Source organism: Lampetra fluviatilis, chromosome 65, assembly GCF_964198595.1.
Source record: "Lampetra fluviatilis chromosome 65, kcLamFluv1.1, whole genome shotgun sequence".
NCBI classification, from domain to species: Eukaryota; Metazoa; Chordata; class Hyperoartia; order Petromyzontiformes; family Petromyzontidae; genus Lampetra; species Lampetra fluviatilis.
Window position 1 is genome coordinate 3,329,840 of NC_136339.1, and position 122,500 is coordinate 3,452,339.

Consider the following 122,500-nt stretch of genomic DNA (forward strand, 5'->3'; position numbering starts at 1 on the left):
ACCCGGCCGCACCAGGGTCGCAAACGGCTACCCGTACCCGGCCGGGTAGGGTACGGGTATCGGGTACCCGGTTGCGACCTCTGATGGCCGGCACCACGCCCGGCCGCCTTTGTCTCCCTGGCGGCGATGTTTACTACACGCCGCGCCGGGGTGAAACTCATTTGAGGCCGAGTCGACTTAGGGAGAGGCCCAGAACCGATTCTGATGATTGGAGAGGAGCGTAGCGCTGACCACAGAGTCTCACAAAGACACCCACACACACACACAGAAGTAACAATGCCACATTGCCGGCAACAACATCATCAACATGATTATCAACACTATGAGACATCTCCTTTACCAGTGGCAAAATATAGTAGTAGGTTTTTACCCTTTAAACTGGTACAAAACTGACACCTTTATACAAGGCATCATGTTTGCAATAACCACAACACAAGCAGTCAAAATGCAAACAAAAATAAACAACTCTGATAATGATAATGATATGCACTGTCCTTGAAGTTGATTGGTCCACACCCGAGACAGCTTTCCTTAGAGCCTAGTCTCCATTGGTGTTGGACCAGATGACGCCAAAAGGCGCACAACTCAAAGACAGCGCACTATCAGAGTATTGAGAGCTCGAGGTTAAGCATTTACACTATGAGACATCTCCTTTACCAGTGGCAAAATATATACTCTGATAGTGCGCTGTCTTTGAGTTGTGCGCCTTTTGGCGTCATCTGGTCCAACACCAATGGAGACTAGGCTCTAAGAAAAGCTGTCTCGGGTGTGGACCAATCAACTTCAAGGACAGTGCATATCATTATCATTATCATCAGAGTTGTTTATTTTTGTTTGCATTTTGACTGCTTGTGTTGTGGTTATTGCAAACATGATGCCTTGTATAAAGGTGTCAGTTTTGTACCAGTTGAAAGGGTAAAAACCTATTACTATGATTATCAACAATTATGTTGCACGCGTGTTGAGCTTCTTTCTCTCCGTACGTAGCCAACCGTACTAATCGGAGGAGCGGTGGGCGGGGGAGAGAACAGCAAACTAAACACAACAAAAATCAGCGTCAAAGAAATGAGTTCGTCAAATCTCGACGACGATTTCAAAGTTCGGAGCTCCCTGTGGCTTAATAACATCGGGAGGGAAGAGAGCGTTCCAGACGGCCGCAGGAGCCGCGTCTGAAAGTGCCGCCCGACGAGGCGGCGGTGACCACCACCACCACCTCCACCACCTCCACCACCACTACCACAACCAGATCCACCATCACCACATCCACCACCATAACCACACCAACCACCACCACCTCCACCGCCTCCACCACCACCACCTCCACCACCTCCACCACCATCACCGCCACCTCCACCACCACTACCACCTCCACCACCACCACCTCCACCACCACCTCCACCACCGCCACCTCCACCACCACTACCACCTCCACCACAACCCACCACCTCCACCACCGCCACCTCCACCGCCACCTCCACCTCCACCACCTTCACCACCACCACCACCACCACCACCTCCACCACCACCTCCACCACCACCTCCACCACCACTGCCACCACCACCACCACCTCCACCTCGCCACGAGATAATTGACGTGCGGTGCTTGTGGGACTGTGATTCAGCATGAGTGACGGCAAGCGGGCGGGGCGGGGGGTGCAAATGCAGGTCACACACCCCCGTAACGCCACGCTATGGATCATCGGCAAGCCGATTAAAAGCAGCATTCCTTCCCCCCACCCCTCCCCCCCAACTATTATTCTTATTAGTAGGATCATTAATCTAATAATATGGATAATTCGCACGAATTGGGAATCATTATTTTTCGTGATCCTTTGTGTTTGTTTTACCGTGCAAGCCGCCGCCGCGCTTTTGAAAATTTGAAACTGGCCCAGGGATGGAGCGTGCGGGGATGTTGAACTTCTATACACTATACACTACTATAAACTATACACTACACCATACACTACACGATACACTACAATACACTAGTGCTGTACTAGTATACTACGAACCCACGACCTCCTGTACACCAGGCGAGGTAGTCAACATCTCCGAGCCACCGCCACCACCGCCCCCCACCACCACCACCACCACCACTTCCCCCACCACCGCCCCCACCACCACCACCCCCACCACCGCCACCACCACCACCGCCACCACCACCGCCGCCACCACCACCTCCCCCCACCACCACCGCCCCCACCACCACCGCCCCCACCACCACCGCCCCCCACCACCGCCACCCCCACCACCGCCACCACCACCACCGCCACCACCACCACCACCACCTCCCCCACCACCACCGCCCCCACCACCACCGCCCCCACCACCACCACCACCACCACCGCCACCACCACCCCCACCCCCATCACCACCACCCCCACCACCACCACCACCACCACCGCCCCCACCACCACCACCGCCACCACCGCCCCCACCACCACCACCGCCACCACCGCCACCAACCGCCCCCGCCACCTGCCACCACCACCACCCCCACCACCACCACCCACCACCACCGCCACCACCCCCACCCCCACCACCACCACCACCCCCACCACCACCACCCGCCTCACCTTGATGGTGTACAGGGTGTAGGGGTGCGAACCGGTGCCCCGGTGCTCCCGCGCCGTCAGCGTGCCCACGATGCGCAGGTTCTGGATCGTCTCCAGCGCTTCGGGCGGCGAGGGCGGCAGGTTCCCCGTCGTCGTCGGCAGGTGCGGGACTTCGCAAGGCGCCGCCGGTACAGCGCCACCACCACCACCACCGCCACCACCGCCACCACCGCCACCACCCGCCACCACCACCGCCACCGCCGCCACCACCACCGCCGCCCGCAGCAGCGTTCAGGGCCGTGGGCGACGCCGGCGAGAGACGGGCGACGGTTGGCAGGGGCTCAACCGCCGACGGAGCCGGAGCCGGCCCGGCACCGTGGGGTCTGTCGTCCGGGGCCGCGCCGTCGTCCGGCGAGACCGGCGGACTCCGAGCCTTGGGGAGCGGCGGCCGCGGCGGCCGCGCCGGTCGCTGCGGCGGCGGCGGCGGTCCGTCCGAAAATCCCAAATCGCTCCAACTCCGGCTCTTCCACCGCACGAAGTGGAAGATGTTCGAGGTCTCTTTGTGAGCGCCAAACGACGACGACGCCGAAGCCGCCGCCGACGACGCCGAAGCCGCCGCCGCCGGTGCAGAAGAAGAAGAAGAGGCGGCGGAGGACGCCGACTGATCGGGGCACGAAGCGCCAAACTTCTTGGCGGTGAGCGGGCTGAGCCTGGCACGGAAGAAGCCGTGTCCGCCGCCCACGCACCGCGCCGGGCTCTCCGGAGACGCCGGGCCGACGACGGCGACGACGTCGCTCCTCCCGTCCGCGCCGCCGAAAATCAGCGGGCGGCCGTGCGGCCGCGTGGCAACGCCGGAGCGGCAGCGGCCGGGGCCCACGGGCCGGCCGGGGATTCTCGCGGCGAATCGGCGGCGGCGGTCGGTCGGGGGCGACGGTCGGTCGGCGGCGACTGGAGCCGGCGAGTCGGGAGGACGCCGGAACGCCGATTCCGGGGCGGCTGGGTGCGCCGGGCTGCCGCCCACAGGCAGCTGCCGCTGGGAATCCGCTGTTTTGTCGCCGGGAAAAGGGGTACGGAGACTATTCTTGGTTGTTTGTTTGTTTGTTTTTTTTTAGAGTTTTTACGCCGGGAAAATAGGGGTCCGGTAGATGTAGACGCTCAAGCCGAGCGGGTAATGGTACTTTGATAGCTGCGTTGTGCGACGTTTCGCGAGTAATTACAACCAGCATCATCACTACACTATACACACTGTACACTACACTATACACTACACTATACACTAGTGCTGTGGTTTTTTACCCTTCTATCTGGCAACAAAACTGACACTTTTTTTACAAGGAGTCATGTTTGCATAGACCACAATACCTGCAGTTATAATGCAAACAAAAAAATATAACTTTCATAATGTATGCACTGTCCTTGAAGTTGATTGGTCCACACCCGAGACAGCTTTCCTTAGAGCCGAGTCTCACATGGTGTTGGACCAGATGACGCCAAAAGGCGCACAACTCAAAGACAACGCACCATCAGAGTATGAGAGCTCGGGGTAATGCATTTACACCATTGGAACCTCATTTGCCAGTAAAAAATATGATAATAGTTTTTTTAACCCTTTTATCTGGCAACAAAACTGACACTTTTTTTTTTTACAAGGAGTCATGTTTGCATTGACCACAATACCTGCAGTCGTAATGCAAACAAAAAACACAACTCTGATCATGTATGCACTGTCCTTGAAGTTGATTGGTCCACACCCGAGACAGCTTTCCTTAGAGCCTAGTCTCACATGGTGTTGGACCAGATGACGCCAAGAGGCGTCCAACACCATGTGAGACTAGGCTCTAAGAAAAGCTGTCTCGGGTGTGGACCAATCAACCAAAGAGTTCAGCTTAGTTTATCACCAAAACACAAAAACACATTCCTGCGGAGGGAGCTGGTAGGAACGTTGGGTTGCTCGGTCAATGGCCTGCAGGGTCAACGGAGGCGTGGTGTATTCCGCAAATATGGCCGACTGTGAGGGCGGGCACAAGCCGGCGTGAGTAGGTGAAACGTTGAGTTTTATAAGGGCACCACGGGGTGACCAGCCCCTCCCCACCCAGCCCCACCATCCCCTCCCCACCCAGCCCCTCCCCACCCAGCCCCATCCCTCCCACCCTCTACCCAGCCCCACCCTCCCCACCCAGCCCCTCCCCCACCCCCCCAGCCCCACCCTCCCACACAGCCCCTCCCCACCCTGCCCACCCAGCCCCATCCCCACCCTCCCCTCCCCACCCAGCCCCTCCCCACCCAGCCCCTCCCCTCCCACCCCCCACCCAGCCCCCACCCAGCCCCTCCCCCACCCCCCCCCCAGCCCCTCCCCCCAAACCCCTCCCCCACCCCCCCAGCGCCTCCCCCCTTACCTGGTGACTCCTCGTCGCTTCCCAGAGAGAAGAATTCGGCCTCCTCCGCTTCGTCCAATCCGCTTGCAGCGCTGGCGGGGGGGGATGTGACGCGGGCAAAGGTAAAGGTGCCGCTCCCCTCCCCACCACACAGTGTAGCCTGCGCAGGCTGTTGGGGCAAGTGCTGCCGTGGCAGAATTATTTAAAATTTTAAATTGTGATTATTTTCACTGCTATGAATTTCCATGTGATGATGATGATGATGATCCCACTTTTGCCGGGCTGTCATTTGTGGGAGCAGGTCGCTTCTGCAAAAATAATTTTAATATCTCAGCTGGGCTTTACCTGGTATACCAGGCGAGGTAGTCAACATCTCCTAGCCACCGTGATGATGATGATGATGAGAGAGACACGCAAACTCCAAATATACAGCAGCAGGCGTCGTCAGGGTCGGGATCGAATCGAACCCACGACCTCCTGTATACCAGGCGAGGTAGTTAACATCTCCTAGCCACCGTGATGATGATGATGATGAGAGAGACACGCAAACTCCAAATATACAGCAACAGGCATCGTCAGGGTCGGGATCGAACCCACAACCTCCTGTACACCAGGCGAGGTAGTCAACATCTCATAGCCACCGTGATGATGATGATAATGAGAGAAAAAGACACGCAAACTCCAAATATACAGCAGCAGGCGTCATCAGGGTCGGGATCGAACCCACGACCTCCTGCACACCAAGCGAGGTAGTCAACATCTCCGAGCCACCGGGGGCGATGACCCAGGGCCCCCTACTGGACATCATCGGTTGCCCCCCCCCCCCTTTCCACGCATCTCCGATCAGCGCGATCAACGTACGTGCAGACGTACAATACGAAAAGAGCTTCATAGCTCATCGGATTGCCGAACCTGCAGCGCCGCGCAGGGTCGACCGCCTCTTCCACCATCTGCTCCGTCGCCTGCACCTCCAGCGACGCCGCCGCCGCCGCCACCTCTCGCCGTCCACCCGGCGGGGTCAACGCCGAGGGGGTCAACGCCGAGGGGGTCAACGCCGAGGGGGTCAACGCCGAGGGGGTCAACGCCGGCCCTCCGGCTTCACGGCCGCCCGGCGACTCGCCGATGGTCATCTCGCACGGCACCGACCGCGAGCGGCTCAGCGGAAGTTTCTCCGCCTGCAGCTGCTGCTGCTGCTGCTGCAGCTGCTGCTGCTGCTGCTGCAGCTGCTGCTGCTGCTGAGTGGTGGAAGCCACCGGGTCAAACGTTGCCGCCGTTGCCGCCGTTGCCGCCGTTGCCACCGCCGCGTCGTCACGCTCCCGGCTACGGCGCGGCGCCGATGCCGATGCCGGTGCCCCTCCCGGCGGAGGATCGGTGAGCTCCGGGACGCCGGTGGTAGTGGTGGTGGCGGCGGCGTCGCTTTCGTCCGTCACGATGACGCTGATGGAGGAGCGACGGGAGGCGTGGTGGCCGTGGTGGTGGTGCTGGTGGTCGTGGTGGTCGGCGGTGTTGGCGGGGGGCTCCCGGTGACCTCCGTCGGGGGTCACCGGCGGCGACGGGGGTCCGGCCGGTGCCGTGTCCGGGGCGGGGTGATGCATCAACATGACGATCATCTGGTTGATCCAGTCCGGGTCGGACATCCTGCGAACGTATGGCGGTCATTTTCAAGATACGAGAATATCTAGGATTCATCTTCTTGGTTCTTTCGGTCACGTAGAAGACAGACCTGGTCTTCACCTGAGGACGGCTGCTTGCGTTGTGGCCGAAACTTCGTGAGAATTATTTTATTATGTTTTATTTTTATTATTTTATTATTTCCCTTCTATGTGACTTTACCGAAATAACCAAGAAGATGAACCCCTGCAGTCACGAAAGAAGCTTTAAATCGAAATTTTATTGTTTTATTTTTATTATTTTAATATTTTTATTATTTTATTACTTTTTATTTTTATTATTTTATTATGTTTTATTTTTATTATTTTATTATTTCCCTTCTACGTGACTTTACCGAAAAAACCAAGAAGATGAATCCCTGCAGTCACGAAAGAAGCTTTAAATCGAAATTTTATGTTTTACCTACATGGTGACTTTACGGAAAAAACCTACGAATATTTGACTTTTCACTCACACAGAGAGAAAAACACGCGAACCCCAAACCGCACAACGACGGACATCGGTCAGGACCGGGACGAAAAAACCTGGCGACGCGGACGGGCACGGCAGCTGCCCCCCTTCCCGTTGTTGTTATTGGCGCTGCACCTGTTGAGGGTGGGCAGCAGGACATTGCAGGTGATGAGTTCGCGGACAATGGCGCGTCCGGAGCGAGTGGACAGCGTCGGCGGGGGCACGAGCGTGGAGAGGAGAAGCTCCACCATCGCGCGCGTGTAGTTCGCCTGCAGCAGACGGCTCTGCAAGTGGCGGCAAAGCGACGACAAACAACGAGGATGAGATAGTTGACGATTACGATATACTATGCACTGCACTATACACTACACTATACACTGCACTATACACTACACTATAGACTAGACTATACACTAGACTATACACTACACTACAGAGGTGTGGACTAGAGTCATGTGACTTGGACTCGAGTCAGACTCGAGTCATGAATTTGATGACTTGCGACTCGACTTGGACTTGCATAACAATGACTTTGTCCCACCTCTGCTACACTATAGACTACACTATACACTACACTATACACTACACTATACACTACACTATACACTACACTATACACTAGACTATACACTACACTATACACTGCTCTACGATACACTATACACTACACTATACACTACTATACACTACACTATACACTACTCTACACTACACTATATACTACACTATACACTACTCTACACTACACTATATACTACACTATATACTAAACTAAACAATATAAATACAATACACTATACTATACACTACTATATACAACAATACTAGACACTATACTATACACACCACACACACTCCACCACACACTCCACCACTCACTCCACCACACACTCCACCACACACGCTCCACCGTCACATCCCACGACGCCCCACCGGCACCTGTGCGGCGGTGTGCAGGGGCTGGTTCTCGGCGTAGGCCTCGGCGATGCGCGACATGGGCTGCTCGCAGCCCGAGTCCTGGGCTCCGGCGGGGCGCGCGGGTTCCCGTGTGCCTGTGACAGGTGGTGCCGGTGGTGCCGGTGGTGGTGGCGGTGGTGGTGGTGGTGGTGCTGGTGCCGGTGGTGGTGGCGCTGAGGAGGCTCAATCGCGCCAAACGGAATGTCTCCAGGTGCGAGCTGGCAAGGCGCAGCACCTGCCGGGCCAACTCCACCCCATCCACCGCTTCCACCCTCCTCCTGTCAAGGTGGTGGGGGGGGGTGGGGGGGGGGGTGGTGGGGGGGGGGGGGAGGGGGTGGGGGAGGGGGTGGTGGGGGGGGAGGGGTGGTGGGGAGGGGTGGTGGGGAGGGGTGGTGGGGGGGGGAGGGTGGTGGTGGGTGGGAAGGTGGGAGGTGGTGGGGGGGGAGGGGTGGTGGGGGGAGGGGGGTAGTGGTGTGGGAGGAGGGTGGTGGGAGGTGGTGGGGGGAGGAGTGGGGTGAGGGGGGGGAGGTGGGTGGGGGGGGGAGGTGGGTGGTGGGGGGGGGAGGGGGTGGTGGTGGGGGGGGAGGGGTGGTGGGGGGGGGGGAGGGGGTGGTGGGGGGGGAGGGGTGGTGGGGGGGGGAGGGGTGGTGGGGGAGGTGGGGGTGGTGGGGGGGGGGAGGGTGTGGTGGTGGGGGGGGTGGTGGGGGGGGGGAGGGGGTGGTGGGGGGGAGCATTAGTGACTCTCCGCCAATAATAGAGATGTTAACTACCTCGTTTGGCATGCAGGAGGTCGTTGGGTTCGATCCCGACCCTGACGCCTGCTGCTGTATATTTGGAGTTTGCGTGTCTCTCTCGTCATCATCATCACGGTGGCTAGGAAATGTTAACTACCTCGCCTGGTGTGCAGGAGCTCGTGGGTTGCCTGATTCTGGCCGGCCGCTGAAGATTGAGACCGGTTCCAAAGTATCAAATTTGGTCTGGAGAGCCAACCGGCTCACGGACCAGAGATGGATGTTCATAGTCTCTCATTGCAAGAGCGACGGACGGAAGATTTGTTTTAGACCAGGGGTGGTGAACCTTTTATCTGCCAAGGGCCATTTGGATATCTGTAACATCATTCGCGGGCCGTAAAAAATTATCAACTTCAAAATTAGCCCGTTGTTATATTTGGTCAAACATTTCATTAACTCAACTCTAATGTGATGATGGCTGGAACTGCTTCTCTTTTGCGAGGCGTGTGATTGATGTTAGCTGCTGGTGTTGATGATGTTGCTACTCGCAACTGCTTTTCCCAGGTTTGCTCCTAGAATTTGAACGTTCTTGCTGCGTGTGTTTTCTTGATGTGGATTTCACACCTGATGATGATTGCTTGTGTTGCAATCGAAACGTCGTGAGAATTTTATTGTTTTGTATTTTCATCATTTTATTATTTCCCTTCTACGTGACTTTACCGAAAGAACCAAGAAGCATTTCAGCTAAAAAAAAATTCTTGCTGTGGATTTCACACCTGATGATGATTGTTTGTGTTGCAATCGAAACGTCGTGATTTCTTTCATTTAATATTTTTGCTACCTACATGACTTCACCAAAAGAACCAAATAGTATGGCTCCCTTCAGTCATGAAAACTTCAATTCTAGTCCGAAAGTTGTCTTTGAGGCAGCCCTGTTCTTCACCTGAGGACAGGCTGCTTGCGTTGTGTCCGAAACGTCGTGAGAATTTTATTATGTTTTATTTTAATATTTTATTATTTCCCTTCTACGTGACTTACTGTTTTTCATTGTTCCCAGTGAGCTCTTTTTCCAGAGATGGCTTTGCCCATCACAAATGATGGCTCGCACGAAGTGGGCTCATCATCATCATCACGTGGAGATTCATCGCAGCCGAATGCTCTAAAACGCGTGATTCTAAAATGTGGGGGAGAAAAACCGGGGGACCCAGAAAAAAAAAAGTCCACGCGACCACGGCGAGAGAGAGGGGAGGGAGACGCGCAAACTCCAAATACACAGCAGCAGGCGTCAGCGTCGGGATAGAACCCACAAGCTCATGTGTACCCGGCGAGGTAGTCAACATCTCCTAGCCACCGTGATGATGATGAGAGAGAGACACGCAAACTCCAAATACACAGCAGCAGGCGTCAGGGTCGGGATAGAACCCACAAGCTCATGTGTACCCGGCGAGGTAGTCAACATCTCCTAGCCACCGTGATGATGATGAGAGAGAGACACGCAAACTCCAAATACACAGCAGCAGGCGTCAGGGTCGGGATCGAACCCACGACCTCCTGGATACCAGGCGAGGTAGCTAACATCTCCTAGCCACCGTGATGATGATGATGAGAGAGACACGCAAACTCCAAATATATATCAGCAGGCGTCAGGGTCGGGATCGAACCCACGACCTCCTGGATACCAGGCGAGGTAGCTAACATCTCCTAGCCACCGTGATGATGATGATGAGAGAGACACGCAAACTCCAAATATATATCAGCAGGCGTCAGGGTCGGGATCGAACCCACGACCTCCTGGATACCAGGCGAGGTAGTTAACATCTCCTAGCCACCACGGCTGCCCTAACACATAAGCGGGTGTGCTTTGCAAAGTGAAAGTTGGGTCAGTAATTCACTTGAGCCTCTTACACCTGAACCAAATGACCTAATTTATGGACTTAGCCACCGATTTGGGAGAGGCGCGTGGGTTTGGGGTCACAGCGAGTACGCGGTGTGGGGAAGCAATGGTACGGTGCAGAATCACCAACACCACCACCGCCACCATCAACATCATGACTTTGATCCGAATTCTCACACCAACAAAAGCCCACCCACCCCTCTCTATGAAGCCCTTAACTCAGCCATTCACTCAGCCACCCACTCAGCCACTCAGCCACCCACTCAGCCACCCACCCACCCACTCAGCCACCCACCCACCAACTCAGCCACCCACCCACTCAGCCACCCACCCACCCACTCAGCCACCCACCCACCCACCCACTCAGCCATCCACCCACCCACCCACTCACCCACCCACCCACTCACTCACTCACCCACCCACCCACTCACCCACCCACCCACTCACTCACCCACCCACCCACTCACCAACCCACCCACCCACCCACCCACCCACTCACTCACCCACTCACTCACCCACTCACCCACTCACCCACCCACTCACCCACTCACCCACCCACCCACCCACTCACTCACTCACCCACCCACCCATTCACCCACCCACCCATTCACCCACCCCACCCACTCACCCACCCACCCACCCACCCACCCACCCACTCACCCACCCACCCACCCACCCACCCACTCACCCACCCACTCACTCACCCACTCACCCACCCACGGCGCATGAGGTGGGGTGGAGTGGGGTGGCCGGCACCCACGCACCGGGTACTCAATTGAGGCCTAGGCGACCTCATCAACGTTTTGTTGTTACCAGGTAAGTCCCTGCTGAGCTCTATATGCACACGGAAGCTCTTTTTTCGGAAGCAACCTGGCCAATCAGAAAAGAGGACACGGAGAAAAACTCCACGCGACCACGGGGAGAACACGCAAACCTCCAAATATACAGCAGCAGGCGTCAGGGTCAGGATGGAACCCACGACCTCCCGCATACCAAGCGACGTGGTTAACATCTCCTAGCCACCGTGATGATGATGATGAGAGAGACACGCAAACTCCGAATATACAGCAGCAGCCATCAGGGTCGGGATCAAACCCACGTCCTCCTGTATACCAGGCGACGTGGTTAACATCTCATAGCCACCATGATGATGACGATGAGAGAGAGAGAGAGACGCAAACTCCAAATATACAGCAGCTGGCGTCAGGGTCGAAATGGAACCCACGACCTCCTGTGCACCAGGCGAGGTAGTCAACATCTCCTAGCCACCGTGTTGATGATGATGAGAGAGAGACACACAAACCTCCAAATACACAGCAGCAGGCGTAGTCAGGGTCGGGATCGAACCCACGACCTCCAGCGCACCAGGCGAGGTAGCCAACATCTCCACGTCAACCGTGGCGCCCTGGGGAGACGTACGTACGAACGCACCGCACCGCACGGCCGCCACTCACCTGAACTCGTCGGCCATCTGCAGCATGGCGCTGCGCACGAGCTGCGGGAACTCCTCGTCGGGGCTGACGCGGCGGTACCACGCCAGGATGAAGTCGCGCACGATCTTGTCGACGGTGCCCTCCATCTCCCTGCGGAGGTCCTCCTCCTCCTCCCCCTCCTCCCTCTCCTCCCACACCTCCCACTCCACGGAGTCGTCCGAGTCGTCCGAGTCGGGGTCGTCGTCGTCGGCGTCCGCGTCGTCGTCGGCGAAGACGCGGAGGGAGAAGAGGTGGGAGGAGGAGGTGGAGGAGGTGGTGGAGGTGGTGGTGGAGGTGCGGGAGGTCGCCCCTGGCAAGGTGCGGCAGCGGCGCGGGGGAGCGGGTCGCGAGCGGGAGCCGGCGGTGGGCAGCGTCTGCGAGCTTCCTCTTATGACACCACCGCCGCCACCACCAACACCACCACCACCACCACCACCGCCACCACCACCACCACCACCACCACCGCCACCACCACCGCCACCACCACGATCGCGGACAGCAACTCCACCATCACGTACACTACCACCTCCACCTCCTCCTCCTCCACCATCACAAACACCACCACCTCCACCACCGCCACCCGCCACCGCCACCACCGCCTCCACCGCCACCACGGACAGCAACTCCACCATCACGGACACCACCTCCTCTGCCACCACCTCCATCACGGACACTACCACCACCACCTCCTCCTCCACCTCCACCATCATAACCACCGCCACCTCCACCACCACCACCGCCCACCACCACGATCGCGGACAGCAACTCCACCATCACGGACACCACCTCCTCTGCCACCACCTCCACCTCCTCCTCTTCCACCATCACAACCACCGCCACCTCCACCTTGAGCAGATCCTCCATCACCTCCGTTCCAAGTGGCTTCAGCAACACCTCCCAGGCGTCGTCTCAAAATGCCGCCACCACGGACACCACCTCCACCTCCCCCTCCTCCATCGTGAACGGCTCCTCCATCTCTGCACGGAGGGGGTCCTCCTCCATCCGCAGGCCTCACGGCGACTCCGCCCCGCGCACCTCCGTCAGCAGCGGGCCCCGCGACCCGCGTCCAACCTCCCACTCCGTCGTCGTCATCGTCATCATCTCCCGCATCGAGTCCAACAACGGCACCATCATCACCACCGCTCCCTTCGCGGACAAACTCCCGGCCGTGACCTCCGCAAAAGCCACCGGTTCCATCGTGACCTCCTCCTCCTCCACCTCCTCCTCCACCTCCTCCTCCTCCACCTCCTCCTCCTCCTCCACCTCCACCTCCTCCTCTGTCGTTTCCACCACCGGCCCCCGCGCAGGACCCACCGTGGCCCACGGCCTTCGAGTCGCACCGACGGCCTCCTCCCGTCGCCCGGACGGCCCCCTGCCCGGGCCGCTGGCGGTCTCCCGGGCCGAACAGGAGCTCCTGGAGCCAGGCGAGGTAGGCCGGAGACGCGGGCCGGGTCGGCCTGCGCCGCTGCCGCGGCAGCGAGGGCACGGCGGGCGGCGCCGGCGCCGGCGTGGCCGCGACAGCCGGCGTGGCCGAGAGGCGGGACGCGGCCCAGCGTCCGAGTGCGAACGCCGTGCCGAGGGCGGGCGGCACCCACCAGGCGCTGAGCGCGCAGTAGCACGGCGCCAGCAGCAGCAGCAGCAGGAGGAGGAGCAGCAGCGGCGGAGGCCGATGATGATGATGATGATGATGTTGTTGTTGGTGATGTTGGTGATGTTGTTGTTGTTGTTGTCGGGTAAGCGCCGGAACCGGCGGGGGACGCTGCGGCCTGCTGCTGCGGTCGTCGGCGGGATGCATCGCTGGCGCCGCCGCCTCCGCCTCCTCCTCCTGCGCGTCACTACGCATCCCTCATGGCGGGTCGGCGAGTCTGCGAGCGATTCGATGAGTGGGGAGCCGTGTCGCAGCGTTGAGGGTCAATGCGTGTGGCAGAGGTCGCAAACGGGTTTTGATTCCTTACCTGTACCCGTACCCGGCCGCACCAGGGTCGCAAACGGGTACCCGTACGTGACTTTACCGAAAGAACCAAGAATATGAATCCCTGCAGTCACGAAAGCTTTAAATCAAAATGTAAACAATCTTTTTCATATGTTTCGGCTTGGGTCTAATTGTCCACGCTCAACTGACGTTGGCTGTAAATCACCACGGCCCCCTTACATTATGGCGAGCTTTGCGGTCACTTCTTGGAGTTCTGCCATTACTCGTACGGTACATTTCACTAAAGCGCGTTTAAAAAAAAGTTATTTTAAATATTACTCATTTCAGACGCGACCTGGTCTATCACAAATGACAGCAGCGCACTCGAAGTAGTGGATTATCATCATCATCGTCGTCGTGTGCGAATTTCCAGCAGCAGCCGAATACTCTAAAACGCGTGACGTTGATTATAAATGTGGAGGGGGAAAAACCGGAGGGCACGTGACCACGGGGAGAGAGACACGCAAACTCAGAATATACAGCAGCAGGCGTCAGGGTCGGGATCAAACCCACGACCTCCTGCATACCAGGCGAGGTAGTTAACATCTCCCAGCCACCGTGATGATGATGATGATGAGATAGAGACACGCAAACTCCAAATATGCAGAGGGCGTGTCTCTCTCTCTTATCATCATCACGGTGGCTAGGAGATGTTAACTACCTCGCCTGGTATGCAGGAGGTCGTGGGTTTGATCCCGACTCTGACGATGCCTGCTGCTGTATATTTGGAGTTTGCGTGTCTCTCTCTCTCATTATCATCATCATCATCATCACGGTGGCTAGGAGATGTTCACTACATCACCTGGTATACAGGAGGTCGTGGGTTTGATCCCGACCCTGATGCCTGCTGCTGTATATTTGGAGTTTGTGTGTCTCTCTCTCTCATTATCATCATCACGGTGGCTAGGAGATGTTAACTACCTCGCCTGGCATATAGGAGGTTATGGGGTCGATCCCAACCCTGATGCCTGCTGCATATTTGGAGTTTGCAGTGTCTCTCTCTATCTCTCTTACCATCATCATCACGGTGGCTAGGAAATGTTCACTACCTCGCCCGGTATACAGGAGGTCGTGGGTTCAATCCCGACCCTGACGATGCCTGCTGCTGTATATTTGGAGTTTGCGTGTCTCTCTCTCTCTCACCCCGTGGTCGCGTTGATTTTTCTCCGGTTTTCCCCTCCACATTTAGACTTAGCATCATGCGTTTGGAGTAATTGGCCGCTATGAATGTCCACGTGATGATGATGATAATGACGAGCCAACTTCGTTGAGCGATAATTCGTGATAGCCATGTCGTTTCTGAAAAGGGGCTATTTGGCTCTGTGAGCATTAACAAGAAACAATAAAACGTAGTTTAGTTTTCAGTTTAAATGGCGGAGGCGGGTTAATGACACATTCATATTTACGGGATCTAACCCAAAAAAAAACCTTTCTGATGGAGTAACAGCATCAGTGGCTTCAACATATCTGCAGCAGTAGTAGTAGTAGCAACAGTACATACAGAAACTGCATCAGCAGGTATAATACTGGTTGGAACCTCCTGGTTACACCAGCCCACAGGGGATTATTGTGTCCGTCGTGTAGGGAGGGGTGGGGCTGGGTGGAGAGGGGAGGGTGGGGAGTTGCTGGGTGGAGCGGAGGGGAGGGTGGGGAGGGGCTGGGTGGGGAGGGTGGGGAGAGGCTAGGTGGGGAGGGGAGGGTGGGGAGGGGCTAGGTGTAGAGGGTGGGGAGGGGCTGGGTGGGGAGGGTGGGGCTGGGTGGGGAGGGAGGGGCTGGGTGGGTTGGGAGGGTGGGGCTGGGTGGGGGGTGGGAGGGGTGGGGCTGGGTGGGGAGGGTGGGGCTGGGTGGGGAAGGTGTGGAGGGGCTGGGTGGGGAGGGTGGGGCTGGGTGGGGGGTGGGAGGGGTGGGGCTGGGTGGGGAGGGGCTGGTCACCCCGTGGTGCCCTTATAAAACTCAACGTTTCACCTACTCACGCCGGCTTGTGCCCGCCCTCACAGTCGGGCATATTTGCGGAATACACCACGCCGCCGTTGACCCTGCAGGCCATTGACCGAGCAACCCAACGTTCCTACCAGCTCCCTCCGCAGGAAAATGTGTTATATTCAGTGCCGAATTATCCTAACAGCAAAAGTAGCTACATATGCTACGGGTCCCACACTTTCAAGGGCCCAGCACTAAATGCTTTCAAGCTATCAATTCCAGTTTAGTGATTCTGCACTTGCTCTATTACTATAGTACTATACCGCCTTTCAACTTTTATGAACGACCTGGTGTTTTAAGTTCAGCAATTTGTCGTATTATCCGTCTGTATAGCAAAATGCAAAAAGACAATTACTTTACTATGCAAGTAAAAAAAATTGTGTTTTCACATTTACGGTTTTATTTTAGTTAGGGCCCCCTTTATAACATTTGTGCAACAGGTCCCGCGCTTGCTTCATCCGGCACTGATTATATTAGTGCTTTGATACTGGCAAAAGAGTTCCCATGTTGTAGGTATGACATACAATACTGTATGTTATTCACAGCATCAGCAGCAGATGAACGGCATCAGTTGGGAAAAAAAGCAGCAGTAACAGCATCAGCAAGAGTTACACACGTTACATTCACAGCAGCAGTAGTAGCAGCAGTAACAGCATCAGCAGTAGTAGCAGCAGTAAAAGCAGCATCAGCAAGAGTAACACACGTTACATTCACAGCAGTAGTAGCAGCAGTAACAGCATCAGCAGCAGTAACAGCAGCAGTAGCAGCAGTAACAGCATCAGCAGTAGAAGCAGCAGTAGCAGCATCAGCAGTAGGACTGGCGTTACATTCACAGCAGTAGTAGCAGCAGCAACATCATCATCAGCAGCAGTAACAGCATCATCAGTATGAATAAAGTTACATTACAGCAGCAGTAGCAGCAGTAACATCAACAGCAGTAGGAATGACGTTACATTCACAGCAGCAGCAGCAGTATCAGCTGTAGCAGCAGTATCAGCAATAGCAGCAGTAACAGCATCAGCAAGAGTAACACACATTACATTGACAGCAGTAGCAGCAGTAACATCATCAGCAGTAGTAGCAGCGGTAACAGCATCAGCAGTAGGAATGATGTTACATTCACAGCAGCAGTAGCAGTAACAGCAGCAGTAGGGATGATGTTACATTCACAGCAGCAGTAGCAGTAACAGCAGCAGTAGGAATGATGTTACATTCACAGCAGCAGTAGCAGTAACAGCAGCAGTAGGTGCATCACAGCTGCAGCAGCAGCAGTAACACTACCTCTATAGCTCTACAGTAGCAGCAGTAACACTACCTCTATAGCTACACAGCAGTAGTAGCAGCAGTAACACTACCTCTATAGCTACACAGCTGTAGCAGCAGCAGTAACACTACCTCTATAGCTACACAGCTGTAGCAGCAGCAGTAACACTACCTCTATAGCTCTACAGCAGTAGCAGCAGCAGTAACACTACCTCTATAGCTCTACAGCAGTAGCAGCAGCAGTAACACTACCTCTATAGCTCCACAGCTGTAGCAGCAGCAGTAACACTACCTCTATAGCTCTACAGCAGTAGCAGCAGCAGTAACACTACCTCTATAGCTCCACAGCTGTAGCAGCAGCAGTAACACTACCTCTATAGCTCTACAGCTGTAGCAGCAGCAGTAACACTACCTCTATAGCTCTACAGCTGTAGCAGCAGCAGTAACACTACCTCTATAGCTACACAGCAGTAGCAGCAGCAGTAACACTACCTCTATAGCTACACAGCAGTAGCAGCAGCAGTAACACTACCTCTATAGCTCTACAGCTGTAGCAGCAGCAGTAACACTACCTCTATAGCTCTACAGCTGTAGCAGCAGCAGTAACACTACCTCTATAGCTCCACAGCAGTTGCAGCAGCAGTAACACTACCTCTATAGCTCTACAGCAGTAGCAGCAGCAGTAACACTACCTCTATAGCTCCACAGCTGTAGCAGGAGGTGCAGCAGTAGTAGCAGCAGCAGCAGTAACACTACCTCTATAGCTACACAGCTGTAGCAGCAGCAGTAACACTACCTCTATAGCTCTACAGCAGTAGCAGCAGCAGTAACACTACCTCTATAGCTACACAGCTGTAGCAGCAGCAGTAACACTACCTCTATAGCTACACAGCTGTAGCAGCAGCAGTAACACTACCTCTATAGCTACACAGCTGTAGCAGCAGCAGTAACACTACCTCTATAGCTCTACAGCAGTAGCAGCAGCAGTAACACTACCTCTATAGCTCTACAGCTGTAGCAGCAGCAGTAACACTACCTCTATAGCTCTACAGCTGTAGCAGCAGCAGTAACACTACCTCTATAGCTCTACAGCAGTAGCAGCAGCAGTAACACTACCTCTATAGCTACACAGCAGTAGCAGCAGCAGTAACACTACCTCTATAGCTCCACAGCAGTAGCAGCAGCAGTAACATTACCTCTATAGCTACACAGCTGTAGCAGCAGCAGTAACACTACCTATATAGCTCTACAGCAGTAGCAGTAACACTACCTCTATAGCTCCACAGCAGCAGCAGCAGTAACACTACCTCTATAGCTCTGCAGCTGTAGCAGCAGCAGTAACACTACCTCTATAGCTCCACAGCTGCAGCAGCAGCAGTAACACTACCTCTATAGCTCCACAGCTGTAGCAGCAGCAGTAACACTACCTCTATAGCTCTACAGCTGTAGCAGCAGCAGTAACACTACCTCTATAGCTCCACAGCTGTAGCAGCAGTAGTAACACTACCTCTATAGCTACACAGCAGTAGCAGCAGCAGTAACACTACCTCTATAGCTCTACAGCTGTAGCAGCAGCAGTAACACTACCTCTATAGCTACACAGCAGTAGCAGCAGCAGTAACACTACCTCTATAGCTACACAGCTGTAGCAGCAGCAGTAACACTACCTCTATAGCTCTACAGCAGTAGTAGCAGCAGTAACACTACCTCTATAGCTACACAGCTGTAGCAGCAGCAGTAACACTACCTCTATAGCTCTACAGCAGTAGTAGCAGCAGTAACACTACCTCTATAGCTCTACAGCAGTAGCAGCAGCAGTAACACTACCTCTATAGCTACACAGCTGTAGCAGCAGCAGTAACACTACCTCTATAGCTCTACAGCAGTAGTAGCAGCAGTAACACTACCTCTATAGCTCTACAGCTGTAGCAGCAGCAGTAACACTACCTCTATAGCTACACAGCTGTAGCAGCAACAGTAACACTACCTCTATAGCTCTACAGTAGCAGCAGCAGTAACACTACCTCTATAGCTCTACAGCTGTAGCAGCAGCAGTAACACTACCTCTATAGCTCTACAGCTGTAGCAGCAGCAGTAACACTACCTCTATAGCTACACAGCAGTAGCAGCAGCAGTAACACTACCTCTATAGCTACACAGCTGTAGCAGCAACAGTAACACTACCTCTATAGCTCTACAGTAGCAGCAGCAGTAACACTACCTCTATAGCTCTACAGCAGTAGCAGCAGCAGTAACACTACCTCTATAGCTACACAGCTGTAGCAGCAGCAGTAACACTACCTCTATAGCTACACAGCAGCAGTAGCAGTAACACTACCTCTATAGCTCCACAGCAGTAGCAGCAGCAGTAACACTACCTCTATAGCTCTACAGCTGTAGCAGCAGCAGTAACACTACCTCTATAGCTCTACAGCTGTAGCAGCAGCAGTAACACTACCTCTATAGCTACACAGCTGTAGCAGCAGCAGTAACACTACCTCTATAGCTACACAGCTGTAGCAGCAGCAGTAACACTACCTCTATAGCTCTACAGTAGCAGTAGCAGCAGCAGTAACACTACCTCTATAGCTCCACAGCTGTAGCAGTAGGTGCAGCAGTAGTAGCAGCAGCAGCAGTAACACTACCTCTATAGCTCCACATTTGTAGCAGTAGGTGCAGCAGTAGTAGCAGCAGCAGCAGTAACACTACCCAGAGCTCCACAGCTGTAGCAGTAGGTGCAGAAGTAGTAGCAGCAGCAGCAGTAGCAATACCTCTATAGCTCCACAACTGTAGCAGTAGGTGCAGCAGTAGTAGCAGCAGCAGCAGTAACACTACCTCTATAGCTCCACAGCTGTAGCAGTAGGTGCAGCAGTAGTAGCAGCAGCAGCAGTAGCAATACCTCTATAGCTCCACAGCTGTAGCAGTAGGTGCAGCAGTAGTAGCAGCAGCAGCAGTAACAATACCTCTATAGCTCCACAGCTGTAGCAGTAGGTGCAGCAGTAGTAGCAGCAGCAGCAGTAACAATACCTCTATAGCTCCACAGCTGTAGCAGTAGGTGCAGCAGTAGTAGCAGCAGCAGCGGTAACAATACCTCTATAGCTCCACAGCTGTAGCAGGAGGTGCAGCAGTAGTAGCAGCAGCAGCAGTAGCAATACCTCTATAGCTCCACAGCTGTAGCAGGAGGTGCAGCAGTAGTAGCAGCAGCAGCAGTAACACTACCTCTATAGCTCCACAGCTGTAGCAGTAGGTGCAGCAGTAGTAGCAGCAGCAGTAGCAATACCTCTATAGCTCCACAGCTGTAGCAGTAGGTGCAGAAGTAGTAGCAGCAGCAGCAGTAACACTACCTCTATAGCTCCACAGCTGTAGCAGGAGGTGCAGCAGTAGTAGCAGCAGCAGCAGTAGCAATACCTCTATAGCTCCACAGCTGTAGCAGGAGGTGCAGCAGTAGTAGCAGCAGCAGCAGTAGCAATACCTCTATAGCTCCACAGCTGTAGCAGGAGGTGCAGCAGTAGTAGCAGCAGTAGCAGGGGTTGAGGCTGGTCCCGTAGCGAGCGAGTGAGCGATGCCGAGGGTGGTGGTGGTGGAGAGACCTAAAGATTTTGAATCCACCCGCGGCCATCTTGGTAAGGGGGTCGCTGTGCAGATGACGTCACCCGCAGTGGTCAACGGCTTGGCGAGGCACCCCCCCCGCCCCCTCCCCCCTGACCCCTCGTGCCCCGCCCACCTCACGAGAGCCCCTTAGTAAGATGGCCGCGCGGTGGCGTTGATCGAGTCGGGGCTGACGTCAGAGCGGGCCGGCGGTCACGCGGGAAGGAATCGCTGAGGTGTGGAATCGAATTCACGGAGTGACGATTCGGGAATCGGATTCGTTATTTATTTATTGTGAAATCCGATAATCTAAAAAGCTCTTTATTACAAGTTCCCAGTCAGGAGGCATGGGGGTCAGAAAGTTATAAAATAAAAAAACGCAATAAAAAGACATGATGGTGATTTAAAGGATAGGAAAGGTAAGCAATTAACTTTTAACAAAAAATATATAAATAATACTAAACTATGTTCTTTTTTTGTAAATCTTACCAAATAAGGCCCCACTGAGCTATTAGGTTTTTTTTATGAAGAAGCAACCTGGCAATCACAACATATAGCTCAGCAAAGTGGCTTAGTATGTTGGTTCATCATCATCAGAGTGACTTAACATGGCGGTTTATCACCATCAGAGTGACTTAACATGGCGGTTCATCATCATCAGAGTGACATAACATGGCGGTTTATCATCATCAGCGAGACTTAACATGGCGGTTAATCATCATCAGAGTGACTTAACATGGCGGTTTATCACCATCAGAGTGACTTAACATGGCGGTTTATCATCATCAGAGTGACTTAACATGGCGGTTAATAATCATCAGAGTGACTTAACATGGCGGTTTATCACCATCAGAGTGACTTAACATGGCGGTTTATCATCATCAGAGTGACTTAACATGGCGGTTTATCATCACAGCCTGATAAGCTCCCCCCCCTCTCCACCTCCCTTCAACTTGCTTATAAGGGATTACATCTTGAATCATTGCTTCACTTGATGCAGCTAATTCGGCTGTGACGGTCCCACCTGATGATGGAGACTTGTGTTGCCTCCGAAACGTCGTGAATTTTATTTTGTTTTGTTTTATTTTACTTTCATTAATTTTAATGTTTTTACCTACGTGACTTTACCGAAAAAAAAAAAAAAATCTGAGAATATGAATCATCAGAGTGACTTAACATGGCGGTTTATCATCATCAGAGTGACATAACATGGCGGTTTATCATCATCAGAGAGACTTAACATGGCGGTTTATCATCATCAGAGTGACTTAACATGGCGGTTTATCACCATTAGAGTGACTTAACATGGCGGTTTATCATCATCAGAGATACTTAACATGGCGGTTTATCATCATCAGAGTGACTTAACATGGCGGTTTATCACCATCAGAGTGACTTAACATGGCGGTTTATCATCATCAGAGATACTTAACATGGCGGTTTATCATCATCAGAGTGACTTAACATGGCGGTTTATCACCATCAGAGTGACTTAACATGGCGGTTTATCATCATCAGAGTGACTTAACATGGCGGTGTATCACCATTAGAGTGACTTAACATGGCGGTTTATCATCATCAGAGAGACTTAACATGGCGGTTTATCATCATCAGAGTGACTTAACATGACGGTTTATCATCATCAGAGTGACTTAACATGGCGGTTTATCATCATCAGAGTGACTTAACATGGCGGTTTATCATCATCAGAGTGACTTAACATGGCGGTTTATCACCATCAGAGAGACTTAACATGGCGGGTTATCACCATCAGAGTGACTTAACATGGCGGTTTATCACCGTCAGAGTGACTTAACATGGCGGTTTATCATCATCAGAGAGACTTAACATGGCGGGTTATCACCATCAGAGTGACTTAACATGGCGGTTTATCACCGTCAGAGTGACTTAACATGGCGGTTTATCATCATCAGAGAGACTTAACATGGCGGTTTATTACCATCAAAGAGACTTAACATGGCGGTTTATCATCATCAGAGTGACTTAACATGGCGGTTTATCACCATCAGAGTGACTTAACATGGCGGTTTATCACCATCAGAGTGACTTAACATGGCGGTTTATCATCATCAGAGTGACTTAACATGGCGGTTTATCACCATCAGAGAGACTTAACATGGCGGTTTATCATCATCAGAGAGACTTAACATGGCGGTTTATCATCATCAGAGAGACTTAACATGGCGGTTTATCACCGTCAGAGTGACTTAACATGGCGGTTTATCATCATCAGAGAGACTTAACATGGCGGTTTATCACCATCAGAGAGACTTAACATGGCGGTTTATCATCATCAGAGTGACTTAACATGGCGGTTTATCAACACTTATGAGCCCGTCTTGATACCGGTAACACATTCCTGCGGAGGGAGCTGGTAGGAACGTTGGGTTGCTCGGTCAATGGCCTGCAGGGTCAACGGCGGCGTGGTGTATTCCGCAAATATGCCCGACTGTGAGGGCGGGCACAAGCCGACGTGAGTAGGTGAAACGTTGAGTTTTATAAGGGCACCACGGGGTGACCAGCCCCTCCCCACCCAGCCCCACTCCTCCCACTCCCCACCCAGCCCCACCCTCCCCACCCTCCCCACCCAGTCCCACCCCCCACCCAGCCCCACCAAGCCCCTCCCCACCCAGCCCCTCCCCACCCAGCCCCACCCACCCTCCCCACCCAGCCCCTCCCCACCCTCCCCACCCACCCTCCCCACCCAGCCCCACCCACCCTCCCCACCCAGCCCCTACCCACCCTCCCCACCCAGCCGCTCCCCACCCAGCCCCACCCCTCCCATTTTTGGATGCATGACGGACGGACGGACACAATAATCCCCTGTGGGCTGGTGTAACCAGGAGGTTCCTACCGGTGAAAAGGTGTCCCTACGCATTGCACAAGTAGTACTAATCCCATATCTGCATTTCCAATAAATATGCTAAATTCCTCTTGATATGCAAATTCTGTTGTCAAGGCGCCCTTCCCCCCTCCACCCCAGCTTAAATAGTCGCTCCAAGCCTGGTGGTGTTTCATTCAGACGCTGTCTTCTCGACAGACCTGTTCTTCACCTGAAGACGGCTGCTTGCGTTGTGGCCGAAACGTCGTGAGAATTATTTTATTATGTTTTATTTTTATTATTTTATAATTATTTCCATTCTACGTGACTTTACCGAAAAAAACAAGAAGAGGCGTCCCATGATAAACTCTATTTCGCCAGAGGGCGCCCTTGGACAAGGATTTCAAGAGGCCCTGAACCCGCAGGGCTCGAAATCTACACGAATCCCTTTAATCCGAATCCAATTCACCTCCCATTGTTGGAACGACACGATTCTGTTGAGCCAATCCCATCATACATAAACACACTTATTGTGGGTGTTGTTGTTGTTGTTGTCGTACGTATGATGTTTCTGTTTCGCGTCATCGTTTTAAGATGTTCTCTGTTTCATGTTTTTTTTTATTCGTCGCGGTTGCACCCGACTCAAAAGCCGCATAACTCACAGTGTCATCTCCATAGATATAAAAGACAAAGTTGTGATTATGTGTGTCTGTCCAAAATGTTTAGCGTACTTCCCGACATGCAACAAACTGGTAATTTGCCATGCGGGTACTTTCCAGATTGTACACCATGCACAAATTATAAAAAATACACTTTTCTTTTTGGGGGGGAGCTCAATAATGCATTTATTTTTTGCACGGCAAGTGAGCTGTGACGTCACATCTGTCACGTGACCCGCGCACGTGGAAGCGTAACGCATTGTAGTGTAGTGGGTGGCGCTATGCTGCGCTACGAACCCAGCGACCCGAGTTCAAGTTCATGTATTAGGTGTAGCCCTGTGAGCCATTCGGCTCTTGAATCGGGTGCAACCGCAACAAACAAAAAACAAAAACCTGAACAAAAAAACATCTTAAAATGAATATGTGACTGAGTGCAAACAGAAAATCCAAGAAAAGACAGCAAAATATTGCATAAAAAACCACCGTTACACACCAACGCTGTGTGCAAAAATCCCAGTGGGATGCAAGTCAAACAACAACAACAACAACCACAAGACAACTTAGATTAATAGACCCATAGACTACTCATAGAGACCCATAGACTACTCATAGAGACCCATAGACTACTCACGCAGAGACCCATAGAACACTCAAAGACAGCAAAATATTGCAGAAAAAACACCATTACACACCAACGCTGTGTGCAAACATCCCAGTGGGATGCAAGTCAAACAACAACAACAACAACCACAAGACAACTTAGATTAAGGCCATCAGTGTAACTCTGTACTACAACAACACAAACATGGCCAAACCAATACACTTTTCGAAAATCACCAAAATAAAGCCATGAAAGTCAAACAACAACAACAACAACAACCACAAGACAACTTAGATTAAGGCCATCAGTCCAACTCTGTACTACAACAACACAAACATGGCTAAACCAATACACTTTTCGAAATCACCAAAATAAAGCCATGAAAGCAATGAAAAAGCAATGAAAAGCAATGAAAGCAATGAGTTCGATTCCCGCTCACGGCCACCACCGGTGACGATTATTTGAACCGGTCCTGGGCCTCCCCTAGGTCTGCTCGGCCTCAAACGAGTAACTGGTGTGGTGTGTGAACATCGCCACTGGGGAGACAAAGGCGGCCGGGTGTGGTTAATCCAAGTCCAGGGCGAAGCTGGGTTATAAAGCTAGTACCTACTAAATGAAACCACGACTGCTGGAGCATTTTTTACTTTACATTTGGGGCCGTCCATAAATGACGTCACGCACCTGGGGGGGAAGGGGGTGGGGTCAGACATTTGTGACGATGTTTGACGAGGGGGGGAGGGGCTTTGAGACGTCACATCAAAATGCTGCAACTTTAAATAAATATAGACAACGCGTTCTCTACTTAATTCAATGGACTTTTTCATAAATGTTTTCTCTTGCAACATCAGAGTGCAGCGCCACATTAAACACGCACTACAATGACAATAGTTTAAAGCGATTTGAAGCATGTTTTATATTTTTTTTTGGGGGGGGCAGAGCTTTGTGACGTCATATTTGAGGGGGGGGGGGGTCTGACTTTTTGTGACGCCGTGCGACGAGTGTGTGGGAGGGTGGGGGGAGGGTCAAAAATCGTCCAAAATCGCGTGACGTCATTTATGGACGGCCCCTTTGAGCATCAGCAGGTCTGCTGCTGCTGCTGCTTCGTGTACTGGATGCGGCTTAGAGGCGGGCATTTCGAGAACCATCGTGAAAGATCAAACCCCTGGAGGACCTTCTACGTTGGCTCTTTCGCAGAAACGTGTGCGTCTTGTGAGTTCTTGCGAACTCCATTCATCTCTCTACAAACTTCATTGGGGGGGGGGGTGGGGGTGGGGGGGTGAGGGGCGAAACTCCCATCGTGAGTCAAAGAGGCCTTGGCGTAACTTCAAGCGATGAAACGAGACCGATGCTTTACCTGGCACCACTCTAACCACGGTGGGCTAGGAGATGTTAACTACCTCGCCTGGTGTGCAGGAGGTCGTGGCTTCGATCCTGAACCTGACGTTGCCTGATGTATATTTGGAGTTTGCGTGTCTCTCTCTCATCATCATCATCATCACGGTGGCTAGGAGATGTTAACTACCTCGCCTGGTGTGCAGGAGGTCGTAGGTTCGATCCTGATCCTGACCCTGACGATGCCTGCTGCTGTATATTTGGAGTTTGCGTGTCTCTCTCATCATCATCATCACGGTGGCTAGGAGATGTTAACTACCTCGCCTGGTGTGCAGGAGGTCGTGGGTTTGATCCCGACCCTGACAACGCCTGCTGCTGTGTATTTGGAGTTTGTGTGTCTCCCTCTCTCCCCGTGGTCGCGTGAATTTTTCTAAGGGGGTCCTCCGTTTCCCCCCCCCTCCACCCCGCATTTAGAATCGATGTCACGCGTTCAGAGTCGTTTGGCTGCTGCTCTGATTGCCCACACGATGATGGTGATGACGACGATGATGGTGATGACGATGATGGTGATGACGATGATGGTGATGATGGTGATGACGATGATGGTGATGACGATGATGGTGATGGTGATGATGACGATGATGGCGACGATGATGGTGATGACAATGATGACGATGATGATGATGGTGATGACGATGATGGCGACGATGACGGTGATGATGGTGATGACGATGATGGCGACGATGACGATGATGATGGTGATGACGATGATGGCGACGATGACGATGATGATGGTGATGACGATGATGGCGACGATGATGGTGATGATGACGATGATGGCGACGATGACGATGATGGTTATGGTGATGATGGCGACGATGACGGTGATGATGACGATGATGGTGATGATGACGATGATGGCGACGATGACGATGGTGATGACGATGATGGTGATGACGATGATGATGGTGATGACGATGATGGCGACGATGACAATGGTGATGACGATGATGGTGATGATGACGATGATGGTGATGACGATGATGGCGATGACGATGATGGCGATGATGACGATGATGGTGATGATGACGATGATGGCGATGATGGTGGTGACGATGATGATGACGATGGTGGTGACGATGATGATGACGATGATGGTGATGATGGTGATGACGATGATGGTGATGATGGCGATGATGACGATGATGGCGACGATGACGATGATGGTGACGATGACGATGATGATGATGGTGATGATGGCGATGATGGCGACAATGACGATGATGATGATGGCGACGATGATGTTGACGATGACGATGATGTTGACGATGATGGTGATGATGGCGACGATGATGATGATACGTCACCTCGCTGAGCCGTCATTTGCGAAAGTGACGTCGCTTCCGAACAAATCGCCGCACGGCAGACAGGCGTGCACTTACCGGGAGTGATTAAAAAATGTGTTAATACAGGGAGCGCTTAAAAACAACAAAATGTTAACAACTTATATGGGACTCATACTGTTTGGTTCTTTCGGTAAAGTCACGTGGGTATAAAATAAGATAAATTAAATCACCACGTTTCGATTGCAACACAAGCAATCATCATCAGGCGGGAAAATCACAGCAAGAACATTTTTCCTGCTGTGGTTGTTCCAAATGATGATGCTTGCTTGTGTTGCAATCGAAACGTCGTGATTTATTTTATTTTATGTTTCTACCCACGTGACTTTACCGAAATAACCAAAGAGTTTTGACCCCTGCTGTCGCGAAAACTTCAAATCGAGATTATATGGAACTGTAGTTTTTAATGGGACAAAAAAGCAACGGACAATATTATCGCACTGTAAACATGACGACAAATGTAACGTCAACAGCTTCAAAAAGTCCAAGATCCTCCCACTTATATTCTAGGTTCTTTCGGTAAAGTCACGGAGAAGGGAAAAAATAAAATAACAAAAATATAAAACAATTAAATTCTCACGACGTTTCGACTGCAACACGAGCAATCATGGGAAATAATAAAACAATAAAAATATAAAACAATAAAATGCTCACGATGTTTCGACTGCAACACGAGCAATCATGGGAAATAATAAAACAATAAAAATATAAAACAATAAAATGCTCACGATGTTTCGACTGCAACACGAGCAATCATGGGAAATAATAAAACAATAAAAATATAAAACAATAAAATGCTCACGATGTTTCGACTGCAACACGAGCAATCATGGGAAATAATAAAACAATAAAAATATAAAACAATAAAATGCTCACGATGTTTCGACTGCAACACAAGCAATCATGGGAAATAATAAAACAATAAAAATATAAAACAATAAAATGCTCACGACGTTTCGACTGCAACACGAGCAATCATGGGAAATAATAAAATAATAAAAATACAAAACTATAAAAATTCTCACGACGTTTCGACTGCAACACGAGCAATCATGGGAAATAATAAAACAATAAAAATATAAAACTATAAAAATGCTCACGATGTTTCGACTGCAACACAAGCAATCATGGGAAATAATAAAATAATAAAAATAAAAAACTATAAAAATTCTCCCGATGTTTTGACTGCAACACAAGCAATAATGGGAAATAATAAAATAATAAAAATATAAAACAATAAAATTCTCCCGATGTTTCGACTGCAACACAAGCAATCATGGGAAATAATAAAATAATAAAAATAAAAAACTATAAAAATTCTCCCGATGTTTTGACTGCAACACAAGCAATAATGGGAAATAATAAAATAATAAAAATAAAAAACTATAAAAATTCTCCCGACGTTTCGACTGCAACACGAGCAATCATGGGAAATGATAAAACAATAAAAATATAAAACAATAAAATGCTCACGATGTTTCGACTGCAACACGAGCAATCATGGGAAATAATAAAACAATAAAAATAATAAAACAATAAAAATATAAAACAATAAAATGCTCACGATGTTTCGACTGCAACACGAGCAATCATGGGAAATAATAAAACAATAAAAATCATAAAACAATAAAAATATAAAACAATAACTGCAACACGAGCAATCATGGGAAATAATAAAACAATAAAAATGATAAAACAATAAAAATATAAAACAATAACTGCAACACGAGCGATCATCGTCAGGTGTGAAATCCACCGCGAGAAATTTTTGAAAAAAGTGGCGGTTTGTTCTTAACAAAGATGGCCTCGTCCCTCTGACCAACTGCCAAATCGCTGTCCGTTGGTGCTGACCGTTAAGAAAAAAACCGCCACTTTTAAAACATTTTCCCGCTGTGGATTTCACACCTCATGATGATTGCTTGTGTTGCAGTCGAAACGTCGTGAGAATTTTATTGTTTTGTATAGTTTTATTATTTAATCGTTTTCCCTTCTACGTGACTTTACCGAAAGAACCAACGATATGAATCCCTGCAAGTCAAGAAAGCTTTACATCAAAAGTCTCCCACTTGTTCGCAATCACCGTCAACGCTCCGCCTGGAAACTTCTCCATGTGGTCTCCAGGACGCGCAGGAGGAAGCGTGCTGCTGCTGCTGTTGTTGCGAATCCTCGGAACAGTGTTCACATTTTTTTGAAGCAACCTGTGGATATTTCGATTTTGAAGCTTTCGTGACTGCAGGGTGTCATATTCTTGGTTCTTTCGGTAAAGTCATCACGTAGAATGGAAATAATAAAATAATAAAAATATAAAAACAATAAAATTTCTCACGACGTTTCGACTGCAACACAAGCAATCATGGGAAATAATAAAAATACTAAACTATAAAAATTCTCACGACGTTTCGACTGCAACACAAGCAATCATGGGAAATAATAAAATAATAAAAATAAAAAACAATAAAAATTCTCCCGATGTTTTGACTGCAACACAAGCAATAATGGGAAATAATAAAATAATAAAAATAAAAAACAATAAAAATTCTCCCGATGTTTTGACAGCAACAAGCAATAATGGGAAATAATAAAATAATAAAAATACAAAACTATAAAAATTCTCACGACGTTTCGACTGCAACACAAGCAATAATGGGAAATAATAAAATAATAAAAATACAAAACAATTAAAATTCTCCCGATGTTTCGACTGCAACACAAGTAATAATGGGAAATAATAAAATAATAAAAATACAAAACTATAAAAATTCTCACGACGTTTCGACTGCAACACAAGCAATAATGGGAAATAATAAAATAATAAAAATACAAAACTATAAAAATTCTCCCGATGTTTCGACTGCAACACAAGCAATAATGGGAAATAATAAAATAATAAAAATACAAAACTATACAAATTCTCACGACGTTTCGACTGCAACACGAGCAATCATCGTCGGTTAAGTCACGTCGAAGGGAACAAAAAAACAATAAATATAAAACAATAATATAATATAATTCTCACGACGTTTCGGCCACAACGCAAGCAGCCGTCCTCAGGTGAAGAACAGGGCTGTTGGGGAGACAGCGTCTGAATGAAACACCACCAGGCTTGGAGAGTCTATTTAAGCTGGGTCGGGGGGAGGAGAGCGCCTTGGCAAAGGAGTTTACATATCAACAGCGGAATTAAGCATATTTATGGAAAATGCAGATATGGGATTAGTCACTACTTGTGGAATGTGTGACTTTACCGAAAGAACCAAGAATCTGACACCCTGTGTATATTAACACAAATTCAATGTCGTGATGCGGTGGTCTAGGCGCTTGGCCAATTAACTCGGTCACCGGAGTTCAATTCCCAGTAACCGGCTGGCATCATTGGCAAACCATATTTGGCTGCAGCTATGAAATTTCCACGCGGCGATGACGACGATGATGGTGATGGAGCCACCATCACCACGCTAAACCGTCAATCGCAAGAGCCGGGTCGCTAACCGAGCAAAGGGTCTGGCACGGCAAGCTCGCAAGCTAAAAAAAAATCGCTTTTTGTTGAACAGCTTCAGAGACCTCCTTTACCAGTGGCAAAATATAGTAGTAGGTTTTTACTCTTTAAACTGGTACAAAACTGAAACCTTTATCCAAGGCATCATGTTTGCAATAACCACAACACAAGCAGTCAAAATGCAAACAAAAAGAAACAACTCTGATGATGATAATGATGATATGCACTGTCCTTGAAGTTGATTGGTCCATACCCGAGACAGCTTTTCTTAGAGCCTAGTCTCCATTGGTGTTGGACCAAATGCTTTACCCCGAGCTCTCAATACTCTGATAGTGCGCTGTCTTTGAGTTGTGCGCCTTTTGGCGTCATCTGGTCCAACACCAATGGAGACTAGGCTCTAAGAAAAGCTGTCTCGGGTGTGGACCAATCAACTTCAAGGACAGTGCATATCATTATCATCATCGGAGTAGTTTCTTTTCGTTTGCATTTTGACTGCTTGTGTTGTGGCTATTGCAAACATGATGCCTTGGATAAAGGTGTCAGTTTTTGTAACCAGTTTCAAGGGTACAAACCTACTACTAGCTTCAGAGAAGCGCCGTCACTACGAGCGAAAGTCTGGCAGCAGCTGCGCCACCTTCTTGCGCATCTCCGCCAGTCGCGTCTCCCGCTCCCTCTCTTGACGCGCCAACGCCGGGAGACGCTGCCAAGCAGCGAGCGCCCGGCTCAAGCGCCGTCTGGAGCACGCGCGACAACACACACACACACACAAAGATCCCCCGTGTAGCCTTAACAGACTGTAGGGGCAAGTGCTGTTAGCGAGCACCTATGAAGGCCGGAACGGGACACGAACGAGGGGGTGGGTGGCCAGCACCACGCCCGACCGCCTTTGTCTCCCCAGTGGCGATGTTTACACACCGCACCCGGTACTCATTTCAGGCTGAGTCGACCTAGGGGAGGCCCGGGACCGGTTCAGATAATCGTCACTGATGTTGGCCGTGAGCGGTGAATCGAACTCGCTAACCGATACAAAGACAAAGATCCCCCGTGTAGCCTTAACAGACTGTAGGGGCAAGTGCTGTTAGCGAGCTGCACCTGTGAAGGCCGGAACGGCACACGAGGGGGTGGGTGGCCAGCACCACGCCCGACCGCCTTTGTCTCCCCAGTGGCGATGTTTACACACCGCACCAGGTACTCATTTCAGGCTGAGTCGACCTAGGGGAGGCCCGGGACCGGTTCAGATAATCGTCACTGATGTTGGCCGTGAGCGGTGAATCGAACTCGCTAACCGATACAAAGACAAAGATCCCCCGTGTAGCCTTAACAGACTGTAGGGGCAAGTGCTGTTAGCGAGCTGCACCTGTGAAGGCCGGAACGGCACACGAGGGGGTGGGTGGCCAGCACCACGCCCGACCGCCTTTGTCTCCCCAGTGGCGATGTTTACACACCGCACCAGGTACTCATTTCAGGCTGAGTCGACCTAGGGGAGGCCCGGGACCGGTTCAGATAATCGTCACTGATGTTGGCCGTGAGCGGTGAATCGAACTCGCTAACCGATACAAAGACAAAGATCCCCCGTGTAGCCTTAACAGACTGTAGGGGCAAGTGCTGTTAGCGAGCACCTATGAAGGCCGGAACGGCACACGAGGGGGTGGGTGGCCAGCACCACGCCCGACCGCCTTTGTCTCCCCAGTGGCGATGTTTACACACCGCACCAGGTACTCATTTGAGGCTGAATCGACCTCCTGTGTACCGGGCGAGGTAGTCAACATCTCGCCAAATACAGGCGTCGTCAGGGTCGGCATCGAACCCACGACCTCCCGCGTACCGGGCGAGGTAGTCAACATCTCGCCAGATACAGGCGTCGTCAGGGTCGGGATCGAACCCACGACCTCCCACGCACCGGGCGAGGTAGTCAACATCTCACCATATACAGGCGTCGTCAGGGCCGGGATCGAACCCACGACCTCCCGCGTTCCGGGCGAGGTAGTCAACATCTCGCCAGATACAGGCGTCGTCAGGGTCGGGATCGAACCCACGACCTCCCACGCACCGGGCGAGGTAGTCAACATCTCACCATATACAGGCGTCGTCAGGGCCGGGATCGAACCCACGACCTCCCGCGTTCCGGGCGAGGTAGTCAACATCTCGCCAGATACAGGCGTCGTCAGGGTCGGGATCGAACCCACGACCTCCCGCGTACCGGGCGAGGTAGTCAACATCTCACCATATACAGGCGTCGTCAGGGCCGGGATCGAACCCACGACCTCCGCGCACCAGGCGAGGTAGTCAACATCTCACCAGATACAGGCTTCGTCAGGGTCGGGATCGAACCCACGACCTCCCGCGCACCGGGCGATGAGACACGTGACGTCACCTGTTGGAGTGCTCGATGGCGACCTCCTCCTTCTCCCACAGCGCCAGCCTCTCCTGCGCGGCTACGCCACGCCAGGCGCGGAAGGCTCTCCCCGCGAGTTTCCTGCGGTGCGTCCCGCAAGCCTCCTCCTCCGCGCTCCTCACGCTGCCCACGTACTGCCAGTCGACGGCAGGGGGAAGGGAGGGAGGGACCGCACAACAACGACAAATGAGAGTTTTGAGTGTCTCTTTTGCATCATCATCATCATCATCGTCACCGTCACCGTCATCACGCGAGGATGATAGGGGGCGCGGGGGGGTGTTGGTGACTTTTGCCAATAATAAGGGGAGCCACGGTGGCTAGGAGATGTTAACTACCTCGCCTGGTATACAGGAGGTCGTGGGTTCGATCCCGACCCTGACGACGCCTGCTGCTGTATATTTGGAGTTTGTGTGTCTCTCTCTCATCATCATCATCACGGCGGCGAGGAGATGTTAACTACCTCGCCTGGTATGCAGGAGGTCGTGGGTTTGTTTCCGACCCTGACAATGTCTTCTGTGTATATGGAGTTTGCGTGTCTCTCTCATCATCATCATCACGGTGGCTAGGAGATGTTAACTACCTTGCCTGGTATGCCTCTCTGTGTGTTTCTGTGTGAGTCTCTCTCTGTGTGTCTCTCTCTGTGTGTCTCTCTGTGTCTCTCTGTGTCTCTCTCTCTGTGTGTCTCTCTGTGTGTCTCTCTCTGTGTGTCTATGTGTGTGTCTCTCTCTGTGTGTCTCTCTGCGTCTCTCTCTGTGTGTTTCTGTGTGAGTCTCTCTCTGTGAGTCTCTGTGTTGTCTATCTCTGCTTGTGTGTTTGTCTGTGTGTCTATGTGTGAGTCTCTCTCTCTCTGTGTTTATGTGTTGTGTGTCTCTCTGCTTGTGTGTCTGTCTGTGTGTCTCTCTCTGCTTGTGTGTCTGTCTGTGTGTCTCTCTATGTGTGTCTATGTTGTGTGTCTCTCTGTGTGTCTCTCTCTGTGTGTCTCTGTGTTGTCTCTCTCTGCTTGTGTGTCTCTCTGTGTGTCTCTGTGTTGTCTCTCTCTCTGTGTGTGTCTCTCTCTGTGTGTCTCTCTCTGTGTGTCTCTGTGTTGTCTCTCTCTGCTTGTGTGTCTCTCTGTGTGTCTCTGTGTTGTCTCTCTCTCTGTGTGAGTCTCTCTCTGTGTGTCTCTCTGTGTGTTTCTGTGTGAGTCTCTCTGTGTGTCTCTCTGTGTGTCTCTCTGTGTGTCTCTCTCTGTGTGTCTATGTGTGTGTCTCTCTCTGTGTGTCTCTGTGTTGTCTCTCTCTGCTTGTGTCTGTGTGTCTCCGTGTCTGTGTTTTGTCTCTCTCTCCAATTGAGTTCTACCTGATGACGACTGCTCGTGTTGCAATCGAAACGTCGCATTCTATTATTTAATTTATTTTTCTACCCACGTGACTTTACCGAAAGAACCAAAGAGTATGGATTCCTGCAGTGACGAAAGCTTCAAATCAACATTGAATATCAATTCGTCGTTAAACCGGCCACCACCCGACCCGGCCAATGACTAAGGCGTTTGTCACGTGACCAAAACGTGCCCAACTCGTTCCCAGTTCAGCACACACCGGCTGCGTGTTGGAGCGTAAACCCACGACGTTTGCAACTCGATCGCCGTGACGTTTCGCCGGTGATAACAACAACAACAAAAACAACAACCGGCATCATCAGGCGACAGCCAGACGAGTCGTCGTGGATAAAATCCTCCAAATCTCCGGGCTGCAATAAATGTGGCGTCATCACCTGCTAGCCAATCAGATGCCACGACCATAGGAGATGATGATGGGGGGGCGGGGGGGGGGGGGAGGTAACGTGTTCCATATAAACCGCAATGGATGCCCATTACCGCACCGGGTTATTCGTAGTCAACCAACGCACGCGACACGCGACACGCGTCACCGTGTCGCGACGCGTGTCTCCATCGGCCCCCCGTCGTTGTCGAAGTGCCGCCCGACCGCGCGTACCTTGGTCCAGGCGGCGAGGGCCCTCCCCTGCAAGTGACGTGAGCGGAGGCTCGCGGCCCGGCGCTCCCTCTCCCGGCCCGCGTCGCGAGCCGCAGCGCTCCACGCCAGGACGCAGGCGCGCAGCAACGAGAGCCGGTGGTGCAGCTCCGCCGCCTGGGGTGCGGTGGGGGGTGGGGGGGGAGAGATCGCGTGTGTGGGGGACACGTGGGGGGCAAGTGGGAGACACGTGGGGGACACGTGGGGGATACGTGGGACACGTGGGGACACGTGGGGGACACGTGGGGGACACGTGGGACACGCGGGGATACGTGGGGGACACGTGGGGGACACGTGGGGGACACGTGGGACACGCGGGGATACGTGGGGGACACGTGGGGGACACGTGGGACACGTGGGGGACACGCGGGGGACACGCGGGGGACACGCGGGGGACACGCGGGGGACACGCGGGGGACACGCGGGGGACACGCGGGGGGACACGCGGGGGACACGCGGGGGACACGCGGGGGGACACGCGGGGGAACACGCGGGGGGACACGCGGGGGGACACGTGGGAACACGTGGGGGACACGTGGGAACACGTGGGAACACGTGGGAACACATGGGGGACACGTGGGAACACGTGGGAACACGTGGGAACACGTGGAGGACACGTGGGAACACGTGGGAACACGTGGGGGACACGTGGGAACACGTGGGGGACACGTGGGGGACACGTGGGAACACGTGGGGGACACGTGGGGGACACGTGGGAACACGTGGGAACACGTGGGGGACACGTGGGAACACGTGGGGGACACGTGGGGGACACGTGGGAACACGTGGGACACGTGGGGGACACGTGGGGGACACGCATCAGGCACGTGGGGAACACGCGTACAGCAGCAGCAGCAGCAGCACACGAATGGCTTCAAGTTCGCGGTTTGGTTTAACGGGTTGAGTACTCGAGAAAGAAAAACCCAAAACGGTGGCTAGGAGATGTTGACTACCTCGCCTGGTGTACAGGAGGTCTTGGGTTCGATCCAGACCCTGACGACGCCTGCTGCTGTGTATTTGGAGTTTGCGTCTCTCTCTCTCTCATCATCATCATCACGGTGGCTAGGAGATGTTAACTACCTCGCCTGGTGTACAGGAGGTCTTGGGTTCGATCCAGACCCTGACGACGCCTGCTGCTGTGTATTTGGAGTTTGCGTGTCTCTCTCTCTCATCATCATCACGGTGGCTAGGAGATGTTGACTACCTCGCCTGGTGCACAGGAGGTCGTGGGTTCGATCCCGACCCTGACGACGCCTGCTGCTGTGTATTTGGAGTTTGCGTGTCTCTCTCATCATCATCACAGTGGCTATGAGATGTTGACTACCTCGCCTGGTATACAGGAGGTCGTGGGTTCGATCCCGACCCTGACGACGCCTGCTGCTGTGTATTTGGAGTTTGCGTGTCTCTCTCATCATCATCACAGTGGCTATGAGATGTTGACTACCTCGCCTGGTGTACAGGAGGTCGTGGGTTCGATCCAGACCCTGACGACGCCTGCTGCTGTGTATTTGGAGTTTGCGTGTCTCTCTCTCCGTGGTCGCGTGGCTTTTTCTCCGGGTCATCCGGTTTTCCCCTCCACATTTAGTATCAACGTGCGTTCGGATTATTTGCCCACCACAAATGTCCACGTGATGATGATAAGGCCACTTCGTCGAGCTGTCATTTGTGGCCGGGTCGCTTCTGAAAACGATGCATAGCTCAGCGGGAGCTTAGCTGGTCAAATAAAAATAGTTTAGTTTAGGCTGAGTCGCCCTAGGGGAGGCCCAGGACCAGTTCAGATAATCGCCGGCGTCGGTGTGGTCGGTGGTGGCCGTGAGCGGGAATTTATCTCGGGTCTCTAACCGCAGCAGTGCCGCCACTCCCCGCGGACACACGCACGCACGGTGCACAATCACGTAGACGCTTGTACCCCCGTGGCACACCGCCTGGGAAAGAGGAGCGAGAGAGAGAGCGAGAGAGAGCGAGAGAGAGCGAACCAGCGAGCCAGAGAGAGAGAGGAATCTTTCATTTAAAAAGGGGGGGGGGGGCACATAAAGCAAAGCATTGAAAAAAACAAAAACGAAATGATGAACGAAACAAAGTGCCGTCCACACCGAGCATCTTCTTGTTTCCTCTGATCGTAAAAAAGAAAGAGAGTCAGAGAGAGAACCGGAGAGAGCGAGCGAGCGAGCGAGAGAGAGCGAGAGAGAGAGCGACAGAGCGAGAGAGAGAGTGAGACAGAGAGTGAGTGAGTGAGAGATCGAGTGAGACAGTGAGTGAGTGAGAGAGCGAGCGACAGAGCGAGTGAGAGAGCGAGACAGAGAGTGAGTGAGTGAGAGAGAGACAGAGCGAGACAGAGAGTGAGCGAGCGAGTGAGACAGAGAGTGAGCGAGCGAGTGAGACAGAGAGTGAGCGAGCGAGCGAGTGAGACAGAGAGTGAGTGAGTGAGAGAGCGAGACAGAGAGTGAGTGAGTGAGAGAGAGACAGAGCGAGACAGAGAGTGAGCGAGCGAGTGAGACAGAGAGTGAGCGAGCGAGTGAGACAGAGAGTGAGCGAGCGAGCGAGTGAGACAGAGAGTGAGTGAGTGAGAGAGCGAGCGAGAGAGAGCGAGAGAGATCGAGTGAGACAGAGAGTGAGTGAGAGAGTAAGCGAGAGAGTGAGTGAGTGAGTGAGACAGAGAGTGAGCGAGCGAGCGAGTGAGACAGAGAGTGAGTGAGTGAGTGAGCGAGAGAGAGAGTGAGCGAGCGAGCGAGTGAGACAGAGAGTGAGCGAGCGAGTGAGCGAGAGAGAGAGTGAGCGAGCGAGTGAGACAGAGAGTGAGCGAGCGAGCGAGACAGAGAGTGAGCGAGCGAGTGAGTGAGACAGAGAGTGAGCGAGCGAGTGAGACAGAGAGTGAGCGAGCGAGCGAGACAGAGAGTGAGCGAGCGAGTGAGACAGTGAGTGAGTGAGAGAGTAAGCGAGAGAGTGAGTGAGTGAGTGAGACAGAGAGTGAGTGAGTGAGAGAGAGACAGAGCGAGACAGAGAGTGAGCGAGCGAGTGAGCGAGACAGAGAGTGAGCGAGAGAGTGAGTGAGTGAGTGAGACAGAGAGTGAGTGAGTGAGAGAGAGACAGAGCGAGACAGAGAGTGAGCGAGCGAGTGAGCGAGACAGAGAGTGAGCGAGTGAGACAGAGAGTGAGCGAGTGAGACAGAGAGTGAGCGAGCGAGCGAGACAGAGAGTGAGTGAGTGAGTGAGCGAGAGAGAGAGTGAGCGAGTGAGCGAGAGAGAGAGTGAGCGAGCGAGTGAGCGAGACAGAGAGTGAGCGAGTGAGACAGAGAGTGAGCGAGCGAGTGAGACAGAGAGTGAGCGAGCGAGCGAGACAGAGAGTGAGCGAGTGAGACAGAGAGTGAGCGAGCGAGTGAGACAGAGAGTGAGCGAGCGAGCGAGACAGAGAGTGAGCGAGTGAGACAGAGAGTGAGCGAGCGAGTGAGACAGAGAGTGAGCGAGCGAGCGAGACAGAGAGTGAGCGAGCGAGTGAGACAGAGAGTGAGCGAGTGAGACAGAGAGTGAGCGAGCGAGACAGAGAGTGAGCGAGTGAGACAGAGAGTGAGCGAGCGAGCGAGACAGAGAGTGAGTGAGTGAGTGAGCGAGAGAGAGAGTGAGCGAGTGAGCGAGAGAGAGAGTGAGCGAGCGAGTGAGCGAGACAGAGAGTGAGCGAGTGAGACAGAGAGTGAGCGAGCGAGTGAGACAGAGAGTGAGCGAGCGAGCGAGACAGAGAGTGAGCGAGTGAGACAGAGAGTGAGCGAGCGAGTGAGACAGAGAGTGAGCGAGCGAGCGAGACAGAGAGTGAGCGAGTGAGACAGAGAGTGAGCGAGCGAGTGAGACAGAGAGTGAGCGAGTGAGACAGAGAGTGAGCGAGCGAGCGAGACAGAGAGTGAGCGAGTGAGACAGAGAGTGAGCGAGCGAGTGAGACAGAGAGTGAGCGAGCGAGTGAGACAGAGAGTGAGCGAGCGAGTGAGACAGTGAGTGAGTGAGAGAGTAAGCGAGAGAGTGAGTGAGTGAGACAGAGAGTGAGTGAGTGAGAGAGAGACAGAGCGAGACAGAGAGTGAGCGAGCGAGTGAGACAGAGAGTGAGTGAGTGAGCGAGAGAGAGAGTGAGCGAGCGAGCGAGTGAGACAGAGAGTGAGCGAGTGAGACAGAGAGTGAGTGAGTGAGTGAGCGAGAGAGAGAGTGAGTGAGTGAGCGAGAGAGAGAGTGAGCGAGCGAGTGAGCGAGACAGAGAGTGAGTGAGTGAGAGAGAGACAGAGCGAGACAGAGAGTGAGCGAGCGAGTGAGCGAGACAGAGAGTGAGTGAGTGAGAGAGAGACAGAGCGAGACAGAGAGTGAGCGAGCGAGTGAGCGAGACAGAGAGTGAGCGAGTGAGACAGAGAGTGAGTGAGTGAGAGAGAGACAGAGCGAGACAGAGAGTGAGCGAGCGAGTGAGCGAGACAGAGAGTGAGCGAGTGAGACAGAGAGTGAGCGAGCGAGTGAGACAGAGAGTGAGCGAGCGAGCGAGACAGAGAGTGAGCGAGCGAGTGAGACAGTGAGTGAGTGAGAGAGTAAGCGAGAGAGTGAGTGAGTGAGACAGAGAGTGAGTGAGTGAGAGAGAGACAGAGCGAGACAGAGAGTGAGCGAGCGAGTGAGACAGAGAGTGAGTGAGTGAGCGAGAGAGAGAGTGAGCGAGCGAGCGAGTGAGACAGAGAGTGAGCGAGTGAGACAGAGAGTGAGTGAGTGAGTGAGCGAGAGAGAGAGTGAGTGAGTGAGCGAGAGAGAGAGTGAGCGAGCGAGTGAGCGAGACAGAGAGTGAGTGAGTGAGAGAGAGACAGAGCGAGACAGAGAGTGAGCGAGCGAGTGAGCGAGACAGAGAGTGAGTGAGTGAGAGAGAGACAGAGCGAGACAGAGAGTGAGCGAGCGAGTGAGCGAGACAGAGAGTGAGCGAGTGAGACAGAGAGTGAGTGAGTGAGAGAGAGACAGAGCGAGACAGAGAGTGAGCGAGCGAGTGAGCGAGACAGAGAGTGAGCGAGTGAGACAGAGAGTGAGCGAGCGAGTGAGACAGAGAGTGAGCGAGCGAGCGAGACAGAGAGTGAGCGAGCGAGTGAGACAGTGAGTGAGTGAGAGAGTAAGCGAGAGAGTGAGTGAGTGAGACAGAGAGTGAGTGAGTGAGAGAGAGACAGAGCGAGACAGAGAGTGAGCGAGCGAGTGAGCGAGACAGAGAGTGAGCGAGTGAGACAGAGAGTGAGCGAGCGAGTGAGACAGAGAGTGAGCGAGCGAGTGAGACAGTGAGTGAGTGAGAGAGTAAGCGAGAGAGTGAGTGAGTGAGACAGAGAGTGAGTGAGTGAGAGAGAGACAGAGCGAGACAGAGAGTGAGCGAGCGAGTGAGACAGAGAGTGAGCAAGCGAGTGAGCGAGAGAGAGAGCGAGCGAGCGACAGAGCGAGCGTTCACGGCCGTGCCAAACGCGCCGGGCACCGAGATGTTTGCGATTCAAGCGCATGCCCTGCCTGCAATGCTTCCACTCCCCAGCACCCCCCCCCCCTCCAGCCCCCCCTCCGCCCACCATCCAATCTCCTCCACGTAATCCCCGCCACAGCGGAGCTGCGGACAAACGGAGAACGTCCGTCCGGTGCGACAGGGGGATTTGTGCGAGGCCTCGTGCGTGTCCGACATTCAGACGTTTAAAGCGCTAAGCCACGATCCTACACCGCCCCCCCCCCTCCCCCGGTACATCCCTTCAAACTCGTACAAGTTGCCCGCGTGTCAGCGCCCCAGGTTGTTTGTTGTTGTTGTTGTCGGTTTGCTCCTACTGCTGCTTTATACAGGGCGCTTCAAAAAAATGTTAACACTTCATTCTCTCCGCCCCTGCCCCCCTCTCTATATTTAAGGCACCGTCACAGAAATGACCTCTCTCTCTTTGTGCCGATACGTGTTCTCTCTCTCTCTGTGTGTCCTTGTGATGTCTGTCCGCTTGTGTGTCTGTCTATAGTTTTCTAGTTAGATTTTTGTTGCTATTTCTTTTATGCCTGATGATGATGGCTTGTGTTGCAATCGAAACGTCGTAATATGCTACGTGGGGGGGGGCGGGGCATGGCGTTGGCTCCGCCCACATCTCTCACCCTCCGGCTGTCATGCGCGTGGCGGACCAGCAGCGCCAGCGGTCGCAGGCCGAACCGTAGCAGCAGGCGGCGGCGGCGGTGGCCGTCAGCGGCCTCCTCCAAGCGGCCGCGGCGCTCCGTCCGGCGGGCCTGCTCCTCCGCCCTCTGCGGGAGGATCGGAATCGGGACGTCGATTTAAATTTTACCAGATGACGCCATGTGAGACTGGGCTCTAAGGAAAGCTGTCTCGGGTGTGGACCAATCAACTTCAAGGACAGTGCATGCATTATCAGAGTTGTGTTTTTTGTTTGCATTATGACTGCAGGTATTGTGGTCAATGCAAACATGACTCCTCGTAAAAAAGGTGTCAGTTTTGTTGCCAGATAGAAGGGTTAAAAAACCAATTATCATATTTTGCTACTGGCAAATGAGGTTTCAATGGTGTAAATGCTTCAACCCCGAGCTCTCATACTCTGATGGTGCGTTGTCTTTGAGTTGTGCGCCTTTTGGCGTCATCTGGTCCAACCCATGTGAGACTAGGCTCTAAGAAAAGCTGTCTCGGGTGTGGACCAATCAACTTCAAGGACAGTGCATACATTATCAGAGTTGTGTTTTTTGTTTGCATTATGACTGCAGGTATTGTGGTCTATGCAAACATGACTCCTCGTAAAAAAGGTGTCAGTTTTGTTGCCAGATAAAAGGGTTAAAAAAACAATTATCATATTTTTTCTTCTGGCAAATGAGGTACCAATGGTGATGAGCCAAATAAAAAAATAAAATAAAATAAAAGTTTATCTGACACGCAATGTTCATTATGAATTAAATATCACTTTGACGATCACGTACTGTGTGTGAGCCAGTGGAAACTCGACGAAGGGATCTCGGATGTAGCTCTGTTATATCCGCTTTCCGTGGGCCGATCTTAACAGGAAGTGCTGCCCTCTACTGAGTGTCGACCAGAGGTCACTCAAGGAAGCGAACTCAGATGTAGCTCTGTCATATCCGCTTCTGTGGGTTGATCTCTAACAGGAAGTGCTGCTCTCTACTGAGTGTAGACCAGAGGTCACTTAAGGAAGAGAACTCAGATGTAGCTCTGTTATATTCGCTTCTGTGGGCCGATCTCCAACAGGAAGTGCTGCCCTCTACTGTGTGTCAGAGGTAGCTCTGCCACATCCACTTCCGCGGGTTTCCGTTCTCCGACACGAAGGGTCCCGCCGTTCCGCCAGATTCTTGGTCCCATGACGCGATGCGATAGCGCCATCCGCATGACACTGCCTAAATTTATTTACGTAATATAAACGTGTGTATATTTTAAAGGGCAATTGTTCGCAAGCGTCTGCGAGCTTAGATAAGCCGCCGGGCTTGTGGGGGATGACCTCACCAGCTTCTGCAATCGCCTCTCCTCCTTCCGTCTCTCCGCCTCTGCCCGTCTCTCCGACTCCTCACTCCGCTGTTTCTCCTCTTCCAGCGCCCGCATTTGCATCTGCGCCGGAGGAACACAAAGACAAAGATCCCCCGGATGGCCTCGGCATGCTGTTGGGGGCAAGTGCCGTTGGTTGGTGAGCAGCACCTACGAAGGCCGGCACGGAGGCGACTTTGTCTCCCCGCTGGCGATGATTTACTACACACCGTGCCGGGTAGTCGTTCGAGGCCGAGTCGACCTAGGGGAGGCCCGGGACCGGTTCCAGATAATCGTCACCGGGTGTTGGGGGGGGGTGCGTGCGTGAGCGGGAATCGAACTCGGGTCGCCGCGAACACACAGACAGACAAAGATCCCCCGAGTAGCCTTAACAGACTATATTCTAAGGTTTTTGGGTAAAGTCACGTAGGTAAAACATTTTAATTAATAAAAGTAAAATGAAATAAAAAATAAAAATCACGACGTTTCGGAGGCAACACAAGCTTCCGTCTTCAGGTGGAATGTTTTTCCCTACGTGACTTTACCGAAAAACCTACGAATATGAATCCTTAACAGACTGTTGGGGCAAGTGCTGTTAGCAAGCAGCACCTAACCCTAACTAAATTTGAGAGAGAGACAAAACACAGACACGGAGACACACAGACAGACACACACGCAGAGAGAGACACACACAGAGACACACAGAGAGAGACACACAACATAGACACACAGACAGACACACACGCAGAGAGAGACACAGAGAGAGACACACAGAGAGAGACACACAACATAGACACACAGACAGACACACACGCAGAGAGAGACACAGAGAGAGACACACAGAGAGAGACACACAACATAGACACACAGACAGACACACAAGCAGAGAGAGACACACACAGAGACACACAGAGAGAGACACACAACATAGACACACAGACAGACACACAAGCAGAGAGAGACAGAGAGAGACACACAGAGAGAGACACACAACATAGACACACAGACAGACACACAAGCAGAGAGAGAGACACAGAGAGAGACACAGAAACACACAACATAGACACACACAAACACAGAGACAGACACACACAGAGAGACACACAGAGAGAGAGAGACAAACACACAGATAGAGACACACAGAGACACAGAGAGAGAGAGACAAACACACAGATAGAGACACACACAGAGTGACACACACAACATAGACACACACAAGCAGATAGAGACAAACACAGAGACAGACACGCACAGAGACACACAGAGAGAGAGAGACAAACACACAAATAGAGACACACAGAGTGACACACACAACATAGACACACACAAGCAGATAGAGACAAACACAGAGACATTTTTTTATTTTTATTATTTTATTATGTTTTATTCGTATTAGTTTATTATTTTTATTTTTATTATTTTTACTTTTATTCTTTTATCACTTCCATTCTACGTGACGACTTTACCGAAAGAACCAAGAAGATGAAATGCAGCCTTGCCGCCCGCGATAAGACGGGAAGTCAGCGCACAAACCCTCCCACCTCCCCCCCCCTGCCCCCCCCCTCGGCCGATTTGTCTCCGAACTCCGTTGCCAATTGGCCACTGGGGAGGGGAGGGGGTCGAGTTTAGAATGCAAAGAACGTGGCCGCAGCTGCGGCCGTGATAAGACGCGCTGCCCATCGTTGAAAATTGTACATCTTGCGTGCATGATACAAATGGTGTGCCTTTACCCCCAAGACGTGCCCTCGTTGCTAATCGTGGTTTATGTGTTTTTCTCTTCCCCCCCTCCCCCCGCCCGCCTCGCTCTCTCTCTCTCCTCCCTTCTCTCCGAAGACGTAAAATGCCCCCGCGTTTGAGAGCGTTTCGCGCGGCGCAGCGCCGCGCTCGTTTCGTCCGTTGTTCATCCGCGTTTATTTATTAGGCCGCTGCGGTGGCTGTAAGATGTTGACTACCTCGCCCGGTACGCGGGAGGTCGTGGGTTCGATCCCAACCCTAACGCCACGGTGAGATTGGAGATGTTAACTACCTCGCCTGGTGTACAGGAGGTCGTGGGTTCGATCCTGACCCTGACGCCTGCTTATTATTTGGTTCTTTCGGTTAAGTCACGTCTAAAGATAAAATAATAAATTAAATTAAATAATAGAATACGACGTTTCGATTGCAACACAAGCAATCATCATCAGGTATAATGAAATAGCGACATAATATCTAACCAGAAAACTATAGACAGACATATTAGCAGACAGATGATGATGGTGATGATGGTGATGGTAATGATGATGGTGGTGATGATGATGATGGTGATGATGACAGTGGTGATGGTGATGTAATATGTCTGTCTATAGTTTTCTGGTTAGATATTATGTCGCTATTTCATTATACCTGATGATGATTGCTTGTGTTGCAATCGAAACGTCGTATTCTATTATTTAATTTAATTTATTATTTTATCTTTAGACGTGACTTAACCGAAAGAACCAAATAATAATTCCTGCAGTCACGAAAGTTCTAAAATTAAGCCTGACGCCTGCTCTACATTTGAAGTTTGCGTGTCTCTCTATCTCATCATCATCACGGTGGCTGGGAGATGTTGACAACCTCGCCTGGTACGCAGGAGGTCGTGGGTTCGATCCCAACCCTGACACCGTCACTATGGTCGTTGTCCGTCCCGCTTAGCGCGTGTGCGTAGTGCAGGTTGCGCTTTTTACCGCACCGCGCGGAGGTGCCGGGGAAGGGATAATGGTGGTGATGATGAGATGTTGATGGTGATGATAGTGGTTATGGTGATGGTGGTGATGTAGATGATGATGGTGGTGATGATGATGATGATGATGGTAGCGGTGATGGTGGTGATGTAGATGATGATAATGATAGTGAGGGTGGTGGTGATGATGATAGTGGTGGTGGTAGTGGTGATGGTGGTGATGGTGATGATGATGATAGTGGTGTTGGTAGTGGTTGATAGTGGTGATGTAGATGATGATGTTGGTGGTGATGTAGATGATGATGGTGGTGGTGAATGTGGTGGTGATGATGATGATGATAGTGGTGGTGGTAGCGGTGATGGTGGTGATGTAGATGATGATGATAGTGAGGGTGGTGGTGATGATGATAGTGGTGGTGGTAGTGGTGATGGTGGTGATGGAGATGATGATGATAGTGAGGGTGGTGGTAATGATGATGGTGGTGATGATGATGATAGTGGTGATGTAGATGATGATGGTAGTGGTGATGGTGATGATGGTGATGGTAATGATGATGGTGGTGATGATGATGATGGTGATGATGACAGTGGTGATGGTGATGTAGATGATGATGATAGTGGTGATGTAGATGATGATGGTGATGGTGGTGATGATGATAGTGGTCGTGGTGATGGTGATGATGATGATGGTGGTGGTAGCAGTGATGATGATGATGATGTAGATGAGGATGATGATGGTGATGTAGGTGATGATGGTGGTGATGTAGATGATGATGATGGTGGTGAAGATGGTGGTGAAGATGGTGGTGATGTAGATGATGATGATAGTGAGGGCGGTGATGATGATCATGATGGTGGTGATGTAGATGATGATGATGATAGTGGTGGTGATGATGATGATGATGATAGTGGTGATGTAGATGATGATGATGATAGTGGTGTTGGTAGTGATGATGATGATGATGATTGTGGTGATGTAGATGATGATGATGATAGTGGTGATGGTAGTGATGATGATGATAGTGGTGATGTAGATGATGACGATGACGGCGCAGATGACGCGAGCGAACACGACGAGGACTACGTCGCCTTTCTCCTCGCCGCCCGTCGCTCCGCCGCGTTGCCACGAACGCGGCCGCCCCCGTACGGTGGCGAGCGAAACACGCAACGCACGTCACGACAACACGTGCTTGCGCAATACAATCTCGTTGTTCGCTGCGATCGCTAAATCCCGCGGGGGAATGTCCCGTCAGCTCGCCCCCGATGCCGCCAACTCATTCTCATTCCGCGACCAACGCAAGGCGCTCCCCCATCAGCGCACACCGGCACGGCCGTCACCGCCGCCGATTCAGAAGTGGGGGCGAATTTGAGGACAACACGGAGGTCATGAGCAGAAGGGAGGGAGGGAGGGGAGGGGGGGAGGGGGGGAGGGAGGGAGGGGAGGGAGGGAGGGGGGAGGGGGGAGGGAGGGGGGAGGGGGGAGGGAGGGAGTGGAGGGAGGGGGGGGGTCGGAGGGGGCAGAAGGGGGAGGGAGGAAGGGAGGGAGGGGGGAGGGAGGGGGGAGGGAGGGGGGAGGGGGGGAGGGGAGGGGGGAGGGAGGGGAGGGGGGGAGGGGAGGGGGGGAGGGTCAGAGGGGGCAGAAGGGGGAGGGGGGAAGGGAACAGAGGGAAGGAGGAAGGGAGGGGAGGGAGGGGGAGCCGATGGCTGGGATCGAGTTCGAGATGTCATCGATGGCCGATGCCGGTGATGCCACCACCGCAAACACCACCACCACCACCACCATCACCGGCACAACCACCACCACCACCACCGTCGCCACCACCACAACCACCACCACCGTAACTACCACAACACACCACCACTACCGTCACCACCACAACCACCACCACCGCCGCCACCACTACCGTCAAAACCACAACCACCACCGCCACCACAAGCACCAACAACAACAACAACCGCCATTCGCCACTAAGTGGCGGTGACGTCACCACGACGCCTGTGCCAGGCCAAGTGCACCTTGAGGCCACGTGAAGTGTCGAACGCCCGCTGGCAGGAGGTCACGGGGCAGACCCAGCAGGTGCCACGGGTCGACCGACTGAGATGACCGAGATAACCATCTACCGCGCCACAACCACCACCACAACCACCACCACAACCACCACCACAACCACCACCACAACCCCATCGCCATGGGGCAAGCGCCGTTAGCGAGCACCATTTCCTACGAAGCAGAGGTCGCAAACGGGTTTTGATTCCTTACCCGTACCCGGCCGATGGACGGGTAGGGTACGGGTATCGGGTACCCGATTGCGACCTCTGGGATGAAGCCACGTTGCAGGCGCGGGTGGGTTGATTCTAGGAACTTGAATTGTGAGAAGAGACAAGACGTTGGGAAATGAGTGACAATCACGGTGACTCACCAGTGACTCACGGCCTACCCGTACCCGTACCCGGCCGCACCAGGGTCGCAAACGGGTACGCGTACCCGGCCGGGTACGGGTATCGGGTATCGGGTAGGGTACGGGTATCGTGTAGGGTACGGGTATCGTGTAGGGTACGGGTATCGTGTAGGGTACGGGTATCGGGTAGGGTACGGGTATCGGGTAGGGTACGGGTATCGGGTAGGGTACGGGTATCGGGTAGGGTACGGGTATCGTGTAGGGTACGGGTATCGGGTAGGGTACGGGTATCGGGTAGGGTACGGGTATCGGGTAGGGTACGGGTATCGGGTACCCGGTTGCGACTTCTGCTACGAAGGCCGTCACACAGCGCGAGGGGGTGGGTGGCCAGCGCCTCGCATCAACACACACACACACAGCGATACGCACAGGTAAAACAGACAAAGATCAACCCCCCCCCCCCACCCCGTGTAGCCTTCGCAAACTGCTGGGGCAAGTGCCGTTAGCGAGCAGCAGCAGCGCCTACGAATCCGTCACGGAGCCCGTGCGGCTGGAGTTCCCAATGCGACGAGCGAGCGAGCTAGTGGGTGAGTGAGCGAGCGAGCGGGTGAGTGAGCCGGTGAGTGAGCGAGCGAGCGGGTGAGTGAGCGGGTGAGTGAGCGAGCGAGCGGGTGAGTGAGCGGGTGAGTGAGCGAGCGAGCGGGTGAGTGAGCGGGTGAGTGAGCGAGCGAGCGGGTGAGTGAGCGAGCGGGTGAGCGAGTGGGCGAGCGAGCGGGTGAGCGAGCTAGTGGGTGAGTGAGCGAGCGAGCGGGTGAGCGAGCGAGCGAGCGGGGTGAGCGAGTGGGCGAGCTAGTGAGCGAGCGAGCGGGTGAGTGAGCGAGCGAGCGGGTGAGCGAGCGAGCGGGTGGGTGAGTGAGCGAGCTAGTGGGTGAGCGAGCGAGCGAGCGGGTGGGCGAGCGAGCGGGTGAGCGAGTGGGCGAGCGAGCGGGTGAGCGAGCTAGTGGGTGAGTGAGCGAGCGAGCGGTGTGAGCGAGCGAGCGGTGTGAGCGAGTGGGCGAGCTAGTGAGCGAGCGAGCGGGTGAGTGAGCGAGCGAGCGGGTGAGCGAGCGAGCGGGTGAGTGAGCGAGCGAGCGGGTGGGTGAGCGAGCGAGCGGGTGAGCGAGTGGGCGAGCTAGTGAGCGAGCGAGCGGGTGAGCGAGCGAGCGGGTGAGCGAGCGAGCGGGGTGAGCGAGTGGGCGAGCGGGTGAGTGAGCGAGCGAGCGGGTGAGCGAGCGGGCGAGCGAGCGGGTGAGCGAGTGGGCGAGCTAGTGAGCGAGCGAGCGGGTGAGCGAGCGAGCGGGGTGAGCGAGCGGGTGAGCGAGCGAGCGAGCGGGTGAGCGAGCGAGCGGGGTGAGCGAGTGGGCGAGCGGGTGAGTGAGCGAGTGAGCGGGTGAGCGAGCGGGCGAGCGAGCGGGGTGAGCGAGTGGGCGAGCTAGTGAGCGAGCGAGCGGGGTGAGCGAGCGAGCGGGTGAGCGAGCGGGCGAGCGAGCGGGGCGAGCGAGCGAGCGGGCGGGCGAGCGGGCGAGCGAGCGGGCGGGCGAGCGGGTGAGCGAGCGAGCGGGTGAGCGAGCGAGCGGGTGAGCGGGTGAGCGAGCGAGCGGGGTGAGCGAGGATGTGTTCACGGCCGCGGGTGAGCGTGTTGCGGTACCAGGCGCTCGTCCTCCCGCCGCTTCCTCCTCTCCTCCAGCTCCTTCTTGCGACTTGCACGCGACGCGGCGCGCTCCTCCATGGCTGCCGACGGGACACGCGACGGGACACGCAACGGGACAGGCGACGGGACAGGCGACGGGACACCCAATAAGACACTCAACGAGACACGCAACGGGACAGGCGACGGGACACCCAATAAGACACTCAACGGGACACCCAATGAGACACGCGACGGGACACCCAATAAGACACTCAACGGGACACTCAAAGGGACACGCAATGGGACAGGCGACGGGACACCCAATAAGACACCCAACGGGACACGCAACGGGACAGGCGACGGGACACCCAATAAGACACCCAACGGGACACGCAACGGGACAGGCGACGGGACACCCAATAAGACACTCAACGGGACACCCAATGAGACACGCGACGGGACACCCAATAAGACACTCAACGGGACACGCAACGGGACAGGCGACGGGACACCCAATAAGACACTCAACGGGACACTCAACGAGACACGCAACGGGACAGGCGACGGGACACCCAATAAGACACTCAACGGGACACGCGACGGGACAGGCGACGGGACACCCAATAAGACACCCAATGGGACAGGCAACGGGACAGGCGACGGGACACCCAATAAGACACTCAATGGGACACGCAACGGGACAGGCGACGGGACACCCAATAAGACACTCAACGGGACACCCAATGAGACACGCGACGGGACACCCAATAAGACACTCAACAGGACAGGCGACGGGACACCCAATAAGACACTCAACGAGACACGCGACGGGACAGGCGACGGGACACCCAATAAGACACTCAACGAGACACGCGACGGGACAGGCGACGGGACACCCAATAAGACACTCAACGGGACACCCAATGAGACACGCAACGGACACCCAATAAGACACTCAACGGGACACTCAAAGGGACACGCAATGGGACAGGCGACGGGACACCCAATAAGACACCCAACGGGACACGCAACGGGACAGGCGACGGGACACCCAATAAGACACCCAACGGGACAGGCAACGGGACAGGCGACGGGACACCCAATAAGACACTCAATGGGACACGCAACGGGACAGGCGACGGGACACCCAATAAGACACCCAACGGGACACGCAACGGGACAGGCGACGGGACACCCAATAAGACACCCAACGGGACAGGCAACGGGACAGGCGACGGGACACCCAATAAGACACTCAATGGGACACGCAACGGGACAGGCGACGGGACACCCAATAAGACACCCAACGGGACACGCAACGGGACAGGCGACGGGACACCCAATAAGACACCCAACGGGACACGCAACGGGACAGGCGACAGGACACCCAATAAGACACTCAACGGGACAGGCAACGGGACAGGCGACGGGACACCCAATAAGACACTCAACGGGACACCCAATGAGACACGCGACGGGACACCCAATAAGACACTCAACGGGACAGGCGACGGGACACCCAATAAGACACTCAACGAGACACGCGACGGGACAGGCGACGGGACACCCAATAAGACACTCAACGAGACACGCGACGGGACAGGCGACGGGACACCCAATAAGACACTCAACGGGACACCCAATGAGACACGCAACGGGACACCCAATAAGACACTCAACGGGACACTCAAAGGGACACGCAATGGGACAGGCGACGGGACACCCAATAAGACACCCAACGGGACACGCAACGGGACAGGCGACGGGACACCCAATAAGACACCCAACGGGACACGCAACGGGACAGGCGACGGGACACCCAATAAGACACTCAACGGGACACCCAATGAGACACGCGACGGGACACCCAATAAGACACTCAACGGGACACGCAACGGGACAGGCGACGGGACACCCAATAAGACACTCAACGGGACACTCAACGAGACACGCAACGGGACAGGCAACGGGACACCCAATAAGACACTCAACGGGACACGCGACGGGACACGCGACGGGACACCCAATAAGACACTCAACGGGACACGCAACGGGACACCCAGCGGGACACGCAAATAAAGGGACACGCGTAAACGCAACGGGACACGGAGACACAGCGTCCGTGGGTGTGCGCTAATATCAATACTCTGATGATGATGATGATCGTTGTCGTGAGACATCGCAGTGCGAGGGGGTGCGGGGCTGTCCGCTGTGGTGGCCGCGCTATTCATTAGCGGACGGGGCCCCGACTTACTCCCCGGTGATCTACGTCCATCGGAACAGAACATTTCTCATCTTCACATCCCGTAATGTTAGGCCGTGACCTTACGACCTGACCCCTCTCCCCCCTCCTCCCTCCCGCCGCAAACTAACGTCAATGCCGTCCCCCCCCACCTCCCCACCAGCCCCCCACGCCCACCGGGCCCCGGCTCACGCCACCCACAATCCTTCACCTTGAACCACCCGGTGGGCTGCGGACGGAGGGTGCCACTTGGCAGGCAGCTCTTCGGATTCGACGGCCCTCCTGCCGGAGATCGCACGGCACAGCAGAGACAAAGATTGTCACCCCCCCCCCACCCCACCCACCCCACCCCCCACCCCCCACTCACCCCCCCCCCACCCCCCCGGACCGCCCGCGTGGCCTTCAACAGACCGCGGGTTGCAAGCGCTGTTAGCGAGCGGCACACCAAGGCGTGGGTGGCCACCAGAGGTCGCAAACGGGTTTTGATTCCTTACCCGTACCCGGCCGCACCAGGGTCGCAAATGGGTTTTGATTCCTTACCCGTACCCGGCCGCACCAGGGTCGCAAACGGGTACCCGTACCTGTACCCGGCCGGGTACGGGTTGCCGTTCCCTACCCGTACCCTACCCGAAATGAGTGACAAACGGTTACTCATCAGTGACTCACGGCCTACCCGTACCCGTACCCGGCCGCACCAGGGTCGCAAACGGGTACCCGTACCCGGCCGTACCCGTACCCTACCCGTACCCGGCCGATGGACGGGTAGGGTACGGGTATAGGGTACCCGATTGCGACCTCTGGGATGAAGCCACGTTGCAGGCACGGGTGGGTTGATTCTAGGAACTTGAATTGTGAGAAGAGACAAGACGTTGGGAAATGAGTGACAAACGGCGACTCACCAGTGACTCACAGCCTACCTGTACCCGGCCGCACCAGGGTCGCAAACGGGTACTCGTACCCGGCAGGGTACAGGTAGCCGGGTATCGGGTAGGGTACGGGTATCGGGTACCCGGTTGCGACCTCTGGTGGCCACCACGACCCACTCTTTCACCCACCCACTCTCTGACCCACCCACCCTCTCACTCACCCACCCACCCACCCTCTCACCCACCCACTCACCCACCCCTCTCACCCACCCACTCTCTCACCCACCCATCCACCCACCCAATCTCTCACCCACCCAACCACACACTAACTCAACCACTCTCTCACCCACCCACCCACCCACTCTCTCACCCACCCATCCACCCACACACTCACCCACCCACCCACACTCTCACTCTCTCACCCATCCACCCCTCTCACCCACCCACTCTCTCACCCACCCATCCACCCACACACTCACTCACCCACTCTCTCACCCACCCACCCACCCTCTCACCCACCCACTCTCTCACCCATCCACCCACACACTCACTCACCAACTCTCTTACCCACCCATCCACCCACACACTCACTCACTCACCCACCCATCCACCCACACACTCACTCACCCACACACTCACTCACCCACCCACCCATCCACCCACACACTCACTCACCCACCCATCCACCCACCCACACACTCACTCACCCACCCACCCACCCATCCACCCACACACTCACTCACCCACACACTCACTCACCCACTCTCTCACCCACCCATCCACCCACACACCCTCTCACCCACCCATCCACCCACCCATCCACCCACACACTCACTCACCCACCCACCCATCCACCCACACACTCACTCACCCACACACTCACTCACCAACTCTCTTGCCCACCCACTTTGACCTGTGCTCTGCAACTGTGGAAAAAAAAAGGAAGGAACGAAATCCGAGTCTTATTTTTCGATTGCCTTGCAAAAGTTTAGGAATTGGTGTACTTATGCAATTTTAACTTATAAACTTCATAAATTTTTCAAACATTCATTTTGAATGATTTGCATTCTTTCGCGCCGTGCGAAGCCAACTTTACCCATCGCTAATCGGCACAGCGATCGTGTTTTTGCACCGTTCGCTTGTTGTTGCTGGAACTTTCTCACCCCGTGGCTCCCGACCGGCGATTGGTGAGACAAAGAGCTTCGTGGCCTGTCGGATTTCTCCAGGAAAAAATACAGAGCTTCTGATTCTCATTCCGAAAGAGTTTTTGTTGTTGTTGTTGTTTTATCGCCGGTTACTAGGGAAGACTCAGATGCGGTGCGGAGGGCGAAGGGGGGGGGGGTGCTTTCTGTGAAACTACCGCACAACCTGCCCAATAGAAACCTCCAGTGTAAATATTGATTCCGATTCTGTTCGGGGAGCTCGCTCTCGAGATCACACCGGCACGGCGGTGGCGCCCGTTCAGCCGTGGGATGGATATGAGATGTTGACTACCTCGCCTGGTAGACAGGAGGTCGTGGGTTCGATCCCAACCCTGATGCCTCGATATTTGTAGTTTGCGTGTCTCTCTTTCTCTCATCATCATCACGGTGGCTAGGAGATGTTGACTACCTCGCTTGGTGTGCAGGAGGTCGTGGGCTAGATCACGACCCTGACGATGCCTGCTGCTGTATATTTGGAGTCTGCGTGTCTCTCTCTCTCTCCCCGTGGTCGCGTGGATTTTTCTCCGGGTCCTCCGCTCCTCTTCCTCTCCCACATTTAGAATCTCCGTGCGTTGACAACATTTGGCTGCTGCTGTGCATTTCCCACTGATGATGATGTGTCACTTTGCTGAGCTCAGTGGGGGCCTTACCCTGGTAACAACTTGAATCGTTCTTTTTTTTCTTCTTCTTGGTTCTTTCGGTAAAGTCACGTAGAATGGAAATAAAAAAAATAACCGTAATAAAATAATTCGTTTTTTATGTTTGATGATAGTTTATTATTTTAATATTTTTCCATGAAATAAAAATAATAAAATATTTATTTTCGTATGCTTTGTTTAATTGTATTATTTTATTATTTTATTATTTCCATTCTACGTGATGACTTTACCGAAAGAACCAAGAAGATGAATCCTGCAGTCACGAAAGAAGCTTTAAATCGTTCTTTTTTTGTTTTAAAAAACACACAAAAAAACCCTCCGGCCCGGGGTTCGACAAAAACCGACGCGGTGTTTCTCAAACCCGACCTGCTGCCCTTGGACGAAAGTGGACATCGCTGCTGCTGCTGCTGCTGCCGCTGATGCTGATGCTCCTGCTGCTGCTGCCGCTCCTGCTGCTGCTGCTGCTGCCCCTGCTGCTGCTGCTGCTCCTGCTGCTGCTGCTGCTGCTGTTGCTGCTGCTGCTGCTGCTGCTGCTCCTGCTGCTGCTGCTGATGCTGCTGCTGCTCCTGCTGCTGCTGCTGCTGCCGCTGCTGATAATGTTGATGCTGATTCTGCTGCTGATGCTCCTGCTGCTGCTGTTGCCGCCGCGCGACCTCTCCGTCCCCTTCTCCGTCGAGCGGCACAACTCCGGGGGGCGTCCGCCTCGTGACCCCCGGGGGTCGGTCGGCCGCTCGACCTCCGGCCGCTCGACCTCCGACCCGACCGGCGTCGTCCCTCATCGACGGGGGCCCCCCCCTTACGGAGAGGTCCCCCGTCGTCGCTGGCGGGGAGACGCGGCGGGCTCGCGCCGATTGATGGGCGACGTCGGGAGCGCGCGGCGAGGGCTCGATTGATGCGCCACTTTCGTTGACGGATCGGAGCGGCGGAGGGGAGGAGGAGGTGGAAGCAAACGCTCCGTCGGCTGATGTTTCCCGGTCGTTCGTCATAATCTATTTGAATTAGGGGACGTGGGGGAGGGAAACGGGACAGATGACGCGCAAAACAAGCGCGGACAAAGCGTCGCGTTTGCATGGCGCAAGGGACTTTATTCTAAAGGTGAAAAGGTTAAAGGTCGAATTCATTGGGATTTTTTTTACTTCACTGTTACTTTCTCGCCACGCGAAAAAACGTGAGCTCCGTAATGCAGGTGTGTGTTTGTGGTGGGTTAGATCGCGTAAAAATGAAAATGTTGTGTCGTCAATTCGTTACTAGTACAGCACTAGTAGTGTAGTGTATAGTGTAGTATATAGTGTCGTGTACAGTAGTGTATAGTGTAGTGTATAGTGTAGTGTATAGTGTAGTGTATAGTGTAGTGTATAGTGTAGTGTAGTGTATAGTAGTGTGTAGTGTATAGTGTAGTGTATAGTGTATTGTATAGTGTAGTATATAGTGTCGTGTACAGTAGTGTATAGTGTAGTGTATAGTGTAGTGTATAGTGTAGTGTATAGTGTAGTGTATAGTGTAGTGTATAGTGTAGTGTGTAGTGTAGTGTATAGTAGTGTGTAGTGTATAGTGTAGTGTATAGTGTAGTGTATAGTGTAGTATATAGTGTCGTGTACAGTAGTGTATAGTGTAGTATATAGTGTAGTGTATAGTGTAGTGTATAGTGTAGTGTATAGTGTAGTGTATAGTGTAGTGTATAGTGTAGTGTATAGTAGTGTGTAGTGTATAGTGTAGTGTATAGTGTAGTGTATAGTGTAGTGTATAGTGTAGTGTGTAGTGTAGTATATAGTGTAGTGTGTAGTGTAGTATATAGTGTAGTATATAGTGTAATATATAGTGTAGTGTATAGTGTAGTGTATAGTGTAGTGTGTAGTGTATAGTGTAGTGTATAGTGTAGTGTATAGTGTAATGTAGTGTATAGTGTAGTGTATAGCGTAATGTAGTGTATAGTGTAGTGCATAGTGTAGTGCATAGTGTAGTATACTGGTACAGCACTAGTAGTGTAGTGTATAGTGTAGTGTATAGTGTAGTATACTAATACTGCACTAGTAGCGTAGTGGATAGTGTAGTGTATAGTGTAGTGTATAGTAGTGTAGTGTATAGTAGTGTATAGTGTAGTGTATAGTGTAGTGCATAGTGTAGTGTATAGTGTAGTATACTAGTACAGCACTAGTAGTGTAGTGTATAGTGTAATGTATAGTATAGTGTATAGTAGTGTAGTGTATAGTAGTGTATAGTATAGTGTATAGTAGCGGAGTGTATAGTGTAGTATACTAGTACAGCACTAGTGTATAGTGTAGTGTATAGTGTAGTTTATAGTAGTGTAGTGTATAGTGTAATGTATAGTATAGTGTATAGTAGTGTAGTGTATAGTAGTGTATAGTGTAGTGTATAGTGTAGTGTATAGTAGTGTAGTGTATAGTATAGTGTATAGTAGTGTAGTGTAAAGTGAAATGTATAGTATAGTGTATAGTAGTGTAGTGTATAGGAGTGTAGTGTATAGTGTAGTGTATAGTGTAGTGTATAGTGTAGTATACTAATACAGCACTAGTGTATAGTGTAGTGTATAGTAGTGTAGTGTATAGTGTAGTGTATAGTAGTGTAGTGTATAGTGTATAGTGTAGTGTATAGTGTAGTATACTAGTACAGCACTAGTAGTGTAGTGTATAGTGTAGCGTATAGTAGTGTAGTGTAGTATACTAGTACAGCACTAGTAGTGTAGTGTATAGTGTAGTGTATAGTGTAGTGTATAGTAGTGTAGTGTATGGTGTACTATACTAGTACAGCACTAGTAGTGTAGTGTATAGTGTAGTGTATAGTGTATAGTGTAGTGTAGTGTATAGTGTAGTATACTAGTACAGCACTAGTAGTGTAGTGTATAGTGTAGTGTATAGTAGTGTAGTGTATAGTGTAGTATACTAGTACAGCACTAGTAGTGTAGTGTATAGTGTATAGTAGTGTAGTGTATAGTGTAGTATACTAGTACAGCACAGTGCACACCGGTTGTGTGTTGGAGATCAAATCCAGTACGAGTAACGAATTGTCACGTTCTGTTCACGTGACTTCAAACCTGACCAAACAGCCAATGTCGGACGGTAGCGGGTTTAACGAAACATTAATATCTCTACGCTATCTAACCCAACGAACAAACAAATGATGGTATTGTTCGCGAACTACGTGCTGAAACTCCACAATGCTCGCGATTGTTTCAAATAAGATTATTGTGCCGGGGCTGTTGGAGGCGGCGTGCGGAGAGATTTGTATTCCGAACAGGCAGCATCAGCAGCAGCAGCAGTAAATCAATCCTAATCAGCATCGTCATTGACGATATGAGCATCAGCAGCAGCATCAGCAGCAGCATCGTCAATATGGTCACCAAAAGCAGCACGAAGCAAGATGATGTTCATCAACATCATGTGGTGGAATTGACACTATCATCATCATCAGCAGCAATGACTCCTTACTATCATCATCAGCAGCAGCAAGACGATCATCATCATCATGAGCAGCAGCAGCAGCAACAACATGATTAACACGATCATCATTGTAATCAATACGAGATTAGAATTATAACCAACACTATCATCATCATCATCATCAGCAGCACCACCAGCCATTACTCCTTGCTATCATCATCAGCACCAACACGATCATCATCATCATCAGCAGCAGCAACATGATTAACACGCTCATCATCATAATCACTCCGAGATTATAATTAAAACCAACACTATCATCATCATCATCATCATCAGCAGCAACACCATCATCATCAGCAGCAGCAGCAACACGATCATTATCATCATCATCAGCACCAACACAATCATCATCATCATTATCATCAGCAACAGCAACATGATTAACACGCTCATCATTATAATCACTCCGAGATTATAATTAAAACCAACACTATCATCATCATCATCATCATCAGCAGCAACACCATCATCATCAGCAGCAGCAACACGATCATTATCATCATCATCAGCACCAACACAATCATCATCATCATGAGCAGCGGTTGCAGCAGCAATAACCGCCACTCATCATCAGCCATCATCACCACGGCTGATGTAGATGCAGACAACCACGTTAGGAGCCAGTGGAGTTGTATGGGAATCTATTTCAAAGACGTTGCATGTATTATCAATGCATGCATTATAAATGCATGTATTATCAATGCATGTATTATCATCGTATTATCAATGCATGCATTATAAATGCATGCATTATCAATGCATGTATTATCATCGTATTATCAATGCATGCATTATAAATGCATGTATTATCAATGCATGTATTATCATCGTATTATCAATGCATGCATTATAAATGCATGTATTATCAATTCATGTATTATCATCGTATTATCAATGCATGTATTATCATTGCATGCATTATCATTGCATGTATTATCACCACCGCCACCACCACCGCCATCACCACCGCCACCACCGCCACCGCCATCACCACCGCCATCACCACCACCACCACCACCACCGCTATCACCACCGCTGTCACCACCACGACCACCACCACCACCGCCATCACCACCGCCACGACCACCACCGCCATCACCACCGCCACCACCACGACCACCACCGCCACCGCCACCACCCCGTCTCTACCTGAGTTCGCGTCTCCGCCGGTCCCTCGCGAGCCGCCCGACCCTCGTGCCGCGCCAGCGTCCCGCCAGCGGCCGCCCGCAGCAGCGCCTCCATCTTGCGGCGCGTCTCATCCCGCCGGCGGGCCAGCTCGCGACCCTCCCTCTCGCGACGGGCCCACTCGCGCCAGGAGGACAGGCGGGAACGCAGCGAGCGGAGACGGTGGCTTTCCTCGGCCGCCAGAGTTTTCCTGGGGGGGGTGGGGGGGGGGGGGAGCGTTACCGTTGCCGCCTGGCATAGTCACGGGCGAAACTACGGGGCGGGAATTCACGGAGGCAAAACGACGCGGTAGGATTACGCGGGGAAATGTCACGGGGAAATGTCACGGGGAAATGTCACGGGGAAAACGACGTGGTAGGATTACGCGGGGAAATGTCACGGGGAAATGTCACGGGGAAAACGACGTGGTAGGATTACGCGGGGAAATTGTCACGGGGAAATGTCACGGGGAAAACGACGTGGTAGGATTACGCGGGGAAATTGTCACGGGGAAATGTCACGGGGAAAACGACGTGGTAGGATTACGCGGGGAAATTGTCACGGGGAAATGTCACGGGGAAAACGACGTGGTAGGATTACGCGGGGAAATTGTCACGGGGAAATGTCACGGGGAAAACGACGTGGTAGGATTACGCGGGGAAATTGTCACGGGGAAATGTCACGGGGAAAACGACGTGGTAGGATTACGCGGGGAAATTGTCACGGGGAAATGTCACGGGGAAAACGACGTGGTAGGATTACGCGGGGAAATTGTCACGGGGAAATGTCACGGGGAAAACGACGTGGTAGGATTACGCGGGGAAATGTCACGGGGAAATGTCACGGGGAAAACGACGTGGTAGGATTACGCGGGGAAATTGTCACGGGGAAATGTCACGGGGAAAACGACGTGGTAGGATTACGCGGGGAAATTGTCACGGGGAAATGTCACGGGGAAAACGACGTGGTAGGATTACGCGGGGAAATTGTCACGGGGAAATGTCACGGGGAAAACGACGTGGTAGGATTACGCGGGGAAATTGTCACGGGGAAATGTCACGGGGAAAACGACGTGGTAGGATTACGCGGGGAAATTGTCACGGGGAAATGTCACGGGGAAAACGACGTGGTAGGATTACGCGGGGAAATTGTCACGGGGAAATGTCACGGGGAAATGTCACGGGGAAATGTCACGGGGAAATGTCACGGGGGAAAACGACGCGGAAAATTAGGCGGAAAAAATCGCAGGAGAGATTAAGCAGAAATGCACGCGTAAATATTATGGGGGAAACATTTTTACGGGAAAAACATTTTTACGGGGAAAATTACGCGGTTGTCGACCAGGAAAAATTATCGGGAAAATTTACGGAGAAAATCGCGCGGAAAGTTACGGGAGAGATTTTGCAGATATGCACGCAGAAATATTCTGGGAAAACTACGTCCCCAGTCGATGGTAAATTCTAAATGATGTTGCCATACTACATCATGATGAATTCTACATGATAATTCCCAGCTTAGTACCACGTGATGATGAATTCGACATGATATTGACTTCCTTGGTATTACATGATGATTTTGGTGAATGCTACATGATATTGCCATACTACATCATGATGAATTCGATATGATATTTCTCTACTGATGATGTTGGTGAATGCTAGATATTCCTATCCTACATCATGATGAATTCTCCACGATATTTCCCTACTTAGTACCACATGATGATGGTGATGATGAATTCGACATGACATTGACTTCCTTGGTATCACATGATGATGTTGGTGAATGCTACATGATATACCTAAACTACATCATGATGAATTCTCCACGATATTTCCCTACTTAGCACCACATGATGATGATGAATTCGACATGACATTGACTTCCTTGGTACCACGTGTTGAACATGTCAGCGATCATCTCCCCGCTCACCTGTGCTGCTCCCGGAGGTCGCTGCGAGCGCACACCGTCTCCCTGCGCACCCTCCGCGCCATCGCGCGAGACCTCCACGCCCCGAACGCCCGCAGGCGGCGGCGCCAGTCGGCCAGCGCCAGCGCCTTGCCCAGCGCCAGACGGCGCTCCAGCGCCAGGCGGTACCAGCCCGAGAAGCAGCGAGACAGGCACTTGGGAGGGAGGTGGGGGGGTGGGTGGGTGGGTGGGTGAGTGGGTGAGTGGGTGGGTGGTTGGGTGGGTGGGTGGGTCGGTGGTTCAGCGGGTGGGTGGTTTGGTGGGTGAGTTGGTGGGAGAAGGAGGCAGGGAAGGGCGGTTGGGTGGGTGGGTTGGTTGGTGAGTGGGTGGGTGGTTGGGTGGTGAGTGGGTGGGTGTGTGGTTGGGTGGGTGGGTGTTTGGGTGGGTGCGTTTGTGGTTGGGTGGGTGGGTGGTTTGGTGGGTGAGTGGGTGGGTGGGTGGTTGGGTGGGTCGGTGGTTGGGTGGGTCGGTGGTTCAGTGGGTGGGTGGTTTGGTGGGTGAGTGGGTGGGTGGTTGGGTGGATGGGTTGGTGGTTGGGTGGGTGGGTTGGTGGTTCAGTGGGTGGGTGGATGGGTTGGTGGTTGGGTGGGTGGGTGGGTAGGTTGGCGGTTAGGTGACTGGGTTGGTGGTTCAGTGGGTGGGTGGTTTGGTGGGTGAGTGGGTGGGTGGTTGGGTGGATGGGTTGGTGGTTGGGTGGGTGGGTTGGTGGTTCAGTGGGTGGGTGGATGGGTTGGTGGTTGGGTGGGTGGGTGGGTAGGTTGGCGGTTAGGTGACTGTGTTGGTGGTTCAGTGGGTGGGTGGCTTGGTGGATGAGTGGGTGGGTGGGTTGGTGGTTGGGTGGGTGGGTCGGTGGATCAGTGTATGGGTGGTTTGGTGGGTGGGTGGTTGGGTGGGTGGGTTGGTGGTTGAGTGGGTGGATCGGTGGTTCAGTGGGTGGGTGGTTTGGTGGGTGAGTGGGTGGGTGGTTTGGTGGGTGGTTGGGTGGGTGGGTGGATTGGTGGTTCAGTGGGTGGGTGGGTTGGTGGATGAGTAGGTGGGTGGTTGGGTGGTTGGGTTGGTCGGTGGTTGGCCGGGTGGATGGGTGGGTGGGCGGACGGACGCGTGCTTTGGTGGGTGCGTGCGTGGGTGGCTCACAGACACACGCGATCCAATGGTAGTTTCCCACCGCCTATCTGCCACGTCGAGCCACCGGCCTCACGAGGCATCTGAACTCGCGCTCGGGGTCAAGCCGTGAGCACGCGGTGTCACCCCGCGTCACCTGCGCCCGTCCCACCACCCTGTGCATTGCAAGCGCGCGGCTCCCACGGTGGAAGGAAAACAAACATCCACTGGCTCCGGCTCGTGCTCCGGAGAGGGAAAATTTGCCGATTTCCTTCTGGGTACGGACCCCCTTTCGGCCACTGCCTCACCCCCCCCCCCCCCCCCAGCGCCCTCCCCCCCACCCCCCTCCCCCCGTGTACCTTAAGCCTCTCGGTGTGGAGCCGGGCCTGCAGCTCCCTCTGCCCACGCAGCTGCTCCCGGTCGCGGGCCGCTCGCTCCAGGACCCTCAGCGACCGATCCTCCGTCGTGTCGCGAGCGCCGGATCCTCGCCTCCGCTCCCGCCGCTCCCTTCCGTCGGCGTCGCCGGTGCCACAGCCGGTGCTGCTGCCGCTGTGGCGAGATTCGCGAAACGCCGACGTTTGTCGGGCGACGCGTCCGCGGATTGAGTTCGGCCGGACGTTGACCGGGGCGTAAACGTTGAGCACGCCGGGCGGATATTGCCGGCTCAGATACTGACCGTTGATGTTGGCTCGCCGGAGTGGCCGCCACTCACCGCACACGTGGGTTCACACACCGCAGAATCGACGGCCCGCCACCCAAATCGGGCACCAAGCGGCGGTGACGTCACCACATCGCTCGCGCCACGCTAGGTGCACTTTGAGGCCTTCGAATGGAGTGTGGAAGGCTCGCTGCTGGCGGGAGGTCACGGGACAGACCCACGTGGTGCCATGGGTTGACTGACTGAGATGACTGGCAGATGCACCACCTATGTCTCCTACTGTGCTAGGTTAGGTGCAGGAGGTTACGGGCAGACCCAGGTGGTGCCACGTGTTGACTGAGTTGACTGGCAGACACACAGACACACACAGACACACACACAGACACACACACAGAGACACACACAGACACACACAGACACACACACACACAGACACACACAGACACACACACACAGAGAGACACGCACACACAGACACACACAGACACACACACACACAGACACACACACAGACACACACACACAGACACACACACACAGACACACACACACACACCCACAGACACACACAGACACACACACACACAGACACACACAGACACACACACACAGAGAGACACGCACACACAGACACACACAGACACACACACACACACACACACAGACACACACACACAGACACACACACACAGACACACACACACACACCCACAGACACACACAGACATACACAAACACAGACACACACACAGACACACCACACAGAGACACACACACAGACACACCCACAGACACACACAGACAGACACACACACACACAGACCCACAGACACACACAGACACACAGACACACACACAGACACACACACGTCCACACACACACACACAGACACACACACAGACACACACACGTCCACACGCACACACACAGACACACACACACAGACACACACACGCTCACACGCGTGTGCGTGGGTCGTAGTGAAAGTGTGGAATCGGCTTTGAGCACGCGCTGAGCGCAGGGATTGACCGCTGGGCACGAGGGCGCGTCGGGGAATGTTGAGCCGGCGGTCGGTAAACAAGAGGGGGTAACGTGCACCTCCGCTAATGGAAAAACCCAATTTGAGCGAAACGGGAACATTAATTTGTAACGGCCGCGCCGTCGGGCACGAATCGCCGTCCCCCCCCCCCCACCTCCTCCCGGCCTAACCGCTGAGCGCGACGGAATAGCGGGCGTGCGCTCGCGAGAGCAAAAAAAAAATTGAATAAAACCAAAGCGTAACTCTTTCGGCAGGGATCGCACTCGCGGCTTTAGCGGTTCTCACCACCCCCCCCCCTTCACCGCCGTGATATTAAACCGCTGGGGAATTAAACCGCGCCGGGCGGGAGGGAGGGGCTGGGTGGGGAGGGGAGGGTGGGGTGGGGCTGGGTGGGGAGGGAGGGGCTGGGTGGGGAGGGGAGGGGAGGGTGGGGAGGGCGGGGAGGGGCTGGGTGGGGAGGGAGGGGCTGGGTGGGGAGGGGAGGGGCTGGGTGGGGAGGGTGGGGCTGGGGAGGGGCTGGGTGGGGAGGGGAGGGTGGGGAGGGTGGGGCTGGGTGGGGAGGGGAGGGTGGGGAGGGTGGGGCTGGGTGGGGAGGGGAGGGTGGGGAGGGGCTGGGTGGGGAGGGGAGGGTGGGGTGGGGCTGGGTGGGGAGGGGAGGGTGGGGAGGGGCTGGGTGGGGAGGGTGGGGCTGGGTGGGGAGGGTAGGGTGGGGAGGGGCTGGGTGGGGAGGGGAGGGTGGGGAGGGGCTGGGTGGGGAGGGTGGGCTGGGTGCGTGGGTGCGGTGGCTGCATCCGTGAGCCGGGTGCATTGCACGGCTCATCTTCCGTGGTGGGAAAAAAAAGTTAAAAAGTCCCCGAGCGCACCACGGAAAGAAACAAACAAAGACGACAAACGCGACGTGCTTGAACCGACGCGCGTGCCCTCGCCAATCTCTCACCGTGACCTCGGCTCCTGCTCGACCCTCCGCTGCTCCTCCTCCTGCTGCTGCTGCTGCAGCTCCTGCTGCCGCTGCTGCAGCTCCTGCTGCTGCTGCTGCCGGAGTGCGGAGCGGAGCCGAGCCGCTTCCCTGCGGATGTCGGCCTCCTCGCGCTCCGCCCCGAGCGCTCGCTCGCGGTCCTCGCGCGCCAGGACCCTCCGTGCCTCCGCGTCCGCTGCGGCGCGGTCAGAGGCCTCGGCCCGTCGTCGGCGGCTCTCGGCCGCGCGTCGATCAGCGGCCTGCCGCACCTGTAGGGGGCCCGTCCGCAGAGTGGAGGTCGGGGAAGCAGAGCCGGGCGCGCGGTCAAAAGCCTGGGTTTTAATCTGGCGTTCAGCTGCCCGGCTATTCAAACTGTGAATGTTATTCATGGTGAAGGGTTTTTGGGTTAGGTGGCTTTAATTTCTAGATTTGAAGTTTTCGTGGCTGCAAGGATCGATACTTTTTGGGTTTTTTCGGTGAAGTCACGTAGGTGGGAAAATTTTTAATTAAAATAAATAAATTGCATCACGAAAATGAAATAAAAGAAAAAATGAAAACAGCTAAATTGAATCACAAAAATAAAATTAAAAAATGAAAACAACTAAATTAAATCACGAAAATAAAATAAAAAAATTAAAACAATTAAATTAAATCACAAAAATAAAATAAAATAAAAACAACTACATTAAATCACAAAAATAAAATAAAAAATAGTGTAGTGTATAGTGTAGTGTATAGTGTACTGTATAGTGTAGTGTATAGTGTAGTGTGTAGTAGTGTATAGTGTAGTGTATAGTGTAGTGTGTAGTAGTGTATAGTGTAGTGTATAGTGTAGTGTGTAGTGTAGTGTATAGTGTAGTGTGTAGTAGTGTATAGTGTAGTGTATAGTGTAGTGTGTAGTGTAGTGTATAGTGTAGTGTAGTGTGTAGTAGTGTATAGTGTAGTGTATAGTGTAGTGTGTAGTGTAGTGTACAGTGTAGTGTAGAGTGTAGTGTATAGTGTAGTGTATAATGTAGTGTATAGTAGTGTAGTGTATAGTGTAGTGTATAGTGTAGTGTATAGTAGTGTATAGTGTAGTGTATAGTGTAGTGTATAGTGTAGTGTGTAGTAGTGTATAGTGTAGTGTATAGTGTAGTGTGTAGTGTAGTGTATAGTGTAGTGTAGAGTGTAGTGTATAGTGTAGTGTATAATGTAGTGTATAGTAGTGTAGTGTATAGTGTAGTGTATAGTGTAGTGTATAGTGTAGTGTATAGTGTAGTGTATAGTGTATAGTGTAGTGTATAGTGTAGTGTGTAGTAGTGTATAGTGTAGTGTATAGTTTAGTGTGTAGTGTAGTGTATAGTGTAGTGTAGAGTGTAGTGTATAGCGTAGTGTATAATGTAGTGTATAGTAGTGTAGTGTATAGTATAGTGTATAGTGTAGTGTATAGTGTAGTGTATAATGTAGTGTATAGTAGTGTAGTGTATAGTGTAGTGTATAGTGTAGTGTATAGTGTAGTGTATAGTAGTGTAGTGTATAGTGTAGTGTATAGTGCAGTGTATAGTGTAGTGTATAGTAGTGTAGTGTATAGTGTAGTGTATAGTGTAGTGTATAGTGTAGTGTATAGTGTAGTGTATAGTATAGTGTAGTGTAGTAGTGTAGTGTGTAGTGTAGTGTGTAGTGTAGTAGTGTATAGTGTAGTGTATAGTGTAGTGTATAGTGTAGTGTATAGTGTAGTGTATAGTGTATAGTGTAGTGTATAGTGTAGTGTGTAGTGTAGTGTATAGTGTAGTGTATAGTGTAGTGTATAGTGTAGTGTGTAGTAGTGTATAGTGTAGTGTATAGTGTAGTGTGTAGTGTAGTGTATAGTGTAGTGTAGAGTGTAGTGTATAGTGTAGTGTATAATGTAGTGTATAGTAGTGTAGTGTATAGTGTAGTGTATAGTGTAGTGTATAGTAGTGTATAGTGTAGTGTATAGTGTAGTGTGTAGTAGTGTATAGTGTAGTGTATAGTGTAGTGTGTAGTGTAGTGTATAGTGTAGTGTAGAGTGTAGTGTATAGTGTAGTGTATAATGTAGTGTATAGTAGTGTAGTGTATAGTGTAGTGTATAGTGTAGTGTATAGTGTAGTGTATAGTGTAGTGTATAGTGTATAGTGTAGTGTATAGTGTAGTGTGTAGTAGTGTATAGTGTAGTGTATAGTTTAGTGTGTAGTGTAGTGTATAGTGTAGTGTAGAGTGTAGTGTATAGCGTAGTGTATAATGTAGTGTATAGTAGTGTAGTGTATAGTATAGTGTATAGTGTAGTGTATAGTGTAGTGTATAATGTAGTGTATAGTAGTGTAGTGTATAGTGTAGTGTAGTGTATAGTGTAGTGTAGAGTGTAGTGTATAGTGTAGTGTATAATGTAGTGTATAGTAGTGTAGTGTATAGTGTAGTGTATAGTGTAGTGTATAGTAGTGTATAGTGTAGTGTATAGTGTAGTGTATAGTGTAGTGTGTAGTAGTGTATAGTGTAGTGTATAGTGTAGTGTGTAGTGTAGTGTATAGTGTAGTGTAGAGTGTAGTGTATAGTGTAGTGTATAATGTAGTGTATAGTAGTGTAGTGTATAGTGTAGTGTATAGTGTAGTGTATAGTGTAGTGTATAGTGTAGTGTATAGTGTAGTGTATAGTGTATAGTGTAGTGTATAGTGTAGTGTGTAGTAGTGTATAGTGTAGTGTATAGTTTAGTGTGTAGTGTAGTGTATAGTGTAGTGTAGAGTGTAGTGTATAGCGTAGTGTATAATGTAGTGTATAGTAGTGTAGTGTATAGTATAGTGTATAGTGTAGTGTATAGTGTAGTGTATAATGTAGTGTATAGTAGTGTAGTGTATAGTGTAGTGTATAGTGTAGTGTATAGTGTAGTGTATAGTGTAGTGTATAGTAGTGTAGTGTATAGTGTAGTGTATAGTGCAGTGTATAGTGTAGTGTATAGTAGTGTAGTGTATAGTGTAGTGTATAGTGTAGTGTATAGTGTAGTGTATAGTATAGTGTAGTGTAGTAGTGTAGTGTGTAGTGTAGTGTGTAGTGTAGTAGTGTATAGTGTAGTGTATAGTGTAGTGTATAGTGTAGTGTATAGTGTATAGTGTAGTGTATAGTGTAGTGTATAGTGTAGTGTATAGTGTAGTGTATAGTAGTGTAGTGTATAGTGTAGTGTATAGTGTAGTGTATAGTGTAGTGTATAGTGTAGTGTATAGTAGTATAGTGTATAGTGTAGTGTATAGTGTAGTGTATAGTGTAGTGTATAGTAGTGTAGTGTATAGTGTAGTGTATAGTGTAGTGTATAGTGTAGTGTATAGTGTAGTGTATAGTAGTATAGTGTATAGTGTAGTGTATAGTGTAGTGTATAGTGTAGTGTATAGTAGTATAGTGTATAGTGTAGTGTATAGTGTAGTGTATAGTGTAGTGTATAGTGTAGTGTATAGTAGTATAGTGTATAGTGTAGTGTATAGTGTAGTGTATAGTGTAGTGTATAGTGTAGTGTATAGTAGTGTAGTGTATAGTGTAGTGTATAGTGTAGTGTATAGTGTAGTGTATAGTGTAGTGTATAGTGTAGTGTATAGTAGTATAGTGTATAGTGTAGTGTATAGTGTAGTGTATAGTGTAGTGTATAGTAGTATAGTGTATAGTGTAGTGTATAGTGTAGTGTATAGTGTAGTGTATAGTGTAGTGTGTAGCAGAGGTGTGGACTCGAGTCATGTGACTTGGACTCGAGTCAGACTCGAGTCATGAATTTGATGACTTGCGACTCGACTTGGACTTGCATAACAATGACTTTGTCCCACCTCTGGTGTGTAGTGTAGTATACTACTTCAGCGCACCGGTGTGTTGGAGAGTAAATCCACAACATTTACAATTTGAGTGCCGTGAATTTTCGCTGGTAATTGCATCAATCAGCATCACCAGGCGATTTGCCAGAATAGTGAAGCAATCCACCTGCTTCTGGTGTCGAATAGCGCAAGGTGACGTCATCACTGAACCCATCAGATGCAGAGATCAGAGGCAGAGGAGGAGGCTATTGCAATGATGTAATAGTAAGCAGTCAATTAGCAAGTGTTTCCTCTATGAGGAATGCAGTTGAAAAATGTAATACTCAATAATACTGGTAGGAACCTCCTGGTTACACCAGCCCACAGGGGATTATTGTGTCCATCCGTCGTGCAGGGAGGGGCTGGGTGGGGAGGGAGGGGCTGGGTGGGGAGGGGAGGGTGGGGAGGGGCTGGGTGGGGAGGGTGGGGCTGGGTTGGGAGGCGAGGGTGGGGAGTGGCTGGTGGGGAGGGTGGGGAGGGGCTGGGTGGGGAGGGGTTGGGTGGGGAGGGTGGGGCTGGATTGGGTGGGGAGGGTGGGGCTGGGTGGGGGGTGGGAGGGGTGGGGCTGGGTAGGGAGGGGCTGCTCACCCCGTGGTGCCCTTATAAAACTCAACGTTTCACCTACTCACGCCGGCTTGTGCCCGCCCTCACAGTCGGGCATATTTGCGGAATACGCCACGCCCTGGCCGTTGACCCTGCAGGCCATTGACCGAGCAACCCAACGTTCCTACCAGCTCCCTCCGCAGGAAGAATGTGTTACGCTTCCAGGCCGCACTAAGCCTTCAACTGTCAGAGCGGTAACAAATATTTGTCATTTCTCTCCATTTCAATGGGTTCTCAAATCCGTCTCGGCCAGTAATGATGAGTTCTACACGACACTTCAACGTTATCGAAATCAATTGAATGTACAGTGATCCCTCGTTTATCGCGGTTAATGGGGACCGGAACCCCGTCGCGATAGGTGAAAATCCGCGAAGTAGGATTGGCCCCCCTAGGAATGTCCGTATATGTGTGTGTGGGTACCAGAATGTTTAAAATATGTATATTTCTACTTGATATATATATTTTACTTAAATCTATTTAATTATAAAACCTTAATATTATACATGCACTCTCTCTCTCTCTCATACGATACGTATCATGGTGTTCTACACTCACCAATGACAGTAGTATCTTGAGACTTGACTCCAGTAATGACGACGACGACGACGATGACAATGACGATGACAATGACGACGATGACAGACCTGTGCAGTTCGATGAATGTGATGATGAATGATGATGATGATGGTGTTACTGCACAGGTATAATGAGGCCTTTAAATCAGTTCGAAAAATCCGCGATGCACTGAGGCCGCGAAACTTGAACCGCGAAGTGGCGAGGGATTACTGTATCTATATTTGTTTTCCTACTCGCCAGGCAAGTCCAACTGAGCTAAGCAGATCTTTATCAGAATAGAACCACCGTACGTGCGTCACGCCACCGGGAGTGGTTCCCTAGCAGGACGTCGATCGCCGCCGGGATGAAATTTAGCACTGCATCCGGCGGGTACCTTGGCCACACTGAGACTCCGGCAGAGGTCGCAACCGGGTACCCGATACCCGTACCCTACCCGATACCCGGCTACCCGTACCCTACCCGATACCCGGCTACCCGTACCCTACCCGATACCCGGCTACCCGTACCCGGCCGGTTTGTGAGAGGGTGGGTGGGGGAGAGAGTTGGTGAGTGAGTGTGTGTGTGAGTGAGTGTGTGGGTGGATGGGTGGGTGAGTGAGTGTGTGGGTGGATGGGTGGGTGAGAGAGTGGGTGGGTGAGAGGGTGGGTGGGTGGGTGGGTGAGAGAATGGGTGGGTGAGAAAGTGGGTGGGTGTGTGAGAGGGTGGGTGGGTGGGTGAGAGAGTGAGTGTGTGGGTGGGTGAGAGAGTGGGTGGGTGAGAGAGTGGGTCGTGGTGGCCACCAGAGGTCGCAACCGGGTACCCGATACCCGTACCCTACCCGATACCCGGCTACCAGTACCTGGCCGGGTACGGGTACCCCTTTGCGACCCTGGTGCGGCCGGGTACGGGTACGGGTAGACCGTGAGTCACTGGTGAGTCGCCGTTTGTCACTCATTTCCCAACGTCTTGTCTCTTCTCACAATTCAAGTTCCTAGAATCAATCCACCCGCGCCTGCAACATGGCTTCATCCCAGAGGTCGCAATCAGGTACCCGATACCCGTACCCTACCCTACCCGGCCGGGTACGGGTAGGGTACGGGTATCGGCCGGGTACGGGTACCCGTTTGCGACCCTGGTGCGGCCGGGTACGGGTACGGGTAAGGAATCAAAACCCGTTTGCGACCTCTGGACTCCGGTGAAAGGTTCCCGCAGGGCGCGACGGACAAAGATCCCTGCCGAAATTACGATCCGTAGGACCGCCCAGGGCTGACGGCTCTTCATCCGCAACACTGTCCGTGAAACTTTAAAGACTATGAAAAAATAAGAATAGCTTTTTACCCTTTCCGGCAACCCAAGGAACCGTTATCGTGAATAATACTGATGGCAAAAGCACCACGACTGCATGTTAAAGCCAAGTCTCCAGTGTCCGCTTGACGGCAGATGGGGCGTGCGTTTAGTACATTTCCCGACAGGAATTACCAGGAGTGCAGGGGGAATTGAATTAATGGGCTGCGTGAATTGAATGGAACTTGGCAGGGCTAACCACTGCAAAGCTCAACCAAACATTTCCAATTAAAGGAGCCCTTTTAAAAACGAAAGTTGAACGATTTAAAAAAAAAAACCCCGTTTTCATTTCGTACATTGCATCATCCGCGCTAATGCCATCCCACAATGCTGTGCGGCAGTCGCTCGGTTAACTCATTCTTTTCGTATAATAATAATATAATATTATATAATATTTTTTCTTTATTTCATTATTTCCCTTCTACGTGACTTTCCCGAAAGAACCAAGAAGATGAATCCCTGCAGTCACGAAAGCTTTAAATTGAAATTTAAAGGAGCCCTTTTAAAAAACGAAAGTTGAACGATTAAAAAAAACACGCTTTCATTTAGTATATTGCATCATCCGCGCTAGAAGGGTAAAAAACCAATTATCATATTTTTACTGGCAAATGAGGTTCCCATAGTGTAGATGCTTGCCCCGAGCTCTCATACTCTGATGGTGCATTGTCTTTGAGTTGTGCGCCTTTTGGCGTCATCTGGTCCAACACCATGTGAGACTAGGCTCTAAGGAAAGCTGTCTCGGGTGTGGACCAATCAACTTCAAGGACAGTGCATACATTATCAGAGTTGTGTTTTTGTTTGCATTATGACTGCAGGTATTGTGGTCTATGTAAACATGACTCCTTGTAAAAAAAGGTGTCAGTTTTGTTGCCAGATAGAAGGGTAAAATAACAATTATCAGTTGAGGGACTTGCGACGTTTTTCAATAAGTCGACCAAGCGCACCCACGATGTTGTGAAGTGATGTTTACCAAGAGCAGGGCCCACGAGATGGAGCTCAAATCCTAGGCTAGTTCAGACGATCAGCCCGTACCAATCTGATTTGCGTGCTGTGTTCCGGATTACGAGCAAAAAATCCAGATGGTTGGGACAATGACACCCTGATGATGCCCGCCGGATATGATCTGAGGCTGTGAAAATCATCAATCTGCTTCCACGTAATGGCATATGAGGGCTTTTTCAAAGAAACCGATGCACTCTGTCATGTGCTACGCAATAAAGTAATGGACATTGGATTCTGCTGGGCACGAATCCGTGACACGATGGGAGTTGCGGAACGCCAGACACAAGAGTTAGACAGTTTCTGTGATCGATTCGAGCAGAAATGCGTCACACTTGGCCTGGCAGACAATGCTCCAAGTAAGCAGCCGATCAGGGATGAGAGGAAAAGAGTGTTTCATAAAATTCTGGACAATTTCGATTTAAAGCTTTCGTGACTGAAGGGATTCATCTTCTTGGTTCTTTCGGTAAAGTCACGTAGAAGGGAAATAATAAAATAATGAAAATAAAAAAAACGTAATGTTATCTTTTATTATTTTATTACTTCCCTTCTACGTGACTTTACCGAAAGAACCAAGAAGATGATTCTGGACAATATCGGGTGTTCAAGTGAAAGCTAGGTTTGATCATTTCGGTGAGCTAACTTTCCTTGGTTTGGTCGATTGCAACAAAATTTGATGAAATGTCACAACATTTCGACGACACTAAACTGCAGAGCCTATCACAATACGCAAGGTAAATTGACTTTTTATTCTTGGTTCTTTCGGTAAAGTCATCACGTAGAAGGGAAGTAATAAAATAATAAAAATAAAACATAATAAAATAATTCTCACGACGTTTCGGCCACAACGCAAGCAGCCGTCCTCAGGTGAAGACCAGGTCTGTCGGGGAGACAGCGTCTGAATGAAACAACACCACGCTTGGAGCGTATATTTAAGCTGGGTTGGACAGACCTGGTCTTCACCTGAGGACGGCTGCTTGCGTTGTGGCCGAAACGTCGTGAGAATTATTTTATTATGTTTTATCTTTTTTATTTTATGACTTCCCTTCTACGTGACTTTACCGAAAGAACCAAGAAGATTTTCATTTGTGTTCAATGAGTATGAATAGTGGAACTGCATTCGCCTATAAAACCTGAATCGAATACGTGACTTACCTGCACGCGTGTGTTGTAAAGAATGCTGATATGAAATATGAAATGTACGGTGGGCCTGACCAATAGTCGTTGTGCTACCTGCCAATTGAATGGTGAATTTAAGCCACCTCTATCGGGTTCATATGTGTGTAAATATGGCTCTGATACTAGTCAGTGCCTCCTCAGACATTGATCTCACCGCATGTCACTGATATGAGGGTAACCAAGATCCATTCAACAGCAACTGCCAAGCAAAATGACAAACCCCCGATTGCGCCGAGCAAAATAAAACAAAAAAATTCTTAAGCAAATGAAGAAATGGCACCAAAACGAAAAGCACAAACGATAATCAGAACGAAGAAATCGGCCCGTTTAAGTCTACACCACAATCCCATTATAATTATCAACTATTTTTGAACTAAACTATGTTTTAAATCCTTTATATTAATTTCACTTGCTTGCTTGCTTGCTTACGACCGTGCAAATATTTCGGTCGTTTTATAACCCACTTCCCGTGATCCAATCGAGCTGACATTTTGCACACAGACTCGTTGTGCGTGACAATTAATTTTCGTGAATTTTTTTTCCCCAAAATTTTCAACATTTTAGGAAATAAAATATTATATTTAATTACCAATTGCTTAATGGTGGCAGGCAATCATCTGACCCATAGGTGGCAGCCATCTCAAGCCAGAGGACGAGAGGACTCTAGCCGCCACGCATATAAAGGATTTAGAGTGAAAAACTTTGTTTTTATGGGCTTATTATCATCACCACGTGGAAATTTATAGCAGCCAAGATACCCTAAATGTGTTGATGTTGATTGTAAATGTGGAGGGGAAAAGCCGGAGGACCCAGGGAAAAATCCACGCGACCACAGCGAGAGAGAGAGAGACACGCAAATACCAAATACACAGCAGCAGGCGTCAGGGTTGGGTTCGAACCCACGACCTCCTGTACACCAGGCGAGGTAGTTACCATCTCCTAGCCACCGTGATGATGATGATGAGAGAGAGACACGCAAACTCCAAATACACAGCAGCAGGCGTCAGGGTCTGGATCGAACCCACGTCCTCCTGTAGACCAGGCGAGGTAGTTAACATCTCCTAGCCACCGTGATGATGATGAGAGAGACACGCAAACTCCAAATATACAGCAGCAGGCGTCAGGGTTGGGATCGAACCCACGACCTCCTGTAGACCAGGCAAGGTAGTTAACATCTCCTAGCCACCATGATGATGAGAGAGAGAGAGACACGCAAACTCCAAATATACAGCAGCAGGAGTCAGGTTCTGGATCAATCCCACGACCTCCTGCACACCAGGCGAGGTAGTCAACATCTCCTAGCCACCGTGGCGCCCCTCTTTAATTGTGACGGAGCAATCGTTGGCGAAATAATTAAATCCAAAAGGATGAATCCATGAGCTGATCACGTAAGAAGAGAGCGATCCAAACCGTCCCGACCCCCGCCCCCACCATTCATGCAATGAGGAAAGTGCTCAATAAGTCTGCGATGCATTCAACCGCACGGGTCAATTGATCCCCAATGCAATTTGCTCCTAAGGGCAGCTCATTGATATTTTGGTAAATCACTTTGCCAGTGGACATTGTGGTACACGCTCGAACGAAGAACGGTGGTCACCGCATCGCCGCGCGGCGCTTTCAGGTGCGGCTTCCGTGGCCGTCCAGAAACCCTCTTCCCTTTCCGATATTAGAAAACCACCGCAGGCTACGGCACTTATAAAATCGTCAATTGCATTCTAGATTTGAAGTTTTCGTGACTGCAAGGATTCATAGCAGAGGTCGCAACCGGGTACCCGATACCCGTACCCTACCCGACACACGGCTGCGACCCGTTTGCGACCCTGGTGCGGCCGGGTACGGGTACGGGTAGGCTGTGAGTCACTGGTGAGTCACCGTTTGTCACTCATTTCCCAACGTCTTGTCTCTTCTCACAATTCAAGTTCCTAGAATCAACCCACCCGCGCCTGCAACATGGCTTCATCCCAGAGGTCGCAATCAGGTACCCGATACCCGTACCCTACCCGATACCCGGCCGGGAATGGGTACGGGTAGGGTACGGCCGGGTACGGGTACCCGTTTGCGACCCTGGTGCGGACGGGTACAGGTAAGGAATCAAAACCCGTTTGCGACCTCTGATTCATACACTTTGGGGTGTTTTTTCGGTAAAGTCACGGCATCTTGTCTCGTTGTCTGTTAAAATCTCTAACAGATAAGTGAAAATCCTCCCGTAGAGGGCATTCGTTCTAGATTTGAAGTTTTCGTGACTGCAAGGATTCATACTCATCTTCTTGGTTCTTTCGGTAAAGTCACGTAGAAGGGAAGTAATAAAATAATAAAAATAAAACATAATAAAATTTCGATTTAAAACTTTCGTGACTGCAGGGATTCATCTTCTTGGTTCTTTCGGTAAAGTCACGTAGAAGGGAAGTAATAAAATAATAAAAATGAAACATAATAAAATTTCGATTTAAAACTTTCGTGACTGCAGGGATTCATCTTCTTGGTTCTTTCGGTAAAGTCACGTAGAAGGGAAGTAATAAAATTATAAAAATAAAACATCATAAAATATTATATAAAATATTATGTTTTATTTTTATTATTTTATTACTATAATAGTAAAAATAAAAACACAATAAAATATTATATAAAATATTATGTTTTATTTTAATTATTTTATTACTTCCCTTCTACGTGACTTTGCCCGCTGGTGCCACTGCTCGCTGAAGGGGCCAACACGATAGGGAGCTCTAAAAAGCCCCCTCTGGGGCTAGTTTTGAACAGACGTCTTGGGGAAAACAGAGATGCGAGTTCCCACATTGACCCCACCACTCCACTACCTCTAGCCCATCACCAATTATGACTAGCAACCACGACCACTCGCCTTCCCGTGACGATAAAAACACCGTTTTTTTTTCAAAGAAACTGTCTCTTCAACACGTAGCAGGCTTTCGCGACCAATATTATTCATCATCAACGTTGTTGGGTTTAGATCTGGCGAATTGCCCGATGATGCTGGATGCAATTACCAGTGAAACGTCGTACAACTCAAATTGTAAATGTTGTGGTTTCACGCTTCAACACACCGGTGGGCTAAAGCAGTGAACTATTTTGTCTTTTGTCAACGTGACACTTTTTTACTGATTGGCCGTGTCGGGTGGTGGAGGGTTACGACACATTTATAAATAACGCGATCTAAACCCAAAAACGTTGATTATGAAACTGTCTCTGTAAATTTTCATTCATTTATTTTTTCGATTTAAAGCTTTCGTGACTGCAGGGATTCATCTTCTTGGTTTTTTCGGTAAAGTCACGTAGAAGGGATGCTACCCCCTACCCCCTCCCATTGGTGCTGCTGATCCTGCATAATGCATGGGCATAATATGACTCTGAAACCCCCCCCGCCCACCTCCTACGCATTTCCCATGAATATGCTAAATTCCTCTTGATATGCACTTTCTTTTGTTAAGGCGCTCTTCTTCTTCCACCTCCAACCCAGCTTATATATAAGCTCCTAGCTTGGCAGTGTCTCATTCTTCACCTGAAGACGGCTACTTGCGTTGTAGCCGAAACGTCGTGAGAATCATTTTTTTTCTTTCTGCTAATCACTCTCTTTTGCCCTCTTTTTTTTGTGTCCACCACGATTTCTCGCGCCCGGGCCGTGGTTATAAGGCACGGGGGGGTTGGGGGAAATCTCTTTTGCGCTTTTCAAATGCCTCGTATACCCTTTCAATTATTTTCTATGCAGTTGACCATCGATTATACATCCACCTGATGACGATTGCTTGCGTTGCGATCGAAACGTCGCGATCTTTTAGTTTTTCTACCCACGTGACTTTACCGAAAGAACCAAAGAGTATGTAGTTGAACTAACTTTTTAAACTATTTTGTTTTATCGATACCAGGCAAGGCCCCCAATGGAAGCAACGTTGCTTTTTTTCAAAAGCAACTTGGACACCACAAATGATAGCTCAATGAAGTGGGCGGTTCATCATCATCATCACGTGGTAATGTATTGCACCCTAAACGCATGTTTCTAAAACGTGGAGGGCGAAAAAAACCGGAGGACCGTAGAAAAATTCACGCGACCACGGGGAGAGAGAGAGAGACACGCAGACTCCAAATATACAGCAGCAGGCTTCGGTGGTCGTGATCAAACCCACGACCTCCTGTATACCAGGCGATGGAGTTAACATCTCCTAGCCACCGTGATGATGATGATAGAGACACGCAGACTACAAATATACAGCAGGTGTCAGGGTCGTGATCGAACCCACGACCTCCTGTACACCAGGCGAGGGAGTTAACATCTCCTAGCCACCGTGATGATGATGAGAGAGACACGCAAACTCCAAATATACAGCAGCAGGCATTGTCAGGGTCGTGATCGAACCCACGACCTCCTGCACACCAGCCGAGGGAGTTAACATCTCTTAGCCACCGCGGCGGACAGTTTACAACTTGGGCACGTGGGTCGTAAGACGAGACGCGGATGATTGATGGGAGAAGACACGGGGGTTTTCAGAACAAGACAAGGGGGTTTTCAAAATACATTTAATACGATATGCGCTAGAACTCAAGTCGAAAGTGGAAATGAAATTGCCTGGGAGAGTTTAATTGAATATTCTACAATGAGAAAAAGAAGTTTCGGAAGATTGAAAGTTGAAGAAAAGCGACGTCCGAAAATGAAATCAGGGATCGGAATATTTCATGTTCTTGTGTTTTTTCGGTAAAGTCACGTAGGTAAAATTTTGTAATTTAAATTAATAAAATAAAAATAAATATAAAAATAAAAATAACAGCGTACTGGTTGAGGGTGGGAGGAGCCAATATCCAGGGCCTACCTTGGCTCCTCCCACCCTCAACCAGTATATATACTGGTTGAGGGTGGGAGGAGCCAATATTCAGGGCCTACCTTGGCTCCTCCCACCCTCAACCAGTATATATACTGGTTGAGGGTGGGAGGAGCCAATATCCAGGGCCTACCTTGGCTCCTCCCACCCTCAACCAGTATATATACTGGTTGAGGGTGGGAGGAGCCAATATCCAGGGCCTACCTTGGCTCCTCCCACCCTCAACCAGTATATATACTGGTTGAGGGTGGGAGGAGCCAATATCCAGGGCCTACCTTGGCTCCTCCCACCCTCAACCAGTATATATACAAGGACTGTGTTCTTGGAATTTCTCATTTACTTGATACAGCAATCGTGCTGTGACGGTTCCACCTGAAGACGGAAGCTTGTGTTGCCTCCGAAACGTCGTGATTTTTATTTTATTTTTATTTTACTTACGTGACTTTACCGAAAAAACCCAAGGATATGAATCCTTGCAGTCACGAAAGCTTCAAATCTAGAATCGGAATATTTATTTGTGACTGGGGAAATCCGATTATTTGTGAAGCTCTTTGTTCGCACAGATGTCCAGCAGAGACACGGGGTTCGAATTAGTTAAAAAAACAACAACAACAACAACTAAAACGATAGGAATGCAAATGACAGGTAGTCCTCTATCCTCTTGGTTTTTTCGGTAAAGTCACATAGAATGGAAATAATAAAATAATAAAAATTTAACATAATAAAATACAATTCTCACGACGTTTCGGCCACAACGCAAGCAGCCGTCCTCAGGTGAAGAACAGGTCTGTCGGAAATACAGCGTCTGAATGAAACACCACCAGGCTTGGAGCGTATATTTAAGCTGGGTTGGAGGGGGAAGAGCGCCTTGACAAAATAATTTGCATATCAAGAGGAATTTAGCATATTTATCTTCACCCTCCAACCCAGCTTAAATATACGCTCCAAGCCTGGTGCTGTTTCATTCAGACGCTGTCTTTCCGACAGACCTGTTCTTCACCTGAGGACGGCTGCTTGCGTTGTGGCCGAAGCGTCGTGAGAATTGTATTTTATTATGTTTTATTTGTATTATTTTATCATTTCCCTTCTACTTGACTTTACCGAAAGAACCAAGAAGATGAATCCCTGCAGTCACGAAAGCTTTAAATCGAAAGATAAAAATAGTTACATTCTATTTATTTCCATTTTTAATGTGATTTGTTTACCTTCCCTATACTTTGTTTGTTGTTGCAACGTTCTGACCCCATGCCCCCTACTGTAAATCTGTGAGAAAAAAAGCTTTATAGCCCATCAGATTTCCTTCCAGTATAAATGCAATATTCAGATTCTCACTTATTTTCTTAAAAGGATATTCCCGTGAGCAAATGTACCCCTGTACCCGTTTCAACGCCGCTCTCCCATACAAAGCTACGCCACGGCCACCTTGCAATCGTACATTCGTCATCTGCAGGCAAAACGCTTCGTACGGACCATCGCGTCAGCATCGTTCACCCTGGGCGGGTAACCGACAATCCATTTTCGGGGGAATTCGACGGCTCAAAGGTTACCCAAAGAGTCTGGCTTGCAGGCCCGGCCCCCGTCAAAAAGAGCGGGGTGGGTGACAACTCTCAGGCGGGATGACACGGAGCCCTCGCCATGCGGGCCGGCTAGGCGGGTGCGAGCGACGTGACACAAAAGAGGAAACGTGTCATCCGCGCCAAATCAACGGGCCCCTTTCATCCCCCCCGAATATTAGCGGGCCGGACGTACAATAGAGAAGCCGTTCTTTGCCCCGCGCGCAGAGCACGGAACGGCCGAGCAATCAGGAGGGCGACTGTTTGGCAGCCGGGGCCAATCACTATTTCATTGCGACGTTATTTATTTCAAATTTTTTTTTTATGATAAAATAATACAAATCCGGTAAAGGCTCAGCATCCCCGCGATCGCTCGCTCACGCCCGCTGCCGGCGGAGGCGACCTCCACCGGAGCAAACGTTTTGGCGGTTACTTGGTCTACTCTTCCACGTTGACCGGACGACGTGGTGGACAGCTGTTTGGGAGGTACCCGCGCCCCACGCAACCTGCCGGTGGACAAGGTTACATTCATCTTCTTGGTTCTTTCGGTAAAGTCATCACGTAGAAGGGAAATAATAAAATAATAAAAATAAAACATAATAAAATAATTCTCACGACGTTTCGGCCACAACGCAAGCAGCCGTCCTCAGGTGGAGAACAGGTCTGTCGAGAAGACAGAGTCCACCTGAGGACGGCTGCTTGCGTTGTGGCCGAAACGTCGTGAGAATTATTTTGTCATGTTTTATTTTTATTGTTTTATTATTTCCCTTCTACGTGACTTTACCGAAAGAACCAAGAAGATGAATCCCTGCAGTCACGAAAGCTTTAAATCGAAATTTATTTTTATTATTTTATTATTTCCCTTCTACGTGACTTTACCGAAAGAACCAAGAAGATGAATCCCTGCAGTCACGAAAGCTTTCAATCGAAACAGAACGTGGCCACTTCGTCGCTGACCTTCTGATGTCGGAGGTCCATGGTGAGGCGGGGGTCACGTGGCCTTCCCGCACCGTTGCCCTGAAGGCCCAAATCGGCGAGGAAGCTGGCCTGGACCACCTCCTTCTCCAGCATCCCCTTCACCAGGGCACCCACCGCATCATCCTCCAGCCCCGCCCCCACTTGCTCGAAGTACTCTGCGGGAGTAAAGTTGACGTCAAACTATAAACGAAACTTATTCTCGGTTCTTTCGGTAGAAGGGATATAAAAATAAAATAACAAAAATATAAAACAATAAAAATTCTCACGACGTTTCGACTGCAACACAGGCAATCGCCATCAGGTGTGACATCCACAGCAAGAACATTTGAAAAACCGCCACTTTTTTCAAATTTTCTTGCTGTGGATTTCACACCTGATGATGATTGCTTGTGTTGCAGTCGAAACGTCGTGAGAATTTTTATTGGTTTATATATTTGTTATTTTTTTTATTTCCCTTCTACGTGACTTTACCGAAAGAACCAAGAATACGAATCCCTGCAGTCACGAAAGCTTTAAATCAAAAGTGTTAGACCAGGTAACCATTTAAACGATTCTTTGGTTCTTTTCGGTTAAGTCACGTCTAAAAATAAAATAATAAATTAAAATAACATATTACGACGTTTCGATTGCAACACAAGCAATCATCATCAGGTATAAAAGAAATAGCAACAAAAATCTAACTAGAAAACTATAGACAGACATACAAGCAGACAGACATCACAACGGCACACAGAGAGAGGACACAAATCGGTGACTTAACCGAAAAGAACCAAAGAATAATTCCTGCAGTCACGAAAGCTCCTAAATTAAAATTTAAACGATGTTTTAATTTGATTTGAAGCTTCCGTGAGTGCAGGAATTACTTTTTGGTTCTGTCGGTAAAGTCACGTGGAAATAAAATAAATTAAATAACATAATATGACGTTTCGATTGCAACACAAGCAATCGTCATCAGGTACGAATGAATGAGAAAAACAAACCTAGCAAACTTAGAAATATAATGCAATACAACACAGAGAGTCGGCTAATGTAACAGTCAACAACCTACCTGGCTGATTGCGTTCTTCCAAAGATTGCTAAATTAGAAGTTAAGTGTGAAATTTGAGAGAGAGACAAGACAGAGACACGGAGACACACAGACAGACACACAAACAGAGACACACAGAGAGAGACACACAACATAGACACACAGAGAGAGACACACACAGAGACACAGCGAGAGAGACACACACAGAGACACACAGAGAGACACACACATAGACACAGAGAGAGAGAGACTCACACAGACACACAAGCAGAGAGAGACAACACAGAGACACACAGAGAGAGACACACAACATAGACACTGAGAGAGAGACACACACAGACAGACACACAAGCAGAGAGAGACAACACAGAGACACAGAGAGAGAGACACACACAGAGAGAGACTCACACAGACAGACACATAGAGACACACAGATATACACAAAGAGACACACAGAGAGAGACACACAACATAGACACACAGACAGACACATAAGCATAGAGAGACAACACAGAGACACACAGAGAGAGACACACACAGAGACACACAGAGAGAGACACACACAGAGACACACAGAGTGAGACACACACAGAGAGAGACACACACAGAGAGAGACACACACAGAGACACAAGCAGAGAGAGACAACACAGAGGCACACAGAGAGAGACATACAACATAGACACACACAGAGACACACACACACAGACAGACACACAAGCAGAGAGAGACAACACAGAGACACAGAGAGAGAGACACACACAGACAGACGCACAGAAACACACAGAGATACACACAGAGACACACAGAGAGAGACACACAACATAGACACACTGAGAGAAACACACACAGAGAGAGACACACACACAGACAGACACACAAGCAGAGAGAGACAACACAGAGACACACACATAGAGAGAGAGAAAACTAACTTAAATCCTCCCTGTAAAGGTGGTTAATCTTGAAGGTGGTTAATCTTGGGGGGGTGGCACCAGTATGCAGGTCATTTTACCGTCAAAGCTTTTGGGAGCCCGGCCTTCCCTTGTCCCGCGTCCCGTCGCACGACCGAACGGGACGTAAGCGTGCTCCGTTGCGTTCCCATGAGCCTCTGCTTCATCCGACCAATCGTCTTCCAGCTCCAGCTTGAGTTTGCTGCTCAGCCAATTGGCGAGAAGCTCCTGGGCTGCGTTGGAAGAGAAAAACGACAAATGGTTCGGAGGCAACTGTACATGTGTAATGTGAGGATATATCCGGGTTGCTGACGTATCACAACTCGTCACGATGATTGGCTCTGCCGGTCCTGGCCCATAGCCAATGGGGGGAAGCCTAGGGGGCGTGGCCCTGACGTAACGGGAAGGCGACAGCTGCAAGTAGATGATTGGTTCTGCTGGCTTCAGCCACAGCCAATGGGGAGACGAGTCAGGGGCGTGGTCCCGGGAGCCTACGATGGAGTCTGGAAGATTCCATAGAGGCTAACCAGGATTGGTGGAAAGGCACCACGTGACCCGGGTATTAAATAGGGGTGGAGACGAACAACACGTGGTCAGATCTGGAACGAACGGAGGGTGAGAGGCCACGCTGGAGCGGGGTCCAGGCTGCCACGTGGTCCAGGTTGCCACGTGGTCCAGGCTGCCACGTGGTCCAGGCTGCCACGTGGTCCAGGCTGCCACGTGGTCCAGGCTGCCACGTGGTCCAGGCTGCCACGTGGTCCAGGCTGCCACGTGGTCCAGGCTGCCACGTGGTCCAGGCTGCCACGTGGTCCAGGCTGCCACGTGGTCCAGGCTGCCACGTGGTCCAGGCTGCCACGTGGTCCAGGCTGCCACGTGGCTGCGCGTGTCTCTCTCTCTCTATCCCTCTCACGCTGTCTGTCAGCAGCGTGAAGGAGTAGTGAGACGGGAGTGTTGTGAACGAAAGAAAAAATAAAGACCGGATTCCAGAAGTCGTTTCCACGACCGTTATTACACGTGGAGGAAAGCGAGCAGGAGGTTAACATGAACCTACAAGCGTCACGTTGCACGTTCAACACGGCCCAAGCTGACAAGCGCAGGTCCGATCATAGCTAACGATAAAAAAATTAACCCGTAAAAACAAAGTTTTTCACTATAAATCCTTTATATGCGTGGCGGCTAGAGTCCTCTCGTCCTCTGGCTTGAGATGGCTGCCACCTATGGGTCAGATGATTGCCTGCCACCATTAAGCAATTGGTAATTAAATATAATTTATTTTTTCCTAAACAGTGTAAAATTTTGGAGAAAAAATAATTTTCACGAAAATAAATTGTCACGCACAACGAGTCTGTGTGCAAAATGTCAGCTCGATTGGATCACGGGAAGTGGGTTAAAAAACGACCGAAAGATTTGCACGGTCGTAAGCAAGCACGCAAGCACGCAAGCACGCAAGCAAGTGAACTTAATATAAAGGATTTAAATTGATAGGGACGCGGAAGAAAAATCATGCTCGCACCCTCCAACTTGGGGGTTGTTTGGTGGAGCCACGGTGGTGAGATGTTAAATGACTCGCCTGGTATGCAGGAGGCCGTGGGTTCAAGCCCGAACCCCGAGGCCTGCTGTACGTTTGGAGTTTGGATTTTTATCCGGTTTGTCCTTTTATAATTTAGAATCAACGCGCAATTCTGAGTGTTTGGCTGGAATACAATTCCACGTGATGGAAAAGTCAGAGGCAGCCTATCACGATATAACCGCTCATCCCGTGGTATAAACGATCCGATGCGTGTGGCATTGTCTTTGCGCTGTTTGCTTGTTGGCGTTGTTCTATGCTCTGACACTGGTGGTGAGACTAGGCCATACAAAAGGCTGCTTCCATCTCTGTTGTAGGCCAAACAGTTTCAAAGACAATGTCAATATATTATCATCATCATCATCAGAGGCGTGTTTGTTTGCATGTTCACTGCTGGTACCGTGTGTGGTTAATGCAGTGAACTTGATTCCATGCAAAAGGCATTTAGTTGCTGTTTGAAAATCGTAACACCCCCTGTTTAATTGCCAGCAAAGGTTCAAACCTCTTCTTATTTTTCATCATTTTAGCGTTGCTGTTGTTTTTTTGTAATCTCCAATTTTTGGGGAAACACTTTCGATCTAAATTCGGCCGGGCGTTTGTTTCCCCCCCCCCCCCCCCCGAAAGATTGAAATCCCTCCGTAAGCGCAACCACAACCTGGCAGCGAAATTGCAGTTCGCGTGGCAGGCTCACGTTCACTGAAGTCATCATCGCTTCCCTTCTTCCTTTGACCCCCATCCCACCCCCAACGGTACAACCCACCACCACCACCACCGCTGCAACCGCACCCAGGTTTACAGCCAGAGGAAGAAAAAAGCGAACGATTTGGATTTGGAAATACAAATATGGTCGTGCAAAAAAAAAAAATGTAGTCACAAAAAAATAGCGCGTGCAAAGAAAAAAAATGTAGTAGCAAAAAAATAGCGCGTGCAAAGAAAAAAAATGTAGTCGCAAAAAAATAGCGCGTGCAAAGAAAAAAAATGTGTTAGCAAAAAAAAAAATTTGCTCGCGCAAAAAAAAACATTTAGTCGCAAAAAAAATGTTGCGTGCAATAAAAAAAATGTGTTAGCAAAAAAAAAAATTTGCTCGCGCAAAAAAAAACATTTAGTCGCAAAAAAAATGTTGCGTGCAATAAAAAAAATGTGTTAGCAAAAGAAAAAAATTGCTCGCGCAAAAAAAAACATTTAGTCGCAAAAAAAATGTTGCGTGCAATAAAAAAAATGTGTTAGCAAAAAAAAAAAATTGCTCGCGCAAAAAAAAACATTTAGTCGCAAAAAAAATGTTGCGTGCAATAAAAAAAATGTGTTAGCAAAAAAAAAAAAATTGCTCGCGCAAAAAAAAACATTTAGTCGCAAAAAAAATGTTGCGTGCAATAAAAAAAATGTGTTAGCAAAAAAAAAAAATTGGCTCGCGCAAAAAAAAACATTTAGTCGCAAAAAAAATGTTGCGTGCAATAAAAAAAATGTGTTAGCAAAAGAAAAAAATTGCTCGCGCAAAAAAAAACATTTAGTCGCAAAAAAAATGTTGCGTGCAATAAAAAAAATGTGTTAGCAAAAAAAAAAAATTTGCTCGCGCAAAAAAAACATTGTCGCAAAAAAAATGTTGCGTGCAATAAAAAAAATGTGTTAGCAAAAAAAAAAAATTGCTCGCGCAAAAAAAAACATTTAGTCGCAAAAAAAATGTTGCGTGCAATAAAAAAAATGTGTTAGCAAAAAAAAAAAATTTGCTCGCGCAAAAAAAAACATTGTCGCAAAAAAAATGTTGCGTGCAATAAAAAAAATGTGTTAGCAAAAAAAAAAATTTGCTCGCGCAAAAAAAAACATTTAGTCGCAAAAAAAATGTGCTCGTGCAATAAAAAAAATGTGTTAGCAAAAAAAAAAAATTGCTCGTGCAAAGAAATTTAGTCGCAAAAAAAATGTGTTCGTGCAAAAAAAAGAAACATGCAGTCGCAAACATCAAAATGTGCTCGTGCAAAAAAAAAAATTAGTCGCAAAAAATAGCTCGTGCAAAAAAAAAATGTAGTCGCAAAAAAAAGTTGTTCATGCAAAAAACCACATTTAGTCGCAAAAAAAAGTTGTTCGTGCAAAAAAAAAAATTAGTCGCAAAAAAAATTGTCCGTGCAAAAATAACAAAATCACCTAGTCGCAAAAAAAAAAAATTGCTCCCGAAAAAAAAAAGTGCAGTCGTAAAAAAAATTGCCCGCGCAAAAAAAAGAAAACATGCAGTCGCTAAAAACATAAATTACCGGGGCCATCGCAGTGCATGCTGTGCAGACCACGACCTCACGATTGATTGATAATAATCAGAGGCGGCTGAGCGGTGGAGAGTGGGTGGAGGGGGGCAGGAGGTGGGTGGAGGAGGGGTGAGTCTCTCAGCTGCAATTAAATCAGGTGGTTCAGCGGCAGAGGTCGCAAACGGGTTTTGATTCCTTACCCGTACCCGGCCGCACCAGGTTGGCAAACGGGTACCCGTACCCGGCCGTACCCGTACCCTACCGGTACCCGGCCGGGTACGGGTAGGGTACGGGTATCGGGTACCCGATTGCGACCTCTGGGATGAAGCCATGTTGCAGGCGCGGGTGGTTTGATTCTAGGAACTTTAATTGTGAGAAGAGACAAGATGTTGGGAAATGAGTGACAAAGGGTGACTCACCAGTGACTCACGGCCTACCCGTACCCGGCCGCACCAGGGTCGCAAACGGGTACCCGTACCCGGCCGTACCCGGCCGGGTATCGGGTAGGGTACGGGTATCGGGTACCCGGTTGCGACCTCTGCCACCGGGCCCGCAATTGGAAGGAGATGAAACTCCGGGTCGGGGTCACCTGCTGCATCTCCCGCGTTTCCCTTCCCGGCGATCTCCATCGAACGTGCAAACGGCCGTCGTCAGGGTGACGGGTTCGGGATCGAACCTCCTGGCGATTGGGAGCGACGGGTCGGTAAGATCCCCCATCAGACCGCAGCGTCGCCGCCCTCACCTTCGCTGTACGTGTCGTCGTGGTCGCGCAGTCGAGCGACGGTCAGGGCGTGCGGCGTCGCTGCGGCCCGTCCCGGAGCACCGGTGGCGGGGAGCGCCGGGACCCGTGGCACGGCGGGATCGGACGCACGCTCCGCTGTCTGGCGGGATCGGAGACACGGGCAGAGAGAGAGAGACCAGCAGAATCGTAGACGCACATAGACTCATAGAGGCGCATAGACTCATAGAGGCCCATAGACTCACACAGAGACACATAGACTCACAGAGACCCATAGACTCACACAGAGACCCGCAGAATCGTAGATACACATAGACTCATAGAGACCCGTAGACTCACACAGAGACCCGCAAAATCGTAGACACACATAGACTCATAGAGACCCATAGACTCACACAGAGACCCGCAAAATTGTAGACACACATAGACTCATAGAGACCCATAGACTCACACAGAGACCCGCAAAATCGTAGACACACATAGACTCATAGAGACCCATAGACTCACACAGAGACCCGCAAAATCGTAGACACACATAGACTCATAGAGATCCATAGACTCACACAGAGACCCGCAAAATCGTAGACACACATAGACTCATAGAGACCCATAGACTCACACAGAGACCCGCAAAATCGTAGACACACATAGACTCATAGAGACCCATAGACTCGCACAGAGTCCCATAGACTCGCACAGAGACCCGCAGAATCGTAGACACACATTGACTCATAGAGACCCACAGACTCACACAGAGACCCACAGACTCATAGAGACCCATTGACTCACACAGAGACCCATAGACTCATAGAGACCCATAGACTGACACAGAGACAAATAGACTCACAGAGACCCATAGACTCACACAAAGACCCGCAAAATTGTAGACACACATAGACTCATAGAGACCCATAGACTCACACAGAGACCCGCAAAATCGTAGACACACATAGACTCATAGAGACCCATAGACTCGCACAGAGTCCCATAGACTCGCACAGAGACCCGTAGAATCGTAGACACACATAGACTCATAGAGACCCACAGACTCACACAGAGACCCACAGACTCATAGAGACCCATTGACTCACACAGAGACCCATAGACTCATAGAGACCCATAGACTCATAGAGACCCATAGACTCGCACAGAGACCCATAGACTCGCACAGAGACCCGCAGAATCGTAGACACACATAGACTCATAGAGACCCATAGACTCATAGAGACCCATAGACTCGCACAGAGACCCGCAGAATCGTAGACACACATAGACTCATAGAGACCCATAGACTCATAGAGACCCATAGACTCGCACAGAGACCCGCAGAATCGTAGACACACATAGACTCATAGAGGCGCAAAGACTCACACAGAGACCAGCAGAATTGTAGACACCCATAGACTCATAGAGACCCATAGACTCATAGAGACCCATAGACTCACATAGAGACCCGCAGAATCGTAGACACACATAGACTCATAGAAACCCAAAGACTCACAGAGACCCATAGACTCACACAGAGACCCATAGACTCACACAGAGACCCATAGACTCACACAGAGACCCATAGACTCACACAGAGACCCATAGACTCACACAGAGACCCGCAGAATCGTAGACAAACACATATATTTTTTTATTATTATGTAAAATAAAAATTTTCAATACATTTTTTAAAAATTATTTTTGCCCACCGGCACCACCACGCCATCCGTCATTAGGCGGCTAACGCCACTAAAAATTGCCCCAACAGCCTGCATGGCCACACGTGGCAAAAGCAGGGGGGCATTTGCCTCGGCCGCCCCCCCCCCCAAACTCCACCACCCCCCCCCACCCCACCGTCTTTTAGCTGTGGTCAGGGGCGGGGAGCAGACAGCCAGGTAATCATTCAGGTCTGAGACTCTGTGGGCCTTCCGTTGATGGATGGCGCCATCCGTGTCCGGGACGCTCCGAGGTCTCGTTGGGCAGGTCCCGACACGGAAAAAGCGGTGGATTTTGACGAAAAACCTGGAGCTCCTACCCCCCCCCACCCCCCCCCCATAGCCGTGACCTTGCGTGAGAGAGGTCGTGTACGATCAATGGGGCAGACGATAGAGGTAGGGATTTACCGGGAGTCTTTTGGGGGTCGCACGGCGGCAGGGAGATGTTAACTCCCTCCCCCTGGTATACAGGAGGTCGTGGGTTCGATCCAGACCTTGACGCCTGCTGCTGTATATTTGGAGTTTGCGTCTCTCTCTCTCATCATCACGGTGGCTAGGAGATGTTAACTACCTCGCCTGGTACACAGGAGGTCGTGGGTTCGATCCCGACGCTGATGCCTGCTGCTGTATATTTGGGGTTTGTGTGTCTCACTCTCTCATCATCACGGTGGCTATGAGATGTTAACTACCTCGCCTGGTGTACAGGAGGTCGTGGGTTCGATTCTGACGCTGACGCCTGCTGCTGTATATTTGGAGTTTGCGTGTCTCTCTCTCTCTCTCTCATCATCATCATCATCATCAAGGTGGCTAGGAGATGTTAACGACCTCGCCTGGTGTGCAGGAAGTCGTGGGTTCGATCCCGACCCTGACGCCTGCTGCTGTAGATTTGGAGTTTGCGTTTCTCTCTTTCTCTCTCTCCCCGCGGTCGCGTGGATATTTCTCCGACGGTGCTGCGGTTTCGCCCTCCACGTTTAGAATCAACGTCGCGCATTTAGAGAATTTGGCTGCTACTATGAATGTCCACGAGATGATGATGATGAGCCACTATCATCAAGTTATCATCTGCGATAGTCAGGTCGTTTCTGAAAAAGAGCCGTATCGCTCAGTGGGATCTTACTACCTTGCAATTTGTTTGAATTTTTCGTTGACAAGGTAAGGTCGACCGAGTTGGAATTTAATTTTTAAAAATGTCAACAGGAAAAAATGACAGCGGCGACGATAATACTCAGTGACAAAATACTGGTGGCAAAGTTTTAGTGGTTGTGTTTTTTTCGTGGTTGTGTTTTTTCAGTTGTTGTGTTTTTTTAGTTGTTTTGTTTTTTTAGTGGTTGTGTTTTTTCAGTGGTGTTTTTTTAGTGGTTGTGTTTTTTTAGTGGTTGTGTTTTTTCAGTTGTTGTGTTTTTTAGTGGTTGTGTTTTTTCAGTGGTTGTGTTTTTTTAGTGGTTGTGTTTTTTTAGTGGTTGTGTTTTTTTAGTGGTTGTGTTTTTTCAGTTGTTGTGTTTTTTTAGTTGTTGTGTTTTTTAAGTCGCTGTGTTTTTTCAGTTGCTGTGTTTGTTTAGTTGCTGTGTTTTTCCTTTCAATGACAACTACTGGGGTGACCTTAAGAATCAATTAAAAACAAAAAACTATAAACGGCACCCAATTAAAATGTAAACAAAGGAGCGAGAACATCGCGTGGTGGCGTTGGCCGTGGCGGTGTGTCCCGCGCCCGCCGGCGAATCTCGGCCTCCGTTTTCTTTCGAGAGGGGGGCGTAGCGGCAACGGCGGTAACGTCTTTGACGACGTTCCATCACTTCCATACGACAGCCGGGCTCCTGAAAAGCGTGCCCGCACAAAGCTGCCGCCTTCTCCCGCACGCGGAGCGATTCCTCTTCCCGGGTGAAGAGAGAAGCCGCCGATGTCGTGCGCCACGCGACGCGGGCACGTGGCGGTCGACGTGGAACTAAGGTAGGTTCTCAGGACCGCTTCGGGTGATCGTCACTGGGTTTGCTGTCCGTGAGCGGAGATCGAACTCGGGTGGCCGTGCTGACCGCTACCGTTAACGCTCCACTGACACACACAAACACAACCATCCAACCCCGCCCTCCCCCCCGTTAGAGCCTGCACAGACTAGATTTGAAGCTTTCGTGACTGCAAGGATTAATACGCTTAGTTCTTTCGGTAAAGTCACCATGTAGAGAGAGACGCTGCAGGTATTGTGGTCTATGCAAACATGACTCCTCGTAAAAAAGGTGTCAGTTTTGTTGCCAGATAAAAGGGTTAAAAAAACAATTATCATATTTTTTACTGGCAAATGAGGTTCCAATTGTAGCAGCACCCTGCGAAAGCCGGCACGGCACGCGACGGGGTGAGCGGCCAGCGCCACCACGCCCGGCCAACCTCAGCGTCACAGCAGTGGCGATGTTGAACTACGCACCGCACCCGTTGTTCGCTCACTTGAGGCCGAGCCGACCTCGGGGTGGAGGCCCAGGACCGGTTCAGATAATCCTCACTAGGTTATTTAATTTTAGTGTTTCTTTCTCCTGATTTTCAAGCTTGCGTACCGTACCACGTCGTCGTCCACTCATTGACATGCTAATTTTTTTCTCTGCCCCCTCCCTCTCTCCGCCCCCGCCCCCCTCTCTATATTTAAGGCCCCGTCACAGAAACGACCTCTCTCTCTTTGTGCCGATACGTGTTCTCTCTCTGTGTGTCCTTGTGATGTCCGTCTGCTTATATGTCTGTCGATAGTTTTCTAGTTAGATTTTTGTTGCTATTTCTTTTATGCCTGACGACGATTGCTTGTGTTGCAATCGAAACGTCGTAGTATGCTGTTATTTAATTTATTATTTTATCTTTAGACGTCACTTTACCGAAAGAACCAAAGAATAATTCCTGCAGTCACGAAAGCTCCAAAATTAAGATTGTTGGTGTTGGTGGCTGTGAGCGCGGGAATCGAACTCGGGTCGCCGGGTTCACAGAGCAGAGCTACTACCACCACCACCGCCGCTATCCCAACCGCGTCGTCGTCGGTACGGCGAAGGGTTAACAACGTTGGGGGCGATTCGTACGCGGCTCTACGGTGTGACTCTTTCCCTGCCCCCCCCACCCCCAGTCAGATCCACCTCCACCACCCCGCACACGCAAAACCAAGGTACATCCATATATTACACCGCATCAGTCTTTTTTTTGTTCTTTTCCCGGGCCAGTTCCGTAACGCTGTCAGTCTCCCTTACGATTGTAATTTTTCACGGAGGCAGCAGCAGCAGCAGAAGCTCGCCGCACGAAAAAAAGCGTGCACTTTAGGCAAGTCCGAGCGAGCGGGAGATGAACAAAAAAAAAGGGGCCGTTTGTATCTACGTAATGGCAGCACTCTCTCCGCTCCGGCTTTCTGCGAAAGTCTATTTCCCGCGTTGTTGTTGGGGTTTATATTTTTTTTTTAAAAGACAATAAATCAATTTGATCGGTTCCGACATCTCTGGGTGGTTTTTAAGCCGGTGCCCGCGTGTGCGCGTGTGTGTGTGCGTGTGTGCGTGTGTGTGCGTGTGCGTGCGTGTGCGCGTGCGTCCGCGTGTGTGTGCGTGCAGGAGGACGTGGAGCTGAGTGGACTTGCCGATGACTGGTACCAGCGGTGTCAAGATCGGCCTCAGTGGAGGAGGCTCGTGAAGGACGCTACTGGGCAGTTGGAGGCAGTCGCCCTCCAACAACAACGGAGGGCGGAGGAGCGACGCTCACAACAACGAGCGGAGCGCCGGGTGGCTAAAGCACAGCAAGTTGGCACAGTAGGGGGCACAGGTGGTGCATCAGCCAGTCATCTCGGTCATCTCGGTCAGTCGACCCGTGGCACCTGGGTCTGCCCCGTGACCTCCTGCCAGCGGGCGTTCGACACTTCACGTGGCCTCAGGGTGCACATGGCCTGGCACAAGCGTCGTGGTGACGTCACCGCCACTTAGTGGCGAATGGCGGTTGTTGTTGTTGTGCGTGTGTGTGCGCGTGCGTGCGTGTGTGTGCGTGTGCGCGTGCGTGCGCGTGTGCGCGTGTGTGTGTGTGTGTGCGTGTGTGTGTGCGTGTGCGTGTGTGCGTGTGTGTGCGTGTGTGTGTGTGCGTGTGTGTGCGCGTGCGTGCGTGTGTGTGCGTGTGCGCGTGCGTGCGCGTGTGCGCGTGTGTGTGTGTGTGTGCGTGTGTGTGTGCGTGTGCGTGTGTGCGTGTGTGTGCGTGTGTGTGTGTGCGTGTGTGTGCGTGTGTGTGTGCGTGTGTGTGCGTGTGTGCGTGTGCGTGTGTGCGTGTGCGTGTGTGTGCGTGCGTGTGTGTGTGTGCGTGTGTGTGCGTGTGTGTGTGCGTGTGTGTGCGTGTGTGTGTGTGCGTGCGTGTGTGTGCGTGCGCGTGCGTGCGTGTGCGTGCGGTTGGGGAGCGGTGGTGTAGAGGTCAGCGCTACGAACCCGGCCACCCGAGTTCGATTCCCGCTCACGGCCAACACCCAGTCAACGCTCCCTGGGCCTCCCCTAGGTCGACTCAGCCTCGAATGTGTACCCTGGTGCGGTGGGTAATCAACATCCCCACAAGGGGGGGGGGAGACAAAGGCGGCCGGGCGTGGTGCCGGCCACCCACCCGCTCGTGTGCCGTGCCGGCCTTCATAGGTGCTACTCGCTAACAGCACTTGCCCCAGCAGTCCGTTAAGGCTACACGGGGCATCTTTGTTTGTTGTTGATGTAGCGTGTGCTTTTGTCGTTTGAATCATATCACGGGGCTCCGAAAGTCAAAATGCGCGAACTTACGACTGGCGCACATTTTAAGTGGATCTGTCAAGAATAATTTAGCGTTGCGGGGATTTTTTTCCTCCCTTTCTCCTAAATATCCTGTTGACGCGTCAACTTAGCGGTGAGATGCATCACGAGTTGCTGTTTACGCGATGGCTTTCCCAAGCACAGCCAAGAGCGTTTAGACTGAAATGTGTATTATACTGGTAGGAACCTCCTGGTTACACCAGCCCACAGGGGATTATTGTGTCCGTCCGTCCGTCCGTCCGTCGTGCATCCAAAAATTGGAGTGGGTGGGGCTGGGTGGAGAGGGGAGGGTGGGGAGGGGCTGGGTGGGGAGGGAGGGGCTGGGTGGGGGGTGGGAGGGGTGGGGCTGGGTGCGGAGGGTGGGAAGGGGCTGGGTGGGGAGGGTGGGGAGGGGCTGGGGGGTGGGAGGGGTGGGGAGGGTGGGGAGGGGCTGGGTGGGGAGTGGAGGGTGGGGAGGGGCTTTGGGTGGGGAGGGTGGGGCTGGGTGGGGGGTGGGAGGGGTGGGGCTGGGTGGGGAGGGGCTGGTCACCCCGTGGTGCCCTTATAAAACTCAACGTTTCACCTACTCACGCCGGCTTGTGCCCGCCCTCACAGTCGGGCATATTTGCGGAATACACCACGCCGCCGTTGACCCTGCAGGCCATTGACCGAGCAACCCAACGTTCCTACCAGCTCCCTCCGCAGGAATGTGTTTATGACTCTGCAATGTTTACTGGTCAACATCCTGCTACGTATTAACTGCAAACCTGGTTTAGGGGGATTTCACTCAGCCCATCATCTTTTCGCGGGTCGATAAAATAACTACCTTAGTGGTCCACTTTGTGGGGGGGGGGAAAGTAAATCGTGGTTGTCCTACAGAAAGGAATGTGGAATTTCCAACATTGGCTCAGGGCTGCGAACAGGAGACTGTAATTGTCTCAATCATAATAACTGCAGCACCATTGTTCACCCATTACCTTGGCAAATGTACTCAACACATGGCCACGTACGTATACAATAAGGGGCCGTCCATAAATGACGTCACGCGATAATGGACGATTTTTGACCCCCCCCCCTCCCCCTTCGTCACACGACGTCACAAAAAGTCAGACCCCCATCTCCCAAAAAAAATTAAACATTGCTTCAAATCGCTTTAAACTATTGTCATTGTAGTGCGTATTTAATGTGGCGCTGCACTCTGATGTTGGAGAAAACATTTATTAAAAAGTCAATTTAATTAAGTAGAACGTTTCAATTTAAAGCTTTCATGACTGCAGGGATTCATCTTCTTGGTTCTTTCGGTAAAGTCACGTAGAAGGGAAATAATAAAATAATAAAAAGAAAACATCATTGTATTTTATTATGATTTATTTTTATTATTTATTACTTCCCTTCTACATAACTTTACCGAAAGAACCAAGAAGATAAGTAGAACGTGTTGTCTATATTTATTTAAAGTTGTGCATTTTGATGTGACGTCACATTTCTCACCCCCCCCCCCCGTCACAAATATCTGACCCCCCCCCTCTCCCCCAGGTGCGTGACGTCATTTATGGACGGCCTCTAAGCTATAACAAAAACAATATATATTGTTTTATTTTACAATGTAAGACCCCACTGACCTGGCTATCACAAATGATAGCTCAACGAAGTGTGCTTATAATCATCATCATCATCACGTGGACATTTATAGCGGCCAAATTACTCTAAACGTCGTGATGTTGATTCTAAATGTGGAGAGAGAAACCGGAGGTCACGGAAAAAAATCCACGCGACCGCGGTGAGAGAGAGAGACACGCAAACTCCAAATATACAGCAGCAGGCATCGTCAGGGTCGGGATCGAACCCACGACCTCCTGTGTACCAGGCGAGGTAGTTAACATCTCCTAGCCACCGTGATGACGATGATGATGAAAGAGAGAGACACGCAAACTGCACATGTAGAGCAGGCATCGTCAGGGTAGTGATCGAACCCACGACCTCCTGTATACCAGGCGAGGTAGTCAACATCTCCACGGGGAGAGAGAGAGACACGCAAACTCCAAATATACAGCAGCTGACATTGTCAGGGTTGGGATCTAACCCACGACCTCCTGTATGCCAGGCGAGGTAGTTAACATCTCCTAGCCACCGTGACAATGATGAGAGAGAGACACGCAAACTCCAAATATACAGCAGCTGACCTTGTCAGGGTTGGGATCTAACCCACGACCTCCTGCATCCCGGGCGAGGTAGTTAACATCTCCTAGCCCACAACCCTGTCGCCCCCCCACCCCCCAGTTGCTAATTAAGTGTCAATTGCGGCCGGTGGCTAATTTGCCTCGTTAATTGGTGCCGCAGAATCACGGAGGAGGAGTCACGAAATGTTCCGTCAAACCTCCGACTGAGCGCTCCTCCTGCGCCACCGGTCCCAGCCGCCGCTCTCCATCGCTTGAGTCCGGCAGGAGCTTTGATGTAGCCTTGTCGTTTCTTGTCTAAGGCGAGAGTGGTGTTTTGTTGTTGTTGTTGTTGTGGTGGTTGTTGTGGTGGTTGTTGTGGTGCTTTTAAATCGCCTAAGAATATGAAGCAAGTTGTGTTTCAGCTTCTGAAATTGAGAGGGGGAGGGTGGGTGGTGGTGGTTTTATTTAAGTTTCGCGTTTCTCTTCAGCCACTCACACAGTCACCCACGCAGTCACCCACACAGCTACCCACACAGTCACTCATACAGTCACCCACAGCCACCCACACAGCCACCCACAGCCACCCACACAGCTACCCACACAGTCACTCACACAGCCACCCACACAGCCACCCACACAGCCACTCACAACCACCCACAGCTACCCACACAGCCACCCACAGCCACCCACACAGCTACCCACACAGTCACTCACACAGCCACCCACACAGCCACTCACAACCACCCACAGCTACCCACACAGCTACCCACAGTCACCTACAGCCTCACCTACAGCCTCCCACACAGCCTCCCACACAGCCACCCACACAGCCTCCCACACAGCCACCCACACAGCCACCCACAGCCTCACCTACAGCCTCCTACAGCCTCACCTACAGCCTCCTACAGCCTCACCTACAGCCTCCCACACAGCCACCTACAGCCTCACTTACAGCCTCCTACAGCCTCACCTACAGCCTCCTACAGCCTCACCTACAGCCTCCCACACAGCCTCCTACAGCCTCACCTCCAGCCTCCCACACAGCCTCCTACAGCCTCACCTACAGCCTCCTACAGCCTCCTACAGCCTCACCTACAGCCTCCTACAGCCTCCTACAGCCTCACCTACAGCCTCCCACACAGCCACCCACACAGCCTCCTACAGCCTCCCACACAGCCTCCCACACAGCCACCCACAGCCACCCACAGCCTCACCTACAGCCTCCTACAGCCTCCTACAGCCTCACCTACAGCCTCCTACAGCCTCCTACAGCCTCACCTACAGCCTCACCCACAGCCTCACCTCCAGCCTCCTACAGCCTCTTACAGCCTCCTACAGCCTCACCTACAGCCTCCTACAGCCTCACCTACAGCCTCCTACAGCCTCCTACAGCCTCCTACAGCCTCACCTACAGCCTCCTACAGCCTCACCTACAGCCTCACCCACAGCCTCACCTCCAGCCTCCTACAGCCTCACCTACAGCCTCCTACAGCCTCACCTACAGCCTCCTACAGCCTCCTACAGCCTCCTACAGCCTCACCTACAGCCTCCTACAGCCTCACCTACAGCCTCACCCACAGCCTCACCTCCAGCCTCCTACAGCCTCACCTACAGCCTCCTACAGCCTCACCTACAGCCTCACCCACAGCCTCACCTCCAGCCTCCTACAGCCTCACCTACAGCCTCCTACAGCCTCACCTACAGCCTCACCCACAGCCTCACCTCCAGCCTCCTACAGCCTCCTACAGCCTCACCTACAGCCTCCTACAGCCTCCTACAGCCTCACCTACAGCCTCCTACAGCCTCACCTACAGCCTCCTACAGCCTCACCTCCAGCCACTCGTGGCGGCGTTTCCGCCTTGCCTCGTCGGTTACCACGGGAAACGCGTGACGCGCACCGGCGTTAAACACCGAGCGCTCTCAGTAAATAGTTTTTATTTTTAAACACGTAGTAAGTAGGCTGTCGTGAGCAAAATCATCAATAAAAAAATTGTGGGGGGGTGGGGGGTGTTAGATAAATATATAAATGTATGTTAAAAAAATATTTAAAAAATAAATATTAATTAAAAACCACACAGTCAGTGGCAATTCTGTGAACTTGCCACTAGGAGGGGCTGTCTCGTGCGTGACCCCCAGAGAATTCGGTGTTAAATTCAGATGAGAGGTCAGATCCGTACTGCGTTGCAGGCGTTTCAATAGATGCACGACAATTGTAATGTTCTTGGTTCTTTCGGTAAAGTCACGTAGAAGGGAAATAATAAAATAATAAAAATAAAACATAATAAAATAATTTTTCTTGGTTCTTTCGGTAAAGTCACGTAGAAGGGAAATAATAATAAAATAATAAAATAAAACATAATAAAATAATTTTTCTTGGTTCTTTCGGTAAAGTCACGTTGAAGGGAAAGAATAAAATAATAAAAATAAAACATAATAAAATAATTCTCACGACGTTTCGGCCACAACGCAAGCAGCCGTCCTCAGGTGAAGAACAGGTCTGTCGGAAAGACAGTGGGAAAGATAGACCTGTTCATTCAGACGCTGTCTTTCCGACAGACCTGTTCTTCACCTGAGGACGGCTGCTTGCGTTGTGGCCGAAACGTCGTGAGAATTATTTTATTGTATTATTTTTATTATTTTATTATTTCCCTTCTACGTGACTTTACCGAAAGAACCAAGAATAGGAATCCCTGCAGTCACGAAAGCTTTCAATCGAAAAAAAAGATGATGATGTTGATGATGTATATGTTGATGATGTTGATGATGATGATGATGTTGATGATGATGTTGATGATGATGTTGATGATGATGTTGATGATGATGTTGATGTTAATGATGATGATGTTGATGATGTTGATGATGTGAATGACGCTGTCTTTCCGACAGACCTGTTCTTCACCTGAGGACGGCTGCTTGCGTTGTGGCCGAAACGTCGTGAGAATTCTATTTTATTATGTTTTATTTTTATTATTTTATTATTTCCCTTCTACGTGACTTTACCGAAAGAACCAAGAATAGGAATCCCTGCAGTCACGAAAGCTTTAAATCAGGACTTTGTGCTGTTACCTTGCTGTAGTCTGGAACTGTTATTGTAGTTGCTCAAGCTTGAAATTGTTGTAAAAAAGAAATCGGCATGAATTGATCTACTTTTCAATTCGTACTTATGTGTTTTCTTTATTTAGTTTAGTTATTTGCTTATCTTTCCTGCACGCCTATCGTGCATTTGTGTTGTTTCTTGTTGTTCTAAACCCGTCTCATACTGAACATCTGTGGGAAAAAGAGCTTCTTCATAGCTCATTAAAATTACTCTGATTCATCAAACGGTGGATAGACCACGCCAAACAACGGTGATCACCATTAACATCACCACCAACCACAACGCTATTGCTATCGTAACATTTCAACGGAGTCATCGATAATTGCGGCAAACTCTTTGACATCGTCAAGAAGAATTCTCAATAACAACAAATGTCACGGGTTTGTGCCCTGGTCACCATGACTACGGGTTGTGCCCTGGTCACCATGACTACGGGTTGTGCCCTGGTCACCATGACTACGGGTTGTGCCCTGGTCACCATGACTACGGGTTGTGCCCTGGTCACCATGACTACGGGTTGTGCCCTGGTCACCATGACAACGGGTTGTGCCCTGGTCACTATGACTACGGGTTGTGCCCTGGTCACCGTGATTACGGGTTGTGCCCTGGTCACCATGACTACGGGTTTCTGCCCTGGTCACCATGACTACGGGTTTGTGCCCTGGTCACCATGACAACGGGTTGTGCCCTGGTCACTATGACTACGGGTTGTGCCCTGGTCACCATGACTACGGGTTGTGCCCTGGTCACCATGACTACGGGTTTCTGCCCTGGTCACCATGACTACGGGTTTGTGCCCTGGTCACCATGACTACGGGTTGTGCCCTGGTCACCATGACAACCACCCAGCTGGCGTCACCATAGCAACCAGATCGTTGGGGCCCATCGTTTAGCCTCTCCCCACGCTACAATTAGCTCCCTACCAGGAATAAAGTCGCTAATTTTAGCTCAATATTAATGAATTAAGTCGCTTCGTTTACCACACTATTATTAATGAACTCGCTTCTTTTAACTCACTATTAATTCACTGGCTTCTTTTACCTCGCTGTTAATTCACTCGCTTATTTTAATGCACTATTATCAATTAACTAGTTTGTTTTTTACCTCTCTATCATTAATTAACTCGATTTTTTTACCTCCCTTATTTCACTCGTTTATATTACATCGTTGTTAATAATTAACTCGCTTCTGTTACATCACTCTCATTAATTTACTCGATTATTTTACCTCAATATCATGAATTAACTCGCTTATTTTTACCTCGTTATTAATTTACTCGCTTATTTTACCTCAATATCATGAATTAACTCGCTTATGATAATTGGTTCTTTACCCTTCTATCTGGCAACAAAACTGACACCTTTTTTACAAGGAGTCATGTTTGCATAGACCGCAATACCTGCAGTCATAATACATTGCGGTCTATGCAAACATGACTCCTTGTAAAAAAGGTGTCAGTTTTGTTGCCAGATAGAAGGGTAAAGAACCAATTATCATATTTTTACTGGCAAATGAGGTTCCCATAGTGTAACTCGCTTATTTCACCTCACTTATTAATTAATTCGCTTCTTTTACATCACCACCATTAATTTACTCGCTTATTTTACCTCAATATCATTAATTAACTCGGTTATTTTCACCTCACTTATTAATTAATTCACTTATTTTACCTCAACATTATTAATTTACTCGGTTATTTTCACCTCACTTATTAATTAATTCGCTTATTTTACCTCAAAATGATTAATTTACTCGGTTATTTTTACCTCACTTATTAATTAATTCGCTTATTTTACCTCAATATCATTAATGAACTAGGTTATTCTTACCTTATTATTAATCTACTCGCTTCTTTTACCTCAATATCATTAATGAACTCGCTTATTTCACCTCACTTATTAATTAATTCGCTTCTTTTACCTCAATATCATTAATGAACTCGCTTATTTCACCTCACTTATTGATTAATTCGCTTCTTTTACATCACCACTATTAATTTACTCGTTATTTTACCTCAAGATCATTAATGAACTCGCTTATTTCACCTCACTTATTCATTAATTCGCTTATTTTACATCACCACTATTCATTAACTCGCTTCTTTCACCTCACTGTTAATGAACTCGCTTCTTTAACCTCACCGTTAATTAACGCGCTTATTTTACCCCGCTATTAGTGAACTTGTTATATATTTTTGTGCCTCACGATGACTTTACCCGCCAATTCACCTGCAGCCTGCACGTGTCGATAATGACCTCCACCAACCATAAATTATAATACAGCGTTTATTTTAAACGTGGGTGTCTCTGTGTGTGTGTCTGTGTGTGTGTGTGTCTGTATGTGTGTCTGTGTGTGTGTGTGTCTCTGTGTGTGTGTGTCTATGTGTGTCTGTGTGTGTGTGTCTATGTGTGTGTGTGTGTCTATGTGTGTGTGTGTGTGTCTGTGTGTGTGTCTGTGTGTGTCTCTGTGAGTGTGTGTGTCTGTGTGTGTGTCTCTGTGTGTGTGTGTGTCTGTGTGTATCTGTGTGTCTGTGTATATGTGTGTGTGTCTGTGTGTGTGTGTGTCTGTGTGTGTGTCTGTGTCTGTGTGTCTATGTGTGTCTGTGTGTGTGTGTCTGTGTGTGTGTGTCTCTGTGTGTTTCTGTGTGTGTCTATGTGTGTGTCTCTGTGTGTCTCTGTGTGTCTATTTATGTCTGTGCGTGTGTCTGTGTGTGTGTCTCTATTTGTGTCTATGTGTGTGTCTGTGCGTGTGTCTCTGTCTATGTGTATGTCTGTGTGTATGTGTGTCTGTGTGAGTCTCTGTGTGTCTGTGTCTCTATGTGTGTCTGTTGTGTGTCTCTGTGTGTCTGTGTCTATATGTGTGTCTGTGTGTGTCTCTGTGTGTCTCTATTTGTGTCTGTGTATGTGTGTCTGTGTGTCTATGTGTGTCTGTGCGTGTGTCTCTGTGTGTCTGTCTGTGTGTGTTACTATTTGTGTCTGTGTGTGTCTCTATTTGTGTCTGTGCGTGTGTCTCTGTGTGTGTCTGTGTGTGTCTGTGTGTGTGTCTCTATTTGTGTATGTGTGTGTGTCTATGTGTGTCTCTGTGTGTGTCTGTGTCTGTGTGTGTCTCTATTTGTGTATGTGTGTGTGTCTATGTGTGTCTGTGTGTGTGTGTGTCTCTATTTGTGTCTGTGTGTGTGTCTGTGTGTGTGTCTCTGTGTTTCTGTGTGCGTGTCTATGTGTGTCTGTGTGTGTCTGTGTGTGTGTCTCTGTGTGTCTATTTATGTCTGTGCGTGTGTCTGTGTGTGTGTCTCTATTTGTGTCTATGTGTGTGTCTGTGTGTCTGTGTGTTTGTCTCTGCGTGTCTCTGTGTGTCTCTGTGTTTCTGTGTGTCTGTGTGTGTGTCTGTGTGTTTGTCTCTGTGTCTCTCTGCGTGTCTCTGTGTGTCTGTGTGTGCCTCTGCTAGTGTAAGCGGTCAGCACGCAGCGCTAAGAACCCGGCGACCCGAGATCGATTCCCGCTCACGGCCACCAAGACCACCAGTGACGATTATCTGAACCGGTCCTGGGCCTCCCCTAGGTAGACTGAGCCTCAAATGAGTACCTGGTGCGGTGTGTAAACATCGTGCACTGGGGAGACAAAGGCGGCCGGGTGTGGTGCTGGCCACCCACCACCTCATGTGACGTGCCAACCTTCCATAGGTGCTCGCTATTCGCTAACAGCACCTGTTGCTACACTCTTTAAAGTCTACACGGGGGATCTTTGTCGTCGTCTGTGGGACAAGATTGTTATTAATGGATTAATGTATGCTATGCACACCCCACCCCTGAAGGCGTGAAAACTAAAAAAAGAAAATCCCACAAAGGTCACCCATATGAACACAAAATAATCTAACATATTTTAAGATTAACAATAATTAAGCTGCAAAGCTTCATATTCTTAGTTTTTTTCGGTAAAGTTACGTAGGTAAAATAGAAAAATTAATAAAAGTAAAATAAAAAATGAAATAAAAATCACGACGTTTCGGAGGCAACACAAGCTTCCGTCTTCAGGTGGAACCGTCACAGCTCGATTGCTGTTTCGAGTGAGAGAAATTCCAAGGAACAGTATTAGTATCACCCTCAACCAGTATATATATAAATACTGTGTTCTTGGAATTTCTCTCACTTGATACAGCAATCGTGCTGTGACGGTTCCACCTGAAGACGGAAGCTTGTGTTGCCTCCGAAACGTCGTGATTTTTTTTTATTTTACTTTTATTAATTTTAATTTTTTTACCCACGTGACTTTACCGAAAAAACCTAATAATATTAATCCTTGCAGTCATGAAAGCTTCAAATCTAGAATGAATGCCCTCTACGGGCAGGAATTGCACCTATCTGTTAGAGTTTTTAACAGACAACGAGACAAGAAGTCACAGCTTCTCGAGAGATGCCGCGATAACAAGGTCATACCCATCGCTTTCAATATATACAAGGACTGTTTTCTTGAAATTTCTCTCACTTGATACAGCTGTCGTGGCTGTGACGGTTCCACCTGAAGACGGAAGCTTGTGTTGCCTCCGAAACGTCGTGATTTTTATTTTATTTGTATTTTACTTTTATTAATTTAGATTTTTTTACCCACGTGACTTTACCAAAAAAAACTAAGAATATGGATCCTTGCAGTCACGAAAGCTTCAAATCTAGAATTATAGATAGGTACACGTGGTGAAAGGCACGCCACTTGCTAGCGGAACGGATGCCAAACACATGAAGCTATAGTGTGGAATTCGGCCTACTCTTCCAAACTAATCAGGCATCTCGGTAGAGGTTTGAGTGTCCACAACTTTGCCCCAATAACTTGACTGTGTGATCTGTGTGCATTTGTACTGCGGTGCAGAGGGTGCATTAAAGATTTGAAGCATTCGTGACTGCAAGGATTCATACTGTTAGTTCTTTTGGTAAAGTCACCATGTAGGTAAAAAATTAAAAAATATTTAAAATTAATAAAAGTACAATAAAAATTCTAGATTTGAAGCTTTCGTGACTGCAAGGATTCATACTCTTAGTTCTTTCGGTAAAGTCACGTAGGTAAAAAATGAAATAAAAATTAATAAAAATCAAACAATAAAATCACCGTCACAGCAAAATATATTTTGCTTAATTTTAATTTCATTTTTTACCTACGTGACTTTACCGAAAGAACTAAGAGTATGGTGGATTAAAGGTTTGTGACCTCTGGATTGCAAGTGTCCCATCTCTTCACATCCATCATTTTCTTGATACGATGCAATTGTTTAAGTTCGCCTTGTGTATAATCTTCTATACATCGTGGACATCTGTGAAAAAAGAGTTTCAGTGCTCATTGTATTCCTCCAGTCTGAAATGAAGATTCTGATATTTTGAGAGTTGTATTGGAGACATAACCTCCTGGTTACAACAGCCCACAGGGGATTATTGTGTCCGTCCGTCCGTCCGTCGTCCATCCAAAAATGGGAGGGGTGGGGCTGGGTGGAGAGGGGAGGGTGGGGAGGGTGGGGAGGGTCTGGATTGAACCCACGACCTCCTGTACACCAGGCGAGGTAGTTAACATCTCCTAGCCACCGTGATGATGATAAGAGAGACACGCAAACTCCAAATATACAGCAGCAGGCATCGTCAGGGTCTGGATCGAACCCACGACCTCCTGTAGACCAGGCGAGGTAGTTAACATCTCCTAGCCACCGTGATGATGATGAGAGAGAGAGACACGCAAACTCCAAAAATACAGCAGCAGGCGTCAGGGTCTGGATCGAACCCACGACCTCCTGTACACCAGGCGAGGTAGTTAACATCTCCTAGCCACCGTGACTCGCCAATCCCTATCCAGAGTTTGCTTGTCTTGAATCGACGCGGCTGAATTGGTGTACTCCCGTGTGGTTGATGAGTTGTGTAAAAATATCTATTTTTTAAATTTATGTTTAATGTGAAGAGATTGGCACGTCCGCGAGATGTTTCTCATTATTTATGATAAGCACGCTGCAATAATGTGTCTTAGCCACTAGGTGGCTGCAGTCTGCTGGGTTGTAATCTGGAAAACAAAATATTATTTGGGTCTTTCTTAAAAGTCACGTAGATAGGTTCAAATTAATGAAAAATAAAATTAAAACGACGACGTTTCGATCACAACACAAGCAATCGGCATTCTCGTTTTCCCCTCCTGATGACGATGGCTCGTGTTGCGATCGAAACGTCGTAGTTTTTATTTTATTTTAATAAATTTGAACCTATCTACGTGACTTTACCGAAAGACCCAAATAACATGAATTCCAGCAGTCACGAAAGCTTTAAGTTAAGACTGGACAAAAAGTGTTGAAACTTGATTCGGAGCTGTGTGTCTATGTTGTGTGTCTATGTTGTGTGTCTCTCTGTGTGTGTCTGTGTTGTGTCTTTCTCTGTGTGTCTCTGTGTTGTCTCTCTCTCTGCTTGTGTGTCTGTCTGTGTGTCTATGTTGTGTGTCTCTCTCTGTGTGTCTCTGTGTGTCTCTCTGTGTGTGTCTATGTTGTGTGTGTCTCTCTGTGTGTCTATGTTGTGTGTGTCTCTCTGTGTGTCTCTGTGTGTGTCTCTCTCTGTGTGTCTCTGTGTTGTCTCTCTCTCTGCTTGTGTATCTGTGTGTCTCTCTCTGTGTGTCTATGTTGTGTGTCTCTCTCTCTGTGTGTCTCTGTGTGTGTCTCTCTCTGCTTGTGTATCTGTGTGTCTCTCTCTGTGTGTCTATGTTGTGTGTCTCTCTCTGTGTGTCTCTGTGTTGTCTCTCTCTGCTTGTGTGTCTATGTTGTGTCTCTCTCTGTGGTATCTCTCTCTGCTTATGTGTCTGTCTGTGTGTCCCCGTGTCTGTGTTTTGTCTCTCTCTCTCAAATGTAGCAATCTTTGGAAGAACGTAATCAACCAGGTAGGGTGTTGACTGTTGTGTTAGCCGACTCTCTGTGTTGTATTGCATTATATTTCTAAGTTTACTAGGTTTGTTTTCGCTTTCATTTGTACCTGATGATGATTGCTCGTGTTGCAATCGAAACGTCGTATGCTATTTATTATTTTTTGATCATTTTTACGTGACTTTACTGAAAGAACCAAAAAGTAAAAAATGTTTACCATAATTTGATGAATGATTTCCAGCTTGAGAGCGGTTGATGCATCAGCTGAGTCCGTCTGTCTATCCGCGTGTAAGGGGCCGTCCATAAATGACGTCACGCAACTGGGGGGGGTGGGGGGGTCAGACATTTGTGACGATGTGTGACGAAGGGGGGGGGGGGGGTGAGAAATGTGACGTCACATCAAAATGCGCAACTTTAAATAAATATAGACAACACGTTCTACTTAATTAAATATACTTTTTTTTATAAATGTTTTCTCCTACAACATCAGAGTGCAGCGCCACATTAAATACGCACTACAATGACAATAGTTTAAAGCGATTTGAAGCATGTTTTTTTGGGGGGGGTGGAGGGGGCAGAGCTTTGTGACGTCATATTTGAGGGTGGGGGGGGGTCTGACTTTTTGTGACGCCGTGTGACGAAGGGGGGGGGGGGTCAAAAATCGTCCAAAATCGCGTGACGTCATTTATGGACTGCCCCTAACATCGGGGTCATGGTGATTCTCACAGAGTTGATCCGATACGAGTGGAACTCTGGTGTTGAGTTGCTACTTGGAACTCACCCTGCTGATAACCGGACCACGTTCATCACAGGGTGAGAATTAGTGAGCTCTGTTCGCCTGTCTGTAACGTGGAGGTCACGGCAACTCCCATAGAGTTGATCCCATATGAGTGGAACTCCGGTGTAGAGTTGAGCTGCTACTAGGAACTCACCCTGCTGATAACCGGACCACGCTGATCACAGGGTGAGAATTAGTGAGCTCTGTCTGTCTGTCTGTAGCGTGGAGGTCACGGCAACTCCCATAGAGTTGATCCCATATGAGTGGAACTCCGGTGTAGAGTTGAGCTGCTACTATGAACTCACCCTGATGTTAACCGGACCACGTTAATCACAGGGTGAATTAGTGAGCTCTGTCCGTCTGTCTGTAACGTGGAGGAAACGGTAAGTCCCATAGAGTTGATCCCATATGAGTGGAACTCCGGTGTGGAGTTGAGTTGCTATAGGCGACTTATCCTGTAGAAAAACCGGACCGTATGGATAAAAGCGTGGCCCAAAACTTCTGTTAGCCGGTCAAAAAAATTGATTTTTAAATCCTTTATATTAAGTTCGCTTGCTTGCTTAGGACCGTGCAAATCTTTCGGTCGTTTTTTAACCCACTTCCCGTGATCCAATCGAGCTGACATTTTGCACACAGACTCGTTGTGCGTGACAATTTCTTTTCGTGACATTTTTTTTCTCCAAAATTTTACACTTCTTAGGACAAAAATATTATATTTAATTACCAATTGCTTAATGCTGCCATGCAATCATCTGACCCATAGGTGGCAGCCATCTCAAGCCAGAGGACGAGAGGACTCTAGCCGCCACGCATATAAAGGATTTATAGTGAAAAACTTTGTTTTTATGGGTTATACTTGTTTGTTGTCGTTTTTTCCAGGCTCCTCCGGGTTTTCCCCTCCACATTTAGAAGCGACATCGCGCACTTTAGACTATTTTGGCTGCTTATACAATCTAGATTTGAAGTTTTCGTGACTGCAAGGATCCATACTCTTTGGTTCTTTCGGTAAAGTCACGTAGGTGAAACATTTTTAATAAACAAAAAAGTTATAAAATGAAATTTTATATTTTTTATGTTTTCACCTACGTGACCTTACCGAAAGAACCAAAGAATTTGCTTATACATTTCCACGCGGTGGTGATGATTATAAGGCCACTTCGCTTCTGAAAAAGCTGTAGAGCTCATTGGGCCTTAGCTGGTAAAATAGAAAACAAATGCTTAGTTTGGGTGTATTTATTTATTTTTAGTGAATTGGCTTATCCTTCATATACTGTACTCTGCACTCCTATCATCGTTTTGTATTGCTTAGTTGTAATTAAATTCTGATCCCGTGCGCCTACTGGACATCTGTGAAAGACAGCTTCTTAGAGCTCATGGGATTTCTCCAGGATAAATAGAGATTATGATTCTGAACATGAACTATGAACTAAACGATTTTTTTTTGTTATTTTACCAGGCGAGGCCTGGCCACAAATGATAGCTCAACGAAGTGGAGCTTATTATCAATCGGACATTTATAGCAGTCAAATTCTCTGGACACGTGGCCACGGGGAGAGAGAGACACGGAAACTACAAATATACAGCAGCAGCAGGCTTCAGGGTCGGGATCGAACCCACGACCTCCTGTACACCAGGCGAGGTAGTCAACATTTCCTAGCCACCGTGATGATGATGAGAGAGAGAGAGACACGCAAACTCCAAATATACAGCAGCAGCAGGCGTCAGGGTCGGGATCGAACCAACGACCTCCTGTACACCAGGCGAGGTAGTTAACATCTCCTAGCCACCGTGATGATGATGATGATGAGAGAGAGAGACAGGCGAGGTAGTTAACATCTCCTAGCCACCGTGATGATGATGAGAGAGAGACACGCAAACTCCAAATATACAGCAGCAGGCGTCAGGGTCGGGACAGAACCCACGGCCTCCTGTACACCAGGCGAGGTAGTTAACATCTCCTAGCCACCGTGATGATGATGAGAGAGAGAGACACGCAAACTACAAATATACAGCAGCAGGCGTCAGGGTCGGGATCAAACCCAGGCCCTCCTGTACACCAGGTGAGTTATTTAACAAATCGGCACCGTGGCGCCCGTGTATATATTTTAGTTTCACATCAAATTATCCGATTTAAAGCTTTCGTGACTGCAGGGATTCATCTTCTTGGTTCTTTCGGTAAAGTCACGTAGAAGGGAAGTAATAAAATAATAAAAATAAAACATAATAAAATAATTCTCACGACGTTTCGGCCTTCACCTGAGGACGGCTGCTTGCGTTGTGGCCGAAACGTCGTGAGAATTATTTTATTATGTTATATTTTTATTATTTTATTACTTCCCTTCTACGTGACTTTACCGAAAGAACCAAGAAGATGAATCCCTGCAGTCACGAAAGCTTTAAATCGAAATTTTATAATGTTTTATTTTTATTATTTTATTATTTTATTTGTATTATTTTATTATGTTTAATTTTTATTATGTTATTACTTCCCTTCTACGTGACTTTACCGAAAGAACCAACAAGATCAAATTATCCCTCCTCGGCAATTTTGCTGGCGCTATTTCTCCGACCGCTTACCTCGCCTGTTGTAAATTTGAGAAAACATCTAACAAAAAATATAATAACGTCGTGTCAGGATCAGCGGGGTTAATTGCAACTGGAGTGCCTGTACCTTTGCTGATCAGGGGAGGTGTGTGTGGGGGGGGGGGGGTAGTGGGGGCTTGGGGGTGGTGTGGTGCTCTTTGGAAGCCTGCTGGGTCAAAAGTTATTCCGCTAATTGGATGTGGAGTCAAACATCGCAAGCCCAATGTCAGAGCAGATCTAAAAACATTTTTTTTTTATCACAAGAGCGCCTGGCTCTCACACTGGGGCTTTGCAATCATTTGCATGAGAATGTTAAACCTCGTTGATTGGATATCGCCTGTAGTTCTACATTTGAAGCTTTCGTGACTGCAAGGATTCATATTCTTAGGTTTGTTCGGTAAAGTCACCAGGTAGGTAAAACATTAAAATTAATAAAAGTAAAATAAAAATCACGACGTTTCGGAGGCAACACAAGCTTCCGTCTTCAGGTGGAACCGTCACAGCCACGACAGCTGTATCAAGTAAATGAGAGATTGCAAGAGCTACCACTCCGTTTATATAATGGTTGGAGAGGGGGGAAGGGCCAAGTACGGCACACTTTTTATTAATATGGTAAGGTGAGGCTTAAGAGGCTGAGCCTTTGTTATATTAATAAAAAGTGTGCCGTACTTGGCCCTTCCCCCCCTCTCCAACCATTATATATACGGAGTGGTAGCTCTTGCAATCTCTCATTTACTTAATACAGCTGTCGTGGCTGTGACGGTTCCACCTGAAGACGGAAGCTTGTGTTGCCTCCGAAACGTCGTGATTTTTATTTTATTTTACTTTTATTAATTTTAATGTTTTACCTACATGGTGACTTTACCGAAATAACCCTAAGAATATCGCCTGTAGCTTTTACAATTGACACACACACACCAAAAATAAATAAATAAAAATATCACACGCAGGTGACCAGGTGACTTGGAGGTCAAACACGCCGAGAGATGTCGCCACGGGGTCAGAGGGGGAGAGGGGGGAGGGTGTTTAAAATCCTGAGGATTCTCGTCATGCCTCCCTTGATTAAAGCCCTGGTTCTTTCATACTCTTAGGTTTTTCGGTAAAGTCACAAAACAAATAAATAAAAATATAATTTAAATAATGATAGAAATAAAATAATAAATCACGACGTTTCGGAGGCAACACAAGTCTCCGTCATCAGGTGGGACCGTCACAGCCAGATTTACTGTCTCAAGTGAGGCAAAATTCCAAAAGTCAAGCTCTTAAATACGAGTTTATGGGGGGAGGGAAGGGGGAGGGGCTTATCTGGATGTGGTAGCCAATGAGTGGAACGTGTTGGGGGGGGTGGGCGGGGCTAAAAGATAACAGTTGGTGCATCTTGTTGATGTTTTACTCGATGTTGGTTCATCTTCTTGGTTCTTTCGGTAAAGTCACGTAGAATGGAAATAATAAAATAATAAAAATAAAACATAATAAAACAATTCTCACGACGTTTCGGCCACAACGCAAGCAGCCGTCCTCAGGTTATTTTATAAAACAATTCTCACGACGTTTCGGCCACAACGCAAGCAGCCGTCCTCAGGTTATTTTATTACTTCCCTTCTACGTGACTTTACTGAAAGAACCAAGAAGATGAATCCCTGCAGTCACGAAAGCTTTAAATCAAAATTCGATGTTGGTTGGCAATCCAAATACAACAAAGGAGAGGAGAGTGCTGTTAAACGCTGGGGATGTCAAACACTCGGTAAAGTACAATAGTTATTGCAGCTCCATACTATTAACATTCCTTCCCTTTATTAATGCTAACCCTACTCCATCCCTTTGATGCTGCTAATCCTACATAATGCACTGGCATAATATGACTTTGAAACCCCCCACCCACCTCCTACGCATTCCACAAGTAGTGACTAATACCATATCTGCATTTCCCATAAATATGCTAAATTCCTCTTGATATGCAAATTATTTTGTCAAGGCGCTCTTCCCCCTCCAACCCAGCTGAAATATACGCTGCCAAGCCTGGTGGTGTTTCATTCAGACGCTGTCTTTCCGACAGACCTGTTCTTCACCTGAGGACGGCTGCTTGCGTTGTGGCCGAAACGTCGTGAGAATTATTTTATTATGTTTTATTTGTATTATTTTATTATTTCCCTTCTACGTGACTTTACCGAAAGAACCAAGAAGATAGAATGGTACCTGTCAAATAAGATGGTCCAAATATGTGCAGTTAAATCTTTTTTTCATGGTTAATAACATCTTTCCAATGTCATGGGACCTCCTTTGCCAGTACCAAAATATACTAATAGGGGTTTCCCCCTTTTTTCTGGCAACAAAACGGACACCTTTTGCAAGGAATCATGCTTACATTAACCACAATACTTGCAGTCAAATGCAAACAAAAAACAACACTCTGATAATTTATGCATTGTCTTTGAAACTGATTGGTCCACACGCTGTCTCTTGTGTGGACCAATCAGTCTCAAAGACAATGCATACATTATCCGAGTATTGTTTTTTGTTTGCATTTGACTGCAAGTATTGTGGTTAATGTAAGCATGTCTCTGGTGTGGACCAATCAGTCTCAAAGACAATGCATAAATTATCAGAGTATCGTTTTTTGTTTGCATTTGACTGCGAGTATTGTGGTTAATGTAAACATGATTCATTGCTAAAAGTGTCAGTTTTGTTGCCAGAAAAAAGGGGAAAAACCCCTATTAGTATCTCTTTCCAATGATTACTCAGTTTGTACCCATCATCACGGTCGAAGCTATGTCCGAACACTTGAACGGAGGAGTCTACCCATTCTCAGGGACCGAGTCAGCGAGCGCGTCCACGACTGCAGGTGAATATTAAGCAACAACAATAGCAGCAACAGCAGCACCAGCACAAAATTACTGCCCGTCGCGCCAAATGTTAATTGTGGCTTTCGACTTGGATAACGTCCAGCTCCGACAATGAAATCACGACATAACGGACATGTTTACTTAATCCCACGACAGAGATTCCCCCGTGTAGCCTTAACGGAATGTTGGAGCAAGTGCTGTTAGCGAGCACCTATGAAGGCCGACACGGCACACGAGGGGGTGGGTGGCCAGCACCGTGCCCGGCCGCCTTTGTCTCCCCATTGCTGATGTTAACGCACCGCACCAGGTTACTCATTTGAGGCTGAGTCGAGCTAGGGGAGGCCCAGGACCGGTTCAGATGTTCGTCACCGGCGTTGGCCGTGGGTGGGAATCGAACCCGGGTCTCAGGGGTTCACAGCACGGACACACAGAAACAGTCGCACACCCCACCACCACACGCATCTCCACCGACAAAAAAAAGACGTAAAATTAACCCGTAAAAACTAAGTTTTTCACTATAAATCCTTTATATGCGTGGCATCGGTTTTATTTTATTATTCATTTCTGTGTTTTTCTTGAGTAAGAGTTTCATTTTGATCACATTGGTATTTTAAATTAAATATGAAAAAAATTTTTTTCTAAAAAGTAGAAAATTTTGGAATTTTTTTTTCACGAAAATAAATTGTCACGCACAACGAGTCTGTGTGAAAAATGTCAGCTCGATTGGATCACGGGAAGTGGGTTAAAAAACGACCGAAAGATTTGCACGGTCGTAAGCACGCAAGCAAGCAAGCAAGTGAACTTAATATAAAGGATTTAAAAAGGTTGATCTATCACAGTTGAGCTATAGCGGCGTTCTTCGGTGCAAAGCCCGTGGGCTACTGATGGCCAGCCCTTGGTGGCATTTCGTGTGGCCCTTCCACGATAATACACAGACGGTGAAAATATCAGTGCCGGATTGAGTTAGTGCGGGGCCTGTAGCATGTGACATTATAAGGGGGCCCGAAATAAAATGTAAAAAAAACACGTAAATATGAAAATACACATTTTTTTTCACGCCTTGTAAATTAATTGTATTTTTTAATGTGCTATACAGCCCAGATAATCCCACAAATCGCTAGCCTTAAATACCCCGGTCGTTCATAAAAGTTGAAGGCGGTATAGTACTATAGCAATAGAGCAAGTGCAGAATCACTGAAACCGGAATTGATAGCTTGAAAGCATTTAGCGCGGGGTCCCTTGAAAGTGCGGGGCCCGTAGCTACTACACGTGTAGCTACTACTACATATGTAGCTACTACTACATATGTAGCTACTACTACGTGTGTAGCTACTACGACTACATGTGTAGCTACTACTACTACTACGTGTATAGCTGCTACTACTACATGTGTAGCTACTACACATGTAGCTACTTTTGCTACGAGAATAACACTGGTCAACACACTTTTTCTGGCACAAGGTATTCCAACGGTTTTAAGGTAATTTTGGGGTGCTGATTCCAAATCTGGCATCAGTTTTTGTCTATCACATCAGCTTTTTGAGATATCAAATATTGCATTTCAAAATAAACTGCAGAAGAAAAATATTAAATAAATGTGGATATCTACATAAGATGATATTATAAACACACTATCCTAAAAATACAGCACCATATTTTGACACTAAAGCAGTCACTGACTCGCAACAACTTGCAATCATAAGTGACGGAGTTAATTTCGGGTAAAATCAATGAAAACGGGTATGCCGATAGCATAAAAATGAGATGTGATAGAGCAAATCTGAGATCATATTTGGAATCAGCACCCTGAAATTAGTCTAAAACAGCTGCAAAAGCCCAGGCCAGAAAACAAAGCTTTTTTTTTTTGACCAGTATAATCCGGCACTGGTCATCATCATCATCGTCATCTTGCTGCTGTCAAACCCAACAATGGTTTTAGAGTGGTGTGGCAGGCCCTCACTCACACACCGGCGGTGTCATATCGGCGCAAATGCCACCCCTCCCTCTGAATATGAGTGAAGAAGGCTGAAGTTGAGGCAGGTCGCGTGGAAGAGTAGGCCAAGTGCCTTATGGAGGCTCTCTCTCAAAATCCCTGTATAGTGGAGATCCTATTCTTTGGTTCTTTCGGTAAAGTCACGTATAAAGATAAAATAATAAATTAAATAATAGCATACTACGACGTTTCGATTGCAACACAAGCAATCGTCATCGGGTATAAAAGAAATAGCAACAAAAGTCTAACCAGAAAACTATAGACAGACATACAAGCAGACAGACATCACAAAGACACACAGAGACACACAGAGAGGCCTCGTCACAGAAACGACCTCTCTCTCTTTGTGCCGATACGTGTTCTCTCTCTCTCTTTGTGTGCTTTGTGATGTCTGTCTGCTTGTATGTCTGTCTATAGTTTTCCTGTTAGATGTTTGTTGCCATTTCTTTTATACCTCATGACGATTGCTTGTGTTGCAATCGAAACGTCGTAGTATGCTGTTATTTAATTTATTATTTTATCTTTATACGTGACTTTACCGAAAGAACCAAAGAATCAGGGGCGGTTTCTTCATTAGGGCGATTGGGCGACGCACCACCAACGTCATTCAACCACAGAGTCACGCTAGCCGTCACTGTCAGCCTCTGGATATAGTCCAATCAGCGTCATGTCACGTTCTGTGGAGCACCGCCTCTTTTTGGGCGATTTCACTCCGGCTGAGAATCGCCCCGAGTGGCCCCATAGACTTACATTCAAAGATGTTTTTTTTCGAACGGGGGGCGCTGCAATGCATTCTCTATGGCTTCCGGGAGGGCTCGCCCTAACGTGCTTACGTCATCATACGTGCTTACGTCATCATACGTAAGCACGTTGCATCCAACAATATAATTTGTCGCCACCTAGTGGAATCTTTAATAAAAGAAACTTGAGTGGATTGTATTAATAGTGAGTATAGAAACAAACAAGATGTATTGTAAGAGTCACTTTATTTTTCATTAATATTAAAGAAGTGAAGTTGCCTTTACATGCTTAAGCTGTTAATTTATCCTTTGCATGGGAGGACCGTATCTTTATAAATGATCCAGACATTTGCCCCCGCCCTGAGAGATTTTGCAGGAGCCGCCACTGCAAAGAATAATTCCTGCAGTCACGAGAGCTCCGAAATTGAGAGTGTAGACCCCTTCCGCCGGCAGTGGCGGATTGAATGCACGTGTGTGCGTTGAACTTCTTACGCACCATGCTCAAGCCATGGAAGCAATTGCAGGGTCTGCGCCTTGATCCTCTCAAATACATTACCGGCTTCGCGGCCACCCGACGAACATTCATCATCTCCAGCAGAGTTGCTTTTCACCTCCTCGTTGAATAAAGGATTATTTTGACGGTAAAAAAAAAAATTACGGTCAATTTTAAACCCATTAGCTGCGGTAGGTAAATATTTTAATCTTGGCTTGCCTGGAGTTTATTTCCACTCACGCTTATACCTCCACAGCATGCCAACTTCCTAATGTAAATTGCCCAGCTGGGTATCAGCTGTTTTGTGAACGGGTGGTGCACGTGGCTGAGTCGTTGCGTCGGTCTCCGCTTGATGTACGTACATGTATGTATATTGATGTATGTATATGTATGTATATTGATGTAAGTATATGTATGTATATTGATGTATGAATATGTATGTATATTGATGTAAGTATATGTATGTATATTGATGTAAGTATATGTATGTATATTGATGTAAGTACATGTATGTATATTGATGTAAGTATATGTATGTATATTGATGTAAGTATATGTATGTATATTGATGTATGTATATGTATGTATATTGATGTAAGTATATGTATGTATATTGATGTACGTACATGTATGTATATTGATGTAAGTATATGTATGTATATTGATGTAAGTATATGTATGTATATTGATGTAAGTATATGTATGTATATTGATGTAAGTACATGTATGTATATTGATGTATGTATATGTATGTATATTGATGTAAGTACATGTATGCATATTGATGTATGTACATGTATGTATATAGATGTATGTACATGTATGTATATTGATGTAAGTACATGTATGTATATTGATGTAAGTATATGTATGTATATTGATGTAAGTATATGCATGTATATTGATGTAAGTATATGTATGTATATTGATGTAAGTACATGTATGTATATTGATGTAAGTATATGCATGTATATTGATGTAAGTATATGTATGTACATTGATGTAAGTATATGTATGTATATTGATGTAAGTACATGTATGTATATTGATGTAAGTACATGTATGTATATTGATGTAAGTATATGTATGTATATTGATGTATGTACATGTATGTATATTGATGTAAGTATATGCATGTATATTGATGTAAGTATATGTATGTATATTGATGTATGTACATGTATGTATATTGATGTAAGTATATGCATGTATATTGATGTAAGTATATGTATGTATATTGATGTAAGTATATGTATGTATATTGATGTATGAATATGTATGTATATTGATGTATGTATATGTATGTATATTGATGTAAGTATATGTATGTATATTGATGTATGAATATGTATGTATATTGATGTAAGTATATGTATGTATATTGATGTAAGTACATGTATGTATATTGATGTAAGTATATGTATGTATATTGATGTATGTACATGTATGTATATTGATGTAAGTATATGCATGTATATTGATGTAAGTATATGTATGTATATTGATGTAAGTACATGTATGCATATTAATGTATGTACATGTATGCATATTGATGTATGTACATGTATGTATATTGATGTATGTGTATGTATGCGTGAGATGTTAACTTGGGGGAGCGGTGGTGCAGCGGTTAGCGCTACGCTGCGCTATGAACCCGGCGACACGGGTTCGATTCCCGCTCACGGCCAACACCCGTGACGATTATCTGAACCGGTCCTGGGCTTCCCCTAGGTCGACTCAGTCTCAAATGAGTACCTGGTGCGGTGTGTAAACATCGCCATTAGGGAGACAAAGGCGGTCGGGCGTGGTGCTGGCCACCCACCCCCTCGTGTGCCGTTGCGGCTTTTAACGGTGCTCGCTAAAAGCACTTGCCCCTACAGTCTGCTAAGGCTATATGGGGGATCTTTGTCTTTGCCTTTGAGATGTTAACTACCTGGCCCGGTACACAGGAGGTCGAGGGTTCGATCCCAACCCTGACGCCTGCTGTATATTTGGAGTTTGCGTGTCTCTCTCTCCCCGTGGAGATGTTAACTACCTCGCCTGGTATACAGGAGGTCGTAGGTTCGATCCCTGACCCTGACGCCTGGAGTTTGCGTATCTCTCTCTCTCTCCCCCAGTATTTTTTTTCCCTCCGGGTCCTCCGGGTATTCCCTCCACATTTCGAATCGATGTGGGTTCAGAATATTTTTTGCTGCTATAAATTTCCACGCTAAGATACGCCACTTCCTTGAGCTATCATTCGTGGCCAGATCGCTTCTGAAAAAAGATAAACAGAGCTTGGTGAGGCCTTACCTGGTTGCAAGAAAAAAAATGAACGTTTTCGCTGTATGAGATGTTAACTACCTCGCCTGGTATACAGGAGGTTGTGGGTTCGATCGCGACCCTGACGCCTGCTGCTGTATATTTGGAGTTTGCGTGTCTCTCTCATCATCATCATCACGGTGACTAGGAGATGTTAACTACCTCGCCTGGTGTGCAGGAGGTCGTGGGTTCGATCGCGACCCTGACGCCTGCTGCTGTATATTTGGAGTTTGCGTGTCTCTCTCATCATCATCATCACGGTGGCTAGGAGATGTTAACTACCTCGCCTGGTATACAGGAGGTTGTGGGTTCGATCCCGACCCTGACGCCTGCTGCTGTATATTTGGAGTTTGCGTGTCTCTCTCATCATCATCATCACGGTGGCTAGGAGATGTTAACTACCTCGCCTGGTATACAGGAGGTCGTGGGGTCGATCCCGACCCTGACGCCTGCTGCTGTATATTTGGAGTTTGCGTGTCTCTCTCATCATCATCATCACGGTGGCTAGGAGATGTTAACTACCTCGCCTGCTATACAGGAGGTCGTGGGTTCGATCGCGACCCTGGCGCCTGCTGCTGCTGTATATTTGGAGTTTGCGTGTCTCTCTCATCATCATCATCACGGTGGGGGGAATAACAGATACCCATTACCTCACACAGAGACACTATACATTCACAGATAGCAATAGACCCACTCATACAGATACCCATAGACTCGCGCAGATACCCATAGATTCACACCAAGACCCAAACACTCACACAGAGACCCTTAGACTCACAGAGACGCAATACACGAACACAGGGACCCATAGACTCGCACAGAGACCCATAGACTCACACAGAGACCCATAGACTCACACAGAGACCCAAAAACTCACACCGAGACCCAAAAACTCACACATAGACCCATAGACTCACACAGCTACCCATAGACTCATACAGAGACCCATAGACTCACACAGATACCCATAGACTCACACAGATACCCATAGACTCACACAGATACCCACAGACTCACACAGAGACCCATAGACTGACACAGAGACTAATAGACCGTCACACACAGACACTACGAACTCACACACATGCCCAGACTCATAGAGGGAGAGAGAGAGGGATAGAGACTCGTTTACTCATTTGGAATATAAATATGGCAGGAGTGTCAAACTCAATCGGACAGCGCTGCCGGTTTGGATGCAAATGTGCCTCCCGCGAGCCAGACAATTGGTGCCTGTGATGATGAAAGTGTAAGAACATAATGAAGAAATAAGAACAGGTTTTACCCATTGTGGCAAGGAAACGGAATATGTTAAGGTCATTCAGTCTGCGCAAACCACACACAGTGCTTGTGGCAAAACATGCAAACGAAGGTGCTCTGATAATTCAGTGTAACAAATTGTATTTTTTATTTTTTTTGTTCCTGGGTAGTAAGTGGTTATATTATTTGGGTCTTTCGGTAAAAGTCACGTAGATATGTTCAAAGAACACTTACTATGCTAATTGTTTTACCCTTCTATCTGGCAACAAAACTGACACCTTTTTTTACAAGGAGTCATGTTTGCATAGACCACAATACCTGCAGCCATAATGCAAACAAAAAACATAACTGATAATGTATGCACTGTCCTTGAAGTTGATTGGTCCACACCCGAGACAGCTTTCCTTAGAGCCTAGTCTCACATGGTGTTGGACCAGATGACGCCAAAAGGCGCACAACTCAAGGACAATGCACCATCAGAGTATGAGAGCTCGGGGTAAGCATTTACACCTGGCTGCAGGTATTGTGGTCTATGCAAACATGACTCCTTGTAAAAAAAAAGTGTCAGTTTTGTTGCCAGATAGAAGGGTAAAAAAACAATTATCATATTTTTTACTGGCAAATGAGGTTCCAATGGTGTGAACACTTAATAGCCAGGACAAGAAGATGGGTTAATTTTCGATTTAAAGCTTTCGTGACTGCAGGAATTCATCTTCTTGGTTCTTTCGGTAAAGTCACGTAGAAGGGAAGTAATAAAATAATAAAAATAAAACATGATAAAATCATTCTCACGACGTTTCGGCCACAACGCAAGCAACCGTCCTCAGATGAAGACCAAGTCTGTTTAATTGTTTTATTATTTCCCTTCTATGTGACATTACCGAAAGAACCAAGAAGATGGGTTAAAATAACCTATCTACGTGACTTTACCGAAAGACCCAAAGAATATGAATTCCTACAGTCACGAAAGCTTTAAGTGAAGATTCAGTCAGTGTTGTTTTCTAATTGCTTATGCCTCAAAAGTACAGAAAATGGGCATTATTCCCCACAAACTTTGCTTTTGTGACCAGTACAGTGATATTTTTAAATGTCTTTATCGTCACTGAGAAAACGTGGTGTGCATTTCCGTCATTCCTTCACGTAAAGTCCTGGTCACAAAAGTAAAGTTTGGTGGGGAACAATAGCCATTTTCTATACTTCTAGATCTGAAGCTTTCGAGACTGCAAGGTAAAGTCACCATGTAGGTAAAAAATAATAATAAAATAATATTATAATAAATGAAAATAACTAGATTAAATCACGACGTTTCGGATGTATCTTCACTTGATACAGTAAATTTAGCTGCGACAGTCATATCAGCACTGCATCGACATCTTTAATCGAACCAACCAAGCGGCTTTCCTTAAAACCATCTGTTGCTACACCACCTAGATTTTATGGCTTACCAAAAATCCATAAAGAAGGTACACTACTATGTACTATCGTCTCCACCATTGACTCACCCACCTACAAACTGGCCTGATTTCTGTCTGAGATCTTACAACCATTCACTGGTAAGACCACCTCAGCTGTACTTAACTCCAGAGGTGTGGACTCGAGTCATGTGACTTGGACTCGAGTCAGACTCGAGTCATGAATTTGATGACTTGCGACTCGACTTGGACTTGCATAACAATGACTTTGTCCCACCTATGAGATGTGGACTCGAGTCATGTGACTTGGACTCGAGTCAGACTCGAGTCATGAATTTGATGACTTGCGACTCGACTTGGACTTGCATAACAATGACTTTGTCCCACCTCTGCTTAACTCAGCTCACTTGGTATCGATAATTAAGGACATCTCACTATCTCCAGGTGATTTGCTTGTCAGTTTCTATGTGGTCTCTTTGTTCCTGTTACTGACACCATTGTAATCATTGAAGATGTGGTCCAACAATGACTGAATGCTGATGTACCGGCCCTGGTGAGACACTGCCTGACCAACGATTACTTCACCTGGAATGGAACATTCTACAAACAAGTTGAAGGCACCCCAATGGGTTTTCCCTTATCTCCAGTTGTAGCCAATGTTTCCATGAAGAAATTTCAGACAGATGCCATCCAGGCATCCACCCTACATCCTTTCTTTTGGAAGAGGTGCTTTATCCACCCGGCGCTCCGCTCGTTGTTGTGAGCGTCGCTCCTCCGCCCTCCGTTGTTGTTGGAGGGCGACTGCCTCCAACTGCCCAGTAGCAGCGTCCTTCACGAGCCTCCTCCTCCACAGAGGCCGATCTTGACACCGCTGGTACCGGTCATCGGCATGTCCACTCAGCTCCACGTCCTCCTGTACCACATCGCTCCATCTCTTCTCTAGCCCCGTGCCGGGTCTTTTCGAACACCCCGTTGACCCGATCTTGACACCGCTGGTACCGGTCATCGGCAAGTCCACTCAGCTCCACGTCCACCTGTACCACATCGCTCCATCTCTTCTCTCGGAACAACACCACGCTCGAAATGTTCTGCCTCGCGGGTTCTCGAGACCATCTGGAGAAGATTCCAGGACACGTGTTGACAATGATGGCCAATACGTGGTAGACGCTTTTACTCTTTTTGAAGCTATTAAAATTACATTTGCTATCATGTCACAGTGCATATTATCCGTTTCTTGTTCCACAAACAAGTATAACCCGTAAAAACAAAGTTTTTCACTATAAATCCTTTATATGCGTGGCGGCTAGAGTCCTCTCGTCCTCTGGCTTGAGATGGCTGCCACCTATGGGTCAGATGATTGCATTGCACCAGTAAGCAATTGGTAATTACATATAATTTTTTTGTCCTAAAAAGTGTAAAATTTTGGGATTTTTTTTCACGAACATTCATTGTCACGCACAACGAGTCTGTGTGCAAAATGTCAGCTCGATTGGATCACGGGAAGTGGGTTAAAAAAACGACCGAAAGCTTTGCACGGTCGTAAGCGCGCAAGCAAGTGAACTTAATATAAAGGATTTAAAAAAAACGATAGCCCCGTGTAAGTGTCACCATTAGTTTGAAGCACCCCAGTGTGTGATATATATATGAGTCGTGAACATTTTAAACATTTTAAAGCCGCGTGGCAGGCCTGAGCAAGGGCATTCGGCGGTGCGTAAAGTATGTGGGGGGGGGGGGGGTGAGACCTGTCTACGAGCGAAGGGTCCGTGATGTTTGAGAAAGACCAGCACCCACTAACTACCCACCTACTCCTCTCGCCCCATGAGCTATGTAGCAATCAAACATTCTGGGCAGGTTTGAAGCTTTCGTGACTGCAAGGATTCACATTCTTAAGTTTTTTCGGTAAAGTCACGTAGGTAAAAAAATATAATTAATAAAAGT

General features: G+C 49.4%; 3 protein-coding genes across 3 annotated transcripts; all 3 read right to left on the reverse strand.

Annotated features, from left to right (window-relative positions):
* Window positions 1-1,074: 1,074 nt before the first annotated feature.
* On the reverse strand, window positions 1,075-12,230 carry LOC144952028 (uncharacterized). The gene is made up of 10 exons (XM_078882419.1): window positions 12,088-12,230; window positions 7,991-8,286; window positions 7,187-7,335; window positions 6,184-6,568; window positions 5,843-6,060; window positions 4,952-5,022; window positions 3,091-3,599; window positions 2,823-2,988; window positions 2,577-2,725; window positions 1,075-1,116 (listed from the first exon to the last, which is right to left on the reverse strand). Exons 2-10 carry the CDS (start codon window positions 8,045-8,047, stop codon window positions 1,075-1,077), a joined length of 1,746 nt encoding a protein of 581 aa, XP_078738545.1. The 5' UTR covers window positions 8,048-8,286; window positions 12,088-12,230.
* LOC144952029 (uncharacterized) lies at window positions 12,084-20,897 on the reverse strand. Its single transcript, XM_078882420.1, has 3 exons — window positions 20,793-20,897; window positions 13,121-13,970; window positions 12,084-12,269 (listed from the first exon to the last, which is right to left on the reverse strand). The coding sequence occupies exons 2-3, from the start codon at window positions 13,946-13,948 to the stop codon at window positions 12,084-12,086; spliced, it is 1,014 nt and encodes a 337-aa protein (XP_078738546.1). The 5' UTR covers window positions 13,949-13,970; window positions 20,793-20,897.
* A 10,818-nt stretch (window positions 20,898-31,715) lies between these two features.
* Window positions 31,716-96,528, reverse strand: CCDC191 (coiled-coil domain containing 191). Its single transcript, XM_078882421.1, has 20 exons — window positions 96,414-96,528; window positions 87,595-87,733; window positions 83,117-83,287; window positions 81,059-81,234; window positions 65,198-65,484; window positions 62,922-63,111; window positions 61,426-61,616; window positions 59,479-59,704; window positions 55,493-55,857; window positions 55,454-55,458; window positions 55,313-55,317; window positions 55,235-55,278; window positions 53,895-53,933; window positions 52,353-52,423; window positions 49,918-50,000; window positions 43,110-43,211; window positions 41,750-41,893; window positions 35,607-35,759; window positions 33,613-33,767; window positions 31,716-31,972 (listed from the first exon to the last, which is right to left on the reverse strand). The coding sequence occupies exons 1-20, from the start codon at window positions 96,462-96,464 to the stop codon at window positions 31,840-31,842; spliced, it is 2,730 nt and encodes a 909-aa protein (XP_078738547.1). The 5' UTR covers window positions 96,465-96,528; the 3' UTR covers window positions 31,716-31,839.
* Between the last annotated feature and the right edge of the window lie 25,972 nt (window positions 96,529-122,500).

Bases quoted from the DNA above. Each gene is read 5' to 3' on its own strand.
- LOC144952028 (XM_078882419.1), bottom strand. From the start codon at position 8,047: ATGTCGCGCATCGCCGAGGCCTACGCCGAGAACCAGCCCCTGCACACC. The intron at 5,023-5,842 runs GTTCGGCAATCC...CCCCCCCGCCAG, and splicing joins GACCCTGCGCGGCGCTGCAG to CGCTGCAAGCGGATTGGACG. The intron at 3,600-4,951 runs GTAAGGGGGGAG...GCGACAAAACAG, and splicing joins AAGCGACGAGGAGTCACCAG to CGGATTCCCAGCGGCAGCTG.
- LOC144952029 (XM_078882420.1), bottom strand. From the start codon at position 13,948: ATGCGTAGTGACGCGCAGGAGGAGGAGGCGGAGGCGGCGGCGCCAGCG. The intron at 12,270-13,120 runs GTGAGGCCTGCG...GACTCCGTGGAG, and splicing joins GTGCGCGGGGCGGAGTCGCC to TGGGAGGTGTGGGAGGAGAG.
- CCDC191 (XM_078882421.1), bottom strand. From the start codon at position 96,464: ATGGAGAGCGGCGGCTGGGACCGGTGGCGCAGGAGGAGCGCTCAGTCG. The intron at 81,235-83,116 runs GTAAAATGACCT...TTACTCCCGCAG, and splicing joins GGCTCCCAAAAGCTTTGACG to AGTACTTCGAGCAAGTGGGG. The intron at 52,424-53,894 runs GTGAGTGAGTGT...GATCTCCGGCAG, and splicing joins GTGGGTGGGCAAGAGAGTTG to GAGGGCCGTCGAATCCGAAG.